Source organism: Lepidochelys kempii, chromosome 9 (genome assembly GCF_965140265.1).
Source record: "Lepidochelys kempii isolate rLepKem1 chromosome 9, rLepKem1.hap2, whole genome shotgun sequence".
In the NCBI taxonomy this organism is placed as follows: domain Eukaryota; kingdom Metazoa; phylum Chordata; order Testudines; family Cheloniidae; genus Lepidochelys; species Lepidochelys kempii.
Window position 1 is genome coordinate 64,038,071 of NC_133264.1, and position 142,691 is coordinate 64,180,761.

The window sequence follows — 142,691 nt, forward strand, 5'->3', positions numbered from 1 at the left end:
TAGCTGCACTGTCTCTGCACCGCTCTGTCACTCACAGCTTCGCTCTGTCTGCTCCTCCAACATGTCAGTCACTTCTAGCAACTGAAGATGAGTCCAGGAGGTGAGTGGAGAAGCAGAAGATGCAGGTTTGCATCCTGTGGCAGCCTCCACCCCATTGTGATCAGAGAGCGTTTCCCAGTGTGAGGGAACCCAAGTGTTTTCACAGCATGGACCAGGGTCAAGGGACAATGGAGCAGGGGAGTGCAGCTCCCAATCCTCTCTCTGGTTTGGGTAAACACCACTTCTGCACAACTCCTCTCCTCTTTGGCTGGTGCAGTGAGAGATCCCAGGCCGGTTTCAATCCACTTTCACTCTTGGTGAGGACTATTCCCTTATGGAGAGAGTCAGCGTCTGGGGGTAAGGACTGTCCTTACCACCTCCCAACGCAGCACAAGGGGCCCTGATCTTGGCTGCGATCTTTAGGGGCTGTGGCAATACACAGCAATCATGGGCCGTCTCCCCCCATGCACGGGCATAACATCCCTGCAGAAGCTGTGTACACAGACAGAGAGAACCGGGGTGTTTCTCTCTCTCTCTCGATCAGTCTTTGGTGTTCTTAAAAATTAGAGCCAACATCCCCTGTTGCTCTTCAGTCCACTACCCCATCTGTTCTCCGCCAGAATAAGGAGAGCCGGCACCACGTGACCAGGCAGGTCTCTGCAGACCACAGGTGGGAAAGCCTCTGGGCTAGCAGCCAGGCCAGGGAATTGGAGTCTAGGCTCTATACCCAGTGCTACCAGCAATTGGCCATGGGGCCTTAGCCGGTCACACCATCACTCTATGCCTCAGTTTCCCTATCTGTAAAATGGGGGTAACAGCCACCTATCTCAGAGGGGGAACTGCCAGGCCTAAATGCACTGATATTTGCCAAGTGCTTTGAGACCCTCCACAGGAACATGCTATAGGTGAGCAAAGGAGTATCTTTCAAGCTAGTTGTGTGGGGGACCATCTGGCTCGGAGGACTGGTACTGAGACAGCATCTTTCACCTTCAGGACAAGGGGACAAATCCAACCTAGGGCAGCAGTAACACAGTCATTGGCATATTAGCAGGCAGGTGTCATCACACAGGCACTGTAATCACAGTTCACTCCCTTGGTATTTGGGAACAGGAAGGGAGAGGCCATGGGGAGAGAACCCCCCTCCCTGCAGCCCCCTGTGGGTCTGAGCTGAGGGCAGCTTGCACTGCCCAGGCTGTACCTGTTTCACACATAAACAGAGCACTTCCCTGTGCAGGGACAGCCATACACTTACCCCATGGAAGGAATATTAAATAAGCTCTCTAGGGAGTGAGAGACCCAGAAGCTGGAATGTTTAATCCTTGAGACACTTAAAGAAAGAAAAAGATCAGAGAGGGCCAAAGTCACGGCCCAACCTGGGAAAACAGGCAACAAAATAGCCTCTGCCTGTCACATTAAAACACTGAGGCTAACGAGGATCTCTCCAAACATTTACAAGCCCTGCCTTTGCTAGTAATTTCTGGCATTTCTGTAGCTCTCGCAGACACCAGTTCATCCTCCCCAATGCCTGTAAGGTGGATTTTATTGGTCCCATTTTACAGATAGGTAAACTGACAGTGCGTGGGGTAGCTTGCCCCCAAAAAAAGCAAGGCAGTGGTACAGCTAGTCTAAATATAGGCATTCCTGGCTTCCAGGCCTGAGCTCAGACCACGATGCTATGCTGCAGCAGGCTGGGTCAGCAATCACAGTGCAAGACCCCTCTCGATGAGCAAACTGGTTTCTCATAAATCCTCTAACTTGCTGGAGGACAACATGGCGCACTCTGTACCACCATGGTCAGTTTCCCAATCTGTCCAGCTGAGCCACGGGACACTCTCATCCCAGTGCCTTGGGGCTCAGGAGACAAGGGTGCCTTACAGAGTTGTGTATTTCCAGGGCACATTCAGCTGAACTCTGCCACCCACTCTGAGAGGTCAGAGATGAAGGATTTTGGTGACGTGCTTATGCTGGCTCTGCCGCGTTTTATGAGAGGCATTGATCAAAAATGAGGAATAAACTAATTAAACATGGCAGCCTCAATATGCTCTACACATGCCATGAGCCCATGGCTACATTGTTAGATACTTTATAATTAAAAAGCCCTGCACAGATGCAATAAGCTAGAGGAAAGCACACCATGGCAACAGCATAGGTTGTTGATGATGCAGCGATGAAACAAACATGTGCGACAATGGATAAAGGTGATAAGGGACAGTCCAGCCAGACTGGAGCACTGGCAGAGTCTGCAGGGACCATCCATCGTTTAGAGGGCAGCTGGTTTTGCCACGGTGTTGCCCCACCCTGCTGAGGTCTGGGGTGGCACTGACCAAGCACTACATTACAGAGCCCTGCAGAACTCTGTAGTCATGGCTGGCATGGCCAGTGCACTGCGACCAGGAATCACACATCGCTGGGCTCAGTATCAGTATGAACATCCTCCAGCTAATCCTTATCTGGTGCACAGTGAATGCCTCTTCACTTGCCAAAATTCCTTTTATGAACTTGAGGGCATCGGGTTCAGTTTTAAAAGTTCCCTACATGCTGTCCCAACATAAAGCAATTTAGATTAGCAGGGCAAGCGGGGCAGGAGGTTCACTGCTCAGACGTCACCGCCTCCACCATTAACCTTGCACAAGGGAAATTATATTTATCTGAAGCGCTAATACTCCTGATAATAGCATGACTCATGCTTTCTCCCCTCCAAGTTTGTTGCAGCAGCAACCCCAGGGACCTGTCCCCAGTGATAATGGAGACGTTAGTTAGGGGAGGCTGCAGCTCATAGCAAGGCAAAGGGCCTTCGCCTCTCTGGGCCCAGCTTCCTCTGGAGCAAAACAATGAGCCTGAAATCTCTTCCACAAAGGGCACGAGGGATCAAAAGCCACAAAAGGCCCTGAGATGGATGAGCAAATAGGTTGGTGGGACCAATCTGTTGACCAACCCATGTATTGGTGGTAACCGGCCACAGGGGCAGGAGAGGGAACTGGGGTCCCGGTTCAGCAGAAAGAGCACAGGACAAGAAGAAAACTCACTGCAGCAGGTGGCAATAGAACAGAGGGCTCTGCGAACGCTAGCCCCCTACTGTGCAGCAAGTCCTTTCTAAAGACTGTTCCTCACAGAAAAAGACACCTTCATTTGAGTTGGGGAAAGATGGTGAGTTCATCACTCAGGACATGTCTACCCTACAAAATTATCTTGGCCTAAGTTACATCAGCATACAGCCACCACAGTAATTAAATCGCTTTTGCACGTCCACACTATGCTTCTTGTGTCAGCAGTGCATGTGCTCACCAGGAGCACTTGTACCAACCGTACTGTCAGTACCGGGCATTGTGGGACAGCTTCCGAAAGCCAGTAACAGTCAATGCAAGCAACACAGTGTCAGTGACCTAACTACGTCAACCTTGACTCTGTGCCACTCATGGAGGTGGAGTTATGAAGTCGGCGTAGCGTGGCAGTTATGTCGGTGAGAGTGAAATTTTAATGGTGACACTTCCATAGTTAGGTCGACATAAGCTGCCTTGTGTCGGCCTAACTGGAGTGTAGACCAGGCGCTATTTACATTTACTTAAGCCATTCAATTGTAAATGCTTGCTTCTTTGCAGATGATGTACAATGGTGACTTGAAATAATTTTTTCCCCTGCCCTAGAAATTCAGGTTTTGTCTGTCCAGTGTTGTCCTGCCCCTCCTCAAAGATTCTACAGCTGACAGGAGAACCAGCAGGTTTACGATATCATCAATATTCAGGGAGACCTGATTGAGAAAAGGGGATACTTTATTCAGATTATTAAAAATTCTGAGGTTTATTTTTAGCCACTCCTAATTAACCCAAATATCTGAACAAACAGTCAGAAGTAAAGCTCTTTTGTTAAAAGATTCAACACCCCAGCAGCTACAATTAAGGGCTGAGAGCGCTCCCAATTCACAGGACAGGCTGAGGGAAGAACAGAATATATGGCGGATATAATCAAAGTAACAGATGTAAGGTGCATGGGTGAAAGGATGTCTGAGAGTTGGGCACACAATTTGCAGGGCTACCGGGGCAACATTAAGGTTGTTTAGGATAACGTAATAGACAAGAAGTATGCGTAACCTTAAAGTAGAGTTTCTTAGCACAATGTGTGGCTTTTGTAAATCTAACGTTCTTTTAAATTACCAATAGGAACTTCGAATCACTGCCTTGGAATTTCCTTTTTCATCTCAAAAACAGAGTGTCAGGCTTGATCCATGAGCACTTAAGGCTCCAAGCAGAACTCCAGAGTTAGCAGCAATTGTAAAGTGAACCGGAACCAATGTTACAATTTACAAGACTCTGAAACCAGAGATCTAGGGGCCTGATTGCAGCAGGGAAATTTGCATCAACGTAACTATACTGGAGCAGAGCCCTAATGTAGACAGTGCCCAGGTACTATTGTGATTTACTCTGGTAACTTACTGTGGACAGCCCATAGGCCTAGTGGCACTTTTAAGTTGAGTCAGCAGTGGGAAGGGCGCTAGATCTACATTCCATCCCTGGCACTGCCGCTGAGCTGCTGCGTGACCTCTGCTTGTCTGTGACTCTATTTCTCCTCTCATCATTTGTCTGTCTTGTCTACGGAGACTGTAAGCTCTCCAGGGCAGGAGCTGTCTTTCACTGGGTGTTTGTACAGTGCCTAGAACAATGGGTCCCTGAGCTCAGTTGGTACTGCTGTAATACAAATAGTAACTAACAGGAACTGGCTCTGGCAGGCATGGGGAAAGCTTTCACGGAAGCCCCAGAATCCAAGACTCAGGTGGTGTGCCAACAGGGCACAAAAAGTCCCTCATACATGATCAATCCTTTCATCAAGCTCCTGTAATGAACTTCAAGAGTAAGCGCCCCCTTCTCCAGTAAGTCCTGTGTGCTACATCCCAGACACTCTGGAACCAACTCTGAAGTAGCCAAGCCAAGCGGTGTTTGAGTAATGAAACAACAAAAGAAAATTAGCATAAGGCTTTTCAAAATGCATCATCAGACCTTCATCCAACTTTAACACAGCTGGAAACTTGCAACAATCTCTGCGACCGACGAAACATGAGCTGGTTTACTTTTAAACTAGGATTAAGGACAGGAAAAATGAAAAAAATTGGGCAGATCATATAAATCCAGTCACAATCTTCACTACACACGATTGCAATATATGATAGGGAAAGAGATCAATTAGACTAAATCAAGTAAGCAGGTCATTGACGGGGGGTCTCCCAATACAGTCCAGCTCAGCGACATGGTGTATGCACTGTGGTATTCGACAGCCGGGGCCCACACCCTGCAGCCCGAAAGAATGCCTGCGGATATTGCTGCAGCTGAGTATTTTTCAAGACCATCGAGGTATCATGATTTGCATCACTGCTGTGCATGTCTCAAGCTGAACGGACTTGTGAGCAGAACCATTTCCTGTTTGAACCAAAGCCAGTCAATAATCAGGCACGTGAATGAATGTGGGGCGCTGGGGATGGAAACGCTGCAGAGGTGGCTAGAAGCTCATTCAGCACAATAATGTTGAAAACGTGGCACTGTCTGAAGTTCCCTGTTCTCCAAGCTGCCTTTGTTTTCTCAAGGTTAATGTGAATTTCTTGCTAGTGGAATATGCCCAATTGACGGGTTCTTTTAATATGCTGCCCAAAGAGAAGACCGTCTTCTCCCCTCTGCTAACTCAGCTCAGCTACTCAGTTCAGGGCCCACTCTCTAGGGGCCAGAGGCCCGTTTTGTCTCCATGCCTACGCAGCTGTCTGGGCTGGGCTGCCCTGTATCTTGATGGGCAAGTTGTTTATTGTCAGCCCTCAGAGCCTTCTTTGCAGGGCTGGCCATGATGCACTACACACCAAGGATGAATCACTCTGAAGAAAGGCCAAGGCGAGCAGGACAGTGAGTGCAATGGACTCGGTGAAACAGAAAGAACAAGGCACTGAGGGCACCAGTTAGTGGCCAGGGCAGGAGGGACCCCTCCGCCCAGGCTTTAGCAACCAGTGCAACCCCTGCAGCAGCACTCCCACTGTACTTCCTTCCAAGGACAGGGATCACTTCCATTCCTGAGAGCCCTTCCGCCACCCCTACACCGGAAAGAGTGGGACCAGGAGGGCCAGAGCCCAGCCTTCTCTGCTAAGTGGTGGCCCTGCTTTGATGACTCATATATAAATATATCCCCACCACTAAAGCTAGTTTTGATTGCCTTGTTGCCTGACTGCTGTCTCAGATCAAGCAATGGGCAATAAAATATTAACATGCTCTTATCTCCAAGTGCGATACAGGCATCATAAACAGATTTAGGTAGAAACCAGCAGCCACACCTGGATCTGGGGGTTGCAGAGTTCAGCATTAGTGCTGCTGCAAAGAGCATTTTCCTGGCTTTCACCATGTCACCTCTCTCTTTGCATCCCTCCACTAGCTTCCCCTTCCCCACTGCACCCAAAAACTTGCTTTCACTTTGAAGCCCCTTCATGGCCTATCCTCACCCTACCCATCATATTTCTTTCTATATCAAGACGTCAACCGCTCCACCTTCTCTTTGCAGGTTATGCCAGTCTTGATTACCCATGATTATAAATTTCCAAGAGGCAGCTTCATGTTCTCTGCCATGCATGGGAGAAGCACCCCACAAATATCTGCTGTCCTCCTTTGAACTCTCCTTCAGTATGATGCCTTCAAAACACTCAACAATGACTGGTGTGCTGGGACTGCTGCTTTGCAAGCTGACCTATGTCATCTCCTAGCTTCCTGGTGCTCCTCTGCCTGCCTTCGCCTGTTGTCTATAGTTTTACACATAGATTATAAACTCTTTGGGGTAGGGACAGTCTATCATACGTTTCTGCGGTGCCTACCACAATGAGAACCTGGCTTCTATCACAACTCAAACTCTAGTCAATACCCCTGCCAAGTGATGGAACCTTCCACTTTTTAACCTGCCAGAGTTACCTCTGCCTCACATTGGGAAGGGGTCACAGGCCAACTGAGAGAAATGTGGGGCCTGGTACGTAGTGTTCACTGAGGCCCACTCCCCTCCCATTTCAGTCCAGTTACGGATGTTTCGGGGGCTCCACTGAGCTGGAGGCCCTGGTACAATTGCCCCCTCTTCTCAGAAATGGTTCCAGTTCCACACGCAGGGCCAAGTAGGCAGGCACAGCTTCAGAGTCTCAATGCGTGGATGAGACGATGGTGTAGAGAGGACGGGTTTAGATTCATTAGGAACTGGGGAAATGTTTGGGGTAGGGGGAGTCTATACAGGAAGGATGGGCTCCACCTAAACCAAAGTGGATCCAGACTGCTGGCACTTAACATTAAAAAGGTTGCAGAGCAGTTTTTAAACTAAGAGATGGGGGAAGTCGATTGCTGCAGAGGCGCATGTGGATCAGAGGGAGACTTCTCTTAGAGGAGAGTCTACTGGTAGAGATTCTCTAGGGTTTAGTCAGGAGGAGAGGAAGAAAGAGGACAAAGTATGGGGAAGATCAGACGAGAAACATTCACATAAAGAATCTAACACATCAGAAAAGGGCAGACAAATAAACAGTGACAAGTTTTTAAAGTGCTTGTACACAAATACTAGAAGTCTAAATAATAAGATGGGTGAACTAGAGTGCCTTGTGTTAAAGGAGGATATTGATATAATAGGCATCACAGAAACCTGGTGGAGTGGGGACAATCAATGGGACACAATCATTCCGAGGTACAAAATATATCGGAAGGACAGAACAGGTTGTGCAGGAGGGGGGAGAATGGCACTATATGTGAAAGAAAATGTAGAATCAAATGAAATAAAAATCTTAAATGAATCCACATGTTCCATAGAATCTCTATGGATAGTAATTCCATGCTCTAATAAGAATATAACAGTAGAGATCTATTACTGACCACCTGCCCAGGACAGTTATAGTGACGATGAAATGCTAAGGGAGATCAGAAAGGCTATTAAAATAAAAAACTTGGTAATAGTGGGGGATTTCAATTATCCCCATATTGACTGGGTACATGTCACCTCAGGACGAAATGCAGAGACAAAATTTCTCGATAGTTTAAATGACTGCTTCTTGGAACAGCTGGTAAAGGGACCCACAAGGGGAGAGGCAACTCTAGATTTAGTCCCGAGTGAAGCGCAGGATCTGGTCCAAGAGGTAACTATAACAGGACCACTTGGAAACAGTGACCATAATATAACAAAATTTAACATTCCTGTGGCGGGAAGAACACCTCAACAGCCCAACACTGTGACATTTAATTTCAGAAAGGGGAACTATGCAAAAAATGAGGAGGTTAGTTAAACAGAAATTAAAAAGTACGGTGACTAGTGTGAAATCCCTGCAAGCTGCATGGACACTTTTCAAAGACACCATAATAGAGGCTCAACTGAAATGTATACCCCAAATTAAAAAACACAGTAAAAGAACTAAAAAAGAGCCACCATGGCTTAACAACCATGTAAAAGAAGCAGTGAGAGATAAAAAGGCACCTTTTAAAAAGTGGAAGTCAAATCCTAGTGAGGTAAATAGAAAGGAGCATAAACACTGCCAAATTAAATGTAAAAATGTAATAAGAAAAGCCAAAAAGGAGTTTGAAGAACAGCTAGCCAAAAAACTCAAAAGGTAATAACAAAATGTTTTTTAAGTACATCAGAAGCAGGAAGCCTGTTAAACAACCAGTGGGGCCCCTGGAGCACTTAAAGATGATAAAGTCATTGCAGAGAAACTAAATGAATTATTTGCTTCAATCTTCATGGCTGAGGATGTTAGGGAGATTCCCAAACCTGGGCCATCTTTTGTAGGTGACAAATCTGAGGAATTGTCACAGATTGAAGTGTCACTAGAGGAGGTTTTGGAATTAATTGAGAAATTTAACAGTAACAAGTCACCGGGACCAGATGGCATTCACCCAAGAGTTCTGAAAGAACTCAAATGTGAAATTGCGTAACTATTAACTATGGTTTGTAACCTGTCCTTTAAATCAGCTACTGTACCCAATGACTGAAGATAGCTAACGTAAAGCCAATATTTAAGAAGGGCTCAAGAGGTGATCCTGGCAATTACAGACCGGTAAGTCTAACGTCAGTACCGGGCAAATTAGTTGAAACAATAGTAAAGAATAAAATTGTCAGACACATAGAAGAACATAAATTGTTGCCCAAAAGTCAGCATGGTTTCTGTAAAGGGAGATCATGTCTTACTAATGTATTAGAGTTCTTTGAGGGGGTCAACAAACATGTGGACAAGGGGGATCCAATGGACATAGTGTACTTAGATTTCCAGAAAGCCTTTGACAAGGTCCCTCACCAAAGGCTCTTACATAAATTAAGTTGTCATGGGATAAGAGGGAAGATCCTTTCATGGATTGAGAACTGGTTAAAAGACAGGGAACAAAGAGTAGGAATAAATGGTAAATTTCCAGAATGGAGAGGGGTAACTAGTGGTGTTCCCAAGGGTCTGTCCTAGGACCAATCCTATTCACTTTATTCATAAATGTTCTAGAGAAAGGGGTAAACAGTGAGGTGGCAAAGTTTGCAGATGATACTAAACTGCTCAAGATAGTTAAGACCAAAGCAGACTGTGAAGAACTTCAAAAAGACCTCACAAAACTAAGCGATTGGGCGACAAAATGGCAAATGAAATTTAATGTGGATAAATGTAAAGTAATGCACATTGGAAAAAATAACCCCAATTACACATACAATATGATGGGGACTAATTTAGCTACAACTAAACAGGAGAAAGATCTTGGATTCATCATGGACAGTTCTCTGAAGACGTCCACAAAGTGTGCAGCGGGCAGTCAAAAATGTAAATGGTATGTTAGGAATCATTAACAAAAGGGAGAATAAGACGGAGAATATCTTATTGCCCTTATATAAATCCATGGTACGCCTACATCTTGAATACTGCGTACAGGATGTGGTCCCCTCATCTTGAAAAAAGATATACTGGCATTAGGAAAGGTTCAGAAAAGGGCAACTAAAATGATTAGGGGTTTGGAACAGGTCCCATATGAAGAGAGATTAAAGAGGCTAGGACTTTTCAGCTTGGAAAAGACGAGACTAAGGGGGATATGATAGAGGTATATAAAATCATGAGTGGTGTGGAGAAAGTGAATAAGGAAAAGTTATTTACTTGTTCCCATAATATAAGAACTAGGGGCCACCAAATGAAATTAATGGGCAGCAGGTTTAAAACAAATAAAGGAAGTCCTTCTTCACTCAGCACACAGTCAACCTGTAGAACGCCTTACCTAAGGAAGCTGTGAAGGCTAGGTATAAAACAGGGTTTAAAAGAGAACTGAATAAATTCATGGAGGTTAAGTCCATTAATGGCTAGTAGCCAGGCTGGGTAAGGAACAGTGCCCGTAGCCTCTGTTTGTCAGAGGGTGGAGATGGATGGCAGACGAGAGATCACTTGATTATTATCTGTTAGGTTCACTTCCTCTGGGGCACCTGGCATTGGCCACTGTCGGTAGACAGAATACTGGGCTGGATGGACCTTTGGTCTGACCCGTATGGCCATTCTTATGTTACTGCCATGTTCCCTGGTCCACAAAACCTGATGGAAATATCACAGGGGCAGCAGTGAAGGCTACTTATTGATTGGCCAACAATTTACATTAACCCTTCACTCCCTCAGCCTCTTCCCCTTTTCCATCCTTCCCACACTGCCCCAGAAAATCCTGAGGATCATCTGCTGTCCAATTCCAGTGCCGATATTATATTCAAATGACAAGGTGAGATGGGGAGATGTGGACTGCTCTGGAGTGCAGGAGGTGCCCAAGGTCAGGCTACAATGAGAAACTACTGTGTCTTTAGAAAACAGCTTCCATGCCTGGTTGAACACCGCCTAGGAAAAAAGATAAAGGCCATTAGGGGTGGCCAACCACAGCCACATGCGGCTCCTCAGAGGTTAATATGCAGCTCCTTGTGTAGGCGCCAACTTTCCAATGTGCCACAGGGTGCTCACTGCTCAACCCCTGGCTCTGCCCCACGGCCCGGTCCCATTCCACTCCTTCCGCCAAGGCCCCTTCCCGAGTCTGCCGTGCCTTTGCTGCTCTTCCTCCCGCCCCCTCCACCTTCTGCACACCACAAAACAGCTGATCGCAGCCGGCAGGAGGCACAGGGATGGAGGGTTAGGTGCTGATCAGCAGTGCTGCTGGCATGTGGGAGACACTGGGGCACAGGGGGAGCTGACAGGGGGGCTGCTGATGTGTTACTGTGGCTCTTTGGCAATGCACATTGGTAAATTCTGGCTCCTTCTCAGGCTCAGATTGGCCACCCCTGCACTAGAGTCACACATTACGAACCAGGAATGCTACAAAAGGGAATGAAACGCACCCAAGTTCTTTCAGCACTTCTCTCTGCCAAGCCAGGAATCTTGTGCCAAGTGCATGTAAGAAAATAAGGAGAAGACCAATACTGAAGAGCAGCAATGATAAAGGGGCAGGAGGGGAGTTGGAATTCACAGAGCACTTGAATGCCACAGGAAGGGATTGTTCCCATCACACAAACTTCACTTCAGCAGAAGTGAGAGTAAGCCCCTGGGTTCAAAACAGGGACGGTTTTAATTTAGACTAAAACTGGATACAGCAATAGGAAGTGGAAAGAGAACCTTTGACAGGACAGCTTCACACCAGCAACCCCACGCTATTTGAAGGCAGCACTGTACAGAACACAGCAGTTTAAGAGTATGACATTTCAGGAAAGCAAGCTCTGGGGAAATATGAAATTTAGTGAGTAAGGGGCAAAGGGTGGAAGGGTGAAAATCTACCAGTGCGCAAGGCAATGCTGGGAATCCTAAGAGACACCATATCAAGGCACAGAGAACAATTCCTCTATTAAAGCAAGCAAACGAGGGAGGAAGAAATGGCCAGTCCACCTTCATAAAAGAGACTGTTCAAGGCAGTTTAGAAAAGCTGCATGGGAAACAGAAGAGGGAAGACAAACAGGAACACAGCCAATTAAGACATTTAGGGTAAAAGATGAGAAGAGGAAAAGGGCATATAAATCACAGCTACATAGTAGAGTTAAGGGAAATAAGGCCTTTCACACATTTACCATGTGAGGCTGGGACGCTGAAGGTCCCCAGGCCTCAGTTGAACACTGAAACACATAGCTGCAATCAGTCGGGCTCACCTGTGTTAGTGTTGTTCAAATAGGTACTAGAATTATAAGAATGTGTTTAGACTTTATTGAATGTTTGCAAGTTGCTGCAAGCATTAATCTTACTTAAAACATCTGTATCCCATGCTGTAAGGAAATATTTGAGCATTCACATTATAAGCCTCTGTAACTGTGTAAATCATCAGACAGGAGAGTGTGAAGTGCTGGTCTCAGAAAGAAGAGTAGAAAGTAGAAAGAAGGTGTTATGTCCTACACAACACTGAAGACCCTTCAGCACAAACTGAATAGAGTGGAACAGAACAAAAGACTTTGTTGTTTACTCTCCCCTGCCCATGAAGAGGAGTCTTGCAAGTGGATTCCTCCCATCAGCTGAGTGTGCAGCTCAAAACAGAAGGGGGAAGGAAAAAAATCCCTAACAAGAAGGAACTGGATCTCTATGCTGCCTGGACTCTTGGGGCCAGGTTTCTAGATGTAAGCCAGGGATCCCCAGCTACTTAGCCTGGGTTAGCCCTAAAGGACATACTGTAAAGAGCTTGCTTATTATAGAAGCTTCTATTACATGTTGAAACTTAAGATTGTAACTAATTTCTGTATGTATGTTTACCTGCTTTAATTTTGTAAATAGCTCTCATTTCTTTTTCCTATTACTAAATCTATACATAGTTTATTAAAGGATTGGCAACAAGCTTTGTCTTTGGCCAGAGATCTAAGGTGCAATTGACCTGAGGTAAGTGACTAGTTCTCTGGGACTGGAAGTAACCTGAATATTGCTGTGATTTGTGGTGTAAGGGACCATCTATCACAGAGGCAGACTCACTGGAATGGCAAGACAGACTGGAGTACCCAGGGTCTGTGATTTCATGTTAAGGCTGTTAAAGGCACCTGAGGAGTTTACACTTGATAATTGGTTGGTGAAATCTAAATATAGAACTCACAACTAATTTGGGGTTTGTGCCACGGCTCTCAACAGTCGGCCCTGAGATTGGTACTCACGCTCTTGAGCCATTCAGGACATCTTGACAGAGGCATATTAGAAAGTAGATTCATTAATGGATGAAATTGAGGTCTCAAGCACTGCCCTTTTAAAAATGATTTTTAACAATAAAAGAAAGTTGGACAATTATGAAAACTTCTAAAAGCAGCTATTGATCCAGAACAGATTTCGAAATGCCTGACAAACAGCAACACACTGTATGCAAATCAGAAGAGCTGGAGGACTTGATCAAAAGATTGTATCACAATATTCTTCTTGCCCGCTCACCTGAGATGGATAACTTTTGATAGGAAAGTTAAATATTAATTTTTGATTATAACTGAGGTATTTTGGTATCTAAGCTGGTAAATTAGCTTTGCAAGGTTATAACAGTGAAGTGCGTAGTTTCAAAAAATAGATAACCAAGTGTCAAGGTAGCCAAGAAGCTGAGAAAGAGAAAGATCAGTGGATCTAATTTCCTCAGGGCTCATTCTATGGAAGTACTCACTGCACTGTAGCTGAAAAATAATGTAATAGAAACAGTGGAATTTTTAAAAGGCAGCATAGCTAGTAGGTAAGGGTGGTCTTGTCTTCTGGGAAGATCAGGGAGAAATATAAAATCCCTTTGCAGATTATTTCTAAATTAGAGCTAACATCTAGTTGTGGTTAACAGGTCTACAAATATTCACTGGAATGATGGCAAAGAATTTTTTGCAGAAGAAAGTAGTGAAGGGGAGTTTAACTTCTCTGATGTATCAGTATACTTAGGAAAGGAATTAATTACCTGCAAAATAAAAAAAACTGAAGAAAGACTTTGACGTTTCCCCAGGGGCAGCAGAACTGGCTTGATATCTGGAAAGCTGTTTTCAGTTTTCAAAACATAAAAATTAAGACAAGTCAGCTAAATTTTTTCCTGGATTTTATTTAACCTCAGTAACCTTTATTTAGCCATGGTAACCTTTGTTATTTTTTCTACTGGTAATTGGCAAGTGTGCTGGAAGCATGGCTAAAGTCCAGGCAGATACAGAGTAAGAGGCCAGATCTCTGGAGGTAAACGAGAATGCAAGAAAATAGAAGTCAGTGAATAGATCTGGGGATAAGAAACTGTTACTAACCTGTTCTGTAATCGTTGTTCTTCAATACATGTTGCATACGTCCATTTCACTTCACATGTGCACAGTGTTTTCAGAGATTTTTGGTACGTGTTGTGATGGTGCATATGCCCTCTGCTGCCTCGTGCTACTGTGTGACAGTATAAAGGGCAGTGCCATCCCAATCCCCACCTCAGCTCCTTTTGATAGGACAGACTCTGCTACAGAGGGAAAGGAAGGTGGATCATGGGATGGACATGTGCAACACATGGCCCAACTTTATTATCATGCACATTGTGTAAAGAGTTGTCACTTTGGATGGGCTATCACCAGCAGGAGAGTGAATTTGTGTGGGGGGGTGGAGGGTGAGAAAACCTGGATTTGTGCTGGAAATGGCCCACCTGATGATCACTTTAGATAAGCTATTACCAGCAGGACAGTGGGGTGGGAGGAGGTATTTTTTCATATTCTCTGTGTATAAATAAAGTCTGCTGCAGTTTCCACGGCATGCATCCGATGAAGTGAGCTGTAGCTCACGAAAGCTCATGCTCAAATAAATTGGTTAGTCTCTAAGGTGCCACAAGTACTCCTTTTCTTTTTACATCTCGAATAGTAGTTACGGAACAGGTTAATAACAGTTTCTTCTTCAAGTGATTGCACATGTCCACTCCACTTCAGATGACTCACAAGCAGTTTGGTCTAGAGGTGGGACTAGAATCTACCTGGATAATGACTGAAGGACTACCTATTCAAATCTAGCATCATCTCTAGATTGCTGAGATGGCATAATGTGAAGCCAAGGCACACAGTGAAAACCAAGCTGCAGCTCTACAAATGTCCAGAATAGGCACCAGGGCTAAAAGGCCTTCAGAGGCTGCATGAGATCTGGCTGAATGCACCAGCATGCTCTTCAGAGGAGTTACGTTGGCCATGTTGTAGCACAAATGTAAGAGATAAGAAGGCTTTTAATCCTGTCTGCAACTGCCACAAACAATTGGGTTAGTCCTGTCCAAGTAAAACACATCTCACGTGTGGAGTCTCTCCTCATTCCTTATGAGCATGAAGGTTCGGGAAGAAAGTTGACAAATATATTTCCTGATGGATGTGGACGTCAGAACCACTTTGGTGAGAAACTTCGGATAAAGGTGCAGGTGTCCCTTGTCCTGTAGAAGATAGGACTCGGAGGTCGACACTAGAGCTCATAATTCACCCCACTCTCCTGGCTGAGGTGATTGCCATCATGATTGCCATGCCTTCATGGCTACCTTCCTCAAGAGATGGAGTAATGAACAAGTGGCTAATGATTCAAAAGGAGGCATTAGCTTTGTCAATACCAGGTTTAAGTCCCAAGGGGAAATAGGATCCTTTACTTGGGGATAGGACTGGTCCACACCCTTCAAAAACCTGATGTACATGGGAATGCAAAAAAGAGAGCTATTACCAATTGGAGGATGGAAAGCTGAGATAGCTGCCACGTGGACCCTGATGGAACTAATGACCAGACCTTGCTGTTTCAAGCATACCAAATAGTCCAGCACATATACTGGAGCCCAGACCAGGGAAACTACTTTCTGTTGGGACCAGATGGAGAATTTCTTCCATTCACAAGTAAGTATACCCGGTAAAAAGGTTTTCTTTACTAATCAAGAGCACATCTTGCACCCCTTTGAATAGATCTCCTTTTGAGATGTCAACCACAGAGTATGCAGGCTGTCAGCTGAAAGGCCTCTAGGTTGGGATGGAAGAGGCGACCCTGGTCCTGTGAGATCAGGTCTGGATCCCATGGTAGCGTCAAAGGAGCCTAGTCTAACAGTTCAGCAGAGTGGAAAACCAGTATTGGTGATGCTACACAGGTGCTACGAGTATCACTTGGGTGTGGTCCTGCTTGATTTTTAACAACATTCTGGGTAGGAGTGGAATAGGACAGAGCTTATAGGAACTCATTCATCCAGGGCAACAGAAAAGCACCCGAGAGCTCCAGGACTGTGACCTGCTCATGAACAAAACTGATAACATTTCCTGTTGATTTTGGTTGCAAACAGATCTATATGGGGAATCTCCACAGCTGAAAAATGAACCTGGCTACATCTGGGTGGAAACCCCACTCATGGTGGCAGGTGAAAGACCTGCTCAACTGGTCTGCCAGACTGTTCTGGATGCCCCTAAGGCAGGAGGCTTTGAAATGGATTGAGTTGGTGGTCACACAGCAGCACTGCCTAAAGGCATAGCAAAGTCAGCCAGGCTCCTCCTTGATATACATTTACATATAAATAATATACATTTTCTATAACCTATTAGGCCATTTGTTTCTTAAGTCAGGACTAATTCTTCTATAAGACAGACATAATTCCAAGTTAAATCAAAGCAGCCCAGCCAATTGTGACACTGACACGTGGGGGTGTTCCTTCCACTTTTAATCAGATGAGAAGGAGAGTTTGTTTCAAAACAGGAAGATGAATGAAGAATTTTAAGGGTTTTAGACCCTTTAGAAACTCCAAGTAGTCTCTGGAGCCACTGGCCCCTCCCCGGCAATCTATGTGTGATCTATCCAGGTACTTCTATGGCCCTCATCATCATAGTTTCTGGTTTTGTTTGTCTTACTTACAAGAGGTACTCAATGATCTCTTTAGTCCCTGCCCCCAAAAGGCAAGCTTCGATACTGGCTTTGTTTCTTATGGGTCTGAGAATGAGTGCATTCTTACAGGGAAGTTTGGGCAAAGAAGAGAGTTTTACACAAAGCACCCATCTGCTGAAAGATGCCAAAGAACCTCATCAATATCATTCTAGAGCTTTGCAATTAAACTGACATCAGGATAGTGTCAGTGAGTCACCAACAGGTTCCCATAGCAACTTGGAATGTTAAAATTAGTTCAAAGAATCGTCTCACTCCATTATTTAACAAAAAAAAAAATGAAAAAGCATTTAAGAGACAAAAACATCTGAGGACCCAACTACCTAGAAGCCAGCCAGCACACCCCCAAAGCAGCTTTAAACAAAGGAGACTGGCCAGGACACAGAGGGATGAGCTATCCATGTTGGTCTCCACAGGACTCTGACAACAAGTTTACAGAGCCACAAGAAAGGAGGAGGGAATGGAAGCCCCACTCCTAATGAAATGAAGGAAGGCCCAGAGTTAGGATGAAGCACTTACGAGTTTATTAAAGAAACTATACAAAAAGGCACAATGGCAGCATGGGACAAGGGCTACTCTGACATCCTGTTAGTCTCCAACACCGTCTGCAAGATCTCATCAATCTGGTCTGACTCATAGTTAACATCCTGCAGTTCAAGGTGAGGGAGAACCAGCGAGAGGAGCTGGCTGACATTCCTACGCAGGTTCTTCAGCTTCTCCATAGTGCTGTGGACAAGAGGAGAAGAGTCAACAGTCAGAAATGCAAATGTTAGTTCCAATACATCCCTTCCCTTAACTTGCTGTCTTCCTTCCTATCACCAGTGCCGTGGGAAGCTGAGGTTCTTTGCTCCATTCTAAAAGCAGTGCAGCATGCAGATGGTAGGATGGGAAGATCTTGGGTCCAACGCACATGATTGGAAATAGGGGAATGTAACTCAGTTCTCAACTCTGTTGTAAGTTTCTCATGTGACACTGTGCAAATGAGTTCACTTCTCTGTAACAGGGGGGCAACAATACTTACCACACAGAGGGATTGTATTTGTAAATCATAGAATCATAGAATATCAGGGTTGGAAGGGACCTCAGGAGGTCATCTAGTCCAACCCCCTGCTCAAAGCAGGACCAATCCCCAATTAAATCATCCCAGCCAGGGCTTTGTCAGGCCTGACCTTAAAAACTTCTAAGGAAGGAGATTCTACCACCTCCCTAGGTAACGCATTCCAGTGTTTCACCACCCTCCTAGTGAAAAAGTTTTTCCTAATATCCAACCTAAATCTCCCCCACTGCGACTTGAGACCATTACTCCTTGTCCTGTCCTCTTCTACCACTGAGAATAGTCTAGAACTATCCTCTCTGGAACCACCTCTCAGGTAGTTGAAAGCAGCTATCAAATCCTCCCTCATTCTTCTCTTCTGCAGACTACACAATCCCAGTTCCCTCAGCCTCTCCTCATAAGTCATGTGTTCCAGACCCCTAATCATTTTTGTTGCCCTTCGCTGGACTCTTTCCAATTTATCCACATCCTTCTTGTAGTGTGGGGCCCAAAACTGGACACAGTACTCCAGATGAATCTAACTTAGGGTTGCATAGCTCAGCATTCGCACTTGTTCCTTATGATTCCATAAGTGTTGTCAGGTCAGAAGCAGGGCTAAAAACACATCCTGAATATGGAAAGTCCCATGCTTGTGGGAAAGACAGTTCAGTACCTACAGAGTATTTCTTTCCCCTTACGCATTCTCTTATCCTTAAGAAAGCCAATATTGTCTGAATGATTCAACAGGAAAACTCCATAAAGTGAACAATGTACTGCAGGAGAGAACCCAGCCCTGACAAAGGAACTCTGCGTGGGGTATCCTTCAAACCTGTAGTTATTTGACTTCACCTGTAAATCTCCTCCGTAGCCGCCCTTCTCCTCACAACTAACAATCCTTAGTAATAACCCACTGTTACTCATGCAGCATCTTCAATTCATGGATACCAAAGTGTTCTCCCAGAAGTCAGTTTCCTACGTGGATGTCCCCCCGCAAGGTAACCCATGTTCTATCCCCCCACCTTGGGACTGACTGATATCTATGGTTTAACCCACAGTTCTCACCTTTTCAAGTCTCCCCTCTCTGGGCTCCTGCAGGAGACATGCGCCTCCCTAAGCACCTCCAGGTGCATCTCTGTCTCCTTGAGCCTCTCCTTCAGCTCGGTCTTTTCCTCTATGGTCCTCTCCAGCTGAGCCTTCAGCTCTTGCAGTTCAGCCTGGCGGTAACCCATGTGTTTCTTGCTCCAGTACAAGCCTTCGGTTTCCTGAGCCCTGAGCGTTGCCAACTCCTGTTGGCTTTTCAAGAAATCTGTCTCCAGGTGGCACTTCTCCTGCTCTAGTTCTTCCACCTGAGTTAAAGAAACAGCAAATGCAGGAGCATGCACAGGAAGTGAGATTGCACATTAAGGGGGAAAAGAAAAATTAAAAAAAAAAAAAAAAAACTTTCCAGGGGCTAAGGAACAGGGTAATGGCTAGTAGGGTAAAGATGAAATCCTAACCCCTACTTGCCTTACGTGAGACACAAGGCAAGGGGATTCTCTCTCCTTGTTAAGTCAGTCTTGATCTTCCCCATCCAATTCCCTACTGCCGCAGAACTTTACCCCTCCTGCCACACCGGAATTCACAGCCAGGTGCTAACATTACCTTGCCCTGGAGCAAATCTCGTTCCGCTGAGACCCTCTTCAGCTCCACCGAGAAATTCTCTGCAATTTGTCTCAGCTCCGCTTGCTCCACCATATCCCTCTGATTTGTGGTCTTTGGTACCTGCAAGTCTCCTCCTCCTTTGTCCCCATCAGGGGGAGGATCGTTGTGGCTCCGGGCCTTCTCAACCTTTGCTTTATCAAGTCTCTCCTCCCACCCAAAAGGGATTAGCTGAATGGGGGCTTCACCATCCGCAGCAGCCTTTGAAATACCAACAACAGCCACGAAGGGCCTCTTGTCCATCTCCTCTACGTTCCCACAGGTATTTACACAGACATTCCTATCTGCTGCCTGGCTTTCTGATATTAAGGCCGGCATTTCCTCTTCCAGTTCCACCTGAACCACTGCAGTCTCCTTTTGCTCTCCTTCTAAGTGACTGAGACTTGCTTGAGTCTCTTTGGTAGGACAGAGACCCCCATTGTGTGAAGCATCCCCAGCTTGGTTGGTGCCACTGAGTGCATCCAGAGGTTCTCTGACTAGGTGGGAGTCTATGCTGTCCTCTACACTCTCATCATCCTTGTCAGACTCGCTGCATTCCTGGTCCTGGTCTGCTTCAGCAGAGCTGTCCCTTTCAAAAGAAGTGCGGGGGCTGGGACTGGTCAGATCTGGGGGGGATGGGTCTATCCGCTCCTGATATCGCTTCCGCTTTTCCAGCGGCTCTTCTTCCATAGATAGCTTGTGCTTGCTGCAAAAGAGAGGACTGGGTCAGCGAGCCTGAACCCACTCTGTACAGCAGCCAAGCAGTGCCACCCCATCCCACTGAGAAAACTAACCTCAGTGTTTAGGGAGTAATGTTGATCTCCAAGAGTAGTCAGAGTCACTTTCCCTCTCCCCCTTCCCCACTAGTCAGGGGTGCTCTTTGGGGCAGGGGGCAAGCTCCACAGAAACATTAAGACGAGGCCAGTGCTGGAGGCAGGAGACCAGTTCTGCGGGCCTATGGTCTGAATACACTCAGCACTAACAAAGCACTTTGAAAATCTAAAGTGCTATACAGAAACTAACTAATAATCCTCACAACCCCCTCCCCAACCCTTGAGAGAAACAGGTAATTAATTGTTATCCTCATTTTACAGATGGGGAACTTGCCACGTCAGTGGCAGAGCTGGGATTAGATCTCTGGAGTTCCTGGCTCCTCACTCCTCCCCAAACTCAATCCAGAAGAACCCACTGCCCCTCTATTCCAGTATAGCAAAGCCTGTGAATCCTGTGTCCCTGAATGGAAACCAGCTGCAGCTTGCAAAATCTCTCATGAAAAATGTTGGGTTGATACATTTAATTAAACACAACACAGGGTATGTTTAAAATATTGGGCTCTCTTAAGTATCAGGAAAATGACCCAGTTAAATAAAGTTTACAATACATTGTCAAGCATATATTGTCCACATTCCCAAGCAAAATCTGCGCCACTCAAACTGTCAGATGGCTGATGGACTTATTCACACAATTAAAAACAAAACTGAACTTCAGCCAGGAAGAAGCCAGCTCATTTGTAAGTGCACAGTGCACCTACACCCATAAAAACCATGCACGGATCTGGAGAAGCTAAGCTCTCAGACTCGCTCATTCCAGACCACTTCTTAAAACAGATCTTCCCCAGCGGGCAGACACCTTCCTCTCAATCTCACACTGTCTCTGCAGTGACTACAGTGCTTGCTTATGTTGGAAAAAAATAATCAGGGAAGCATTAACTAGATGAACATACATTTGCTTTAGCACAAAGTGGCTTCCTGCTTATGTCCCCCTTTATTCATATTTAGGTTGTTTAGTTCTGCTCCCTGATTGTAAGGCTTCAGGTTTATTCAAATCTCCTCTTGTTGCCTCCATCCCACACTGCTTTACATTTCTCCAGGTTGCTTTGCACTTGATTCTTTCCACTAGGAAAGAGCAGGAGTTGGCCATTACCCCGGCCAAATCCCACCTTGGCCAATTCCATTCTACCTTCTTAAACTTCCTGGTTCAACAGTCAGCCAGAATTTAATTTTCACTTCTGTGCCTGGAAAATCCTAAAATCTGCTATGCAGTCTGGCTGATTCAGAATGGCTGCCATCATTTACCCAGAGGTGGCTGTGTTTTAGTGGCAGGTTAAGTGGTTCCTCTCCATGTATGGTCTACTCAGGGATCTGTTATGAGTGGAAGATTTGATCCTCTACAACAAGAGTTTTCCAACTCTTCAACACCATGGAACATTTAAATATGAAGACTTGGTCTACCATTTGCAATGTCAACTACAGCGACTGCTCAGGGGAAAAAGCAGTGTTAGGAAGGTGCTGAATGTATTTTCTGCTTCTTGGCATGAATTAGAAGCTGGAAATAAAAGCACCAGGTGAGCAGCATTACCAAAGAGTTCCACTGACAACCTTTTAAGAATTTGAGAACCTCTGCTCATGCCATTGCATTATTTCTAAAGCATTTTAGATTCACTAATGCTACGTGTCACTACCCTTGTGCACACAGAACAGGCTGCGCCACCTGGGCAGCTCCTCTTCCAAATGGGGCTCTAAAAGGGAAGGTGGACAAACTGTGCCACCAAGTGCACAGAAGGTGTTCTGCAGCACTGAAAAAACTGACCAACGACTTCTCACATAGTAAATACAGACCTGGAGACGACGCTAGGGCAAGCGACAGGAGAGGAGAAAACGAACCTAAAACCCCAGTGAGGTTCCAATTTAACTAAGAAGCTTCTCTTAACCAAAGCACCTGCCCCACCTGCTCAAGGCCAAAAATCAACGGGGTTTTCAGCGAGAGCTCTTAAGGGCTGACTTCACAGATTTTGCTGAATTTCCTGTCTCCATCTGATGACAGGAAGTCACATTGCCCATTATCCAGACTGACCCTAGGGGCTGTGGGAGAATCAGGATTGCACCAGTTAGGGTTGCCAACTTTCCACTTGCACAAAACCGAACACCCTTGCCCAGTTCCCGTCACTCCTCCGAGGCCACGCCCCCTGCTCTGCCCCTTCTCCGAGGCCACGCCCCCTGCTCTGCCCCTTCTCCGAGGCCACGCCCCCTGCTCATTCCATTCCCCCTCCCTCTGTCACTCGCTCTCATCACTCTCACTCACTCATTTTCACCAGGCTGACTCAGGGGGTTGGGGTGCGGGAGGGGGTGAGGGCTCTGGATGGAGGTGGGAGCTCCAGGGTGTGGCCAGAAATGAGGAGTTCAGGATGTGGGAGGGGGGCTCTGGGCTAGGGCAGTGGGTTGGGATGTGAGTGGGAGTGAGGGCTCTGGGGTGGGGCCAGGGGGTGCAGGAGTGGGCTCCAGGCTGGGGCTGAGGGGTTCGGAGAGTTGGAGGGGGGATCAGGGCTAGGGCCCGGGGTTGGGATCGGGAGGTGGTCAGGCTCCAGGCGGCACTTACCTCAAGCAGCTCCTAGAAGCAGCGGCATGTCCCCACTCTGGCTCCTATGCGGAGGGGTGGCCAGGTGGCTCCGCACACTGACCTGTCCGCAGGCGCTGCCCCATCAGCTCCCTTTGGCCACAGTTCGCCGCCAATGGGAGCTGCAGAGCTAGTGCTTGGGGCGGAGGCACAGTGCGGAGCCCCCTGTCTGCCCCTACACGTAGGAGCAGAGGGGAGGACATGCCGCTGCTGCCGGAAGCCACAAGGAGCCTGCCTTAGCTCCACTGTGCTGCAAACCAGACTTAACTGCCCAGGGTCCCTTTTTGACTGGGCATTCCGGTCGAAAACCAGACACCTGGCAACCCTAGAACCAGTGCAAAGATCTGCTGAGATGAATTTAGGTTGAGACTCTACATATGTAGAGCTGTGAAGGTGGTGGCACCAATGAGATAGAAAAAGGACACTGCTCAAAGTGAAAGGAGGAAAAGATTAAAAAATTAGGACATAATAAGGATTTCTGTTCCTTCCTCTATGCCCACCCTGCTCCCACTTTCCTTGTCCTAGGTTAAGGTGAAAAATCAAATTTGTGTCACAAACTGCAAGAGACTCACCTCAAAGAGAAAGACAAAAGGAAAAACAACTCTGCAAACGTGATCCTGATTAGTTAGTAATATTCCAAACTTCGTTCTTTCAGCATTTAAGGGAGGGCATCATGGGTACCAATGTCAAGGACTGGAGAAGCCCAGTCATGCATGCCCTAGGTACTTGTTAGAAAATTAAGTGAACCACACCATCCCTTCCCCCAGTGTACCGTGATTCACTGAGTGCTGCTATAATCTCAGCACTGAAGGTTCAGACGAGGATACACAGACACTAGCTGTAGCCATAATTAAACCAGATCGCCTTGCAATCCATTTAGCAAAGCTCTCCGTGTTCCCATTTCAAGGCCAGCAAAACACCAAGAAGAAAGCTGAATTGTGTTCAGAGAATCTGAAGTTAAAAAAAGAAAATGTAAGAGGAATGAGGACAGATCTTCTGGCTCCAGCCAACACCTGCTTTAATCAGATTCTCAGATAATCCTCTCTCACTCCCTGCCTCATGTCCCTACACTCCAAGAGCAAGCATACCCCTCCCCCCACACAGAATCTCACTCACAGGGTGGGTGTCCCACAACAGGAAGAGGGTTGTTATTGATAAGGAGGCACTTGTTTGCACCATCGCACCTACCTTGCTGTCTGTGGTATATTTTGCTCCAAAGGCCCAGTGGTCAGATAGACAGCACTGATCTTGTCAAGAGCAGGGGGAGGAGTGAGAGAGCCAGCAATCCCAACAGGCCCCTCTTCTGTGGGCTCTCGCTTTGCCACACTTGTTACACTGTTATTGTGAGCAGGACAGGGCTCTGGAGTAGTGGATAATACCTGGCAAGGAAGGGAGCATTGAAACAATAAAACGAATAGCCCCTCTCACATGCCAGCTGCAGCTTTGGAAAAAAGTTACTTAACCAAACTGAGCAGATCCACCAACTGGGAATTAAAAGAAATTTTTCCTAGTGGGTACCATCACTGGGGCTCTGCCAGCTAAGACCAACACCCACTCTCCTCCCCCACACCATCTCAATCACCTAATGGTCATGAACTGCACCCACAACACCATCAGACAAGTCTCTACAAGTCCAGGACTGACCCATTCCCCTAGTGGCTACCACTTCAGGGGACTCTGCCAGCTGGATGTTGAACTGGTCCCCCTTGCAATAACCACCTCAGCAGACTTTACCAGCTGAGGACCGAACCAAATTACTGCACAGTCACTGTCCCAAAGGGGAATTCCTCTCTCCTCCACATCCCCAGTCACTACCACAAGTGGCACGGTTAGTGTTTAGGGCTATAAGAGTTCATCTCCTTCCCAATTCAGGCAATGGTGCTTTAGCTTCTCCATGCCAGGATGCGAGGGGTTTCCTGGTGCTTCTGTGAGAATGTCCATGCACAGAGGGATGCATGCAAGAGACAAACTGACTTTCTTTCTACACATACAAGGGCATGCACCTGGGGAAATTGTGGGATGACCATGTCATGAAAGAAACATGAATGACTAAGGGAAGAGAGGAGAAATTGATGCCACTACTGTGGGAAGAGACGACAAACATGAGTGAGGACAGAGTAACACCTCAGAGAGCCTCCTAGTCTCAAACCAGATCAAATGCTCTGCAACAGTGATCAAAGCCTCATCTACTTACGTGCTTCACGGTATGCATGGCTTATTGGGAGGTGGCTTATGGAGAGGAGAGAAGGTGGGAGTGAGAAGTCCTCCTGTCCTCACCAGGTTTGTCCTTCCCAATGGATCAGGGAAAGACTAGTCTAGCATGCGACATGAGGGTATCTTTGGGAAGAGGGCATGCAACAAGACTAGGCTGGGGTTGGAATGGGAGCGGGAAGATGTTTTAATACCACGATGATTGTTGGGAGGGAATTGTCCCTAAAGGACGGCCAACCTGATCGCACGCTGCAGTGTCCAGAGCTGCCCGGAGAACCCATCCTGGGCAGCCGTGTCCGAAAGACAGTGCTCCTGAAAATTCAAAACATCAGTCTTTATATAACCAGATAACCTGAAAGTGGGAAAGGGCCTGAAAGAACCAGCCCTGCGACCGCAGGACAGGAAGAGGGACCTCACTGACCCCTCTTCTGTGTTGAAAGGGGGCAAGATCAAGCCCCTTGATTAAGACAGGGCTTGGGAGAAAGAATGGCATGTGAGCTGGAGCTCCTAAGCACTGTCACACTGTTAATAAGTATGGTGTTAATATTGCTCTGGTGTTTTCATGTCCAAGCTGTGCATACACAGGGTTTTCTTGTTCCAGCCAATACACTGTGATCCTCGTGTCAGCGCCTCTCTCAGCAGAAGACAGAAATAAGAAAGACCGGGGCAGGGCAGAGACTTTGCCATCCTCAACAGCAAAGAGCAGGGTTCCCCACTCTCCAGACCGTCGCAAAGCCTTCTCCAGTCATCTCCTTCCTCTCACCTGGTGTTCCAGGTTCTCCAAAGATGACGACGACCTCCTCCTCTTTCTATCTGCGGTCTGTTCTCTAAGTGATGGGAAGGAAGAAGGCATTCAGTTTCCGCTCTCTGTAAGGCTCAATCGGGATCTGAAGTTTATCTCTACTAGGAGAAACAGTTGGGAGGTGGCACGTGCAAGACTTAGGACTTTAAGATACCTCAGCATGAGTAGAGTTTACTACTACAGTGCAAGAACATTGTCATGGCATCACCTCTGTGACTCCAGTGAGCAGGCAGTTTGGATTAACTAGAGAAGTCTGGTTTCAGAGATACAGATCCTAGAAAGTGGGTGAGAGAAACCAAGGGGACATCATTGATGTTCACTCAGGAACCACTGACATGTGCGCCTCCTATGAGAAAACTGGGACATGTCACCTGCACCTTGAGCTGCTATGCAGAGAGGTACTGCTGTTTCCTTCTCCCCCTCCCTGGTTGGGTTGAGTGGACAGAAGCAGCAGCAGGACTGGGGAGGGAAAACAAAATTGGTTTGCCGACTCCCTTGCTGTTGCTAGCCCATCTGCAGGATGGAGTCAGCAAATACTTAACTGTTTCCTGGATTTTCGGTCATAGCTGGGGCTCATCTCCTCATCACTGGGCTCCTGCTCCTCAGGTGCTGAGCAGCTTCTGCAATGAGATCAGTCCATCATGCTTGAGCATGAGAGAGTACAGTTTGATTGTCGCCTACGAATTCCCCAAGTCTTTAGGATCTTTGTATACGTCTCCAGCTGCTCTCTCAGACTCTTCAGTACTTTATCTTTCCTTATAACCTTTGCATCTATTTCACACAAAGAGAGCTGTGGGAGCAGCCTGGAAACAACAAAATTTAAAATATTTAGAGGAAAACAAGCAACTTACCTCCTAAAATTACACAGGTGAGGAGGCAGAAAGTGAAGCTTTTAAGATCTGAGTTTACGGCATCAAGTATTGTTGCATGTGTGTCATTTCCTCTCAAATTATGAGTTACTATAGAGAACAGTGTGGCAATCCCTGTCTCCCATACTGGCCAATACCAAATGCCTCAGGGGAAAGCATAAGACCCCCATAATGAACAATTAGACTGTAATATGCTTATAGGGAAAAGTAACTCCTGATCCCAGACAGTTAGTGGTTGCTTATAACCTGAAGCAGGAGGGTTTACATCCCTTATATACTAGTTAAAAAAAAAATGCAACTGTGGATATGAATTGTATAAAAATATCTAATTCTACTAAATTCCTTACCTCCATTTTACCTTGTGGCAATGAATTCCCCAGAGTAATTATGTGCCACGTAAACACTGAGTTCCTTTGTCATTTTTAAATTTGACTGAATATTCCCTAGTCCTTATACTATGAGAAAGGGCAAAGAGGGGTTCCCGACTGACCACCTTTACACCATTCATTATTGTGTATACATCCAGTACATCCTACCACTAAACGAGTCGATCCTAATCCTTTTGATTTCTCCTCCTATGGAAGTCTTTCCATGGCTCTAATAATTTTCATTGACCTTCTTTTTTGTGAGACAGGGTGACCATGAGTAGGCACAGAATTCCAGGTTTGGGTTTACCAGTGATTTATATAAAACTGTAAAAATAGTCTCAGTAATATTCTCTATCCCTTTTTAAAGTACCTCCTAGTAACACCTTGATGGGTTTTGTTTTGGTGTTTTTTTTAAAACCACAACTATGGCACATGGAGCAGATGTTTTCACTCAACTGTTCATAATATCATAGGTCTTTCGCCTGAAAGGTTACAGTTAATTTAGAAACCATCTGTACGTATGAGTAACCTTAATTGTTCCTTTTAACCTGAATTGCTTTGCACTTGTTTATCTTGCCCCCTGACTACTCAGTTTAAGTAGATTCAGCTGAAGTTGCTGACAATCCACTCATCTTGACTGAAAATTGTGTCATCTGTAATCCGACACCTCCTTTTCCAGATCACTAATTAATATATTAAACAGCCACTATTCTAGTCCAGAATATTGAGGAAACCTATTAACCTCCTCCCATGTGAGGACCTGTATTTCAAGGGGGATTTTTGTTCCATACCTATGTTTTCTGAGTGGCAATCATAAGGGCTGGCCAAGTACGCTTCTGTATTTCAAGGTCTATGCAGATGCACATGTACATGGGAAAGGAAGCAGGGGACAGCAAAAATTGGGACAGTGAGCATTTGTATTAAGAGTGGGAGGCAGCAGGGAGAAAGTTCAGACAAGGACTGAGATAGGTGAGCTCCTTACTTGTATTTGGGGTGGGGATGGAGATGACAGAACCACTTCTCAGGTAATGATGCAGGATCAACCTTGTCAGGGAGCTTCCTCCATTTCAGACACTCCTCACACTGCACCCAAGTCTGGTCTGGTCTCCCTCTGGAAAGAGAGATACATGGACTAAATGTCTAGGATACAAAGCAAAGAACTACCCCTGCCCTATATTTCATCCCTCGAGTACTGAGAACATTGCGTCCAGAGCTGCAACTGCGTGACTGGCTAGCCTGGTCTACAATTTCTGGCAGCACGTGTCCCTGTTTAGTTTTGTTTTTAATAACTGTCCATTCTCAGACGTTCTGATCCACTCTACAGGTAGTGCCTGTATAATATGAGCAGCCCCAAGTGAAGCTCCTTCCCCATCGCCAGCAACAGATTCCCTGTAGACATAAAGTGCTTGGCCTTGCAGAGGACAGATAGCCATCAGCACCTCACCCATTCCCCATCACCTCAACCCCACACCTCGCCATGCTCTGCCAGCTGCACATAGCTCCCTCAGAATAGATTGCTCACCTCACTATTGTGCTGTTCACATCAGAGCTATGAAAATGAAGGCTCGATCGTATTAGCACCTAACCTGGACAGGTAGCTCAGCCAAGGCACTGCACATCCCAGCCTGGACCACCACATTATCCTAGTCACAGTGCCCTCCATATGCCTGCCAATGCCCCTCCATTCTCACCTGGAACACCCTATCCTTACATGTCCTGGTCACAACATTAGCCAGTGGACTAGGCTGAGATCACTAAAAACTTATTACACTAGCAGCCTTTGCAGCTAGATCTCCCAATGTGAAGGGATACTAATCAACCCGCCATACTTTCTGTCCTTCCTCAACTCCCCACCTTCTCTGCAGATGAAAGGCCCAGTGCTTTTAATGCTGCACTAAAATTAGACCATCATCATGTTCAAACTCACGCTATCATGTTGGCGGTACTGGAACTACCCAAGTTCATCTGTGCCATCTTCGCCTTCCAGTAAGTGTTGAGTTTCTGTCCCAGGGCAGTAATTGTCCGTCTAGAGGGAAGGGGAGACAGCAGTGAAAATCAGGCAAATTCCACTGAAAGTCACAACAGATAGCACAAGTAACACAACCCAGGTGGAGAAGCAAACCTTCTTTACTGCCTGTCTCTGCCTTTCACTTCAGTAACCACAGGTGCTCAGATATGACAGTGGTGGGGATGGAGAAGGTACTCAGACATGCCATTGCAGGAACAACTTGGGTTTTGGAACATTCTTCTAGATTTGTACCAAGAATAACCCTGATGTATCACCCATCCCACAGCTTCAGAAGTCTGCCAATACCACCCTATGTTACCTGTACACAGGGTTCCTGATACTCATGATCTCTGGGGTCTCACTCTCTGCCGCCCAAAATGGTCTTAGAGCCTCTCATTAGAGCCGGATTGCCTTTTTGTTCAGAGCCAGGGTCATTTCCTTTCCAAACCAGAGTTACGAGCACCCCAGTTTTCACAGAGTTTAAAACCAGAAGGGACCATTAAGATCATGTAGTCTGACCTCCTGTACAACACAGGCTAGAGAACCTCATCCTATAATTTCTGCACCCTTTAGGGCTCAAGGTCAGGCTGTGCACAGAAACTAAGGTCTCATCTTTGGCCCCAAAATTCGGCTACAGCATAAACACATAATTTTTACCAAGGAAGACTGAGGCCTCACAGGCTAAGACCAAACCCAAGCAACTAACTAGTCCTGGCTAGCCTTGCCTGAAACCTTTGGGCAATTCCCCCACACCCTCCAAAGAGAAGCCATCAGGCCCTCTAACATTTCCAGGTAGCCTAATGAAATGTCTCATCCAGCTACTGGCTGCTATATACGATTCAAGTAATCACTGGGATTAAGGCCAGCATCCATTAACTTAAAACAAATTAGATACGAGCCCAAGCATGGGTATTGTGCACAGGTAGAGAGGGTGGAGCAGACATAGGGTTTTCTTCTCCCAAGGAAAACTGCATTTTTACCCTTTGCATTTGGATGAGGCTGGTATATCAGAATAAGGCCTTTAATTGCTTTTTGGGATAGTCTCGCCATCTCCTACACATCCTAACAGAAAATGTCTCATCACACTGACCAGAGGATACCTTAGAATGTAGAGATACCTGACACAGTTATGAAAAAGAGAAAATTCAAATTCTAGATAGCCGCGTTCACACTGGAACACAAAGCACAAGCCTCACCCCCAAATTACTGTCTCTCTTGCTCTACAGGCCAGCTTGCTATAGGGACCAAGATTTGGGGATGCCTCGTCTCCCTTAACTTTAGGCATCCCCTGCATTCAAGGATTAATTGCATCCATAATATACCCTTTCCACTGATAAAACAGGCTTCCTGGTGTCAGACTCACACCAAAAGCCCCCATCAAGCAGCAGCATGAAACCTATGCACCTCAGAAGGATGTAAGTTCTGGTCAAATCAACAATCTAGCAGCTTGGTTATTGGTGGGGGAGGAGGTCATGAAGATGACAGACTAGAGAGACGTTCACAAACATCTCACCTCTCACTTCCTGCTGAGACAAGGGGGCCCCTAACCTCAGCACAGCAGCCCAGAGCTCTGGTAGCTATTTGCACTAACTTAAGAGCAGCTGGCTATCTGCAAAGCAAAGACAAACGGCAGGGTCTGCTCTGACCCCCTCCCTTCACTCCCCCACTGCCCGTTCTAAATTCGATGCTTACATTCATTTGTAAATGTTCATCTCTATAGTGCAGCATTTCCCCAAAGTTAGGGGTATGTCCAAATGAGTAGCTGGGGGGAGGGGAGGTATGGAACAGTGTCAATGTCAGTTTCTCTCATGCTGCCCTGCTAACATGACAGGGTTCAAGGTGGGGACATGACTGGTTTAATTTTCCAGCTGTGGGGTTCAGTTTCTGAAAGCCTGGGAAACACTGCTTTAGTGAATGAAAACACACTGTTCTATTTCAGATAAATCTCAGGGGCATGGTTTAGGGTTCATGGGTGGAGACATGCATGAAAACCAGCACTAGATGAACATGGAGACTACTCCCTCTCTCAACCCAGGACAGCAAGGTCTCTCCAGACTGCTCAGAAACATGGTCAGATATTTTCTGGTAAGGGCATCAGAAGGAAGATAGGCCAACATGGAGCTACTTCATACGTAAAGCCCATGCATAACAGTAGCCCCAGCTGCAGCCCTCCCTTACCGGTATTCCTTGCTTTCTTCAAAGTCCTGTTTGTTGTGTGCTGGTTTCAAGAAGTTACATTGGATCACCCCAATCACGCCCATGCCATCCCCCTACACCAATGGTCAAAAAAGAAGGAAGAGAACCAAACATTTCAGCCATACTGATTACAACAGAAAAGGAGGTAGCACCTTCAGGAGAACAATTCCTATTCCCCTGGAATCCCAGCAACAAGATTCAAGTTACCATACATCCCCTCCCTGATGCAGGAGTTGATGGTAACACCTCTGAATGTGCCATGTACAGCAACAACATGTATCAGATATGAACACTTGGCAATCTCCAAGGGCCTGATCTCAGTCCCCAGCTGGCAGATCCCCTTGAGACAGTGCAGACAAGGAAAGGCGTAAGCACAAATCCATAAGGCATAAACCTCGAATATCATCTAGCTTCCTTACTCTGAAAGCCACCAATTTATCTGTATCTAAGATGACCCCTAGAAGCAAAGCAATGACAGCCAGCTTGCTGGTATAGCTATGCTGCTCCACCACTGCACATGCAATTCTGTAATGAGTACACCACTCAGAGAAGAGGGTAGTCTGGCTGAGCAAAAAGGATGGCTTTCACAACTTGAGTTCCCCATCAGCATCTGCTCCTTATAGCAGCTATAAATAATCTCAGGGGACGCACTTGGATCTCAGCTTCTAGACAAGTGTACAATATGGATATAGGTTTAGTAAACGGCTCACGGAGACTGACAGCCCAGTTACCAGGTTCAAGAACTCCTGCGCTAAGCTGGTGAGATCCTGGAGGACCATGGGACCTGAGAGTAAGGATCTAATGGACAGGGCCTATCTCTGATGAAGCCATGTTCCTCTCTCCTCCCCCATTCCTGAGAGCAGAGGGGAAGCACTGATCACTCACCTTCATTTGGCAGCCCACCTTCTCGTAGGACTTGATGAGTCGGTTGTTGTGATACATCATGATCCCGAAGTGACTATTGTTCTTGCAATTAAACCCAAAGGTGATCTTCACCCTCTTGTTCTGAGATAAAGCTCGTCAAAGGAGAAAAACAGCAAGCTCCAAGGAGGAAGAAAGAAGTGAATGCTGTTTTGGGGGAAGGCCGTTATGTGTGTGGTTGGGGGCGCAGGGAAAGGGGCCGCTGATGGAGAACAGCAGAAGGTCAAATGTCTCCAAAAAGAGGTAAAGCCCACAAGTTTTCAATGTCTCAGCCTCATGATGTAGGTTGTGTCATGCAAACGTTGTGCTGTTTAGACTAGAGTAACACCTTTGCTTCTTTAGCAGGAGGGCAGAGCTGAGCATTGGCCTTTGTAGAGTGAGGAAGGCCTGGCATACACAGCCAAAAATGGTGGATAAGCATAACTGCAGCCCATCTGAGTTCCAACAGTTAAACACAGCCAGTCTGGACAGAACAAGACTGTTACAGATAGGTTAAAATAACATGGTTTACCCAAGGTCTCTAAAAAGGCTACAATATTAATTTTAAGCTGGTTATAAAGCAATCAAGTTCTGACCAAAGAATCATCATCAAACTGAGTTATAACCCAGATGGGCCAGAAATGACTAAAAATGTGATTAAATTTGGTTGTTTTGGCTTTGTAAACCAAAGAAACCTCAAGAAATAATGTAATGAAGACATCAAGGCCCACAGAAGTAGAGGAAATTCAGGAGACACCCACTTCACTTGGTTTCAGTTCTGGGCAAGAAATTCTGCTACCAGGTTTAAAAAAATAGAAGCTATTTATAAAGAACAATCTTGTTACGCCAGAAGTATCCTTCTGGTTGGCCTATCCTTGTAAGGGGGTTCCCACATTTACAGAACATATGCAAAGAGGTATATTTTCATTGGGTGTCACCTTATGGGGTTACCTTAAGTGCATTCTAACAATTTTTATTCTTCAGCATCAGGGATATATTACATTTTACTCATGCTGGTTCTGCAGAACTAATACAGTTGTGAGAGAACAAGCCAAAGTCCATTCCTTCTTGTGCATTGTCATCGCTTACTAAACTCCACTTAGGTACACTTATGCTCAAGTGTCACTGAAGGCAGGATCTAAATCTGTAAAATATTTAATAGTGAGTAGGATGCACAAACAAGAAAGGACCCATGCCGAGTCTCTGATCCCTGGCTGAGTATGCAGGGCTGGAAGTTTGCCTTGACTTGGAATCATGGCTCTCTTCTTCAGTCAGTGCGTTCTCAAAACGCACACAAAGCATAAAGAAAAATTGTGTGTTCATATCGCTAACAGGCAAAAAAAATGAATGAAATGAACACAGATCTCAAGCTTTCCATTCAGTCAGAAAAAATAAAGCTAGCAATTGAATGCTGATAAATGGGTTAAAGAAGAGCACGGAGCAAGGTTTCCCTTTTATCATACACAAGTTCTGGTCTTATACACAGAAATCAGGCCTTGGCTTGTACTGAGGGTTCTTCCTATACATTTTTAAAGATGTTTATAGGTTTAAACAGGTTTAAATAGGTTTGTGCCAAAAACATCAGATAAGCCTGGTATTGGAATTCAGTTGCCAGGACTATTGAAGCATGAAGACTCCTTCCACTCATCTGGACCTCACTCACACTTGAAACATGAAAGGGCTTCCATCCAGTAAGTTGACACATCCTTGCCTTCTCCATCCAAGAGTTTTCAAAGCTCCTTCTTGAACTATTCAGGTCAGGATCTAGCCACTATGGGGGGTAAAGGGAGGGCCAGAGAAGAAAAGTCAGTCTCCAAGTTCATTTCAAACCTCGGCTTCTCTACCCTGCTGCCCCAGGCCACCCAATCCAATCCACCCATCTGAGTACAGATGAGGAGTTAATTTCAATTGGGAAACAAGTGATCCTCATTGTGTGCTACCCTGGATGCAAAGAAGTCACCAGGAGGCAGGAAAGGTCAGAGGCAGCTATAAGGATACTGTGGAGGTAGGTCTGTATACATCATATTCAATATTGGCCAAGCTCTTGGAGATCAGCTGAGTCTTCACTTTCTTCTGTCGCAGAACAATCTGCATGCGGGGCTTCAGGTACAAGATACTGCAGTATGCCTGGGAGGAGGGGACAGGGAAAGAAGAGGTATTATGGACACAGACTTCACTGGAGACCTTTAGAGAAAAAAGTGAAGTCATTTGACAACACCATCAGTCCCGTCTAGCCAAGTAGCTGAGTCCTTTCCAGGCAAACACAGCTTGGATTCCACACCTTTCAATTCCATGGGAAATGCTATATTGAGGGGCCCTGGTTTGTCCGACATCAGCACAGACTCTTAGCTTACACTGTTTTCCTAGGACAGACATAGGGCAAGGACCAATCTACTTCTTTGGTGTAACTCCAGCATTCCTAACTCACCCGTAAGGAGTACTCCGTTTCTGGTGCAGAGGACTCTTGAACCTTCTCAAGGCGAGGAGGAACCTTCCTCCCGGCATTTTCTGATTCCTCCATGCTGAAGTCTGATATCCGAATGTCATACTGGTCTGTAACAAAGTCCAATTCAGGCTTCCCATCTTTATTTCTGAAAAACATGATAAACAAAAATCAGAACATCCTATCCAGCCACTCATTCTGTAGCAGCAATAGAACAACTTTATAGCAGTGACGCTATACAGCAGTGGTCCCCAAACTTTTCAAGGTTGCGCCCCCCCCACCCCCAAACCGTGTCTGCACCCCCTTCCCTGCTAGGCAGGGCTGGGACTGGGGCTGCAGCTTCCAGGGAAAGGGGAGAACGCGGACAGGGGTAAAGGAGCCACAGCTGGGGGGCAGGGTAGGCCAGGAACGGAGCCAGGCGCAGGGCTGAGAGCAGAGCCCCTGCCGGGGGGATGAAGCTAGCAGCGGGGCTGGGAGTGGTCAGGGGTTGGTGGCCGGGCCAGAACAGAGCTGGGGGTGGAGCAGGGCTGTGTGGTGCTCCCTCCGCAACGGCCCATGGGGCTGGCCTGGCCCCCCCATGCCCCCTCCCTGAATCACAGAACTGGAAGGGACCTCGAGAGGTCATCTAGTCCAGTCCCTCACAATTCAAGGAAGGACTAAGTATTATCTAGACCATCCCTGACAGGCGTTTGTCCAACCTGCTCTTAAAAATCCCCAATGATGGAGATTCCACAACCTCCCTAGGCAACTTATTCCAGTGCTTAACCATTCTGACAGTTAGGAAGCTTTTCCTAATGTACAATCTAAACTGCCCTTGCTGCAATTTAAGCTCATTGATTCTAGTCCTATCTTCAGAGGTTAAGAACAACAATTTTTCTCCCTCCTCCTTGTAACAACCTTTTATGTACTTGAAAACTGTTATGTCCCTTCTCAGTCTTCTCTTCTCCAGACTAAACAAACCCAATTTTTTTTCAATCTTCCCTCACAGGTCATGTTTTCTAGACCTTTCATCATTTTTGTTGCTCTTCTCTGGACTTTCTCCAATTTGTCCACATCTTTCCTGAAATGTGGTGTCCAGAACTGGACACAATACTCCAGCTGAGGCCTAATCAACGGGGAGTAGAGTGGAAGAGTTACTTCTCTTGTTGTAAGCAAGTTACTTCTCGTGTCTTGCTTACAACACTCCTGCTAATACATCCCAGAATGATGTTTGCTTTTTTTGAAACAGTGTTACACTGTTGATTCATATTTAGCTTGTGATCCACTATGACCCCCAGATCGCTTTCCGCAGTACTCCTTCCTATGCGTCATTTCCCATTTTGTATGTGTGCAACTCATGGTTCCTTCCTAAGTGGAGGACTTTGCATTTGTCCCTATTTAATTTAATCCTATCTACTTCAGACCATTTCTCCAGTTTGTCCAGATCATTTTGAATTTTAATCCTATTTTCCAAAGCACTTGCAACCCCTCCCAGCTTGGTATCGTCCACAAATTTTATAAGCGTACTCTCTACGCCATTTATCTAAATCATTGATGAAGATACTTAACAGAACCGGACCCCAAACCGATCCTTGTGGGACCCCACTTGTTATGCCTTTCCAGCATGACTGTGAACCACTGATTACTCTCTGGGAATGATTTTCCAACCAGTTATGCACCCACCTTATAGTAACTCCATCTAGGTTGTATTTCCCTAGTTAGTTTATGAGAAGGTCATTCGAGACAGTATCAAAAGCCTTATTAAAGTCAAGATATATCACGTCTACCACTTCCCCCCTATCCACAAGACTTGTTACCCTGTCAAAGAAAGCTATCAGGTTGGTTTGACACTATTTGTTCTTGACAAATCCATGTTGACTGGTTTCAGAGTAGCAACCGTGGTAGTCTGTATTCGCAAAAAGAAAAGGAGTACTTGTGGCACCTTAAAGACTAACAAATTTATTTGAGCATAAGCTTTCATGAGCTACAGCTCACTTCATCGGATGCATGTTGACTGTTACTTATCACCTTATTATAGTCTGGATGTTTGCAAATTGATTGCTTAATTATTTGCTCCATTATCTTTCTGGGTACAGAAGTTAAGCAGACTAATCTGTAATTTCCTGGGTTGTCCTTATTTCCCTTTTTACAGATGGGCACTATATTTGCCCTTTTCCAGTCTTCTGGAATGTCTCTCGGCTTCCATGACTTTTCAAAGATAATTGCTAATGGCTCATATCTCCTCAGTCAGCTTCTTGAGTATTCTAGGATGCATTTCATCAGGCCCCTGGTGATCTGAAGACATCTAACTGGTCTAAGTAATTTTTGACTTGTTCTTTCCCTATTTTAGACTCTGATTCTACCTCATTTTCACTGGCATTCACTATGTTAAGACGTCCAATTGCCACCAACCTTCTTGGTGAAAACCGAAACAAAGAATTTATTAAGCACCTCTGCCATTTCCACATTTCGTGTTATTGTCCCCCCCCTCCATTGAGTAATGGGCCTACTTTGCCCTTGGTCTTCCTCTTGCTTCTAATGTATTTGTAGAATGTTTTCTTGTTTCCTTTTATGTCCCTAGTTAGTTTGATCTCATTTTGTGTCTTGGCTTTTCTAATTTTGTCCCTACATACTTGTGTTATTTGTTTATATTCATCCTATGTAATTTGACCAAGTTTCCACTTTTTGTAAGACTCTTTTTTGGGTTTTAGATCATTGAACATCTCCTGGTTAAGCTAGAGTGGTCTCTTGCCATATTTCCTATCTTTTCTACACAGTGGGATAGTTTGCTCTTGTGCCCTTAAAAATGTCTCTTTGAAAAACTGCACTGATCCTCTGTGCCCGCATAAGGGGGCGCGCCCCACAGTTTGGGGACCTCTGCTACACAGTATCCCACAAATAAGAACATAGTAACCGATGGGGCTCAGCTATGTGAAAAGTAAAAACTAAAGTTGCTCCTCTATTCCTGACTCCTAGTGGCAGGATAAGGGACTAACATGCTATTTTCCACTTACAAGATCATCCATGATATATCTGGCAAGCAGTTCAAAGTGTTACATCTTCTTTCACGTTACCCCACAAGCAGTCATTTTATTTATATTGCTTTTCTATGCCAAATTCCACAGTAAAAGAGTACCTCACAACTGCCCTATGAAAGTAGAGAAACATCCTCATTTTATATGGGGAAACTGTGGCACAGAGGGATTAAGTGATTTGCCTAAAAATATATAACAAGTCTGTGGCAGAAACAGGAAGATAAACCCAGATCTCCCATGCCCTGTGTGCCAAAAACAAGATTATACACAGGAAGGAGATGGAATATTCAGATTTATCTAAGGTTTCCCAATGGGAACGAGGGGATATCTAGATGTATGACGTAACAAGCTCTTTGTCCATAACTGTCTCTGCAAGTGTTCTACAGAAGTCCCTTCTACTTGCTGAGGGGAAAAGGAAGGAAGGAGAATCAGCTAGTGCTTGTACAAGAGAAGAGACGTGTAAGGCTAAAATCTGCATTTTTGATGACGTACTCTAAGCTGAATTATCCTACGACTATATCCCATTGGCTTATTAAAAAAGCATCTGATTAAACAGAAGCCTAGGTTGGAGGAAATCACATAGAAACCCTAAGATTTCTGCAGTGACAGACAGAGCCTTCAGTCATCCATACGACAGGCTAAATGTGAAATCTGCAGCACTACAATGCCAGGTACAAATGAGCACGATCCAACGTCTGTTTCTGAGCACTAGTAGCCAATACCAACAGCTCTTCCCCCCAACCCACCATCTCACCCTAATCTTGGGAGTGAAATTTTCCAGAGGGGCTATAAATACCTGAGGATAGGAGTTTGATAACAGAAGGGTGCCCACAGGACTATCAGCAATTACTATTATGCCACGAGATAGGAGAGGAAGGCCGCAATAACACTCCAAAGCTAGTGCTAAGTGCTGAAGAATAAATTAAAAGTTTCATCGGTCTGCATAACCTTACACAATTCTGTCAGTGCCCGTGCCACAATGTATACAACACTATCCCCTAAACCACAGATGGAGATGGACACATGCTATGAAGTTAAAAGGAAGCGCTCTAGCAGTGTTTCATTATGTCATAATGATAAAAACCCCAATATATTCTGCAGTCCATGTGGGGCTGAGATTGAAGGGGACACTAGGAGAAGAATTTTCTATTGATAAAATAAAAGTTGCACTAAAAAGAAGCAACATTTCACAGTAGCAGCGTGAACATAGTACCAAATTACCTATAAATAGGGTTTCTAGTTTTTGGAGATCATTTTTGGTATATTTTCAAGACTGTCTAGTTTTTATGTGCTAAAAAGTTAAATTCCAAAGCATCTTAGCCCAAATTCTCAGTTTAGAAAATGTTCTCATTTAAAAAACAGGAAAAACTTTAAGCTGCACTATTCAGCTTCCCCCATCACCAGATGTATCGTTTAATTTCCATCAGCAACAAATTTAAGAGCATAACCCAATTAAAAAACTGAGGGATAAATTGAAACTTCAGAACTAAACAAAATTTTCTCAGTGCTTCCTCAAAGTAACTGGATGTGAACAATAACTTCAGGATAATTTTATTGGTTAAAAAGTAAAAACAGAAGTCCTATCTATAAATATTTTACATTTTATAGCATCTTTCTTCCCAAGCACTTCCTAAACAACATGCATGGAACACCTCTGAAATGCTTCTACTTTTAGGGTAGCATTTGGCAGCCAACTGACACAGAACACAACACAATAATAGGTAAAGGGGAAATTTAGTAAAGAGACTTAGGCAGCATCCTACTCTAATGAGCAACACACAGGATCTTTATATCTCCAACCACCAAAAGCAGGATCTTGGTAATCAAAGTGCAGTTCTATTGCGAAAAGTGACTAAAGAGGGTACCATGCAGTTCCGTTACTGGGATCTCAATGACTTCTGTATCAAATATGCTCAGTCTACAAATAAAATGAAGTATTTCTGAGGGCCAACACTGAAAATTCTGAGATTCAAGCTGGGTTCTTCACTTCTCATGTGCCACAAGCTCTAACAAAAGATCTGCAGGCCCTTGGTGACACCCATGCTAACCCACTACCTTTAGCACAGGTGTAAGCCACTGGAACTTAAATCATTCTCATGCTGCACAGAAGAGAATACACTCCAGATGATTCTCTCTTATTAGGGCTAATCTACACTGGCAGCGCTTTAACGTGTCTTGTGTGGTCATGGCACAGTGCTGGGAGAGAGGTCTCCCAGGGCTCTAAAGAAACCACCTCCGCTGGGAGCCCTGTCTACACTGGCACTTTACAGCGCTGAAACTTGCTGTACTCAGGGGGGTGTTTTTTCACATCCATGAGTAAGGAAGTTGCAGTGCTGTAAATTGCCTGGGTAGACAAGCACTTAGCTGTGGTGGCTCTGCAGGGCTAACAGGAGGGAAGAGCAGCAGCAGAACATATTTAGTTACAAATGCTGGAAGATCTGACTGGGATCCACCCAAGAAGCAAACATGTGGAGTAGGCGGTGCCATTGTTACACTTGAAAGAACCAAACATAGCAAGTTGCATAAAACTGGGTATTTGACCCTGATGCAAATTGGGCCTGTCTAGGTACAGTAACTCCTCACTTAACATTGTTGTTTCCTTACAGTGCTGATCTATTAGGGAACAAGCTCGTTTAAAGTTGTGCGATGCTCCCTTATAACCTCGTTTGGCAGCTACCTACTTTGTCCACTGCTTGCAGGATTCTCTGGAAGAGCAGCCCCTCCTTGTGGTGATTAGAACGGGGGGGGGGGAGCAGCCGCCCCAGTCAGCTCCCCTAAATTCCCTGTAAGGTATGTGGCTCGGCAGCTGCCCAGCAGCAGTTCAGGTGGCCCTCCCTGCACTACTGGGCTGCTCCTGCCCTGCCCTCTGCCTTGGAGCTGCTCCCAGGAGCTTCCTACTTGCTGGCGGAGGGGGGGTGCTGATATTAGGATGTTCCCCTTCTCCTGCCCACCCCCACCCCCCATACCTGCTCTCCACAAAGCGGAGTTGGGGGACAGGGCTCAGAGACAGAAAGGAGGGAACTTCCTGGAAGCTGTTGTTTCCTGCCTGAACTGCTTAAATGGGCAACGTACTTGAAGTGCGGTCAGCATACTTAAAGGGGCAATGCACATCTCTCGCTCTCACTCATGCACTCACCCCCAGCACTTTGGAAAGTCAGCACCTGTGCAGCCGTGCATGTGCTGTCAGGAGGAGGGAGTGGTGCGCTCCAGCTGGATAGCGTGGGCTCATCAGCATGTTCCGTTTTTGCACGGAAGTGTTTGCAGCTACTGCCCTGCATCTATTGTGTTTCCTCCCTCTTACCTCAGTCCATGCTGCCCTGTAGAGTGTGAGGCTACATTAACAAGAGCATATTAACCCTTGAGGGCTCAGGCGAGTGCTAGTTCATCATCATTTAGCAGCAAGGCATTCCCTGGGAAATATTCCACCCTTTTACAATCATTCATTGCTGTGTACAATATTAAACTGTTTAAAATTGTTTTAAAAACTTATACTGTATACGTATACCGCCTACTCCACAAGTATATAATGTCTTTGTCTGGCAAAAAACATTTCCCTGGAACCTAATCCTACCCCCCTCCCCTTTACATTAATTTTTATGGGGAAATTGGATTCGCTTAACATCGTTTTGCATAAAGTCGCATTTTTCAGGAACATAACTACAACGTTAAATGAGGAGTTACTGTACTCAATCCTTAGGCTACTGAGTTATTACCTCTTTCTCCCCCTCAGCCTTACAAAGGGCTGAACCTATCATTTTCCACTCCTCCCTCCTTGTGTGCCCTGGCTCCCAGTACCTGCGGATGTTCCAGATGAGGATCCGTGTGCCCTTTTTGCCTGGAATGGCATCAAATTGGGCCAGCAACTCCTCCTCAGTACTGAAGAGCGTATGTTTCAGGATGGCCTCGAGGCTGGGTGCAGAGTCTTCCGTAACAATCATTTTCTTTAGAAGCCACAGAGTCAAAGAAAGAACAAGATTGGCCCAGGTTTCCCCTATCCCCACTACCAATGAGACATTAAGAATTCAGACATTTCTGCATAGGTAGGGGATGTACGTGGACATAGCACCCATCAGAAGCATGACTAGGCGCAGTGCCAACAGCAGGTGTGTCCAAAGGGGAGTTGAACCATGCTAAGTAGTAAACAAGGGAACTTGGTGAAAAAATACCACCAGGCACCAACTTTACAGGGAAGGAAGGGAGTATGTAAAGCTAAGCACAGCTGTTAACTTGAGGAGGCAGCTGTGTATTTAAGGCTCCCATCAGTGTGAAGGCAGCACTGTACACACGTATCGTATCACAACACCAAAAAGCGTGTTACTGCTGCCAAGGGATAAGACTATGTGGGGGAATAGACCAGACAACTATTAGAAAAGAGGGGGCACTCCACAGGGGGAGGTGGAGATGCAGTTACTGCAGAAATTATCCAGAAGTTATGCTGGTCATGGAAATTAGCAGAAGTGCCCATCAGATTCATAACAATTTCTGACATCAGTGCAGGGGAATAATATGACGGATGCAACACAAAGCACAGTTGCTATTATAGGGGCTCTCCAAGTGCAGTGCGAAATTTGCCATTACCCTAGTACCGTGGTAGGCAAACTACGGCCCGCGGGCCAGATCTGGCCTGTGGGATTGCCCCCTCCCTCCCCCACCCTTGGCACTGCGGGGTTAAGGCAGACTCCCTGCCTGCCCTGGCCCCACGCCACTCCCGGAAGTGGCCGGCACCATGTCTCTGTGGCCCCGGGGGGGAAGTGGGGTGCCGCACACTGCCCTCGCCTGCAGACACCACCTCCTGCAGCTCCCATTGGCCGGGAACAGGGAACGGCGGTCAATGGGAGCTTTGGGGGAGGTACCCACCAGTGAGGGCAGCACACAGAGCCCTCTACCCCCCACTCCCCAAGGGGCCGCAGGGACGTTGTGCCGGCCGCTTCTGGGAGCAGCGCAGGGCCAGGGCAGGCAGGGAGCCTGCCTTAGCCCTGCTGCACACCGCTGCCACCCCAGAGCTGCTCAAGGTAAGCTGCGCCAGGCTGGAGCCCGCACCCCAACCCCCTGCCCTGAGTCCCCTCCCACACTCCACACCCCTCCCTGCACCCCAATCCCCTGCCCTGAGCCCCTTCCTGCACACCACACGCACTCCCTCCCGCACCCCAACCCCCTCCCCCAGCCCTACATTCAATTTCCCCACCCAGATGTGGCCCTCGGGCCAGGAAGTTTGCCCACCCCTGCTCTAGTACTCCATATGGCTGATGCCCTCCACAGATGTTACCTGGAGGCAGCAACACATGCAGATGACACTGTGGGAGGCTACCCAGATATATCCCCAAACAACCCTCACCATCAGAACTCTTGTGTGAAGACACTGTTGCAACAATAGCGCCTCATGAAACATTGAGCCATGGGCTTCCTCAGTACCACACTTCTCCTACCCCTGCAGCCCCAACCAGCCCCTTCTCCTACCCCGTGCAGATTCCACAGCCACTCTTGCCTTACAGGGAAGGATATTGTTTTGCTGGTTGAATGGTATCACTGGAACAACAACAGCCTGAGCATGGACACGTTCCAAATAGGTCTGCGAAAGGAGCCCCACGCTGAGTGCACCTCCATTCTTGGTGAAGACAATGGCATCCTTTCCCAGACGCATGGAGCCTGACTTGAAACCATTACCATACACTCCAATGGATGGGTGGTTCTTCTTCACTGCCTTGTCCGTGAAGCCAAAGCTGCAAATCACACACACTCAGTCAGTCAAGTGGAGAGCTGTCTGATAGACAGAGGTAAACATGAAGAGAATAGATGGAGTGGAAAGTGATTTTAAATGTGGAACCCCATGGTGGTCACCTGACTCAAAAAGTGTCAGGCAAATGAATAATACTTTGCCTTAATACAGCATTTCCCATTTAGCAGGCCAATGCTCAAACCACTGAGCTATCCAAATCTGTATCCTCAAGTGGAATAAAATCCTCAGTAGGGGTTGGCAAGACTGAAGAGAGGCCAGCTTCTCCTCCCATCACATACATAATCGAGGTTGGTTCAGGCATCTACAATGCCTGCTGCCCTGATTTTCAAGGAAGCATTTGTCACCACTGCCCGCGTTTTACTTCATGGGTCACAACAAACTGACACCACCACACCTCACTGATACTGCAATTACATTATACGCTACCTCAGCCTATATGATCAGCCTAACACACCAGCAGAGTACGATATGTGAAGAAAAACTTCAAGATGTTGCAATGATGCAGTTTAGATAAGAAGTGCATCTCCAAGACTCAGCCGCTGTGACCCAAACTACTAAAACCAGCCTTGTACTTGTTAAAGGTTCAGCCTTGGCACAGCACTATTCCATTACTCCTCTAAAGCTCTGCATGTCCAATTCACCCATTTTTATAACTCTACACTTAAGTGTCTGCAGTCAGGAGAGCTAATAACTGTGGCTCTTTGATATTGAGGCTGCCTTTGGGGAGGGAGGGGAGAATAAGGAAAAATAACCAGAAAATTCCCTTCTCTCCTCTCATTATCTGTCCTCCACATAGGTGTCTATGTGCCAGCAACTCTGGGCCACACCATCCAATTCTCTTTTCATTCTTTCCTCTTGGTGTGCATGCATGAGACAGACAGTCCTTCCCCTCCCCCATACACCATGACAAGAAGGGTGAAGAAGTGATGTGGTAAGGAAAGAGGGTCACTTTGTGGCTTTGTCACACCTCAATGTAGCTCACCATAGATTAGTCCTACAGAAGATGTGGAAAGCGTCTCTCTCTAGGTCTGGGGAAGGAATTTGAAACGAGCTTCCCATGTGAAATTATCTCAGTCTTAGAATTTTAACAGCTAGAGAGGCCTGCTGTCCCTCCCCCACTTCAATTTCACAGCCACTTCATATTAACTCAAGAGAACCTGAAATGAGAGACCAAGCCATTGCTTTCCTCCCTCACCACACAGAGCAGGAAGGGGCTAAGGCTTCTGGTTTTCACTTCCTGAACCCCCCTGGCTTTTCGGAAGACCTGTGGTTTTGTGTTCACAGCATTTGAAGAAATGTTAGATTCTCTGCCTCTGTCCCGCACCTTTTCTTATCTATCAACAAATTGTTGCAGAGGAACAACCAAACTATGCCCTACCACGAGTGACTATCTGCTTTGCAGATGGCCTGCTGGAAACAGAAAAATTATTATTAGGTCTAATGGAAACCTAGAGGTTACATGACACTTGTTCTGAGAGGAGAAGTAGCAGAACAGGATAATGGATAGTGCAGCAGCATCCAAGTGAGGAGAAATATCCGCAGATGGACTGGAAATGCAGCCTAGGGAGAGAAAGGAGGGAGGGCTTGGTGATGCTCCTAGGAAAGACAAAAATGAGCACCAACACTAAGCAGGAAGATGGAAATGTGGGACTGGTGTGGCCCCAAAGGAGCAGACATCTGATGTTCCCTGGGCATCTGCCAGGCACGGAGGTGTAACGGAAGAGGCATGCACAGGAAGATGCAGAAGCAAGCTTTTACTATTTTCTAGTCTATGATAAACTCCTGGAAAATTAACTGCCAGTTCTAACATGCTTCTTCAATGTATAGAGCACCTACTGCCATAGCCACTCAAGCACATCTTTTCGGTGTTTAAGATACAGATTCCAGGCCCTTCTCTACATTCAAAGGATGATGATCACACGGCATCTAGTATGACTACTACTAGCAGATACGATTAAAGCACAAGCGGAATAAACTAACCTAAACAAGAGCAAATAAGATCAGCAGGCCTTGTATCACACCCTAAAGTTTGTTGAACTCAGGCTGTGGCAGACTTGAGTGAGGGGTGGAGACTCTACTAAGGGCTTGTCTAAGCTGGCAATTAACAGCACTGCAACTTTCTCGCTCAGCGGTGTGAAAAAACACCCCCCTGAGCGCAGCAAGTTGCAGCGCTGTAAAGTACCAGTATAAATAGTGCCCCAGCGCTGGGAGCAATGCCCTTCATTGAGATGGGTTTTTTTAGAGCGCCAGGAGAGCTCTCTCTGAGCCATGAGCACAAAAGGCATGTTAAAGCACTGCCGCGGCCTCAGAGCCAACTCTTGAGAATTTTACCCTAGGAACCAACTGCAAGAGCATCCAGCTGAACTTTACGCCTTTGGCAGGTGACAGGATGAGAGGTCATCTCTTAGAGAATGCTACTGTTAGGGATAAAAAGTATTTTAGATGATATTACAGTTAGGCAAATTTGATATTCTGTGGTTTAGAATAAAAAGTAACAAGTTAAATTTTAATTTTTTAAAAAGTTAGTTATATAATAAAAATTGAATTGAAATTCCTCACTGCAGAGAGTCAGACCATGTCTCCCTCTGCCATTGTTAATGAGAAGGCATGAAACCAGCAATGAGGAAAGCCTACCTTCTTACATCACAGAATGAAAGATTAAAGAAAAGTCACGTTCTCTAAAACCACAAGCCATTTTAACATTCTGAAGGGAAGGGAGGCAAGATGGGAAACTTATCATTACCACAAGTCTTCAGAAACGAGATCATGGACTCCTGATTTATTTACTAACTCCAGGCGACATTTGTCTATTTTAAGCAAATACATGTAAGTAAGCTCTTGCTTACTGCTTCTAATTCATGCCAAATTACTTCAGCTAGGCCAGGGACAGGTTGTTACATGAGGAACCCTGCGTATGGAACAGCCCTGAATGTAAAAAGTCACGAGTCTCTGGACCATGCACTGTATGTTAAAAAACAGCTTGTGAGAGGGTAAATCTAAAAGCAGTTATTTTAGGATTTTGCACAGTGTGAGGGTGAGGCAGAGAAGAGAAACCACAGGGAGAGCCCTGTGTACATCTGAACCAGGATCCCTGAAATCCTGAACCCTGGGTCAACAACAACACTTGCTTGCAAGATCTGAATCTATAGTAGAAGAACCATATCTGGGGTGAATTCCTAGCTTGTTACCTGAGCATACGGTGAAGTTTGTGAGGTGTCATTCCAGCACCATTATCTGTGAAAGTCAAACAAAGCTCCCCCTTGATCTCCACAACATCAATGCAAAGAAGCTTAGCTGTCACACCGGGATCTGAGGCATTGTCTGTGGAAGCAAAAAGCCTGGACAGTTAGGCATTCTCATTGTCCTCAACTATTCCTGACACACAGATCATCTCCTTAGATCTCAGAAATGAAAGCATTCTTGAACCTTCCTTCTCCCAAATACAGGGAAATGTCTGATAAAGGATGTACCATAAGAACACAAGAAAGGCCATACTGGGTCAGATCAAAGCTCCATCTAGCCCAGTATCCTGTCTTCCAACAGCGGCCAATGCCAGGTGCTTCACAGGGAATCATCAAGTGATCCATCCCGTCACCCATTCCCAGCTTCTGGCAAACACAGGCTAATAGCCATAGATGGACCTATTCTCCATGAACTTATCTAGTTCTTTTTTGAACCCTGTTAAAGTCTTGGCCTTCACAACATCCTCTGGCAAGGAGTTCCACGGGTTGACTGTGTGTTGAGTGAAGAAATACTTCCTTTTGTTTGTTTTAAACCTGCTGCCTATTAATTTCATTTGGTGACCCCTAGTTCTTGTGTTATGAGGACTAAACAACACTTCCTTATTTACTTTCTGCACACCAGTCATGATTTTCTAGACCTCTATAATATCCCCCACTTAGTCATCTCTTTTCCAAGCTGAAAAGTCCATTTTATTAATCTCTCCCATATTCCCCAAAACTGCTTATCACAAGAAAAGAGCTTCTTATCTGCAGAAGGGTGTGTAAATATAAATTATACAGAAAATACAGGAATACTATCATATAACACAAAAGATTTAAACAGAATGAGTTGGGGTGGGGTATTTTTTATGCATGAAGAAGCCACAAATAAATTATGCGAGTCATCTCAAACAATTGTCAATAAAATTATAACTCCACATGCCATCCTTGTGTATTCTGTATGTGCTATATGCGTTACAGAACAACTGTTCTGAAAATGATTTAGAAATAAAATGTTATTGGAACCCTTGCATTGTAAACCCAGGTACCGTGGTTACCTTCAGTTCACTTATATAGGGCTTAGAGGAAGTCAATATGAATTTCTTTAAAAAGTGTTTTCTATACATAAAAAGATCATGATTTTAAGATTGTATCTTGAGACCTTCCAGGGCTAGAAGGAAGTGTCCCAAGAGGAAGCTCTCTTGTAATCCTGAAGAGTCAAAAAATATCAGACCTTAAGCCCAAGCAGGACTGGTCACAACCAATCTTGAGCAACAGGCATGTAGAATTTGAGAAAACTGGTGGCGGGAATGCTGCATGTGAGGTGAAAGCAAGAATCACTCGAGCAGGTTGCTTAAAAAAAAATTAAGATGACTGGCTATTTGTAGCTGCTCCGAAGTTTGTACAGTTGGAAATTGTGCTGAAGGAACATGGACTGATGGTCAGAGGAGGCAATCAAAGAATGTATGATCATTGCAAAACCACGGTAATGTGTGTTATATTCTATAAGTAGACACACACCACAAAAGTGATGACAATATTTACCGTATCATGGGATAAGTAGTGATCATGCCCCTTTGACTGCCATTATTCCATCTCACCTGGGATTTATTCTAACATTCCAAATTTCTGAGCAGGTTCATACAGCCAACATTTTGGTTTTTTTAAGTTTCCTGTCCTTGAATATTTCATCCTTCTGCATCCAATTGTGGAACTTTCCATCAAATCATGCCTGCCTGAGGCCCAGGACATGTAAAGTTCAATCCCCAGATGCTGCAAGAGCGGTTTCCACTACCCTATGCTAGCCTGCTTGTGACTCCTTGTCCTCAGTGCTTGCTCAGAGTTTTCTCAAGCAGCATGGAACTGCAGCTTTACTGCTGTCCATAGGGTTCCGAATAGCAACAGCAAAATATAGCAGTGTTCTTAATTTTACATTCCTGTTCTTGGACAAGACACAGAGACACTGAAGCCATCTGTCTGCAGACTCAGGCAGGCATCACTGCACCAGTCACATTCAGGTCAATAAGAGCTTCAAACATATGGGTCAAGAACTGAGTCATTGTTAAATGAGGAGAGAGCTGAGACTCAGACGCCTGCTTCACCTCTCACTGGCAGAGCTGCCCCTGCCCAGCACATGCACAGTGACTTAGCACAGAGGTTCTCAACCGTTCCAGACTACTATTCTACTTTCAGAAATATGATTTGTCCTCCATACCCCAAGTTTCTCCTCACTTGAAAACTTGGGCTTCGTGTTTCTGCCCTGGGCCAAAGTGAGTCTAACACTGGCCCTGGCGACCCCATTAAAATGGGCTCAACCAGTTTGAGAACCACTAATATAATATATAGAACTGGTACAAGTGCCATGAACATTCTCCACAGAGTCCTCCAACGTCCGTCCCCCCCCCCGCCCTGCCCCTACCACAGCACAGCTACCAGTGCCCTGAACACCCTCCCCAGCGTCCTCCAAGCCCCCTGCCCTGCCCCCCACAGCACAGCTACCGGTGCCCTGAACAACCTCCCCAGCGTCCTCCAAGCCCCCTGCCCTGCCCCCACAGCACAGTTACCGGTGCCCTGAACACCCTCCCCAGCGCCCTCCAACCCCCCTGCCCTGCCCCCACAGCACAGTTACCGGTGCCCTGAACACCCTCCCCAGAGCCCTCCAACCCCCCCTGCCCTGCCCCCACAGCACAGCTACCGGTGCCCTGAACACCCTCCCCAGTGCCCTCCCACCCCCCTGCCCTGCCCCCACAGCACAGCTACCGGTGCCCTGAACACCCTCCCCAGTGCCCTCCCACCCCCCTGCCCTGCCCCCACAGCACAGCTACCGGTGCCCTGAACACCCTCCCCAGTGCCCTCCCACCCCCCTGCCCTGCCCCCACAGCACAGCTACCGGTGCCCTGAACACCCTCCCCAGCGTCCTCCAAGCCCCCTGCCCTGCCCCCACAGCACAGCTACCGGTGCCCTGAACACCCTCCCCAGCGCCCTCCAACGCCCCCTGCCCTGCCCCCACAGCACAGCTACCAGTGCCCTGAACACCCTCCCCAGCGCCCTCCAACCCCCCCTGCCCTGCCCCCACAGCACAGCTACCGGTGCCCTGAACACCCTCCCCAGCGTCCTCCAAGCCCCCTGCCCTGCCCCCCACAGCACAGCTACCAGTGCCCTGAACACCCTCCCCAGCGCCCTCCAACCCCCCTGCCCTGCCCCCACAGCACAGCTACCGGTGCCCTGAACACCCTCCCCAGAGCCCTCCAACCCCCCCGCCCTGCCCCCACAGCACAGCTACCGGTGCCCTGAACACCCTCCCCAGCGCCCTCCCACCCCCCTGCCCTGCCCCCACAGCACAGCTACCGGTGCCCTGAACACCCTCCCCAGCGCCCTCCCACCCCCCTGCCCTGCCCCCACAGCACAGCTACCGGTGCCCTGAACACCCTCCCCAGAGCCCTCCAACCCCCCCGCCCTGCCCCCACAGCACAGCTACCGGTGCCCTGAACACCCTCCCCAGCGCCCTCCCACCCCCCTGCCCTGCCCCCCACAGCACAGCTACCGGTGCCCTGAACACCCTCCCCAGCGCCCTCCCACCCCCCTGCCCTGCCCCGCCCCCACAGCACAGTTACCGGTGCCCTGAACACCCTCCCCAGTGCTCTGCCCCCCCCGCTCCCCGAGCAACCCCACTGCGCAGCCGGCCTCACCCAGCAGCTCGGCCATGGCGCCGAAGGGCCGCGTGTGGCTGGTGCTGTTGCTCTGCAGGTAGCGCGGGCTCATCTGCGGGGAGAGTGACAGAGAGGGACGGTCAGGGCCGGACTCCCGCAGGCCGGGCCCCACCGCCCCGCACCCGGACCCCCCACCTACCGCGCTGAGGCGGATACCCTGCTCCGTGTTCAGCCTCCGGGCCATGGCGGCCCAGCGCTCCGCGCCGCGGGCTCCAGCGGGAGCCGCGGAGCCGCGCAGTGACAGCTCGGACTGCAGCAAAGCCGAGAGCCCCCTTCCCCCTCAACCGCAGCAATATGGCGGCCCCCGGCCAGCAGATCCCCTCCCGCGCCGTACAGCAACATGGCGGCCCCTGCTAGGTGTCCGCAGCCGTACAGCAACATGGAGGTTTTCACGTCCTGCGCTACGGCGATACAGATTCCTTCACTCTGCCGTACAGAAAGATGGCGACCTCCGAAGGGACAGTTCCACATCCGTAAGGCAACATGGCGGCCTTCTCACCTAGCCAAATGAGAGATCCCCCACATGGTGCTCCCTAAAGGCCTGGACCTATTGGCATACCCACCATCTGGGGCAGCAGCCCTTCTGTCTCCGAGAGCTGCCCCCACGCTGGCTTTCCTGTAACTAGGATTCCCATATGTAGCCCCCCCCCCAGACGTTCTTGTTAAACCCTGGATTTGTGTTGGAAATGGCCCAACTTGATTATCATACACATTGTAAGGAGAGTGATCACTTTAGATAAGCTATTACCAGCAGGAGAGTGGGGTGGGAGGAGGTATTGTTTCATAGGCTCTGTGTATATAATGTCTTCTGCAGTTTCCACAGTATGCATCCGATGAAGTGAGCTGTAGCTCACGAAAGCTTATGCTCAAATAAATTGGTTAGTCTCTAAGGTGCCACAAGTCCTCCTTTTCTTTTTGCAAATACAGACTAACGCGGCTGTTACTCTGAAACATACTCTGAAACCTGTCATATGTTTCAGAGTAACAGCCGTGTATTCGCAAAAAGAAAAGGAGGACTTGTGGCACCTTAGAGACTAACCCATTTATTTGAGCATAAGCTTTCATGAGCTACAGCTCACTTCATCGGATGCATACTGTGGAAAGTGTAGAAGATCTTTTTATACACACAAAGCATGAAAAAATACCTCCTCCCACCCCACTCTCCTGCTGGTAATAGCTTATCTAAAGTGATCACTCTCCTTACAATGTGTATGATAATCAAGCTGGGCCATTTCCAGCACAAATCCAGGGTTTAACAAGAACGTGGGGGGGGGAAAAACAAGGGGAAATAGGTTACCTTGCATAATGACTTAGCCACTCCCAGTCTCTATTCAAGCCTAAGTTAATTGTATCCAATTTGCAAATTAATTCCAATTCAACAGTCTCTCGCTGGAGTCTGGATTTGAAGTTTTTTTGTTGTAATATCGCAACTTTCATGTCTGTAATCGCGTGACCAGAGAGATTGAAGTTTTCTCCGACTGGTTTATGAATGTTATAATTCTTGACATCTGATTTGTATCCATTTATTCTTTTACGTAGAGACTGTCCAGTTTGACCAATGTACATGGCAGAGGGGCATTGCTGGCACATGATGGCATATATCACATTGGTGGATGTGCAGGTGAACGAGCCTCTGATAGTGTGGCTGATGTTATTAGGCCCTGGGATGGTGTCCCCTGAATAGATATGTGGGCACAGTTGGCCACGGGCTTTGTTGCAAGGACAGGTTCCTGGGTTAGTGGTTCTGTTGTGTGGTATGTGGTTGCTGGTGAGTATTTGCTTCAGGTTGGGGGGCTGTCTTTAGGCAAAGACTGGCCTGTCTCCCAAGATTTGTGAGACTGTTGGGTCATCCTTCAGGATAGGCTGTAGATCCTTAATAATGCGTTGGAGGGGTTTTAGTTGGGGGCTGAAGGCGACGGCTAGTGGCATTCTGTTATTTTCTTTGTTAGGCCTGTCCTAATCTGAATTTGTGCTGGAAATAGCCCAACTTGATTATCATACACATTGTAAGGAGAGTGATCACTTTAGATAAGCTATTACCAGCAGGAGAGTGGGGGAGTATTTTTTCATGCTTTGTGTGTATAAAAAAATCTTCTACACTTTCCACAGTATGCATCCGATGAAGTGAGCTGTAGCTCACAAAAGCTTATGCTCAAATAAATTGGTTAGTCTCTAAGTTGCCACAAGTCCTCCTTTTCTTTTTAGGATTCCCATATGTTCAGGTCAGGAAACCAATCTCTATCAGGGAAGATTTTTGAAATATGAGTAAAGGTCTGTGATTTTGCCAGCGGTACTTACGCACTGCCCCGAAAGTGGCAGCTGCTAGTTGGGCACCCAGCTCTGAAGGCAGTGCCTTCGCCCTACCCCAGCTCCCCTTCCCCTCAGCAGTGTTCTCTATTTGGGAATTTGAAATACAGTAACCCCCTAACCCTACTCCTGTACTGCCAATCTCAAGAGATCAAAAATCATGAGTCAGACCCAAAAAATCATGAGTTTAGGGCTTTTTTTAAAAGGACTATATTGTGGTTTTTGGTCTGTCTTGATTTTTGAACTTACCCTGCCCAAACTCAGTGCATACATGTAACAATTAGTGCACCCCACTTGCCCAAATGTATTAGGTAAGGTGATTTTGGCCCCCGTTGCTAGAGCTCTCACCCTATCCCCCAGTCCCACTATCAGTTCTGTATGATCATTAAAGTGTGCACATGTTCAGAGAAGCGTGGGCATGAAAGGTGTAAACTGAATTAAAAGACTCGCTCATGAAAGGAAACAAAATGGATAAACTAGACCTACCTCTGGCATGTCCCTCTGTTTTCTACTCTCTTTTAAAGCGGAAGAAAATTCCACCTTCTCCATTTCCTATGAAATTCAATTTAAATCCCAGCCAGTGCTGAGCTTGGAACCATCCCCATTGTGATGCACAAACATTCCGTGGCAACGTGAACTAAGCAGGCTGTCACCAGACAGGGCCTCAAAGGAACTCTGGTGTTCGAAGAGTCCAAGAAAGCTCCTCAGACGTTGTGCCTATCACGCTGCTGCTTTGAAGAATTAGGCCTCCAGAGTTTGTAAGGGCAAAGGTGGTCAGAACCAAAGCCAGAGAGCTCTGTTGTAGTGTGTAGAGCATTCTTCAAGGCTGGATGTAGTAACACTTCCGCATTCTGCTTGTTTTGCTCTAAAGCCATCGCCCCCAGCATTACAAGTAGGACACTACACATCACTCCATTTGACGTTTGAACTCAAGCCTGGATCTTGCACATGGCACATGATGAAAGGCTACCGAGAGCTGACAAGAGACAATAGCTAGAAAAAAATCAAACTGACAGGCTAGGGGGAGACTAGACAAGGGGAGAAAAAAGCAACAGACAGCAGGGTTAATAGCTGGACGTTTGGGGAAGGAACCAGCTGTTATAGGGAATTTGCATCCCTTCTGGGTGTGTGGCAGGTGTTGCACAGCTCATCTCTGTTAAAGCCATGAAATCTGGTTCCATCAATCAGAGGGCAAGGGGATCTCAAATGCTTCTCTCCAGAAACAGTCGGGTTGGTGGGGAAGAAGCATTACAATAACCTGCCATATTTACTGACAGAGGAGGCTGTTCCTGAAGAAAACCGCATAATTCTCAGAAAGCAATTGAACATTTATATCAAGAACAGCATCTACAGTGAGACTAGCTGGGAAAAATTACAAAGTCTACCAATCGTTGTGCTTCAGGGCTTTAGTGGATCAAGAGTGAGGGGTCAAGAAGTTTTCCCAGTCATGTAGCACAGTATAATCAAATACATTGATGTAACAGTGTGGCTATGGAGTGAGGGGAGGGGCATTTATGTCTGTCTTCTGAACCCTCCAGCACTATCCACTGTCAGAGACAGGCTCCCAGACCAGACAGACCATTGCTGGTCTGCTCCAGTACAGTAACTTGTGAGGAAGGTGTGAGATCTGCTGTTAGTCTGCAAAGCACAATATACCTGGTCCTAAAGGAAAGGCCCTACACAGGAGGCTCCTAGTCTCCAAAAAGATTTCCTCTGGGCAAAGGAGATGATGGATGCAGCTTTCCTGCAATACTGAGAGGGCAAAAGGCTCAAGAGCATCTGGGGAACAGAGACATGCACTAGGAAAATACAACTTGAACACATTTATTTACATATTCACCTCCCTTAAAGGCCATTCAGACGGCAGCACCAAAATACAGATATAAACAGGAGGGAACAGCTATCACCTACCCTGGAGGTGGTGACAAAGCAGGCATCCTGTACAAACAGCATAAAGCTATTTGTTTAAACTATATACAGAATGGAATACAGCACAGGACTCATCCCTCAGAACATGCTGCATGGTATGAGTGTTCAAACACACAGCAATTTAAGATCCTCAGACTCCTTCAAACCAGTGTCTGTTATCAAGCCACTGACCTCAGCATCCCTTCTGCCTTACACCGGGCAAGGTTGCCTCTGTTCCTGTCATCCCAAGCGTCACCTCTGTCCCATGCTGAGTGGGACTGCCTCTAGCTTTCCTCTGCGTCTCACTTGAAGGAACTTAGCTCCCAGGACTCCCCTGTCCCACGCTGGGACTTATATACCTGAATGTTGAGCTCAGAATCAGAGCATTAAAGGATGGTTCCAACAGCTGAGTAACCACAACCCATGAGGATCCACACATGCCCCACAGATTACTTGTCCACTAGTTAGTAGTGGGTTTCTCTGCACGGTCTGTGGCACATGAGCTGTGGGAGACAGAGTCAACACTTGATGACTGCACCTTACTTTTCCCAAACTCTATCACCAGCGTTTTCCCCAGCAGGCTATAGCCGTTCACCAGCAGCATTGCTTCCCGTGCAACCTCGACACCTGGAACAGGAGAGTAAAGTGAGCTCAGGTTACAGGGCACATATAACTGCTCTTACAACCAGCTCTGCTCTCAAGCCCACTGGGTTCAAGCACAGACCTCAGGACCATGTGGTCTTCTCCTGACTATTTCTAGCTCTTGTGCACTGTTATAAGCTCATCAGTAGAGCAGTGTGTGGGGAATGCCAGCACTCAGTGAACATATGACACTGAATCCCCCTCTTATTCTACGGGAGGGCTGGAATTCGTCAGTGGGGCAGTGTGGGGATGCTGAGGTCAGATAAGCATGGAGGCCAAATTCCCCTTTTATCCCAGGGAGCGTGGCCCTTCCAGCACAGTGCACTGTGGAGCTGACACTGCACCTTCACTCATCAGGAAAGGCCTGCGAGATGCAGCTGAGCGACTCACTGGGAAAGGTGATGAAGGCCTGGCCCCTCATGCGGCCACTCAGCAGACGGAACTGGATCGGTGTGCCATCCTTCTCCTGGAACCGAGCAAACAAAGAGACCAGCTCCCTCACTGTCACCCGAGTGCTCAGGTTCTTCAAATACAGCACCTAATCAGCCCCCAGAACAATGTGGGGAGGAGGGAGAGAAAGAGTCACCACAGCCTTGTGTGAGAAGGGCCATCTCTATACAGCTAACTCCCATCTCACTCCCACAGCCCCTCTGCCACACACCGGAAGGGGCTAGCCCTGACCCTTGCACTCCCCCTACAGCCCCCCCACCCCACACGGTGGGAGGCTGGCCCTGCCACTCTCACCCCTCTACAGCCTGCTTGCCCCACACGGCAAGGGGCTAGCCTCGCCCTTCTCACTCCCCCTACAGCCTGCTTGCCCCACACAGCGAGGGGCTAGCCCCACCTCTCTCATTCCCCCTACAGCCCCTTCTGCTCCCCATGGGAAGTGCCTGGCCTTGTCCCTCTCATCCCCCTACAGCCCTCCCCCTGCCCCACATGGGAAGGGCCTGGCCCTGCCCCTCTCATCCCCCTACAGCCCTCCCCCTGCCCCACATGGGAAGGGCCTGGCCCTGCCCCTCTCATCCCCCTACAGCCCTCCCCCTGCCCCACACTGGTGGTTGTATGTTTAGAGGACAGAGACAGCCATATATGGGAGGGCATCTTATGGCTTCTTTGAGGCTGTATCACACTATATCTACACCGGTTCCTGTTGGCTCCAGTTATTTATATCATGAGCTCTTGCTGCCTGTTAAACAAGGTTTAAACATAGCATTGCGGGAAGGCAGTCAGATTGCTCATGACTAGTTATGGAGGCAGCACTGTGTTAGTCTAGGTCTCAGAGCCAGAGATCTTCCTCCCGCTTTAGTCCATCTGGGGCTGGGTTTGAAGCATGGCTGGCAGCTAGGTATCCTATGAGTATTTAAGCAAGGGAATCTCTTTTGTTGACTCCAAAGATCCCCCTTTATTCCCCAGCAGAGGAGGCTATTTCTCCTTTGGCTGGGAGGTGACTGCACACACTCGTTTAGTGATGCTCTATCATTAGCAAGCAGGAATCTTTATCCATTAGGATTCTGCCCACTAGCCCCTTCTGGCCTTGGAATCCATAAATCTAATACAGATGCCAGAATAGCATCCCCAGAGCTCCACATTAGGGCATAGAATCAAAGGACTGGAAGGAACCTCGAGAAGTCATCTAGTCCAGTCCCCTGCACTCATGGCAGGACTAAGTATTATCTAGACCATTCCTGACAGGTGTTTGTCTAACCTGCTCTTCAAAATCTCCAATGATGGAGATTCCACAACTTCCCTGGGCAAATTATTCCAGTGCTTAACCACTCTTACAGTTAGGACAATTTTCCTAATGTACAACCTAAACCTCCCTTGCCTCAATTTAAGCCCACTGATTCTTGTCCTATCCTCAGAGGTTAAGAAGAACAATTCTTCTCCTTGTAACAACCTTTTAGGTACTTGAAAACGGTTATCATGTCTCCTCTCAGTCTTTTCTTTTCCAGACTAAACACACCCAATTTTTTCAATCTTCCCTCATAGGTCATGTTTTCTAGACCTTTCATCATTTTTGTTGCTCTTCTCTGGACTTTCTCCAATTTGTCCACATCTTTCCTGAAATGTGGCACCCAGAATTGGACACAATACTCCAGTTGAGGCCTAATCCGTGCAGAGTAGAGTGGAAGAGTTATTTCTTGTGTCTTGCTTACAGCATTCTTGCTAATATATCCCAGAATAATGTTCACTTATTCTGCAACAGTGTTACACTGTTGACTCATATTTAGCTTGTGGTCCACTATGACCCCGAGATCCCTTTCCGCAGTACTCCTTCCTACGCAGTCATTTCCCATTTTGTACACGTGCAACTGATTGTTCCTTCCTAAGTGGAGGACTTTGCATTTGTTCTTATTTAATTTCATCCTATTTACTTCAGACCATTTCTCCAGTTTGTCCAGATCATTTTGAATTTTAATCCTAACTTCCAAAGCACTTGCAACCCCTCCCGGCTTGGTATCGTCCGCAAACTTTATAAGTGTACTCTCTATGCCATTATCTAAATCACTGATAAAGATACTTAACAGAACTGGACCCAGAACTGATCCCTGCGGGACTGCATTCGATACACCCTTCCATCATGACTGTGAACCACTGATAATTACTCTCTGGGAATGGTTTTCCAATCAGTTTTGCACCCAGCTTATATGGTACAATTATAACTGTGAAGAGGGAACATACCCAGTTTATTACCTTCAGCTTGACGTTTACCATACCTTGCTTGGCTCTCCCGGCTTGTAGGAGGAAAACCGGGAGATGCTCCTGATCTCCTCCTCCGAGAGACGATTCTTGCGGATCTCCTCTTCTGGGATGAACTCCACGGGCTCCTTTACAGTTGCAGGCCCCAGGGTGGGTCGCTGGGCCACAGTTCCCGCTGCCTTAATCGCGGGGAGGCTGGGACCTCCATACTCTTCTGTCTGCTCTCCCTGATCCAGAAGCTGTGTGGTACCCTTAACCACAGGTCCACTTGGGGAGGGGAAGCAAGGCAAGCATGGATCACTTTCTGTAGACTGGGATTTCCCGGTCAATGGCTTTTTTAGCATCTCTTGACAGACAGTCTCCAAATCACCCATTGGGTCCTTTTCATTCACCATCCTCTTCTGAGCTTCATCTAATCCACAGTAAAGAAATATGGTGACATGACAAAACCGACTACCACCACAAGTAAATGAATAGATTACTGGGGAGGGCTAAAGCCTGGGCCCCAAAGACAGAAAGTTCTGCTCTAGGGCAGCTAAGTCCAGCCTCTGGCAGGAGACTGGGGGTCACTGAAAGGCAAAATGTAGGCTGCCAGCAGTAACTGATGGTATTCCAGATTAGAACAGGTTTCCGGGAAGAACAGCAACTCTACCAGAATGTTTTCTATGGCTCTCATTCCCAACTCAATTATCCTGTGGACTTGATAATCTGCCACTTGATTTCAATATGTTCCAGAGATCAGCACACTGACTGGTTCCCCTGTGCTCCAGCTAGCAGAGACCTTTCTCCACCTGGTCCGTGCTTATAGCTAGTGAAGCTTATTTCCTGCCATGCAGCTTTTTAAAAATGTTATTTTGAACAAACACATTTTGTTGAGCTTTCAGGGACACTGTCAGGTTAAAAATCAGGGATTTAAAGGTGCTTCCTTGCCTGGGTTACCAATAACACTGCCTTACTTTATTTAATGGAAGCAAGGGCAAAAAAGAAACTTTCCCCTCATCCATGTAGCATTAAATAGGGTGCTTTTTTACTGTGTTAGGGTCCCAGCAGAGTGCAGTGTAACACCAGAGTGGTTAGTCCCTGGGCAGCTGCACTTCCTGGACGCTGCAGCTGTAGGTGGGAATGGGGATCAATGTCATTAGATTGTCAGCTCTTTGGAGCAAGGACCATCTTTCTGTACTGTGTTTGTAGAGCGCTTAGTGCAATGGGGACCTAGACAATGACCAGGGCTCCTAACCACGCCAATAATACAAACAAACAAACAACAATAATAATAATAATCAAAAAAAGCGGCAAAGAGTCCTGTGGCACCTTATAGACTAACAGATGTATTGGAGCATAAGCTTTCATGGGTGAATACCCACTTCGTCGGATGCATGTCTTACTTGAATAATCAAAAAGGCATTTTTAAAAATAAGTCATGAAAAGCACCTCCATTAAACAGTTTTTCTAACAAACAAAACCTAATTGTTAGGCTTGCAATACCCCTTTAAATGTGACCCTCGCTATGATCTGGTGCATGATGCGTTTCTGCAGTCGCCTAGGGCAGTGCCAGATATCACTGCCTAAGGCTCAGACTGTAAGAAAGAATACAACCAAGGGGCAGGAGAAAACTGATGCTTGGGTGAGAGGCAGTGTGGTGAAGTGGAGAGGGTCCTGGGCTGGGAATCAGGACACCTGGGTTTTAGTTCGGACTCTGCCACTGACCCTGCTGGGTGACCTTGGCCAAGTCACTTCCCCGCTCAGTTTCTGTCTAACCCTGAGTCTGTCTTGTATATTTAGCCTGATAGCAATTCAGGATAGGGACAGTCTTACTTTGTGTATTCACTCTGTCTAGCACGATAGGCACTGATTTTGGTTGGCCCTCTAGGCACTACAGCAGTACAAATAATGAATAAGAGAACCAGGTTACATGCTGCTATTATACATACAGGCTGAACTCTGTCTCCAGTTACACCCATGCCATCCCAGTGAACCAACAGGGTTGCACAGCTGTCAGAGAGCGCTGAATTCAGCCTGCCAGTGCGGGCGTGTTCATTCTGACAGTGGCTCTGTGCAGACTCATATGTTAGAGAGTCCTTTCTTTAAACGGTCTGTTCATGCAAGATTCTCTGGACAAAATGAAAATAGCTCCTTCCCACCCATCGCACAGTCCAGAAGATTTCTTTAGGGAGAAAGGTCAAGAAAGAAACACTCCAGATCTACGTTCACAGAACACTTGCTCCTGCACACCCAGGTGCTCAGTGAGTTACTCCCACCCTGCTAGGGCCACTGATGGCATTGGGGAGCCCGTGTACCTTGGTGGTAGAGTGCCCGCAGGAAGGAGTGACGGTCCGTCCCCTGGAAGAGCGCATTCTCAATCTCCATCTCCCGCCGACTCAGCTGTTTGCTGCCAGCAAACCTCTGCGGCAGGGACAAAATGCGCTGGCGCTCTGTGATCTTCTCCTGGATGGCTCGCAGCCGTTCCCGCATGGCTTCAGGGGCTGCCCCTAGCCCAGAGCCCTGAAACACAGTAGCAGCATCGCTTAGGAGAAAAAACACCTAATTCAGACTAGAGGGGCACTGATTAGCGACAAGAGCTACTGTTATCACCAGACAAGGGCAGAAACATCATTATTTTCAAAGCTAGGAACCCACCACCCAGAGGGGTTAAAAGGACACAGAGCTCATTCTCATCTGATCTTACTGATAGTTCTGATTTCATTTACTTTGCTCCTTATTTATTTGTATCCACATACCCCACTGTTTCTGGCTCTCTTTAACTGGGCAATGGCTAACATCTGCTCCAGTTTGCCAATCTATTTGTAGCGCCCTGCACAGATACACAATTTATATCCACAGATATAAATCGGAACCAAAGTGGTAAAAGCAGCAGCCTGGCGGTCCGTCGCTTCCAGGAGCCAGTGCCCTGCGCCAGCAGCCCCTCCAGCTTGGCTGTACCACTCCTAGCACCACCCACTGCACTAGTGCAACCAGGGACAGCTGCCAGTGAGTGTGGTGTTCGCTCCAGTGGGCAGGGCTGGGAGTGGTACAACCACGCTGGAGGAGCTGCCAGCACAGGACACCGGCTCCTGGGAGCGGCAGCCTGCCAGGCTGTGCTTTTGTCACTGCACTTCCTAATAGAGCTCTGCAGTTACCGATTTATATCTGCGGATATAAACTGTGTATCCGCACAGGGCTCTACCTATTTGTGAATGCAGCTCTATGGAAGATAGACATACTGTTAGCCATTCCTTGGAGAATGCTTGAGGTGCCTTAAAATCTGCAATTTATTATTGGCTAGTATTAATACGCTCTGCAGAGCTTTGGACTCCAGACTCCATTTTGTTCTAGAGGGCTCTCTATGCTGGATTCCAGGTTCCTGCGGTTGCTAGTAAAGCTCCTTCCCCACCTTATCTGCTGAACCATGGTTCTTCCAGAGCAGGATCTCTGAGTCTGAGAGCCCCAGTTCCCGAAGAGAGGCTGTTTCTTGCTCACTCTCCTGCAGTGCCTGGAACTGCGATAAGGTCAGAGTCCCTGCCGCCTCCTCTCCAAAGGGCTTGTAAAGAGCAGCTGGGGCGAAGCATCGCCGCTTGGACACGCACCTGCAACCCAAATCAACAGCACAGCGAGATGTCCTTAGGGCTCAGAAGTTAAGTGGGGGGGTAAGATCCTGGCCTTTATATAAACCTGGATATGCTCTCATCACCACCAGCCTAGCATGAGCACCAGAGATGCTGTGCTTCTGAAGCCTGGACATACTCCACATTCTTTTACCTGATACTATAAGCTTATAAAGCAAGGGAGCATCAAGCAGTGTATATTTCTATTATGTGCAGTGTCACCTAGTGGCTGAAAAATCTAACTGCACTGTGTGTTTGCATGATGACACTGTTGGGAGAAAGAGCCGTGCTCCAGTGCTCACTGCTTGAGTGAGACACAGCACAGGAAGCTCTGCTTGTGCAACCTGCCTCCATGTATTTGTCAATGATTCACCTATACCAATATCTTCTCATCACCTGCATGCTACAGCATTAATGTTGCCATGCTGCTGCTCTCAAGAATCTGAATGAGCTCTGTCCGCCGGCACCGAAGTGCCAGCAGGGGCAGCCTTTAGCCTTGTGCTTTGCTGGACAATGCTGGCTAGTTCAATACTTACTGTTCAATAGAGACAGCAGTATCAAGCTGATGGTGAAGGAGGCTCTTCAGCTGCCTCTCTCCCTCTGTCTCCAAATCCTCTAGGAGGAGCTCATCGCTAGACAGGCTGCTGTTGACCCTGGGCATGGAAACACAACAGAGGGAGTCAGTGAATTACAGAGAGTGCTTTACTCCCCCCACACACCCAAATCTACCATATTTATAATTCTGCAGATATTCTGTCTTTCAGTCCTTTATAAGAACACTAGGAAGACAATGTGACAGTCCAGGTGGGCTATAAAGCACAAGATGGAACTAAAAATACACTTCATGGCAGAATTCTCACTGATGTCAATTAGAAAGGCACACAGATGATTTTTGGAAAATTTAAAATATGACAGGAACACTTTTTTTTTTAATTCACATTCAATCCTGTAATTTTTATTTACGGAAGATCTATTTAAAAAAATTAATTCTGCCTAGCTTCAAATGACTCAGTGCAATAAAAAAAACCCAAAATCAAAAACAAAGCCATCAGAGACCATCAAAGAAAGCAGAAAGTTGGCAGCATTCTAGAATATAGTTATAAACTTGATTATCAATCTGCCTTTCTAAGGGAGAACTTGCTCCACCCATGGCACATTGCCTTGCACTTGTTATTTCATACAGAACTTTAAAGGACATTGGCATCTACAGTTCTGTGGCTTTTTGTTTCCTTCTCTCAGTGCCTGCACCAAGGTCAGAATAGGGGGAGGGAAGAAATAGTTGATACACTTCTCAAGTCCAACTCCCAATCTTAGAGGCACAGGATGTTTCTGCAAAAGTTATGAACAGTGAAATGATTAACACTTCTCAAGTCCAACTCCCAATCTTAGAGGCACAGGATGTTTCTGCAAAAGTTATGAACAGTGAAATGATTAACAAAGGTCTAAACACGTATTAAGATTCAGGCTTTAATACTTTATTGTTATGAATGGAGCTGCCCACACCTCTCCTAGAGCGATTGTTTCAGGCTGCCTCTAAACTCAGGCAGACAGCCATGCACTGGGGAACATTTGGGCAAACAGCTCAGTGTTGGGTGAAGGTTTCTTCACAACAATCACAGCTAGAAACTTCACTTTGTTTTTAAATGAAAACTTAGAAACTGCTGGTATAACAACATAAGAACAGCCATACTGAATCAGAACAATGGTCCATCAAGCCCAATATACTGTCTCTGACAGTGGCAGGTGCTAGATGCTTCAGAGGGAATGAACAGGACAGGGCAATTTCAATTGATCTATCTCAAGGGTTCTCAAACTTCATTGCACCGTGACACCCTTCTGACAATAAAATTACTACATGACCCCAGGAGGGTGCCGGAGCCCGAGCCCGAGCCCTGCCACCTTGGGTGGGGGAGAGGAGGCCACAGCCCAAGCCCCACCACCTTGGGTGGGAGTGGAGCTCAGATTCAGCTCTGGGTGCCAGCAAGTCTAATGCTGGCCCTGGTAACCCCATTAAAATGGGGTTCCAACCCACAGTTTGAGAAGTACTGATCTATCCCATTGTCCAGTCCCAGCTTCTGGCAGTCAAAGGTTTAGGGACACCCAGAGCATGGGATTGTATCCCTGACCATCTTGGCTAATAGCCATTGATGGCCCTATCCTCCATGAACTTATCTAATTCTTTTTTGAACCCTGTTATACTTTTGGCCTTCACAACATCCCCTGGCAATGAATTCCACAGATGGACTGTGCATTGGGTAAGAAAGTACATCTTCACGCTTGTTTTAAACTTGCTGCCTACTAATTTCATCGGGTGACCCACACAGTTCTTGTTATGTGAAGGGGTAAATAATACTTCCCTGTTCACTGTCTCCACACCCGTCATGATTTTATAGACCTCCATCGTATCTACCCTTAGTCGCCTCTTTTCTAAGCTGAACAGCCCCAGCGTTTTTAATTTCTCCTTATAGAAAAGCTGTTCCAGACCCCTAATCCTTTGTATTGCCCTTCTCTGGGCTTTTCCCAATTCTAAAAGACCTTTTTTGAGATGAGGCGACCAGAACTACATGCAGTATTCAAAGCGTGAGCAAACCATGGATTTAAATGGTTGCATTATGATATTTTGTTTTATTATCAATTATTGGTGTGATGTGCCAACTCCATCTGACCCCTCTCTGTGTTAAATTGGAACTTTCTTTTTTAAAATCGCTACTTGGTTTTGCCTTTGCCAAAGACTCCCCGCATTTCACCATCCTTTCCTGTGTTTAACTGGAGTAGAAATTAACACAGAAGCTTTTAGGCCAGGTATTGCATCAGTGATACTGAACTTTGGTAGCAAATGGAGACTGCTCAAACCTCTCACTGCAGAGCAGACAGGCTGTCCTCACTCACTTCAGGGGGTGATGGGAACATGAAAGATTGCAAGGTGGCCAACCCAAAGCCTCAAAAATCATGACTTGGGCCACGCACTGAAATAATTAGATTTATTTTAAAATAATAAATACTGGGCTTTTTATTTCTGTTGAGGTTTAAGATCCTTTAGGGCAAACTCACTTGGTGTTTTCAAGCTTTTCTCTGCAGTCACAAAAGCTAATACCTTTTTTTTTTTTTTTAATGGAAGCTGAGACATTGTTGCCCTCTCTTGATCCAGGAACTGGGGCTTTAAGAAAAACACTAAGTATTGTAGGACTCACAATAAAATCACGAGAGCTGGCAACGCTGGAATTCAGGTACAGGCTGTCTCTATTAAAGGAATCTCACAGGAACTTGCACACAAGGAAATCATTCCCCCAGAGCACCTTCAACCCCCACTTTTCTTCCCCCAAAGCACCTCAAATCCCCATCCTTCCTTTCCCCCCCAAGCTCCCCCTTCTTCCTCCAGAGCACCCCAACCCTCATCTTCCCACCACCTGAGCATCCCCAACCCCCATCATCATCCTTTCCCATCCCCTCCCTTCCTCCCCAGAGCACCCCAACTCTGTAGCCCCCAGCACCCCCGCATCCCTCATCCTTCCACCAGAACACCCCAACTCTACAGCTACCAGCACCCCCTACTAGCCCCCATCCTTCCCCCGTGCTCCCTCTCATCTCCCCTCCCTTCCGCCCCCAGAGCACCCCCAACCCTCTTTCCTCCCTCCATCCTTCCCCCACCCCTCCTTCAGAGCACCCTCAACCCCCCAGTCTTCATCTTCCCCCGACCTGAGCATCCCCAACGCCCAGTCATCATCCTTTCCCCATTCCCTCCCTTCCAGAGCACCCACAACTCTGTAGCCCCCAGCCCCACCCAGACTTCCCCCTCCCTTCCCTTTCTTCCTCCCTCCCTCCCTCCCCCAGAGCACCCCCAACCCCCACTCCAGAGCACCCCACTCCCACAGAGCAACCCCTTTTCTGCCCCCACTCCCCAATGGAGGGCACAGGAGCCTTCCAGCTGCCGAACCCAGCAGCAGCCCAGGCCCTGGCTGCCCCCGGGGGAGTCACGAGCGCCCAGCTGCGAGATCCGAGACACCCCCCGCCCCCGCACCACCCGGAACCCTCCCCTCTCACCTCCGCATGGCTCCGGCCCCCCGCACCTCTCACTGCCCCTGCCCCGGCCCGCTCAAGGCCTGGACTGCAACTCCCAGGAGCACCGTGCGGCGGGGCCCGAGTGGAGGGGCGGGGCGGGCTCCAGGGCCTGCTGGTTGTTGTAGTGCAGCCAGGCTCGCCCGGGCCCCCATTGCTAACCCGCCGCGGAGGCCCATAGGGGCCAACCAGAGCGCGGCTGCCTTACGCGGCCTCTATCAACCTCTCTCTGTTCCCCTGGGCCCGAGCCCCACGAGCTTCCTCACGGCGAGCTGGGTCAGACAGACTGGGGCGCCTGAGCTACAGGCCTTTGCCCAGCTAGGGCAGCCAGCTTTCTAATCGCAGAAACCCCCCACGCCCTGCTTCCTGACCCCCGCCCTCCGCTCCCTCCATCTCCCCCCATCTCCCCCCTGGCGCTTGGTCTTCCCCACCCTCAAGCACGGCCTGGTTTTCACGGCAAGGCCCAAACAGGCCTGGCTATTGTTTTGACAGATGGATCCTGCTAAGTTCAGGTTTTATTTGTTACATGATGCTAGAGGGGGCAGCAAAACAGTCAATGAAATTTCACTAAGGTTTTCACCATTCCCTCTTCCCATTTTTCATAACCAGCTCCATGGTTTTTGTTCACTAAAGTTATTGTAATTGTACATGTAGAAGTAGGACCACCCATTATCACAGCTACAGTGGGTCCATTAAAGGCTCACTCCTGCAGCCTGATACAAACCCATAGAGCACAGCCACAAAAATGCACACGGGTCCAGATACTTATAAAAATAAAGCAGTTTCTACAAACTCCCACACCTCCCTGCACATGTGTATTCATGTGTACATATCTAGGATGCACTAACACATACTTCCACATTATTATTACAATTATTGTTTAGTACCTGGAGACCCCAAAGATCAGGTTTCCAGGGTGGTAGGTGCTGGACATCCACATAAAAAGAGAGAGCCTGCAACAAAGTTTATAATGTAGGTAGACAAAGATGGGGAGAAATGTATGATACATTGGCTCTTCTGCAATTACTAGTCAACATTCACTGTTTAAGAAATAATACGTTTCTTTCAGCGTTCCCTTCTCTTTTAAAAACTTGGCATAAAATGTCTATTCATTTCATAACATCCATTTTCTTGTGCGCAAGACAGCAAGAGGAACAAAAGTCCAGGAGTTAGGCTACAAATTGTATTCACACAGGTATATACACATGCAGGTGATGCAGCAATACACACACCTCTCTACACAAAGACCCACTTGCCATGCATGTATGCACACACACACACTTGCCTACAGACACGCTTTTCCAGGGACTGCCTAAATCACCCAGCCGAAAAGGGGGTGGGGCTGTAGGGGAAAAGATGTAGGGGTTTGCGGAGGAGAGAGGCCAAGGAGAAGAGCAGGGTGGAGGTGAGGGGGGCAGTGAAGGAGAGAGGAGGGTGTGGGAGGGGTATGTGGGGAGGCAGAAGGCTACAGGTGAATGAGGATGTGGGGGGCACAGGGGTGTATTGGTCCATAATGGGAGTGCAGCAGTGTATGGTGGTGAATGGAGTGCAGGGGTGAGGGACATGGGGGTAGCGGCTCTGGGAGGTAGAGAGGATGGGTGGGAGAGTGCTGTAAGGGGTACAGGGCTGGGATGGGTAGGTGTGGGGGACAGGATAGGATAGGTCAGGGGAGGGATGCAATGATGGGGGGTGGGGGTTGGAATGGGGAGAAATGCATGATAGGGACGCAGCCCCATTCCCAGCACTGGGAGATAGGGATACGCATACCTTCAACTCCTGGGTGCTGGTGATGGGGCGACAGACCGTGGTTCGCAGCAGGGCATGTGCCGCAGCTCAAGCTGAGCCACATGAGAAGAGGGCCATGCAGCAGCAGGAGAAGCATGCGCCACGTGACCCCGCAACAGCCGCCTGCTGAGCGCTTGCAAGTAGCGCTAGTTCCACCCCTGCCCTGACCCAGCCAATGGGAGCTGCACCTGTGGGCTGGGCAGCACGCAGACTCACCTAGCAGCCCTTAAGGCTAGGAGCTGGACATGCCAGCTGCTTCCAGACCTGGGAGCCCCGCAGGCCACAGTGCTAGGAGGGAGCTTGCCAGCCTCACCGCGGTGATGCAAACCGAACATTGAGTGGTGCTGACCAGAGCCATCAGGATTCCTTTTTGACCAGCTGTTCTGGTCCAAAACTGGACACTTGGTCACCCTAGCCCCACCATAGCCATGGCCCTGCTATGCAGGCTGGCCTGCTAGTAATCACCACATTATGGGTCCTTGGCACCCACCACAATCAGGGCCCCCTCGGGCCAAGTGCTGTACAAGTACGGACAAGTCCCTGCCCCCTTATTACACTAAATCTTCATCCAAACAGGACAGTAAGCCCATAGGGGCTAGGGCTGTTCCTTATTATGTATTTGTATAGCAACTGAAGGCCTGATTCTGACCTCACATTAGTGAGAGGCAAAAGTTACTCTGTTAAAGTCAATAAATGTCAGGAGACTCAGGCCCTTACTCTATCACAGGTGGCAACTGGAGCAAAGGGGCAAACCAGTTGAGGAGGAAGGGAATCATGCATTAACGTCTCAATTTTATTAGCATTGGTCTGGAGATATTCATATATACTTAGTGAACTGGAGTTAAAGAGAGTTGTGGAGGGAAGCTGCTCCTTCTCCATCAGCAAATATACAAATTAAGATCAATCCAGTTTCATCACATTCCTACAAATAACAAAATCAGTTTAAAACCATATAGAAGATAGAGGTCTACTGCCACTTACCCTCACAATCCATATATGCCAGGGGTCGGCAACCTGCCAATTTTTACTGGTACGCTGCTGCTAGCCGGGGTCCCGGCCGCTGGCACCGCTCAGCTCAGTGCCTGCCTGGGTGAACGGAACCCCAGGCTGGCAGCGGGCTGAGTGGGGCTGGCAGCTGGGACCCACGCTGGCAGGAGCTGGCGGAACCCCAGATCAGCAGTGGGTGAACCGCTGCCGGTCTGGGTTTCTGTCTGCCACCCAGTTCAGCCCATGACAGTCTAGGGTTCCGGCCGCCAGCCCCTTGCCAGCCGGGATCCCAGACATCTGCCCCGCTCAGCCTGCTGCCGGCCTGGGATACCAGCCGCTGGCCCCACTCACCTCGCTGCTGGTCTGGGGTTCCAGCCGCTCGGCCCCCGCCACACGGGGTCCGGGCCTCCAGCCCTGCTCAGCCCTCCTGCCAGCTTGGAGTACCGGCAGCTAGCCCAGCACTCTGCTCCTGGCCTGGGGCCAGCGCTCTGCAGCCCTTATCAAAAATTACACTACAATTAGCTTAAAAACTTTAAAACTTAAACTTTGTATATTACACTAATCGTTAAAAAAATGTTACTATGTAGGTTTGATGAAACAAACTAGTTGTACTTATGTGCCTGTGCTTAGTTTGTGTTTTTGATGATTTATCTTCTTTAAAAAAAAAATCTTGTATATCTCGCATCACCAGAAAGGGCATCTTGCACCCCCAGGGGGTACATGCACCCCAGGTTAAGAACCACTGCACTAAACTGATAAGATCTGCATTTTAATTTAATTTTAAATGAAGCTTCTTAAACATTTTAAAAACCTTGTTTACTTTACATACACTAGTTTAGTTATATAATATAGACTTATAGAGAGAGAGACCTTCTAAAAACGTTAAAATGTATTACTGGCACGCGAAACCTTAAATTAAGAGTGAATAAATGAAGACTCGGCCCACCACTTCCGAAAGGTTGCGGACCCCGATATATGGTGTAGAAGAGCTCATTGAACACTACAAGTGCTAGAAGATAAGGCCCAGATCCACAAATGTATTTAGGTTCCTAACTTCTACTGAAGTTAAATACCTTTGTGAATCTGGGTTAAGTGTTTCTGAAGTGCCAAATTTTCCTCTGGAAAGAAGTGGGTGAGCTTTTGAGCTACATGAAGACCTGAAGAGCTCTGTATAGCTTGAAAGCTTGTCTCTTTCACCAACATCAACTGGTCCAATAAAAGATATTACCTCACCCACCTTGTTTCTCTAGCATCAGGGAGCAACACACCTACAACATTTCCTCCGTAATCTGATAAACCATCTTTGAATAAAAAAAAGAGATCGGTTGAAGTTATGACATCTCAGAAAAGATTTGTGGGGTACAAGCAGGAAGGGAGACTGCATCTTATTGCAGACAGCAGAATGCAGATCAAGTTTTCAGAAGTGGAAACAGGCCCAATTTAAGATGGACTGATTTCAGTCTTGCATTTGTACTTTAGTTTTCTAAAAAACGTTGATTCTTATTAGTTGGTTAAGCATTAAAACATGATTTGCAATAAAATACAGCCTTTACACTAAATTTGATACTTTTTGCTCAGCAGGATACACTATATTTATACACATTTAAGTAACTGTACATCTTAAATTAAGATTAATATTTACACTGTTAGAAAATGATGAATAGTGTATTTCTTTAGGTGGATTTTTCACTTGTGATTTTTGTCAAGCTCTATTTGGATGGAATGTGGAATTCACCCCTCCCCACCCCAGCATTTTAAAATTTTATTTAACCAAATAAAAACCAGACAAGCTTAAATGTGCTGGATGCATTTAAAACTTATTAAAACAAAGGAAGTATTATCTGTACTTAATGAATGGAACTAGTTGTTTTTAGTCACCATCCATTCATACTTGTCATAGATTGAAAGAGAAAACAAGCTTCTGTTTTGTTTTTCAACTCCCAATCATCTTAACATTTAATGCACTCGTCATTGAACTGAACTAGTTGAATAAACTGAAATGAAGAAAATATTTTCTGCATCTGCAGAAGAGGCTATTGCTTTCAAAAGCTGATTGAGCACTTCAACAAACTGATTCCTGGTGCTTTGTCAGTGAATTCCACCAGTTCAATGATCTGACTTCCTTTAAAACTTGAGCAGCAAACATGTACTGCTTGAATTTTTTAAATTTATTTTAATAGCACATACTAAGTTTAGGTCTTAATATAGGTCATCATAAGTCCAATTTTAAAGCAAAATTGAGCTGGCGAGGTTAGTCATGTGACTTCACTGTAGTTTAAAACACTCTAAAGACAGCAAACAAGAACCGAGTAAAATACTCGGAACATATGTACAAAAACCACAGAACAAGGATAGAGGCTGCAGAACTAAGAAGCTCTATGCAATCTCTATAGTACGAGTCAATGTGAATTCCAGTAAGGTGGATATTGCAGACAATAGGAGGTTTGGCATGAAAAAGCATTTTATTGAAACAAAAAAACAACGTGATATCACAATTTTTACTCTATTTTTCCTAAGTTTTTACATAATGGCTATCAGGTGAATATTACAGCAGTAGATATTTCTTGGATCACTCAATCAAATGTGATCCGAAAACTGCGTTCCTGTTCCTTTCGACGGCTCTCACAAACCTTCGTCACCTCCTCCACTTTCCTCTGCAGCAGGGCTGTGGGAAGAGGGGGAAAAACATAATACACACATGAGGATCATAAGAGACAGCCCTAGGCAGTACAGGTCTGGAGGAGAGAGGAGTGTCTCAGAAAGAGTAAAGATCAATGATTAAGATAGGTTTGGGAACAGAAGGGGAGAGAAAAACCCAACACAAGACACTGCTGAACTACAAAAGGCTCATTGGATGGCTTTGATTGGAGAAACTCCAGCAACACCCAGAAACAAGTGGACGAGCCCAAGAGGACATTTTAGACATCACATCAATCTTCCTTACTGATTAATTTATGTTATTTCATTTACATTTTCAACAAAAGTTTTACAAAGTTAGAAACTAAACACTTGCTGAACAAGAGTAGTTGGAACAGGCTCCATATTTTGGAAATATGCAAATCACACACACACAAGCCACTCTGCCCTCTTCATGACCTATAATTCATTGTCAATTATTGTCTGTAAAATTACTGTAATAGTTCTGTATGCTGTAGGCACTGCACTGAAAAAGCCTACTCTTTCTGAAAGCCTGTAAGTGACTCCTCCAGAATCATTTCACCAATCTTTATCATAAAGCTGCACTATGGGTCTGTATTACAGAGACATTCTAGTCCATTTAAGTTTTTGTAATACATCTAACATGGGATATCAGAGAGTCTTCCAGGAGCACATTAAGTGACCTGACTAGCATTTGGGATGTTTTCTTTCTTCTTAAAGGGAAAATTATATATGGGTTTATTATATACACATTTTAATGAATGTAAGATACTCTATGTGTTTTTGTTAATGAAGGCAGGTTGAAATGCATTTTGCACTTGGAATAGAAAGCAGCATGTTTTGTGTTAGTACTTCGAGTTTGCAGGAGTTAATTCCAATCTTAAGTCAGACTCCAGGAAACCCCTCTCCTGGACAAACAAGCTTTCCCTTTGCAGTTAACGTGTATTAGAAGTGTTAAAACACATGCAATAGCCCACATTTTCAAGAACAAATAACTCAGCAAATTTAAATACCCTTTTCAAAGCTCCATATTATGCAGGGCACTCTGTGTACAGTGAGTTTTAGCCCCACCATCAGCTACAAATATATGCATCTCAAAACTTAATAGTCCCATTACAAAGCAGAGCTCTCACCAGTGTCCAGTCAGCTTTGGTAACCCTCAAACATTTAATAAGAGAAACAGGAAGAAAGTAAAATTCCATGGAGTTATTTTGGCAAGAGGGGAGACTTAAGATTTTCTAGACTATACCCGTGTTCCGCCAGCTAAGCTCTTGTCATTTTAAGGTGCTATGGTGGGCCGAGAAGGAGCAGACTCATTGGAAATAGGAAGCAGATTAGCCTAAGGTGTGTTTACAGATCTTACCAATGTGAGAGTTTGGAATCTAGTAGGTGCCTGTTCCATATTTTAAAAAACCCACACATTTACTAGGCTAATACAGCTCTCTGGATGCAAATGTTAAAGTTACAGAAGTCTTAAGAAACCCCTCAGACAAAATAACAGATGTAACTATTATCTAGAAGAGCTCCTTTGCTTTTATGAAGTGGCTCTAAAGGTGTTTTAAGGGAATGGGATTTAGAAACTTGTGAACAATCTCTATGTTTTACATTTTTAAAATCAAGAAAAATATAATCTTAGAAGCTCCACTTCTCCCAGTCCTGCCAATGGGAAAAGCCATTCTGGCTGATGCAGAAGGGGACACATGATGGGGAAGTGTACATAAGAACAGGAACTCTTATATTTGCTAAACACCCCAAGGGAACAAAGGAAGCACATGAATCATTTCGGGAAAAAAGTACATTTTGTAACATCAACTGCTCCAACCCTTGCATAAGGGACTAGTCCTATCATACTAAAGTTGACAGGTTCCTCTTTGAAACTTACATATTCCCTAAAAATAGATATTGGACCATTCAATTCATCTAGTGATTTAATTAACTGGCTGAATAGCCATGATTTACAATTAGGACCCTACCAAATTCAGCCATGAAAAACACGTCACGGACTGTAAAATCTGGTCTTGTGTGCTTTTACCGTATACTATACAGATGTCACGGGGGAGACCAGAGTGTCTCAAATTGGGAGTCCTGACCCAAAAGGGAGTTGCAGGGGGATCACAAGGTTATTTTAGGGGGGAATCGTGGTATTGCCACCCTTATTTCTGCACTGCCTTCAGAGCTAGCCAGCTGGAGAGCGGCAGCTGTTGGCCAGGTGCCCAGCTCTGAAGGCAGCGCCCCGCCAACAGCAGTGTAGAAGTAAGGTTAGTACAATACCATACCATGCCATCCTTACTTCTGCCCTGCTGCTGACGGTGGCTCTGCCTTCAAAGCTGGGATCCCGGCCAGCAGTCACCACTCTCCAGCTGCCCAGCTCTGAAAGCAGCCACCGGCTGCAGCAGCACAGAAGTAAGAGTAGCAGTACCACAACCCCCACACCATTATAACCTTGCAAACCCTCCTCCCCCTCCCCCCTCCTTTTTGGGTCAGGACCCCTACAATTACAACACCATGAAATTTCAAATTTAAATAGCTGAAATAATGAAATTTACTATTTTAAAAATTCTATGATCATGAAATTGACCAAAACTGACCATGAATTTGGTAGGGTCCTATTTGTAATACAAGAAAAATTCTCACACTGAGGGAACAAATTGCAACCCCTTTAATAATCATCTTCAAAAGAAACAGGCAACTGCTTTACACAAGGCTAACGTTTCCAGATACTTTCTGCAACTGGACCCACAGATCTGCTGCTACAGGCGACATCCCAGAAGCTGTCAAGTCTCATCATGATGACAAGCACTGGGTACTGAGAAGTTAACACCTTTTAGAAATCTGGAAGCCAAATACAGCTCTGGTATAAGGAGACGCAAGTCTATTTAAATCAAGGGAGTTGTGCCTACTTTCAACAGGGATGAATATAAACCATGGGTTTGGGAACATTCACAGCTTTGCAGGAGTTGAGAGTGCAGCAGAGCTAGTGTACCTGAGTCCTGGAAAGAGCAGCACCACATCACTCAACAGTGTCCCCTTGTGGCTAATTAGGTTCAGTTAAGGAGAGATGCAAACTAGCTAGAATACTCAGGATCCTTTACTGGGAGACAGATGGTTCCTGGTCATGAAAACTATGTGTAATAACTTTAGAAAAAGCAATTAAACCCTGGAAGCATCCCAATATTTTAGTGGGAAAAGAACTAGTCCCTGGAGAGCAATCTTCCTTTCTAATACCAAGCATAACATCTGCTCAGTATTATCTTCTCAAAGTTACTTTGCAACTTCTGCAGTGTCCCTCAGAAAATGGAGTTACTGCAGCACCTGCAGGGAAGGAACGTTTGACCTCAGCTAATAGTGTAAGGAGCAATCTTCCTGTGCTGAAAGTCAGGAGAGAGAGGGGCCACAGGATAGGTACTGAGGTAGGAAGGCCAATGGGGGTGACCAGAGCATTTTAAAAATTGGCATTTGTGACCCTCATAAGACATTTTCCATAAAGAAAAGACTGATATCATAAAAGCCCATGCTCAGGACTATCAATAGGGAAGCCATTTTCTATTGATAGTTTTAGAACACTGATTTTCCTAACATATTTAGCAAATGTCCAGGAACTTCATCCAGGAACTACTGAATCTATAGGCCTTTAATGGAGCATGAAGAGACAGGGGAATCCAAATGATGATAGACTAGGTACTTGGGGAAGACGCCTCATGTATCTTTCTTTAGTGATCTATGGTCAAGAAACACACACACACCAGAACTGGACTTAGTATTTTAAACTTCATAACAAGTGATTGTTTTGCACAGTTCACTACCAGCACCAATCACTATCTAGCTGATCTCTCAAAATTCAGTCCCTCCACTAAGCACTGAACAGAGAGACCAGTAAGAGATTACACTTCCCCTTCTCCTTCAAGATATCCAATCTTCCTTCCTAAGTGCAGTTCAGACCTGACATTTTGGCCAGTCTGTTTTTTTTTACTTAAAAAAAGGCTTCATTAAGGTTCTTACCAGAGTTCTGGTCAATCCACTGCAGTGAATCCATGTGTGCATTCAAAATTTTACAGATCTGCTGGAGCTGGAGAGAAATAGATGCAAGATTTTAGGTGTGAGTTATTGTGTTGTAACACGTGGAAATGAACAACAGTAAGAGAAATACCAGTTAGACACCAGTCTATCCTGGTCCTCGGGGCTTGCTGTAGCAGTCAGGGCTAACTAAATACTCCATACATTTAGCAAGTCTATCAGTCACTTCACCCAGGTGAAGCTGGTACAGAAGTAGCACATAGTACAGCTGTATGAGGGACCTCTGGTTTGGAAAATATCCTTGTGGCCTGGGCTTTCTTAAGCTAATAGAGGTCAGATACATCATACCCGTAAAAGGTTTACTCTCAGGGTGGTGTAGAAGAGGCTGGGAAGTTCTCCACTGACAAGCCTACAGGCAAAAACTATGATGGAGATTAAAATCAAGTTGATATGAAGGAGAAAGATGAGAATGCAGGTCTGAATTAGAAGATGAAAAGTACAACAGATGGAAATAATGTCAGATGTACATGGGACGGAGGAGAACTTTGATCCATCACAAGGAATATGCAAGCAGCATAATAGTAAGCAGGATTGCAGCCACACTAACAAATAGTATTTGGTCCTAAACCCAAGCAAGAGATGGCCTGTTGTCCCTAGGGCAACTGAGTGGTGCACACAGGACTATCCAAAGTTCACACCCAAAATCTGATAGGTCTGCAAAAGTCTACAATATGGTGGAAAATATCTTCCAGACTTCAAAAATATATTTATATAAAAGATAAATACAACAGGTGAGTGATTGTGTGGGGAGGTTTTGCAATCTCTCTGCTGGCAGCATTTATAATGTTCATGTGACCCTAGAGGAAGCATAAGGAAGCCACATTGGCTTGTGCTGGAACAGGAGTTTGGCCAACAGAAAAAAAAACGGAGTAAAAGCTGTAAAATCCTCTTCAAATCCTGAAAATACAAACGACGAAGAGTATTGAGAGCTACACAAGTTAAAATAGCCTATAAGAGATTTTTACCATGTTCACAAGAGTACTGGGCTCATACTCACTGGGTCACTGGTATCGGCAGGGCCCCCAGATGTGTTTAGGTGCTCGATGATGTCTTTGAGATCCTGTGCCATACGCTTCAACTGGGCATCTATGTTTTCAGCCAATTTATAGCTGCAAAGAACATAAGAGAAGATGTGATCAGAGTGTTTCAAATCAAACAGATATACCAGGTACACTGGGAGGAATGTTTTGCCACACAAACTAGGCAACACCAACATTCTTTCATAGGAGAGACCTGTGAGGACACTGGGAGCAGAGATGTCTTCAGTGCTCTTTGACATTTAAGATTCAAGAGGATATTCTCCTCACACCCTGCCAGAGGAATAAAACAAACCAACTGGTCCAGATCCTGCAAGACATCTCTTGGGCAAGTCAGACGCCCTCTCTGGTCGCCTTACTAGAATTCACCAGTCCTTGCCCTAAAATGCTTGCATGACTTGAATAATCACACACAGTGCTTCCCTGGCTCTAATCAGCATCCATGGGACTTCACTTTCAGTAGTATTAGAGAGATCATTAATAGACTGCCCTCAAATAGCTAGTTAAGTCCACATCCCTCAAAAGAACTCCGTTGATGCTACCTAATAAAATAATAATATTGACAGCTCTACTTCCCCATTCCTCTATCCCCACTTCCAATATGGGAAATGTAAGCCACTGGGAAGACTATGTTCCACAAAAAGCTGTTACTAGTTTCCTCATCCTATAGCAACCCCGTAGAATGCCCTGTAGTCCAAGTTTAATTCTCCCTGTTTGCAAATGTTACTACATTAGTTCTGCCCTATCATGTGCTTAACCAGGGTCACTTCCGTACGTTCGCTCCCGCTCCTCATCTGCGTGCTGCAAGTAGATAGTCCCACTCTGTTCCTTTACAGACTCCTCCAGAGGAATCAGCAAATCTTCCAGCTCCTTCTGTTGTGACAGGATGAAATCAAGTTCCTGATCCAACCTGCAAAAAGGCAAATGAACAAGTGTGCTACTGAAAGCAACTTAGGGGAGAGTTATATATGGTGTATAAACTCTTCATCATCAGAAGGCTGCAAGGAGATGGAAAGAACACTATCCCAGGAAAATAAAACAACTCACTAAAGCACTCAGTCTCTCTTACCTCTTCTGATCCAGCTTCACTTTCTCCACTTCTCTGTGTAACGAAGTAATCTAAAACCAGACAGGAACACACAGCATTTAACAGACTGTAGTAATAGAATTCAGAAATCATTTGTCAGGATGTAGGGGTAGATGGAAAGGGGTGGGATTGAGAAAAACACCATGAAAATTGTGTACTAGAAAGAGGAAATAGTGGTATAAATATTTATAAAGAACATTTTAGATTTAGCACTGGAGTTATGGCCACAAAAGCCAACTCCTAGAAACAGGCTGGTCTAAGATTTCTCATCTTATCTGTGCAACTCTTAATCATGCTGGGCCAGATTTGTAAAGCTGTATAAGCAGCAGATAGGTGCCTAGAGGGATTTCCTCCTCCCCCCAAAAACCCACCAATGGGAGTTTGGTGTCTAGGTGCTTTTGAAAATCCCACTGGGTGGCTATTTGCATCTTTCGGCACCCAAATACCTTTAAAAATCTGGCCCTATGTGAAAAGCAGGTTGATAAGGCATGCCATCTCACCTTCTCTCCATTCTCAATCAGTGTCCGATCCCAGGCATTGACCTGGGTAGCCTGATGAAGAAAATGTTTCTCCTGGTCCTCCAGTTCTAGGCTCCACTTATTAATCAGACTCTCCAGCTGAGCATAAGTCATCACTGGGGGAGCACTGGGGTTCGGGAAGTTGAGAAAGCATTAAGCATTAGAATGAATACAAGCTCAAAAATGACAAGATATAAAGCTGACAGCACAGTTAGCGTAAACCACAATACCACTGAATTATAAATAGACCCCAACAGAACATCCCTGCCAGGATATAGTATATCTAGGATACTCACTGTACTGCTGCATTCCAATCCCACCACAGACTCTTTGTCTGGAGTAGCCTATTCTGATTCCTCCACCCAAAATCCAACAAACTGACTACATCATGAATTTGAGTACTCACTCTCAGTACTCAGACCCTGAACTAGGACACTTGGCAGTAACTCAATTGGCTGAAAGGACTCACCTGGTTGTTGTGGCGGCTATAGTAGCAGTAGAAGTCACAGCACCAATGGTACCAGTGGTGGTCAGTGGTTTAAGATTCAAGGCAAAGCCTGTGCTAGGGGCAGAAGAAGTGCCTGCAAGGGAAGATTTAGTGTCACACCACACATAAAAGGAGAGGAATGAATACAGAGGAGGAGAGGTCGGAGGAGAAGTCGGAGGAGAGGTCAGCTGTGATTTAGCAGATTGGACGCAAGATTGGGAATTAGGAGACATGAGTTCTATTCGCAAATGACCTTGACTGTGTGATCTAGATTAGCCACTTCAAGTTTCTCCATTTGTAAGATGTAGATAACGCTTTGTAAGGTGTTAGGAGATCTTTAGAAAGCTCTATCCTGTATAAGCAGCAGCTGATGTCTTATTTCTCTTAGTTTTCAAATTATATAGATATAGAGAGAAGATTGATAATAAATAAATCAATATTGCTACAATGGACAGGGATGGACTGAAGATCCCCAAGTTCCCTTCCAACCCAAGTGGCTCTATTAAAATGAGGGACTGAAAGCATGTATTTAACCAGGTAATATTGAGAAAGATACAATGCAAACTTTGCACACATTTCTCTCAACCCAGTTCTGCAGGACCCCAACTACTATGATACTGGATCTACACATAGCTCTGCCAACGCATGCAATTTGTGAGCTGCATCACCACTCTTCTTTTGGAACTGGACTTCTTATAAGCAGAGCTGGTGAACAAAAAAAATGTTTTTATGATGCTGATGAACATCTGTTAATAAAACTTGACAGTTACACTGCACCTTCTGTTCCAGGACGTCAAAGCTCTTTATGAACCTTAAGGAAACAAGCCTCAATGCTTGTTGGGCAATACTACTATTTTACAAAAAGGAAAGCTAAGACATAGACAGGCAAGGATCACAGAGCAACTGACTGTCAGAGTCAGGAACAGGATGCTGGGTCCTGGATCTTGGTACTGTTTTATTATTAAGTCTAGACAAGGACTTCTCAACCAGTCGGGTGCAACTCAGAAGTGCGAACAACCCACTGGTTGATGGAAGTGGGGAAAAGGCTTCAAAATTCTGCATTCTCTAGGATCCAGGGCACGGAAGAAGCTAGATGCTCCCTTTCTATTCTATCACCCCAACTAATCCTACTGCAGCTCCCTAATCCTTCCTATTTCTCCCTCCCCTCTATCCCTACACAATGTTCAGCTAGATCCACAGCCTCTTGAAGCAATGCTATGCCTGCTGTGTAGGAAGGCTGGTGGCTGGAGAGGGAGATGCTACCCCAGTAACAGCAGCCCCTCACCAACCCTGTAAACCAAACTGCCAAATTCCAACAGCCCCCAGCCAAGACCACCTGTGGTTTCTTGCTGTGAACACAAGTCCACAATGACCACAAAGAATTGTGGGACTAGATGTATCATAACACAAAACAGTGGATGGTTTTCAGATCCTGGGCAGAAAGAGAATGAGAACCATGGGACTATACAATAGTGTTATCAGCATGACCATTCTCATTCTTTTCAGAATCTAGTCCTTACTGGTGGTAGTGATGGTTGCAGCAGTTGTTGTTCCAGGGACCTTTAATCCAAATCCAAGAGTACCCAGACTGGTTGCTGCAGTTGAGGTGCCACCAACTGTAAACAGAAGAGAATGAAACAGCTTCCACTGCATCCCACTGCACAAGGATCCCCTTTAGAAAGTTACTGTGCCCTGGTCCCTATTTTATCTGTACAAGCAATGAACCAATAACTATGTAGGCTGAGGGAACATCCAGGCATCTAGGTGAAGAATGGCAGATTGAAACCATGAATACATGCAGAAGGCCTCACAGCTGTTTTAAGAGTTCTTCTCAATTCAGCTGCAAAGCTACTATTATATTTGGATAATTTGAAACATGCAACATTCAACAAGTACAAACTGCTAGAACAGGCAATAGGACCCAAACACCAGGCTCAAGACAGGTTGGGAACACAATCCGGAAGGATAAGTTCTCAGAGGCTAAATGAGAGTAAGGATTGAGAGTAACTCATTATGGAAACAATCCACTGTATCAAATACAGCAACCTGGATATGGCGAAACTCAGAAGACTCTCTTGTCAAATTTACTAAGCCCCACAGAGAGACACTTTGGAAAAGAGCAGCCAAATCGTAAGCAGAATGAAGGCAGTAAGCCAAATTCATTTCTGGTAGAACTCCACTAACTTCAATGGAGTTACACCAGGGACAAGTTTGGTCCCCACGAGGTGCATGATTGACTCCATACTCAGCGAGTTTTTACAACATGTAATGTAATTTGGTTGGAGTGATCTGGCTAGGCTATGTTCCTATGAACACAGCCTAAAGATCTCAAAATACTGCCTGGTTTCTTCTAATGCAAGTGAGCAGCTATTTCTTACTTCAGGTGGCCCAGTTTTGCATGCTCTCTCTGGTAAATTACATGGTTTCTCTCAGACAAAAAATGAAGGTGATCCTGAAGTTACATAGCATATGTATTTACTGATGGACCCAACCTTCTGCTTTCATGTCCTAACACCCGAAACAGCTGAATAATATAAAAAACAACAAAATTACTCTGGTCCAAAGAGTAAAGAAAGTGTCATCTATGGAAAAAAAAGAAAAAGGGAGGGGAAAAAACCTCCACAAACAGTGCAGCCAAAACCCAGGCCTTTATCTAAAAAAGGAGAGGACACCTGATTGTCGTTATCAAGCCAAAAGCCCTCCTCAAGCCTCTTTGCAAGGGTAGGGGCAAAGAAAGTGAGCAATCTGGAGAGCTTAAGTCACAGCTGATTAGACCAAGAACAACCTTATCCTGAAGCTTCTGTATCTTAGTGTTACAAAAAAATCAAACATCATTCTGGGATGTATTATCAGGAGCGTTGTAAGCAAGACACCAGCAGTAATTCCTCTACTCTACTCAACACTAGTAAGGCCTAAGCTGGAGTACTGTGTCCAGTTCTCGGCATCGCACTTCAGGAAAGGTGTGGATAAATTGGAGAAAGTGAAGAGGAGAGCAACAAAACTGACTAAAGGTCTTGAAAATATGAACTAGGGGGAAAGACTGAAAAAAAAAAAAAGAGTTTGTTTAGTCTTGAAAAGAGCAGAGGGGACAGGATAACAGTATTCAAGTGCATAAAAGACTGTTATAAAGAGGAGGGTGATAAATTTTGCTCCTTAATCACTGAGGACAGGACAAGAAGTACTGGGCTTAAATTGCAGCAAGGGAGATTTGGGTTAGATATTATGGAAAACTTCCTAATTTTAAAGGTAGTTAAGCACTGAAACAAAATTACCTAGGGAAGCTGTGGAATCTCTGTTATTAGAGGTTTTTAAGAACAGGTTAGACAAACACCTGTTCGGGATGGTCTAATACTTAGTCCTGCCACAGTGCAGGGGACTAGACTAGATGACCTATTGAGGTCCCTTCCAGTCCTACATTTCTGTGACTCTATGTTTTACATCAAGAACTCAGAGAAAATCTGGTAAATTATTCATACAGCAAATACATAAGCTACTAAAAGTTACAGGTGAGCAATCAAAAAAGATATTCTCCAGTCGCCAAAAAGACTGTAGTGCAATAAACCTACATTTTCACTTCTCCAAAGGACTTTTAAAACCTCTCTCTGGCTAGGTGCAAAGTGGCGTTTTTCTACACAAATAGCTATATTAACAGCAGAAATCAACCCTTGTGGTAAAATTCTTTAGTCACGTTTGTTTCCCTGTTGTTGACTATGACTGTTAACACATTTATAGGCTTGCAAAGTGAGAGAGCAGTTGGACACAGGGTGAGATTAACTACCCTAAAGTGGGCAGAAGGGTGTTAGTATTTCCTGGTATGAAGTAACTGACAGTAACTGGCACATCTCCTACCACAAAGGAATTACTGAGATATGCAGCATATTAAAACAACCGAATATTCACATACACCCTTCCCCAAACCAGCACCTCACTTGAAAATAGAATGTGAAGACATGACCATCATAAACACTATCTCAAAGATAGCAACACAGGGAGGGAAAACTACATTACAAAATTAAGGTTTCAGAGTAACAGCCGTGTTAGTCTGTATTCGCAAAAAGAAAAGGAGTACTTGTGGCACCTTAGAGACTAACCAATTTATTAGAGCATAAGCTTTCGTGAGCTACAGCTCACTTCCTCAGATGCATATCGTGGAAACTGCAGCAGGCTTTATATATACACAGAGAATATGAAACAATACCTCCTCCCACCCCACTGTCCTGCTGGTAATAGCTTATCTAAAGTGATCATCAGGTGGGCCATTTCCAGCACAAATCCAGGTTTTCTCACCCTCCACCCCCCCACACAAATTCACTCTCCTGCTGGTGATAGCCCATCCAAAGTGACAACTCTTTACACAATGTGCATGACAATCAAGTTGGGCTATTTCCTGCACAAATACAGGTTTTCTCACATCCCCCCCCCCCCCCATACACACACAAACTCACTCTCCTGCTGGTAATAGCTCATCCAAACTGACCACTCTTCAAGTTTAAATCCAAGTTAAACCAGAACATCTGGGGGGGGGGGGGGGGGGGGTAGGGAAAAACAAGAGGAAACAGGCTATCACCAGCAGGAGAGTGAATTTGTGTGGGGGGGTGGAGGGTGAGAAAACCTGGATTTGTGCTGGAAATGGCCCACCTGATGATCACTTTAGATAAGCTATTACCAGCAGGACAGTGGGGTGGGAGGAGGTATTGTTTCATATTCTCTGTGTATATATAAAGCCTGCTGCAGTTTCCACGATATGCATCTGAGGAAGTGAGCTGTAGCTCACGAAAGCTTATGCTCTAATAAATTGGTTAGTCTCTAAGGTGCCACAAGTACTCCTTTTCTTTTTACAAAATTAAGTTGACTTAAGTTACATTGCTGTACAGTCACTGTAGTAATTAAATTACATTTTTCAGGTCCACACTCCCCTCCTGCTGTCTCGGGGAGGTGGAGTTATTAAGTCAGCCTAGTGAGTGACTTAGATCAGCAGGAGCAACATTGACCTAACTGTGAGTGTCTACGTAAGTGGCCGTATGTCAGCCTAACTCTGTAGCATAGATCAGGCCTGAGTTTAACATGCGTAATCATAGTCACTGGCATGTTCAGCTGTGATGACAATGTCAGGACGGTAGACAAAAAAAAAAAAATCAGAGTTAGTTAAAATTGCCACTCTTCTCACATGCATTATGTTCTGGACAAAAGTTTCTATGCAATGAACAGGATACATCACTGACAAGATTTCTGCCCTGAAGCAAACAAAGACAAGCTGACACTATCAAAGACCAAAATAACTGTAGTTGTGCCTTATCACGATTCCTCCGTTTTAGTGAAAAAGCACCATCACCACAAACAGAGCCTGCCAACCTACTCCTTAACCATCTACTTGCCAATACGAGGACAGACTGTGAGGAAAACTGTCTGATACATGTTCTGTGACTTACGTGAGAGGCCTGTGGTGGCAGAGGAGTTTGGCGCTGAAGAACTTGCTATGGATGCAAACAAAGTAGGCCCAGATGAACCAAGAAGGGAAGCTGTGGTGGTAGGAGCTGTGGATGTTGCTGTCAAGCCTAGAACAGAAAAAGCCAAAACCCATATAAACATATCCTTCTCTGAAGCTTCAATACATACTCAGAATGAACAAAGCAGAGAATGGGACCTTTTGACACACCTTTTCTCCATTCATCTACACCAGCGGTTCTCAAACTGCGGGTCATGACCCCAAAGTGGGTTGTGATGCCATTTTAATGGCGTTGCCAGGGCTGGAGTTAGACTTGCTGGGGCCCAGGGCTGAAGCCCAAGCCCTACCACCTGGAGCTGAAGCCTGAGGGCTTCAGCCCTGGGTGGCAGGGCTCAGGTTACAGGCCCCCTGGCCTGGGACTGAAACCCTTGGGCTTTGCCCCCCCCGGCCCGGGGCGCAGGCTTCAGTCCCCCCCCACCCTGCCTAGGTTCATGTAGTAATTTTTGTTGTCAGAAAGGGGTCACAGTAAAATGAAGTTTGAGAATCCTTGATCTACACTAATCTTCTATTGATGCAAGAGTCTTCTCCTCTGCAGCTTCTGTTTTCTAAAACAGTTTTCCTGTATTATGCCTCATCAGTACTACATACCTTTTCAAGTTTAATTTTAAAGTATCTCTTCCCCCCCTCCCCATCACCTTTAAACTTCTCTTTCTGTTTAATTTTACCCCATAAAGAATTGTGAAATACAGTTTTCACGCGCAGAACTGTACAAAGTAAAATTGAGCTGTACAGTAAAATAAGGTGCTTAGAGAACTTACAGAAGGGTGCTTACCAAGGAGCAAATTCACTGTAAGACAAAGTATAATGTGTCCACTCCACTCCTATTTTGATCTGTTCTCCACACCCCAATAAACAGAACTACTTCAAGAAGGGTAGTCAGACCCCCTTCACCCTGACTCATCTTTCAGTCACTATGCCCCAGTCACCACCTACCTCCAAGTTTGGCTCCAAATGATAAACTAGGTCCCTGGATGGTAGTAGCTGTCAATGTTCCTGTGGGTGCAGAGGTGGCTGCTGTTGAGGCCACTACTCCAAAATTTAAACCTGGATTAAGAAATATAAAAAGAATGAAACAAGAGCAAACAGTTCTCAAGCAGACACTCTAAAATACCCGCAATTGCGGAGAGAGACTGAAAAAAACCCCACAATATCCTATAAGTAGAGCTAAGAGTATCTATTATCAGGTTAATATTGATCTCTCTCTGACAGACCTAGATCCAGCACTGTCAAAGGGATTCACTAGATCTAATACATTCTGTCCATAACAACTTTTAGGATTTGCTCTAATGCAGACTAACTGCAGCTGACCATCACCCACCCAGGCTATAGACTTTACCCCACTTTTTAATAGCTAAAAGACCATCACTGTAACTTTGTGCTGATGTGTCAAATTTGACTTTTTGCTACTTCTACTTTGTCCCTGTCCGAGGTACTGGAACTATTCTTGGGCCTAGGCTACACTGTGGGGGGGTGGAGGTCGAACTAAGATACGCAACTTCCGCTACGCTATTCGCGTAGCGGAAATCAAAGTATCTTAGTTTGAGTTACCTGGCCGTCCTCACGGCGGCAGGTCAACCGCGGCGGCTCCCCCATTGACTCTGCTTACTCCTCCTGCCAAGGTGGAAAACAGGCATCGATTCGGGGATCGATTTATCGCATCTAGACGAGACACGATAAATCGATCCCCGATAGATTGATCACTACCCGCTGAGCCGGTGGGTAGTGAAGACGTACCCTTAATGGCCTGGGAAGTACAGTGGTGGCTTCAAACCCCGGCACACAGTCCACTGAGCAACTGACTATAAATGCCCACATAGAATCATAGATTATCAGGGTTGGAAGGGACCCCAGAAGGTCATCTAGTCCAACCCCCTGCTCGAAGCAGGGCCAATTCCCAGTTAAATCATCCCAGCCAGGGCTTTGTCAAGCCTGACCTTAAAAACCTCTAAGGAAGGAGATTCTACCACCTCCCTAGGTAACGCATTCCAGTGTTTCACCGCCCTCATAGTGAAAAAGTTTTTCCTAATATCCAATCTAAACCTCCACCCCCCCTGCAACTTGAGACCATTACTCCTTGTTCTGTCATCTGCTACCATTGAGAACAGTCTAGAGCCATCCTCTTTGGAACCCCCTTTCAGGTAGTTGAAAGCAACTATCAAATCCCCCCTCATTCTTCTGTTATAGATCTTCTTTCTAAAGAGAACTGATTTTACAAATGCAACCACTTTTCAACTTGCTGTCGACACTCAGGATGTGGCAGAATTTTTTCAGTCTTTTGAGGTTGAAAACCAGCACATACGGAAAACACAGTTCTAATAAGAGATATTCATCTGTAACAGTCACAATACTATGGTACCAAACGCTTTCCACAAAGGTTTTTGGAACTATGATTGCAAAGACATTCCAAGCCGTGCAAAATAAAGATCAGATGATCCCACTGTCATCTCTGCAGTTGTTTCTTTCTAAACTCTTACTTCATCCCATCATCGGAGTACGTCTAGATACTCAGACACAAGACATGAGTAAGTCAGTAGCCCAAGATTTAATGAGATAAGACTGCAGACCACTCATCACAGCATTATGGCCTTAGATTGGAGTGCTATGAAAGATAAATTTCCTCTGCGAAATGGCCTACAAAAGAGTCCAGCTTGTTAACAGGCAACTATCTAACTAGGCCACAAACTGATTTGTTGACTCAGTGCATGCTCACACTCTGTCATTTCCCATTATAGCATCTGCAGCAGCAAACAAGAACACTCCTGCTAAATTTCAGAGTAGCAGCCGTGTTAGTCTGTATTCGCAAAAAGAAAAGGAGTACTTGTGGCACCTTAGAGACTAACAAATTTATTTAAGCATAGGCTTTCGTGAGCTACAGCTCACTTCATTTCACTCCTGCTAAGGTTCTACTGTGTATATTTTCTAAATTGCATATTATCTGTCGGGGATCAAGAAAGAAAAGCTGACTATCAACATTTAGGGTACAAAGTATACTCTGTATTTCCGTGACATTATTGAGACCATCCATAAAGATGCCATCTTAAAGACTACATGAAAAAATGTTACACGTAACTGGTGACTTCGGGCAAGCATATATTGGAAAATGCTGACCTACAGCACCAATTCTATTTCACACCAGACAGAAACAGCAGACTTCAGTGTCTATTTATCAAACAAATCACCAATGCATTATTAGAACTTTTAATAGGTAAATACCATTTCATTTACATAGTTTCAGAAGTCAGCTGACTGAAGGAGCTTTAATACGAATATGGTACTGTTAACACTTGGGCTTCCAATTCAAGATTGATACTCACCTGTGGACTGTCCCCCAAGACTGAAGGCAGTGGCTGGTTGTGCAGTAGTTGCTGCAATGGTGGCAGCAGCTGGGGCTGCTCCAAAGGTTAACCCTGTAGGTGCTACTTGCTGAGTTGTATTTCCCACAGAGCTGATATTAAAGTTCGGAGTTCCAGTCTGAGCTGTTCCGCTGCTGGCGAAGTTGAACCCTCCAGTTGTCCCAGCCTGAGCAGTGGTGGTGGTAGCAGGGCCAAAAACAAAGCCAGAAGGAGCTGCTACCTGACTTGAAGGCACACTGCTTGGTACAGAGCTGGTAAGGGTGGTACTGTTAGCAAGTCCAAAACCCCCAGCGATTCCTGTAGTCTGAGTGGTGCCACTGCTGCCCAAGTTTAACTTTGGTACATTTCCCCTAGACAGAAAAAGAATAGCAAGGTGAACTGCCCTGTTTATAATATAGTCCAGCAAGCTGCGGAAGGGCAGGTTTTTATAGATTATCTTTAACGTTTTAGATAAGCAGAGTTTCAGGAAGGTCAGCCCTTTACCAGATTCCTTTGTAGAACATCGGATTTAATCTCAAAGAGATAGCTCAGTTCTAACACGCTATACTACAACCCATCACATCTTAACTCCACTTACCTTGAGGCTTCCTTAATTACCTCCTCTCAGTAAAGTCTACCTTTTCCACACCACTTGGTATGCCTGGGACAACCGCTCTCCTTCTATATGTCAAACATCTTCCCCATCTTCCTTCTTCTGAATCCCCCACAAGACTTAATCAATCAATCAACTAGCTTTCCACTTAGATTCTCTCCACTCCCACACACAATGTATTTTTTAAAAATTTACAGAAAAAGACAACTCAATTATGGCAACTCATGAGAACAACACGAACAGATGCTTCCTCTAGTTAGTGCTTACCCTAACGAAAATACGTTTCCTGCTGGGGCTGCAGTTGATGTGGCCGGTGATCCAAAAGTGAATCCAGAAGCCTGTGCAGATGTAGCAGGGGTGGCCAAGGAGAACAGACCTGTAGACTGGGTGCTTGCTGGGGTCGGAGTTGGTGTCCCAAAACTGAATCCTGCTCCACTGCCAGGTGTGAACGAATATCCTGTTGGTGCTGTGGTGGCTGCTGTCTTTGGAGTGCCAAAGTTGAACCCTCCCCCAGCAGAACCAGATCCAAAGTTAAACTGACTCATTATGATTTCTGACTCTGAGAAGAAAAAGAAAGAATAAATTAAAAAAACACCCAACTGCCCATCGCACTTTGTGCCACCCTAATTTCTGACTGACTAAGGAATTCGGCTTTTCTGTGCATCCACGCACTGTGAGTAGGTAATGAAATACTGTTAGTGTGATTCACTTGCAAAGTGCTACTGAGCTCTACCTTGCAGAGTAAAGAATATTTCAATGCTTTCATTTTCCCCATGAACATTTCTACCAGCGAAACATTAATTCACCACAGTCACCAAAGGCGACATAACACATATGTTAACTATAAGAATTTGCCAGTCACGAGTGCTACAAGGATGAGCACTAATGAAATTAGCCTTAACTTCTATGAATCTACAAAGAAAGGCAGAGGCTGCCATCATAACCTGGGGCACACTGAAGGCACATGGCAGCACTCCTTGGGAAATGCGCTACAGCAGGGTACAGATATCCCTAACTGAGCTACAAGGCTGTGCCACGAGATGCCAACAGCAGCTGACTAGGGGAAAGATCACGGCAGGTAGCGCCTGCCTCGGGGTGGATCTTAAACTTCAGCAGGCACCACGGAGAGCACCCACCCCCCCCACACAATAAACACCCCTTCACCCCGAGAAGCCCCGTGCTGGGCCCTTGGCACCCGGGGACCGGGCAGAGGAAAATGTTCTAGATCCCAAGGCCAGCACCCCCCTGGGCTCATCTAGTTTCAGCTGTTGCATCGCATAGGCCATAGACGCCCGCCCAGTTAAATATCGCTGAGTGGGGGGGATCGGGACGCCATGCGCGGGGCGGGGCAGCTTTCACCCGCGTGCCGCTGGGAGGGCGGCAGGACCCGGGGTCCGAGAGGCACGTCAGGTCACCGCCCCGCCCCAGCCCAGGCAGCGGGGCAAGGCCCGAGGCGCCCCTCAACGACCGCCGAGCCCGTGCACCTGCGCGGGCCGCCATCGCTGCCCCCACCCCTCAGGGCAGAGCGGCGCGGCGCGGCGGCCGGGGCCGCGCAGGGCCCAAGGGGAGCAGGCGCCTTCTCACCTGGTCACTCAAGGCCCAGCCCCGCGCCACCGCTCTTTGCCTTACAGATCGCGCGCGCCGGCCCTGACGGCGAGTGACGACGGGCAACACGCGTGCGTGTGACGCGTACGGACCGCGAGGATGATGGGCCCAGCTTCCGCCAATCCCTCTCAGCGTTAAGAGGATCTAGCATGTTACTGACTGACCTTGCTGCCATTCCGCCGTGCTCTCGCGGGGTTGGCTGAGAGGTCGAGATCCCGCCCTGCACGGGCCGCGTCGGGAGGGGGGAAAGGCGCGCCGCTGCCATGGTAACGGCAGACGCTGGAGACCGCCAGGTGCCGAGACTGGGGAGCGAGGCGCCGGCACCCCGGGCGGGGGGCGTCGGGGAGTGGGAGGGACCCCGGGGGATTGGGGCGGGGAGCGCGGGGGGCCAGGGGTTCCCCCCGGGAAGGGGACGGGGACTCGCGGGAGGGACCGGAGCGGGGGGGTGGAGGGCCTGGGGGTGACGGAGGAGGGGCCAAGACCCAGCGGAGGCCTTGAGGCGGGAGCTGGGGAGAGGAGGGGGAAAGACGCGGGGCAGGCACGTTGCGAAGGCGTCGGGAGGCGGGACAGAGACCGGGATCGGGTCGGGCGAAACCCCCGGCGTGCCGAGTAGTACAAGGGGCAGCGGCCACATCGAACCACTTCGGCCCCCGTCGCCGTCTCCGCAGGCTCCTGGCTGCCTTCGGGGGGGTTCCCCCCGTGACCCCTGCATTTGGGGCATAAAGTCCCTCCCCCCCCCAGCACCACCAGGAGCCGCTCTGTGTGTCGAAGAGTCGAAAGTGTGAGCAGGGGTGAGGTCCATGACCTTTAGCCTGTGGCAGACGGCTCTGAGACCAGGTGCTGTAGCAAAGCTGGAACTATACAGCTCAGATAGTTGACCGCACATGGTTTGAAGTTCTTTGGGAGAAGAAAGAGCAAGATGAGGGTAGTGGGCAGATGCCTGTGCTCAGCCTTGGCCCTGGAGCCAGTGTAAAGAAGGAAATGGGACCTAGTGAGAGCAAAAAGGGGACAATGTCCCTGAGAAAAAGAGGAGAGATACCAAATGCCCAGGCCTATGAGAAATAGAGTAGTCCCAGAATCAGCCAAAGAAAGTGGTCTCTTTTCCATCCAACCCCATACATATTGCCAGACACCTTTGAAAGAAAAAGAAGCATCTCCGAAGGGGATAGAAAAGTTACTCGGAGGCCTTGTCTGCACTAACATTTTGCTTCAAATTTCCTGCTGAAACATTACCACTGTTTCAGCTCTGGCACTGGTAGCAACAGTGCAAGCATAGTTCAGATAGGCAGCCAGACAGTGTGTTAACTCTGTGGCTAAGAATTTCAAAGGTGGCTGCCAATTTTGCTTGCCTCAATTTTCTGGTGCTCAATTTGAGATATCTTAAAGAGTTCTGATTTTCACACAGTGCTGAGCATCCACTCTCTGAAAAACAGGCCCTTTTAAGGTGTCTCAAATTGGGCACCCAAATATTAAAGCACTCAAATCGACTAACCACTTTTGAAAATCTTGTCATAAATTATCTGTACCTTCTCTGTACAGGATTGGATGACACAACAGTTAAAATAAAGTGGCTGGTTTACATGAGAGCTGTGACAATGACGGCAACAACTAGATGTTTCATGAAAAACAGTCTAGTACAGCTATAGCCTTATATCCTAGGAAAAGGACAATTGATGGAAGAAGAACAAAATGATTCTGTTTGATGCCTGTAGAAAGAGTTTAGGATTAGGTCTCACAGGCTGCGTCTACACAAAGGAATGGACCCATAGGTAGGTGATGCAGTGGGATAACACCAGCATAAGAACCATTGGTATTATGCATCAACATTAGTTGTGTTGTTTTGTGTGCCATTTTCCCCATGTCCCAATTAGTGCTGTACTACATTGCCGTAGTTGCATTGCCCTTTGAGTAGCAATCCCACAGTTCCTGGCACAGCTAACTGAAGCAAAAATTTATGGGAGATTTTGAAAGACCTTCTGGGATCCCAAGGGGATTCTGGGAGAAGAGGACAAACAATCATCGTTCACCTCATAAATAGAGCCCTGCAAACCTGTGGCTATTCACAGATGATGTTTTCAGATCACAGATCAGCTGTGGATACAATTTTGAGGGAGGGGGCAGTGGGGAGTTGCCGCACGGCTCCCCGGGCCCAGGGAGGGGGCGGCGGGGAGCTGCCGCATGGGGGGCACCTTCAGGGCAGGGGGGGTGCAGAGCTGCCACAGGGCTGGGGGCGGGGGCGGACACAAGGTGGAAGTTTCACCTAGGGCGCGAAACATCCTTGCACCGGCCCTGGGTCCTGGCCCATGAGCGGGGCTTCTTGGAGCCACAATAATAATAAATAATGAGGCAATAGGGGCTAGATAAGTACCTTAGAAAGTTTTCTAACTATCTTGCTTCATAAATAGTAGGATCGGTGTGTGTTTCTGCCCAGAAATGATCACATCTAGAAAACAAACAAAGTGCTTTTGTATTGTTATTTAAAAAAACAAGGAAAAAGTAATTGTTCTTTCTTCAGCTGTTATGTTTGTTTCTGTACACAGGTGAGCAATAGATATGGATCTAGACAGCGTTTCCCAATTCTCTTCTCTGCAAGCTCTCGCTAAACTGCTTGCTGACCCTCAGGAAGAAGATAATGAAGACAATGATCTTGGGGTGAGTACCTGACAAGAAATAAGGAATACTGTAGTCGCATGGGGCCAAATGCAGGTCTGGTAGAAAATGCTGCAACTCCCATGGAAGTCAAAAGTCCAAGGGCCTGATTCTCCTTTCTTGCTGATTTTACGTTGGTGTAACTCATTGACCTCTATGGATTGATTTTAATTTAATGTAATGTAAAAAGAGAATCAAACCTAGAAATCTTTTCAGGTGCTAGATTGATTGAAACAGGAGGAAAATTATTGCAGGGTGGCATTCTACGGAGAGGGAAAAGAAGAAATAGTAGGAAAGCTCATGCTCCTGGGAACAGGAGAGAAATTGAATGCTCTAGTCAAAAGGAAATGAAAACTAGCCTCAAACGCAGACTTAGCCCTCCCTTTCCCCACAGTCTGCTATAGATGAAGGCATTTACTCCTAGAGACAAATGGCTTCATAGGAAGGGATAAAAAGATGCAGTGCAACTTGAGAGTAAAGCCTGTGATAATTGGGAGGAGACTCAGTGTACTGATTATGTGTGTCTCTGAAACATTTTAGAGATAACTGATTGTTGGAGGGGATAGAATTGGGAGAGGTGAGTAAGCATTGCAAGATGAAAAATTTGGAAACAATGATTAAGGAAAGAAACATCTTTGCATTCTTTTATCTAGATGACAGTCATGGTGTCTGGAAAGTGTACTCTATGCCCATACTATGTTATTGTCACTGTTGTTGGTATTTTCTGAGTGTGTGTATCAGGGGAGTTATGTGTCTGGCCCTGTTTAGGCCACAGCAGGCTAAGCAACCTACAGTGGTGCAAGGAGTCTTCACAACTCTTTGAAAAGTCTGATAGAATCTTGTACATGTTCTGTTATGGCATAAATAAAAATGACAAATGTCTCAGTCCTCTTTCATGACATCGCATCCACTACGGGAGCCAACTGGCTGGCCTTAGAACCTTCTTGTGTAGTAGTCTTCATTTGGGGTTGGATGCAAGTCCCTCAAGATCTACCTTCAATAGCGGGAGGATATGAATCCTCCACACTCCCTAATCATCCCTCAATTCTTCTATATCTGCCTTTGAAAGTTATTATTATGCCTTACTATCTTGTCAGAAAAGAAATCTCGATCATTTGTTTATGTCTTATTAATAAAATGAATAACACTTCTGTGCCAGCAATGGAAAATTGCCCTCAGTGATGCCCATGAAGTCTGTGTCAGTCTTCTTGTATGCTGTGTAGCTGTAACCATGTTGTCTCCCAGGACATTAGAGAGACAAGGTGAGTGAGGTAATATCTTTTATTGGACCAACTTCAATAAAAGATATTACCTCACCCATTTGTCAATCTTCTTGGTAATTTGGAATATTTGTTTTATTTATTGTCCTCTGCATGTGAAGTGCTTTTATCAAACCAAGAAATTTTTAGAAAACATAGCAATGGTTCACACTGACTGCCTATTAGCATTACAGTGATTCATCATTTAAAATAAATGTTATTGCCTTGCATGATTGCTGGCGTTAAAAAGATTCTAAATGCTATGATGGGACTGCATGTAGTACACAAAATTGGTATGCAGCATTGTCATGGCAGGCAAAGTGGGGCAGTTTTCCCAAGTGCCCCATAGGAAAGATCTCTGAGGCCTGGTCTACAGTATGCAGTTATTTCGGAATTAGCCAAGTTACTTCAAAATAAAACTGATCCCGTCCACAAGAACAAACCAATTTTTTTGATTTAAAGGGCTCTTTAATCCGATTTCTGTACTCCACCTCAGCAAGTGGAGTAGCGCTAAAATCGAGATTGCAGTTCCAGGTTACAGGTACTGTGGATGCAATTTGACGTTATTGGCCTGCAGGAGCTATCCCAGAATGCTCCCTTGTGACCGCTCTGGACAACACTCTCAACTCCGATGCATTAGCCACGTAGGCAGTAAAAGCCGCAGGAACTTTTGAATTTCCTGTTTGGTCACCATCAGCACAGGTAACCATCAGCACAGTCCACCATCACAAGCGACCATGCAGAGTCTACCATCACAAGAGACCACACAATCCCGGATTCGCAGACAAGCTCCAGCTTGGTCTGAACAGGAGGTACGGGATCTCATCTCATGTTGGGAAGATGAATCTGTTATGGCAGAACTATGTTCCAAAAAAAGAAATGCAAATACGTACATTAAAGTCTCCAGGGCCAATGTGGAAAGAGGTTACTCCACGGACACAGAGCTGTGTTGTAGAAAAATCAAGGAGCTCAGGCAAGCGTACCAAAAAGCCAGGGAGGAGAACGGGCGCTCTGGGTCACAGCTCCATACATGCCGCTTCTACCGTGAGCTGCATGCAGTTATGGGGGATGATGCCACAACTACCCCACCACTGTCCATGGACACCTGCAAGGGGGGAGTAGCACGGAGTGAGGAGGATGAGTTTTTGGAGGACGAAGAGGAGGAGGAGGAGGACAGTGCACAGGCAGCAAGTGGGGAATCCATTTTCCCTCCTAGCCAGGAACTATTCTTAACACTGGAGCCAATAGTCTCCCCCCACTCCCAAGGCATGCTCCCAGACCATGACCCTGGAGAAGGCACTTCTGGTGAGTGAGAGCTTGATCAGAGCCACACGGTGGGGGGGTGGGGGAAACCCAGCCATGCTGGGCTGTTCGCGTTTAGTTTAAAGGGCTCATCCCTGCTCAGAGCCTCATCGAAGCCACGCGGTGGGTGTGGGGTGGAGGGGACGGTGTTGTGTGAAGCGATCATCCCAGACAGCCCACAGGCCCTCCTTTTATATGGCAAATCCACCAGGCATTGCTTGCTATGGGAAAGGGGGCCCTGCCGTTTGAAAGCATTGAAATGAATGCGGAAGAAGCAGAAGCCCGCGGGCCCCCAGGGCTTACCATGGCTGCATGAAAGCTGAATTCTGTTGCCTGGCCGCATATGATGGCTTACTCACACCAAAGTGGCAGGCACTTCAGTATAAGAGGTAAAATGCGACTTTGTACAGAGAAAACATGTGCTGTGTACTATGAAGTGCCTGTTTCACTGAGAAAGAGTGTCCCCTTTGTTCTCTAAAATGTATCTTTTAAAATACTACCCTCCCTTTTTCTCCTCCTGCAGCAGGCGTAAATGTTTCAGCACGGCCCCTATCTACTCCGTCCCAGAGGCTGGTCCAGATTAGAAGGCAGAAAAAACGAACTTGGGACGACATGTTTGCTGAGCTCATGCAGTCCTCCCGCACTGATAGGGCCCAGCTGAATGCATGGAGGCAAACAATTGCAGAGTCGCGTAAAGCGTTACATGAATACGAAGAGAGGAGGGATGTGCACGATGAGAGCAGGCAGGATGCTATGGTCAAGCTCATGGCGGAGCAAACTGACATGCTCAGCTGTATGGTAGATCTAATGTGGGAAAGGCAGCAAGACCACAGACTGCCACTGCAGCCCCTGTATAACCACCCTCCCTCCTCCCCAAGTTTCATAGCCTCCTCACCCAGACGCCCAAGAACACAGGGGGCGGGAGGCTACGCGGACTCACACAGTCAACCCCAGAGGATTGCACAAGCAGCGGAAAGCTGGCATATCCTAAATTTTGATTTGGTTTCTGGACTTGTCCTTCCCTCCTCCTCCACCCCCTTAACCCAATACCCGCCCTCCCCTGTCTAGCTTCTGATTTCTCTCAATGTTTTGTGCAACAAATAATAAAGAATGGTTTTTAAACAATTGTGACTTTATTTCCTTTCATATATATAGGAAGCGGGTAACTTTAAGAGAAACAAACATAACTCTCACACTGTACCCTGGCCAGTCATGGAATTGGCTTTCAAAGCTTGTCTGATGTGCAGCGCACTCTGCTGTGCTTTTCTAATCGCCCTGTTGTCTGGCTGTGCGAAACTGACCACCAGGCGAGTTGCCTCAACCTCCCACCCCGCCATAAATGTCTCCCCCTTACTCTCACAGATATTGTGGAGCACACAACAAGCAGCAATTACAATTGGAATATTGGTTGTGCTGAGATCTAACCGAGTCAGTAAACTGCGCCAGCGTGCTTTCAAACGTCCAAACGCACATTCTACCACCATTCTGCACTTGCTCAGCCTATAGTTGAACTGCTCCTTACTACTGTCCAGGGTGCCTGTGTACGGCTTCATGAGCCATGGCATTAAGGGGTAAGCAGGGTCCCCAAGGAAAACTATAGGCATTTCAACATCCCCAACAGTAATTTTCTGGTCTGGGAAGTAAGTTCCTTCCTGCAGCTGTTCAAACAGACCAGAGTTCCTGAAGATGCGAGTGTCATGCACCTTTCCCCCATCCCACGTTGATGTCGATGAAATGTCCCTTGTGATCCACCAGTGCTTGCAGCACCATGGAAAAGTACCCCTTGCGGTTTATGAACTGGCTGCCCCGGTGTTCCAGGGCCAAGATAGGGATATGCATTCTGTCTGTTGCCCCACCACAGTTAAGGAACCCCAGCGCATTAAAGCCATCCACAATGGTCTGCACATTTCCCAAAGTCACTACCCTTGATAGCAGCTGGTCAATGATTGCATTGGCTACTTGCAGCACAGCAGCCCCCACAGTAGATTTGCCCACTCCAAACTGATTCCCGACTGACCGGTAGCTGTCGGGCGTTGCAAGCTTCCACAGGGCTATGGCCACTGGCTTATCAACTGTGAGGGCTGCTCTCATTTTGGTGCCTTTGCACTTCAGGGCAGGGGACAGCAAATCACAAAGTTCCATGAAAGTGGCCCCACGCATACGAAAGTTTCTCAGCCACTGGGAATCATCCCATACCTGCAACACTATGCAGTCCCACCAGTCTGTGCTTGTTTCCCAGGCCCAGAATCGGCGTTCCATGGCATGAACCTGGCCCAACACCACCACGATTTCCCAATTGCCACATGCCGTGCTTCTAGGAATGTCTGTGTCCAAGTCCTCATCATTAACGTAATCACACTGTCGTCGCTTCCTCACCCAGTTTTGCAGGTATTGCACATACTGCTGGATAATGTGCGAGGTATTTACAATGGTCAAAACTGCAGCGGAGATCTGAGCGGGCTCCATGGCTATGGAGCCTGCATGGATAATCATGGAAAAAGGATGCGAAACGTAGGAGAGCAGAGTGGCAGTGGAAGAGGTGCTGTTTGGTTCACGGTAGCTGAAAAAAGGTGGGAAATGGTTGTCTTCTGTTGCTTTCACGGAGGCTGGAGCCCAGGACAGACAACATAGAGAAGCTCGGAAGCGCGGCAATAGTGGGAGAGCAGAGTTGGCAGCGGAAGCTGTGCTGCTCGGTTCACGATGTCCAAGCAGAGTTGGCAGTGGAAGCGTTCAATGAGAAAGAGTAGATAGTAGAGATTACATAGGAAGATGAGAGGAAATGAGAGATGGATTTATAGTAGCAGGAGAGCAGCGGTGCACCGTCTGCTGAAAGCAGTATGGCGTCTGCACGCCAAAAAGGCGCAAAACGATTGTCTGTCGTAACTTTCACGAAGGGAGGAGCAACTGATGACACACACCCAGAAACACCCAAGAGAATGTTTTTGCCCCATCATGCACTGGGAGCTTAACCCAGAATTCCAAAGGGTAGTGGGGATTGCCGGAACTGTGTGATAGCTACCCACAGTGCACCGCTCCGACATTCAATGCTAGCCTTGGTACTGTGGACGCACTCTGCCGAATTCACACGCTTTAGTGGGGACACAGAAGACCGAATGTATAAAATCGCTTCCGAAAATTCAAATAGAATAATTTCGAAATAATTTTGTACTGTAGACATACCGTTAGATGCTAGCACATGTGGCTATAAAGCCATAGTTATGGGGTTCTTGTTTAAATGTAGCACATCAAGGCCATGGTCTCATTGGTGAGAATGAGGTGGGAATTGTTACATAGTGGTTAGAGCAAAGACTGTGACACAAGACTTTTCAGTATTGCCATTGATTTGGACAAATAATTTAACTTTTCTGTGCCTCATTTTCTCCATCTCTAAAGTGGGGATGATAATAATGCTTATAGGGAAGTTGTGAAAATGTAATTAAAGTTTGTAAAAGCATTCTGATATAGATAGCTATTGTAGATATCCTTTGATGAACACTGCTCTGTAAATACAAAGTATTATTGCTATTAATTGTTTATTATTATTACTGAGGTGGGCTATGAGAACATTCATTTCAGTTGTATTTGGCTTTTTTTAGTCACATTCTTCTACTGTTAGCGCCGTGGGTCCTGGGAATATCGGACCAGCAAAGAAAGCAGAGCCTACAGGTAAGTTGAGTTGTAATAGAATGGTGTCAGCAAAGACAGGGATCCACCATTACACTACCACAATAAAATAGCTGTAATAGCAGCTGCCTCTGACATAGCTCGTCTCAGCTATGACTGAGGGCGGTTGCTTTCAGGGCTGGCCCACAACATTTTGGCACCTGAGGCAGGGAGCTCAAATGCCGCCCCCCAATACTCCCTCACTTGGGCCAAAACTTTGAAAGGTCTCAATTCTGCCTTCTTCCTGTTCTACTCCTCTCATGGTACTGCTCTGCTACCTACCCCAATAAAGGAGAACCAACAACTTAAAATGCCTTGTTCAAAAATTTTAAGTAACACTTAACTTTCAAATGCCTGAACAGCAAATGTAACTTTTCTTGTCTGCATAGTAAACACTGGCATTTTTATCTGTTTGAATAATCAAAGCGGTGCTTTCCGTGCCTTCTTGGTTGCAAAGATTTGAACTGCTTCCTGCTGAAGGTCCACAGTCTGGGCCAGCTCATGCTCTACTGAGGTGGTTGCAAGCCCGACCAGCCTCTCCTGTGTCACTGTGGACCGTAGATGTGTTTTTATTAACTTCAGCTTGGAGAAGCTGCGTTCTCCACTGGCAACGGTTATAGGAAGTGTTAGAAGTATGCGCAGAGCAACAAAAGCATTTGGAAAGAGGGTGGTCATCTTATTTGTTCACATATATTCCAGAACAGCATTTGGAGTTGATCCTGCTGAAATGTATCTTGAAAGGGCTTTCAGTTCATCACCTAAATTACTCACATCAATATCGCACATGTCATCATGTGTCAACACTGTCTCTAGTGCCCTGCATTGCTGGTGTAGGTCTTCTTCAGCTACAGTGAGGAGTTTGGGAATATCCTACAACATCCCAAATATACTGCTGTGTTCCTTGAGCTGCATGAAACGTTCTTCAACTGACTGTATTGCACAATCTAGCACCTGGTTAAAGAATTCAACTTTGAATTGTTGTTTGGGGTCTCTTATGGGATTATCCCATGCCTCGTAATCAAAATGTCTTCTTCTTCGGTGACTCTTGTATTCTTGAATGGGTGGGAAATTAGCTTCAGTGTGAAGTTCCTCTGCCAACTTCTGTGCATTCTTCAGAACGTTTTGAAATCCCTCATCTGACTGGTAAGACTGTAGGTATGACTTTGCTTTATCCAGTTGTTCCATTGCTCCAGATATATCAAGATATACCTTGGAGTCTTGGAGATATACCTTGGAGTCTCTTGCTTACAACATTTATTTCAAACAGTATGTCATGCCACTACACTAAGCCACACAGAAATCTGAAGTTAGGTATGTTTCTGGTGATTCCATTTCCCTCTGCCACTGTTCTCCCATGAACAGTTCCTGTCATAGCATTATCCTCCATAATGGCAACTATGGCATCATCTATCTTCCCAATTTGGTGTTTGATAGGCTTTATTGCCTCCACTCGACTTTCCCATTGTGTGGCACTCAGTGGTTTCAGTGTCAGAGAGGATGTTTCCAGATGTTGTTTCAAAATTTGCCATCGACAAGTTGATGCAGAGAAAAATACATAGATGCTTTGAATTACGTTAAAAAATTCAGCAGCTTCACTAGAAGCTGGTTCTGCATCACTGACCATCAAGTTCAATGAATGAGAACTGCATAGGACAAAAAAAGCTCAAGGGTTTAACTCTCGGATCCGTGTCTGCACTCCTCTGTTCTTTCCTCTCATGTTGGCACCAGTATTATAGCCCTGACCTCTCATATCAGCTATTGCAATTCCCGTATCTTCCAGCTTTTTAAGAAGCACATTTGTCATACCAGCTCCTGTAGTATCATCAATGTCAGTAAATTCTAGAAAATGCTCTCTGTCAGTCACCATTGCAGGGACATTTTCACTAGGTTCTGTTGTTACAAAACGTACCATTAGTCATTTGTTCCACATGGCTGATGTCAGGTGTGCAGTCCAGAATAACAGAGTAATATCTTGCTGACTTCAGATCTGCCACAATCTTCTGTTTGACTTTTGTTGCCAGTAGCTGTATGATCTCATTTTGAATTGTTTTTCCAAGGTAGTGGTGTGTGCAGATTTCTTGAGTGGTGACTCTTCTTAGATGCTCCTGGAGTACAGCATCAAACTCAGCCATCAGCTCCACAATTTTAAGGAAGTTTCCATTGTTTGGCACATACAGCTGCTCTGAAGTGCCTCGCAGTGCTAGGTTTTGGGTAGCAAGCATTCTCTCAATAGCAATGAGCCTTTTCAGAATATTTTGCCAGTAAAGAGACTCCAATGCAATCTTCTCATGATGCTGATCATCTATGGTGGCCTTTAACTTTAGTTTCATCTCAAGCTCTTTCCACCTATGGAATGCTCTCTGGTGATTTGCTGCCTTCTCATGGCATGCCAGATTTCTAGCCAGATTTTTCCAGTCCTTTGTTCCTGTAGAACTCAATGCGGCTGGAACATTAGACTGGAAGAGTTTGCAACAAAAACAGGACGCAGCACTCTGGTTTTTTGCGTACATAAGCCATGGGCTTTCCACTTTGTCACCATTGGGAATTTCACGCCAGTAATGTGTTGGGTGGAAACTTCTGTTTTCATTGTCTTTGAGGAACATGAAGTTTTTCACTTGCTGTGGCCTATGCAGTACAAGGAAGTCCCTTAGGCTACTGCTCAAGTGGGTCCACAGTCCTGGATCACCTAGACTTAAGGAACTAAACTCAGCAGCAGCTGTTTCTTGTGCCTCCACCACACTCTTCTCTGATCTACACTTTTTTTCAGGAATGTGCATGGTTACATCCATTTGAGATGGAGATATGGATGCTGCTGTAGCTGCCAGGTCACCTGCACTCTGATTAACTGGAAGATCAGGCATCTCCTCACCACTCACATCCTCACTGGGGCCGGAAGGCTCACCATGAACATTTGTGTTTATGTATCTTAGGAGAGCTCCTTCCTGCTTAAATAGAAAAGCTTCCTTTGCTTTGTTTCTTTTTCTGAATGCTGCCCCAGAGGGGCATTTTCTTCTTTCACTCATGACTGCTGTTCTGTGCCAGCTATAGTGGCTCTCAACACTCAGTTGAAGGGGACAAATGAGCAGGCTGGTAGCAGAGCCTGAGTGAGGGACGATATCAGTGTCTTAAGAGCCTAACTGGCTCCTACTACTTCAGTTGACTGCCTGTTCTCCTCAAGTGGGTTCAGGGAAGCAGGAGGAAACAGGAAGCTCCCTGAGCAGTTGGTGTTAATCAGTCCAGACTCCTGGGGGTGCTAGGGAGGTACATAAGAAGCTCCTCCTCCTCTCTCTTCCTGCAGCTCCTGCTGCTTTCTGTTATTCCCTCCCACCTTTTCTCCTGCCTGTCTGTTGTGTCTCGTGCCCTCTTTCCTCCAGCATAGCACTCCACCATCTCTGTACATCTAGAGCAGAGAGAATACATATGCACCAGCAGCAGACACAATTTTCTACACTCTGGGTCCTAGTGGTGCCCTCTCACAGTCTGGCACCTGAGGCGGTCGCCTCAGTTCACCTCCTGGTAAGCCCAGCCCTGGTTGCTTTCCTCTTTGTTGAGAGGGGAACAATAATATTTTACATGTACATTATATGGCACTTTTTAACCTGAAGGGTTGAAACACTTTATAAACTCTGTACATAGAGTGCCACTGAAATGTAGCATATCTGAGATGGAGCGTATCCGCCACAGAAGACAGCACACTGCCCTGTTATGGGACAAGGGGGAAATATTGGCAAACATCTATTCTTACAAAAAATGCTGTGGAATCTTCAATGCTCACACAAAGCAGACAAGAGCTTGGTTTTTAGAGCTCATCTTCACATAAACTGCATGGAACTCAGTTTATCCACCCAATAAGGAGGAGAAGCTACTACCCACCATGAAACCATAGACATCTTCCTCAACCCACCCACCCCCCCCCCCAGCAAAAGTCACACAAACCTATTTAGGAAAAAGCTTGAGAGAAGAACTGAGCCTTAACTCTGTGCCCTGAAGATCAACAAACTCAAACTGTGCCAGAGCAAGGGGAAAGGAAATTCCTCATTCAAGGTACCCCTCATAGAACATGCTGCCTCCAGTCCTCAGTTGGGAAGTTGGAAATTGCAGCACAAGTGGTGACAACTCCACTGGTCACATGTAAAGAGAGAGGCAGGCTCTCAGACAACTGGAACCTAAGTCCTCTAGGGTCTTATGCATTAATGTCAACACCTTGAATTACATCCAGAAAAAAAAAAAAAAAAGAAAGTCAGTGTAGTCTTTGCAGAATGGGTGTAGTATCCTTCCTGCTGCTAAAACTATCAGATAGTTGGGCAGCTGCATTATCCACCAGCTGTACCATTTGCATAGTCTTCAAGAGTGGCCCAATAGTAGTGACAGGTTTCAGAGTGGTAGCCGTGTTAGTCTGTATCAGCAAAAACAATGAGGAGTACTTGTGGTACCTTAGAGACTAACAAATGTGTTTGGGCATAAGCTTTTGTGGGCTAAAACCCACTTCATCTGATGCATGGAGTGGAAAATACAGTAGGCAATTATATATATACACAGTATATGAAAAAATGGGAGTTGCCTTACTAAGAGTGGGTCAGTTCTAACAAGATAATTCAATTAAAGTGGAAGTGGGCTATTATCAACAGGAGGAAAAATCACTTTTGTAGTGGTAATCAAGGTGGGCCATTTCAAACAGTTGACAAGAAGGTGTAAGTAACAGTAGGGGGAAATTAGCATGGGGAAATAAGTTTTTAGGTTTTTTTCATGTAGTGTGTATATATCTCTGCCTACTGCATTTTCCACTCCATGCATCAGATGAAGTGGGTTTTAGCCCAGGAAAGCTTATGCCCAAATACATTTGTTAGACTCTAACGTGCCGCAAGTACTCCTCGTTGTTTTTGCCAATAGCAGTGAGTCATTCCAGACGTCACAATGACATGGAGAACTGCAGTGAGAGCTGTGTCTAAAAGAAACAGTCTCAAATATAACAAAGATGCTTTTAAACACTGTTTCTGCTTAGGAATCCAGAAACAATCAGGGAGCCAAAAGAACCCCAATCTATATACTGGATGAAGGGAAGACACGTCCCCTCAATAATAGGGGTAGATACCATCCCTGCCATATTCCCTATTTGCTTTTTCCCAGTGTACATCATCACCTTTGTTTTGCATATCCCCAAGGATTTATGAAAAGGACTGTGATATATTGTGCTGTTTATAAATGAGAGGAGAAAGGGGATCCCTTTACAAATCATTTCTGTTCACTTAAAATCCTATTTGGAGAAGTCTCAGTATCCTGTAATCCCTTTAGATTTCACCCATCCCAATTTGAGGAATGCCTGATGTTTTGTGACATGGAGCAGAATGTTCCCTGACTTGTTCCACACACAGGGTGGGCAAAAGAGAGTAAAATTTATGGAAATAAAAAATCGCCTCTTTTTCTAAATCTCCACTTAGATTGTGGCTAGGTAGATCCTAGGGAGACTAGGAATACCGTGAAATATCTTTTATCAGACAACCACACCATGGTTAAACACAGCAACCCTAGAAAGACAGACCTATCCTAGAAACTGACAGTATCAAATTCTCGCTTTCATCCCCTCTCCTAGTCACCCCTGATGTGAAGTCTGGAAATAGTAAAGATATCTGGAATACAGAGGAGGTGCCAGAAGGATCAGAGTTTGATGATATCTGGGATCCAAGGGAACAGCCAGAGTAAGTGTAACAGAGCTAAAACTGTGTGCATGGGTTTTGTGTAGCTGAAATACAAGCATGTTCTGCATAGCATATATATTGTGTTTACAACAAAACACACACTACTGAAAAGCTTGTGTCATGGAAGGGCAGAAGGGATGTACACTAGGGGTACGTTTCACTGCAATGTAAGCCCAGGGTTAGTGGGACTTGAGTCATGTCAGGGAACCTTGGGCTTTGAGGATCTACACTGTGTTTTACCCCTACGTTAAGTCTTTTCCAAGTGACGCGTGAACCTTGGGCTCTGGCATCCACATTGCAGTGCACAGACCCAAGTCAAAGTAACCATATCCCAGGGTCCCTAATGCCCCCAACTCCCGCAGCTCTAGAACTGTGGTGCGGTGTGGGAAAACTTTACTGCCCACCCTGCACATTACTAGGAAGCAGCTTGCTTTGCAAAAGGCTGGATCGGTTTGCTCTCCATTGCAAACCCAGGAGACTCTCTGATAGTATGCTTGCAGATCGGTGATCAGAACAGAATGGGTTAATGCTAACCTGAGCTGCTGCTATTTGCAAAATGGGGGTGGCTTCTGTTTTCAGTAGAGTGGATTGTAAACTGTTGGAAATTGTCCCATGGAGTTGTGGGATACTGACTCCCATGACCCGAGTCAAGTAGGGTTGTGTCAACACTGCAAACCAATAGGGCTCGGACCTTGGGTCTTGGCTTAACTCAAGCTTGGACCCTTCAACCCTGCAGGGTCCTGGGACCCTGGGTCTGAGCCCTAGATTAGCACAATTGCAGTGTAGATGCACGGTAGATATATCCTGATGGGCTTTGCCTCCAAAGCAGCAACAATTAAAAAGTGACTTTAATCTCTTCTGTGGAGGAGACCTTCTAATCTCATTACTGAAATTTGGAGTCTGTTATCCCTGTTATAAGATTATTCCCAGTGTCAGATGCTTGTGTAAAGTAGGATTAGGAGGGAAAGGAGGCCAGTGCCAAAATTTATTAGCCTTCATACATGCCAAGTTTGTATACAACATTACTGAATTTACCTGCTGCTTTTATGACAGTAAGTGAGAGTTCCATTCTTTTGATAATGCTGTACTGTATGGGGGGCTTTGGATTTATATTTATATTGCAGGGAATTAAGTGCTTTAGAGGCAAATACCTGCTGTTGGAGCAGTATTTTACAGGCAATGTTACTTTTCTAATGGATGGCATTCAGTCAGAGATGGATTGTAAGAGGACAGCCTAAAAATACTAATAGACTTCTTCCTTCCCCACCTCAAATAAAGCATTCTTAAGTAGATGCTGTCATGTAGTTTAGGTTGGAAAGTGCTCTGAAGTGCTCTGGAAGATTCTCCGGCTCCAAGGGGTCAACTAATCCAAAAGGCAGCCTTTACATTTATTATCACAAAATATTGCACCCCTGAGGGCCAGATTCTCCGTTGGTGTAAATTGGAGTAGTTTCATTGAAGTCAACAGAGCTACACAGTGTATACCTGATTGAAGATCTGGCCCAGAATTTCCACTTTTCTCTGTGCATAAATACAATTAGCCACTCAGTTGCCTGATCTAAAAACTAGGCTGATTTTTCCCCTTTAAAATTAGACCTTAAAAATGAACATTTTTGACAGTCCCCTGTTTAGCCTCCGCTTATGCACCCACATACATTTGTGCACACATTTTTATTTAAAACTATGACTTCTATTGTCCTGTCGAGGTAAGGTAAATTTGTCCAATGCTGATATGAACCAAACTCTCTGGACTCATTCAGTCTCTACTGAAGGAGGTATATCTTTTCTTTGGCCCTGAGCAATTATGTACTGTGTAGCACAAATAAAATGAGAGTATAAATCTTCGTAATAGTTCATCAAATTAATGCATGGAAAAAGCCTTGAAAGATAAATCTAGAGCTGTTATTAGATAGATTTTACACTGACTGAGAGACTAGAATTGTGTTACATGCATGCATGACCACTGGAGATGAAAAAACAGCTTCTTTCCATACAACCTTTCAACAGTCTGGAGAAATTGCTCTATTTATTTTGCTCAATTTACTAAGAGTGTTACATGTTCTAAATACAATCTTCAGTTGTGTTTCCTCATTCATTAAAGACCAACAGAAAGAGAACATAGAATTCCAGATTTTGCTGCATTCTGAATTAGACAGACTGATTTGGAGAGAAAAAAATCAATGTATGTAAAATGGAATATCATTAAAATTAGCAGAGAAAGCTATATTATTTTTGGGCTCCAAGAGCCAAATGATGGACAGAAAATTGTTTGCAACTTAATTACTTGACTGCATCCTTTTAAAATTTTTCCACAGGGGGCTATCTAGGAGATCTAGGAGATAAATATCACATCCACATGGTTCAGTTTCCACCCCCAGTGTCTTATTCCCTGGTCCTGCAAAGGTTGATTGTGCTGTGGAGGCAGCATGCCCAGCATCTGGTGACAAGTGAAGGGTGACTCATTGTTCATCATGAGCCCTCCAGCCAACTATGAGAGACAGTGATAGTTATGAATAGAGTCCCAAGCCAGGTGTCCCTTTGAAGGGCATGTAAAATGGAGAATCTCAAGAGTGCCAGCAGAGATAAAAGGACCTATATTCCCAGAAGAAACAATATTATACTCTTCTTCTCATGCCCTCCCTTAACATGGAGATTCATACAGGGTTTGATGACCAGTTTTGTCTCTGCTAGGTATGAGATTTTATTCAAGCAACAGGTGGGAGCGGAGGACATCTTCCTGGGGATGAGCAGAAAGGACCCTTCCACAGCCTGTTGCGAGGACATGCTGGTGAGCATGAACCACAGCTCCAGTCCCTTCTCCTTCCCCTTTCCTCACTGTCTCCTTCAATGTAGCACATACCTACACAGCAGCTCTATTACTGTCTTTGGACCTATGCAGGATCTGCTAAGTAGCTTTCAGTGAATCTGCCATTGCCACTGCCCTGAGTATCATGCAGCTCCTTGAGAGCTAGATATATTCCGAAAATACACAACCTGCCCAGTTCTATGGGCCAGGTTCAGACCTGGTGTAAGTGGATGCAGGTCCAACTGGATGTTACACCCACTTACCTATAACCCTGTGTGGTTGGGGTTTTTTTTACACTTGCATAAACTCATTGAAGTGATAGTGCAGTTAAAGAATAGACTGTGTCACAGCCAAGTCGTGGGTGGCCAGACCTATTAGAACCAGAGTCCACAGTCATGAGACAGGAATCAGCTGCATCAGGATACCAGGAGGTCAGAAGCAGGATACAAACTGGAGATCAGCAACCACAAGTCAGATGCCAAGAGTCTCAAGCCAGGTTAGGGTGTTAGAGGAGCAGGAGCAGGATGGAACCCATTTGTTCAAACAACTTCCCGTTCCTGCTGCTTGCTTAAATAGGACCAGTGGGCCAATCAGCTGCTCTGGGACTCCACCAGTCAGTGCTCAGGGGCAGAGCCTCATACTAGGGCTGGACTTCATGTGGCCCAGGTAAGCTGCTGTTAGCAGGCTACCAGTGGGAGGGTTGAGTGTGGCTGCTCCAATGAACCCTATGGGCCTGGGTTTGAGAACTGTGGGTCATGACACTGTGTGAAGTAGTGGAACATTACAACATTGTGACAGCCCTCAAAGTCACAGGTATCTGAACCTCTCACCTTACTATATATGATCAGTGACCTCCTTCATCAGCAACATTCATGTGTATTTTATTCTAGTTGGTATAAGGTGCTCCAGGCCTTTACCAGAGCAGGGGCTTTCAGTGACTGCAAAATATCTTTCACGTAGGCTTTCAACTCCGGATTTGTGTAGAGGGTAGTGGTATCTGCAGACTTCATGAAACCACTGAAAGAAATTATTACTACTTCATCTTTCTTCCGATAGAAATCACCTCTGCTAAATGCTGGCCCTGATCATCTGTAGACCATAGTACTGCAAAGCTCATCCCAGCTTCCAGTGCATCTCTAGATTCCCCCTGCCATTACCTCTCCCACACTTCTGTCTTACTTGTACCTGTCCTTTCAGATTAAAATCAAACTGCCAGATACAAGGTCCTCGGACATTACACTTGACATCCAGGACAAGATTCTTGACCTTCGAACCCCAAAAAAGTAAGTGAAGCAGAATTGTTATAAGTTTTCTCTGTAATGGAATTTAACAAAGGCTTTAGGGGAATGCTCAGCAGCATGCAAAGGTGATGATGCAGATGTGATTATTTAATTGCAAGGAAAAATACAGATAGATGGAAACCCAGCCATTATTAATTTGTTAGATTAATAGTGGGCTGGGTTTGGGGCCCCTAAGACTAACATCTCTGGAAACCTCTATAATCCTTCTCTGACAAGGATAGCCTTAAAACAGCAAACCCTATGGGCCAAAATTGTAGTCTACAAAATTGGGCCTACAGTTCTGAATGCCTACTTGGTTATTTGGCCACAAATACCAAGTGTACATGCATACAGCTGTTCACACACAAAGATGGAGGACCATCTGCAAGTTGATCCAAGAGGTGTGATCTGGATTAAGGCCAGAGGAAAGTTGTCCCTAATAGGCTAACTATATAATACCACATGAAGGGCCAGCTTCATATCCTTCCAAAACCATTTTAAGCTCCGCATAACCTTTTATATACAGAGATCAGATGTTTTCCCTATCTTCCACCAACACAAAAGTGTTTTGGGTCTCCATGATTAGCAGGTTGAACATACACGCACAGCTCATATTCTTCCCATATTGAAAAGATCCAAACAGCCCCAATGTTTATTTTTAAGTTGATGCACAAATACACAGAGCTTCAAAGCACATATTTTGATAAATACTAAAGAAAAATTTTATTTTAAATATTAAAAAAAATAGGAATTGCCACATGGGAAACAAAAGTCCATAGGGCCTTCTGAGCACTGTTCAGACCCACTGAAGCCAATACAGTTATACCAGGCATGAATTTGACCAAAAGACCTGTGAATACTGGAAGGTCACACTAAATGTGGCCACCAAATTTTCCCTTCTGAAATGCAACACTAGTCTTTGGAAGTGATGCCAGTCAAAAAGCAGGAGAAATGCATATTAAGCCAGCAGCCACTGGCTAGGCAAAAACCCCTAGTTGGCAAAATCAGACATCTAAGAATAACACTGCAGCTGTAGGGAAACCTCAACATGCTGTTTCTCTTGTGATCCAGTTTCATTAGTGAGTCAGGGATTTGCCATATCTTCTTTGCTTCGAGACATTGCAAGTCCTGAATCCAGCAAATGAAGAGATTCTCAGTAAATCTAAAGGCTGTATAGGGCACTATCTGAGCTAGTGTTGATTTCCCAAGTACAGATGCAATTCCTTGCACTATGAAAGAAAGTAAGATTTTCAGTCTTATATTTTCAAATGCATCCAGTAAATGCTGGACACAGCTGAAGCTGGGGAGCACAAAGGAACTGTGTGCAGCTTTCTGGTCCTGGGGCTGGTTCTGTGTCAGTCCACTGTAAAGCTGCTTTAGGCTGCTCTGAACTATGCCAGCTCCCAGTGGCGCATTCCAGCAGCCAGGGCACAGGGAATTGGGACTACACCCCTCTCCCAGCAACCCCTACTACAGCAGAGGGCCTGGAGGGGCATGATGTAGAACCACATAGCTTAGAGCCTTGTTTAGAGTAGCCATGAGACTTCGCTGACTCTATGTAGTCAAGGATTCCCCCATGCTTGAAGTAATCCTTGGCTAGCCAGATCCCTTGGGATCACGGCCTCTTGTGTCATTGGGGTGGCCAAACTTTTAATCAGGATGCTCCTATTATTTTTTCTTCATTGGGGAAGCTAGGTTACTGCTCCCTGAGCTACATTTTCTTCAAACACATGTTCAGACTGTATGCATTATTCAGATTTTTACCACTGTGACAGCCTGTGGATGTGAGTCATTCTCACTCTGCAACTAAAATGCACCACTATGCAGCAGCAAGAGCTGTGAGAGGCCCGACAATCTATTACTGGAAATCTTTGTCAGAGCACAAAGCCAAGAGCGTGTTTAGAAAGAACCAGATTTGGAATAATTCGAGGGCCCAGTGGGGCAGAGCCCCAGTAGTTCAGTGTGTCCCACCACCTCACACTGTCCCACCACCTCACACTAAATTAACATGGCCCATCACATTCTGGTTTCTAAATAGCAAACACTAGCCTGGCACTAGTAATTTGCATTCCCTTCTCTAGTGCCTACTTAGGGCTGAGGCTGAAAAATCCCATTTCCTGTTTTCTAGGAAGCTGCTACTGCATCTCCCCCACCCTGTGGACAGCAAGAATGGCAAAGCTTGTTTCATCTCAGAAAAGGAGACCCTGGAAGTCACCTTGAGGATGGAAAGAGAGTTTGACTTCATCAACTTTGCCTAAGGGAAAATGGGGAACGTTTTCAAACAGTGATCTATATGGCTACCTGTTTGATAGCCAAACACTGGCCTATTCCCCTTGGGAATGGTTCAGGAAGGATAGATCCTTCCACTGCAGCTCCTGGTTGTGCAGTTAGGCAGTGTAATGATTTAATTAATGCATGCCACTAAAACGTATAAATTCTTGTGTGATATTGCTTGTACTTTGAAGAAACTGAGGCAGAGATGCCTCTGTCAGCTGTATTCTTCCCTTGCAATTGCTCAAATAAAGCTGTCTCTGATTTTGTTGCTTCTAAGCTGAGAGTGGAGTTTGTTTTCTTCCACATAAGTAATTTCAATAAACAGATTTGAAACATGCATAAAGATATAAAAAATATTTAGGAGAGTCATGCAGTTGGCATTAATGCATTTAAATTGGGAGTATTTTGATGAGAGAGGGACTTAAAATACTCCACCGGGTAAGATACAGTATACTTTCTATGTCCCAGATTTAGAAGGCCTCTTCATAGCATCTGTTCCAAATAGGAAAACAGGCCAATCTGCAGTATTTAAATATATATTTTCATGTATACTATATGTGCAACAAATGTCATTATTTATAAAATGAACACACGGAAAATATATGGTGTCTTTATGGCTGATGCCACATAATCAACCCTCAGTTATTCCATTCCTCTGCTTAGGCCAAGAATGGAGAGGAAGATGCAATGGTGGTGTTAAACCATCTGTGCTTCCTGTGTTCTGGGGCTTTGCAAGGGGCCTGCCTGATGCCCAAGCAAGCTAGAGCAGCCTCGGGGTTCCTCTAATTGACAGTCTTCTTACCATGGTCCCTGAGAATCAGAGAAGAGTAGATTATAAATTCTTTGGGATGGGGTATCTTTTTCTCCTGTGTTTGTTCAGTGCCTAGCACAGTAGAACCCTGGTTCATGAGAGAGGCTCCTAGGCAACAGTGCAATACAGATGAGTAATAATAGTGTAGTGCCCTCTGACCACACTTCCAACTACCCTCCAAATGCCCTCTCCCTGAGGGGCTGGGAGTGGGCTAGCACGGAACGCTTATTTCAGCTCTCCTCTTGCCGCGTAGGCCTTCTGTGCTGTAGGAGGCCATTTCCACCAACTTCAAGGCCCCTGGGAGCTGCAGGATAATGTAGCATGCACTTTATTCTGACTGCTGAACCTCTTGGCTTTCAAGAACAGTTTACTGAATTGCGTGGTGCAGTGTTAGCTACCCACCCTGCCGTGCCTCCACCTCTACCCTGATCTGTCTTATTAAACGGGAAGTACATGCTGTATTAATTGTGCCAATCTCCTCCTACCTCTACCCCTCTCCAAAGTGGATCCTGAGAGACTTCCTGTAAAAAGTAGTACTAGGGGAAAGCTTCTGTAAAAAAGCGTCACTTTCCAGAGGGGCTGAGGCATTGCAGAGGTTCCTCTGTGTAACCCTGGAGTACCTTCCAGAGACACAGCAGTATGTACCCAAGAAACACTCCTCCTTCACTAGCAGCCAGACCAATAAATCCTCATAACACTCTGCAGACATGCACTGGTGTTAATCATCCAAGAAGCAAACAGGTATCTGCTCCATGATTAGAGTGGAGAGAGGACAAACTGGACCTGGGCTTTGATGGATTGGATATGTTTAACAAGCAAGATCTTGTAATCAGTTTAACAATACAATGTCTTGGGTCTGCATGAAAGTGGAGGAAGGAGATTGACTTGCTCCACTGTGACCAGTGCCCATGCAGCTAATTTCATGACAGGTTGTAAAGGGGAGATGGATCCCTCATGATGGAGATGACAGACTGCCAATGATCTCCCACGAGAAACATTTTCTGTTGGATCAATGACAATTTGCAGCCTTCGGTGTATGTCTCTATTAGGCTGCGTCACATCCTAGGAGAAACTGAGGTGTGTCAAGGCATTTCAATTGGTCCCTTTGCTGAAACCCAGGTAACAGTACACACTGCTATAGTGTTAATATTCTGTCTGGAAAACAAAGGAAAATTGCCGTTTAGAGCATCTTAACTTCTGGCAAGGCCTAAAGGCCTCCTGAATTTTTATTTGCCAGAGGACTTCAATAAATCATACCACGCACTGGCTCCAACTCTGAGATTCAATGCGGAAGGAGATTGTGCTGGTGTATGAGAAAGCTGAAATCATTATTTCTGGCTGAGTATATACAGGCTGCTGCTGCCAGAAGTTACAGCACCAGCCCTTCTTGGAAAAAGACTAGCTTTGTGATCCTGTTACATAATAGGAATTGGGTTTGTAATAGGGCTGTCAAGCAATTAAAACAATCGCGATTAATCGTGTGATTAATTGCACTGTTAAACAATAGAATGATGTGTATTTAAATATTTTTGGATGTTTTCTACATTTTCAAATATATTGATTTCAATTACAACACAGAATACAAAGTGTAGAGTGCTCACTTTATATGTATTTTTGATTATAAGTATATGTACTGTAAAAAAACAAAAAAATAGTATTTTTCAATTCACCTAATACAAGTACTGTAGTGCAATCTCTTTATCATTAAAGTTGAACTTACAAGTGTACAATTATGTAAAAAAAAACAAACAAAAAACCCCTGCATTCATAAATAAAACAAAGTCCACTCAGTCCTACTTCTTGTTCAGCCAATCACTCAGACAAACAAGTTTGTTTACATTTGCAGGAGATAATGCTGCCCACTTCTTGTTTACAATGTCACCTGAAAGTGAGAACAGGTGTTTGCATGGCACTGTTGTAGCCAGTGTCTCAAGATATTTACCTGCCAGATGCACTAAAGATTCATATGTCCCTTCATGCTTCAACCACCATTCCAGGGGACATGCATCCATGCTGATGACAGGCTCTGCTCAATAACAATCCAAAGCAGTGCGGACCAACGCATGTTCATTTTCATTATCTGAGTCAGGTGCCACCAGCAGAAGGTTGATTTTCTTTTTTGGTGGTTCGGGTTCTGTAGTTTCCACATCGGAGTGTTGCTCTTTTAAGACTTCTGAAAGCATTCTCCATACCTCATCCTTCTCAGATTTTGGAAGGCACTTCTGATTCTTAAACCTTGGGTCGAGTGCTGTAGCTATCTTTAGAAATCTCACATTGGTACCTTCTTTGAATTTTGTGAAATCTGCAGTGAAAGTGTTCTTAAAATGAACATGTGCTAGGTCATCATCTGACACTGCTATAACATGAAATATATGGCAGAATGTGGGCAAAACAGAGCAGGGGACATGCAATTCCCTGCCCCCCAAGGAGTTCAGTCACAAATTTAATTAACACATTTGTTTTTAAACGAGTGTCATCAGCATGGAAGCATGTCCTCTGGAATAGTGGCTGAAGTATGAAGGAGTATAGGAATGTTTAGCATATTTAACACGTAAATACCTTGCAATGCCAGCTACAAAAGTGCCATGCAAATGCATGTTCTCTCTTTCTGGTAATATTGTAAATAAGAAGAGAGCAGCATTATCTCCTGTAAATGTAAACAAACTTGTTTGTCTCAGCGATTGGCTGAACAAGATGTAGGACTGAGTGGACTTGTAGGCTCTGAAGTTTCACATTGTTTTGTTCTTGAGTGCAGTTATGTAACAAAACAAAACAAAATCTACATTTGTAAGTTGCACTTTCACAACAAAGATTGTACTACAGTACTTATATAAGGTGAATTGAAAAATACTATTTTTTATTTATCATTTTTACAGTGCAAATAGTTGCAATCAAAAATAATATACACTTTGATTTCAATTACAACACAAAATATAATATATGTGAAAATGTAGAAAAACATCCAAAATATTTAATAAAATTCAATTGGTGTTCTATTGTTTAACAGTGCGATTAAAACTGCAATTAATCGCCATTACATTTTTTAATTGCGATTAATTTTTTTGAATTGTGAGTTAACTGCGGTTAATCGGCAGCCCTAGTTTATAAGAATGGAATGTAGCCCCGAATATATACCCATTTGGAAGCAGTCACCCTGCTTCACTCTCCATGGTCTTAATTACAGAAAGCTCCACTATTGAAGGCTTTACCCTTTTCCAGGTCTTTTCCATACATTATAGCATATTGACAGTCCGGAAGACTGAAGCTCTCTAGCCACCAGGATGAGTATGGTATGAGCAGCAGCTTTGTCAGTTTGCCCTACCACTGTGATTTAGTGCTGACCTGGAGGAACCAGCTCTAACTGGCCCATAAAAATCCATAGCCACTCTGCTAGGACTGACAGCAAGGTGGCGGGGGCAGTTTTGATCGTCCCTTTTGTGATATCAACACTTGCTCAGGAGGATCAGGGCTGAGAACCACCAATTCATTTCAGAGATGCACTGAAGATCCACCAGACAATAAAGGATATTTGGCCACTGCCACCATAGGGCAGATTTGAACTAGTGGTGTCCTAAAGCATCAAGTTCTACTTAAATCATTGATTTACTGGTACATTTGTTATTAATAACCTCTTGGAAGCTCAAGACTGCTTTCAAATCCATGAGGTGAATCTGGCCCATTGTGTTTTAATTTGCTTTATTGATAACAGAGTAGATCCCTCTTTGTCTGGAGGCCTCTGTGTACAGTTTATCATCCCAATCAAATGCATTTCCTTAATTCTGAACAGAAACTACTTGAAGTGGCTCTCAAATTCTCACATCCCTCCCATCAAGGGTGACAGAGGCCTGCCACTGATAGAAGGGATTTTTCCAAAAACTGAGCTGAAATGCAGTTGGACTGGAGGGACAAAGGTGCTGCCAAGTCTCTGAGAACTCTTGGGCTGCTGTCCACCTAAAGAGGTTAACTTTAAGCAAGGGCATTATTGAAGTTTTGCTCTACTGAACCAGCACCTGCAGAGATTTTTCAGAAAGGACACAAAGCATTATTTGCCTCTGAACATCACAGCCACTTACCACTTCAGTACCTGTAGGCATCCTCATTAACCAAAATTACCAGCCCGTCAAACAGCAGCCCTATATCATCAAGCTTTATTTGGCTGCTTGAGAAAGTTAAGAATGTAAGAGCTGCTATACTGGGTCAAATCATGGTCTATCTTGCCCAGCATCCTGTCTTCATCAGCAGTCCATACCAGAGCTCAGGATTAAGTGTGTCTGTGAAAGTGTGTAGTACCCCATTAAGGGACAGGCTGGAGCCTACAACCAAGACAGCCTGGGTATAATCCTGGAGGCTCTTGCCCACCCTGGGGCTTTGCTATTTAAACAGGAATAGGAAGCTAAGTGAGAAGACGGGACTAGAAGCCATGCAGGCTGTAATGGTTGCTGTCTAAGGCTCCTGGAGACTAGACTGAACAGGATTGAAGATTTTGTTTTGTGGACTTTAAGTTTAGGAGTGCTGAACCAGGGTCCTAAGGTGAGGGCTTTATGAACTGTGGTTAAACTGTTCCCTCCCTGAAACCTTATTAACGAGGATAGACTTATGTTCTTAGTTTGTATTCTGTTTCCCTTTGCCCGGATCCTTTTAAGTGAATTTATTGGTGCCCCAATTAGGGAAATTAAGATGGGGCACACCCATAGTGCCACACCTGACTGCAAGGGGGCATGCAGGGATGGCAGATGCCTCTTCTTTCTTTTTCTCCTCCCACACTCTCAGGTGCATAGGGCAGCTGCCAGTTTCTGCCATTTATTTCATCTTGCGCTGGTCTGTTCAGGCTTCTGAGTGTCATTCTGATGGATTTGCTTTTTTTCCTCTGTTGTTCTGCACAATATTTCTCTAGGTTGCCCTCTGTTTCTCTTCCCAGGTGGTGTCCATATTATTGTATGACATGGAAGTCATGTTGGTGATATCTTAAAACGTGTCCTAAATATGTCTATAATTGTCGTCTTACTACAGTTGATGCTCTAGATTGGTTTGCTCTGATGTTACAAGAAACTCTCTCCAGTGGACTCTGAAAATCTTCCACAGGCATTTGCTTTGGAATGAGTTGATCTTATAAATTTCTGTTGTACATGTACATGACTCTGCTCTGTAAAGGAGGACAGACATAATGTTGGTTTTAAAAATTTGTGGTTTTGTATCAATGCCAGTCATGCTATTTTTCCAAATCTTTTCCAAATCTTATGAAAGTTATTTGCTGCTTTTGATATTTGTTGCTTGACATCTCACTCTATAAATAGGTGAAAGGACTTACATCTTCTAGAAAAAAGAAAGGGAGGACTTGTGGCACCTTAGAGACTAACAAATGTATTTGAGCATAAGCTTTTGTGAGCTACAGCTCACTTCATCGAATGCATCCGATGAAGTGAGCTGTAGCTCATGAAAGCTTATGCTCAAATAAATTTGTTAGTCTCTAAGGTGCCACAAGTCCTCCCTTTCTTTTTGTGGATACAGACTAACACGGCTGCTACTCTGAAACACATCTTCTAGAGTTTCTCCATCTCTGATGGTTCCTTTTGAGACATTGATATATTTTGTCTTCTCCTTTCCCCAACTAAGTAAAGATTGATCTGTGATTGCAAAAATAGAAGGGAGGCAGTTTGCGATTACATTCTGCTACTCCTAATTCACAAGCATTGACAGGTTGCCCTGCTGCCTTGACTACACATCACTTCCTGAATGTGTATTATTATGTATGCTCACTGAATCACTGTTTTAAACTACACCTCCCAGCTTGAATGATTCCTACCGTGTCTCTCTATGAGACTCTTTTTTCTGCCAGTTCAACACTGCCCTGAGCCCCTCTCAGCCACAGAAAAAGTGGATCTAATTCTGAGTTCAGTGGCATTGGTGTAATAACTCTCTATTTGAGTTGTTTTAGATCACGCTCAGTGATAGAAAGCTCATTCCATCCTCTTCTTCCTGGGCTGCCTCTCTTATTTAATGTGGAATTTCTTTGTAAGTGCTTGGACCTTTTGCCCTGTTGTGGCCCTCTCCTGGTCATGTGCACTCTCCTTTGGTTTGTGTTCCTGGGCCCAAGTTTGACAACAGCTTTGCAGGCAAATTGATTCCTGACTGACAAGTGGCTGTCTGGCGTTGCAAGCTTCCAGAGGACTATCACCACTCATGAACTGTGAGGGCTGCTCTCATCTTGGTATTCTTGCGCCTCAGGGCAGGGGAAAGCAAGTCACAAAGTTCCATGAAAATGCCTTTACGCATGCGAAAGTTTCACAACCACTGGGAATCGTCCCAGACCTGCAACACTATACGGTCCCACCAGTCTGTGCTTGTTTCCCAGGCCCAGAATCGGTGTTCCACCTCGTGAGCCTGCCCCGTTGCCACCAGGATGGCCAAAGTGCCGGGGCTCGTGCTTTGAGAGAAGTCTGTGTTCATGTCCTCATCGCTCTTGTCACTGAGCTGCCATCGCCGCCTCACCTGCTTTTGCAGGTTCTGGTTCTGCATATACTACATGATAATTGCCGCGGTGTTTACAGTGCTCATAACTGCCGCGGTGATCTGAGCAGGCTCCATGCTTGCCGTGGTATGGCGTCTGCAGGAGAGCAGGGTTGCAGGGGAAGCAGTGGTTGGATGACCAGTTTTGCAGACATACTGCACTGTCTGCTGCCAGGACACAACAGCTGAGCGGGCTGCACGCTTGCCGTGGTATGGCGAGACAAGAGCAGCCGAGTAGAGTTGCAGCGGAAGCGGCCCCGCGAGACCACCAGGAGAGCAGAGTGGCAGCGGAAGCGGTGGTTCAATGACGACGGTTAGCAGTCCTACTGCACCGTCTGCTGAAAGCAGTACGGTGCCCACACGGAAAAAAGGCACGAAACGATTGTCTGCCGTTGCTTTCACAGAGGGAGGGGCGATTGACAATATGTACCCAAAACCACCTGCGACAATGTTTTTGCCCCATCAGGCATTGGGAGCTTAACCCAGAATTCCAGTGGGCAGCAGAGACTGCAGGAACTGTGGGATAACTACCCACAGTGCAACGCTCCGAAAGTCGACGCTAGCCTCAGTACTGTGGACGCACTCCGCCGACTTAATGCACTTAGTGCATTTGCCCTAGTCTACACTAGGACTTTAGGTCGAATTTAGCAGCGTTAAATCGATGTAAACCTGCACCCGTCCACACAATGAAGCCCTTTTTTTTTTACTTAAAGGGCTCTTAAAATCGATTTCCTTACTCCACCCCTGACAAGTGGATTAGCACTTAAATCGGCCTTGCCAGGTCGAATTTGGGGTACTGTGGACACAATTCGATGGTATTGGCCTCTGGGAGCTATCCCAGAGTGCTCCATTGTGACCGCTCCGGACAGCACTCTCAACTCAGATGCACTGGGCAGGTAGACAGGAAAAGAACCGCGAACTTTTGAATCTCATTTCCTGTTTGGCCAGCACGGCAAGCTGCAGGTGACCATGCAGAGCTCATCAGCAGAGGTGACCATGATGGAGTCCCAGAATCGCAAAAGAGCTCCAGCATGGACCGAACGGGAGGTACGGGATCTGATCGCTGTATGGGGAGAGGAATCCGTGCTATCAGAACTCCATTCCAGTTTTTGAAATGCCAAAACCTTTGTCAAAATCTCCCAGGGCATGAAGAACAGAGGCCATAACAGGGACCCGAAGCAGTGCCGCATGAAACTTAAGGAGCTGAGGCAAGCCTACCAGAAAACCAGAGAGGCGAACGGCCGCTCCGGGTCAGAGCCCCAAACATGCCGCTTCTATGATGAGCTGCATGCCATTTTAGGGGGTTCAGCCACCACTACCCCAGCCGTGTTGTTTGACTCCTTCAATGGAGATGGAGGCAACACGGAAGCAGGTTTTGGGGACCAAGAAGATGATGATGATGATTGATGATGAGGTTGTAGATAGCTCACAGCAAGCAAGCAGAGAAACCGGTATTCCCGACAGCCAGGAACTGTTTCTCACCCTGGACCTGGAGCCAGTACCCCCCGAACCCACCCAAGGCTGCCTTCTGGACCCGGCAGGCGGAGAAGGGACCTCTGGTTAGTGTACCTTTTAAAATACTATACATGGTTTAAAAGCAAGCATGTGAAAGGATTAATTTGCCCTGGCATTCGCGGCTCTCCTGGATGTACTCCCAAAGACTTTGCAAAAGGTTTCTGGGGAGGGCAGCCTTATTGCGTCCTCCATGGTAGGACACTTTACCACTCCAGGCCAGTAGCACGTACTTGGGAATCATTGTACAACAAAGCATTTCAGTGTATATTTGCTGGCGTTCAAACAACATCCATTCTTTATCTCTCTGTGTTATCCTCAGGAGAGTGAGATATCATTCATGGTCACCTGGTTGAAATAGGGTGCTTTTCTTAAGGGGACACTCAGAGGTGCCCATTCCTGCTGGGCTGTTTGACTGTGGCTGAACAGAAATGTTCCCCGCTGTTAGCCACGGGGAGGGGGAAGGGTTGAGGGGGTAGCCACGCGATGTGGGGAGGCAAAATGCGACCTTGTAATGAAAGCACGTGTGCTATGTATGTAATGTTAACAGCAACATTTACCCTGAAAGAGTGTACCCATTGTTTTATAAAATGTGTCTTTTTAAATACCGCTGTCACATTTTTTTCTTTTCTCCACCAGCTGCATGTGTTTCAATGATCACAGAATCTTCTCCTTCCCAGAGGCTAGTGAAGATTAGAAAGAAAAAAAAACGCACTCATGATGAAATGTTCTCTGAGCTCATGCTGTCCTCCCACACTGACAGAGCACAGACGAATGCGTGGAAGCAAATAATGTCAGAGTGCAGGAAAGCACAAAATGACTGGGAGGAGAGGTGGCGGGCTGAAGAGAGGGCTGAAGCTCAAATGTGGCAGCAGCGTGATGAGAGGAGGCAGGATTCAATGCTGAGGCTGCTGGAGGATCAAACCAATATACTCCAGCATATGGTTGAGCTGCAGCAAAGGCAGCTGGAGCACAGACTGCCACTACAGTCCCTGTGTAACCAACCACCCTCCTCCCCAAGTTCCATAGCGTCCTCATGCAGACGCCCAAGAACGCGGTGGGGGGGCCTCCGGCCAACCAGCCACTCCACCAGAGGATTGCCCAAAAAACAGAAGGCTGGCATTCAATAAATTTTAAAGTTGTAAACCTTTAAAGTGCTTTGTGGCATTTTCCTTCCCTCCTCCACCACCCCTCCTGGGCTACCTTGGTAGTCATCCCCCTATTCGTGTGATGAATGAATAAAGAATGCATGAATGTGAAGCAACAATGACTTTATTGCCTCTGCAAGCGGTGATCGAAGGGAGGAGGAGAGGGTGGTTAGCTTACAGGGAAGCAGAGTGAACCAAGGGGCGGGGGGCTTCATCAAGGAGAAACAAACAGAACTTTCACACCGTAGCCTGTCCAGTCGTGAAACTGGTCTTCAAAGCTTCTCTGATGCGCACCGCACCCTCCTGTGCTCTTCTAACTGCCCTGGTGTCTGGCTGCACATAACCAGCAGCCAGGCGATTTGCCTCAACCTCCCACCCTGCCATAAATGTCTCCCCCTTACTCTCACAGATATTGTGGAGTGCACAGCAAGCAGTAATAACAGTGGGAATATTGGTTTCGCTGAGGTCTAAGCAAGTCAGTAAACTGCGCCAGCGCGCCTTTAAACGTCCAAATGCACATTCTACCACCATTCTGCACTTGCTCAGCCTGTAGTTGAACAGCTCCTGACTACTGTCCAAGCTGCCTGTGTACGGCTTCATGAGCCATGGCATTAAGGGGTAGGCTGGGTCCCCAAGGATAACTATAGGCGTTTCAACATCCCCAACAGTTATTTTCTGGTCTCGGAATGAAGCCCCTTCCTGCAGCTTTTGAAACAGACCAGAGCTCCTGAAGATGCGAGCGTCATGTACCTTTCCGGGCCATCCCACGTTGATGTTGGTGAAACGTCCCTTGTGATCCACCAGAGCTTGCAGCACTATTGAAAAGTACCCCTTGCGGTTTATGTACTCACCAGCTTGGTGCTCCGGTGCCAAGATAGGGATATGGGTTCCGTCTATGGCCCCACCACAGTTCGGGAATCCCATTGCAGCAAAGCCATCCACTATGACCTGCACATTTCCCAGGGTCACTACCCTTGATATCAGCAGATCTTTGATTGCGTGGGCTACTTGCATCACAGCAGCCCCCACAGTAGATTTGCCCACTCCAAATTGATTCCCGACTGACCGGTAGCTGTCTGGCATTGCAAGCTTCCACAGGGCTATTGCCACTCGCTTCTCAACTGTGAGGGCTGCTCTCATCTTGGTATTCATGTGCCTCAGGGCAGGTGAAAGCAAGTCACAAAGTTCCACGAAAGTGCCCTTACGCATGCGAAAGTTTCGCAGCCCCTGGGAATCGTCCCAGACCTGCAACACTATGCGGTCCCACCAGTCTGTGCTTGTTTCCCGAGAATCGGTTGCCCAGAATCGGTGTTCCACCGTATGAACCTGCCCCATTAGCACCATGATGCATGCATTGGCAGGGCCCACGCTTTGAGAGAAATCTGTGTCCATGTCGTGATCACTCACGTGACCGCGCTTGACGTCACCTCCTCGCCCGGTATTGCTCTGCCAGGTTCTGGTGCTGCATATACTGCTGGATAATGCGTGTGGTGTGTAATGTGCTCCTAATTGCCAAAGTGAGCTGAGCGGCCTCCATGCTTGCCTTGGTATGGTGTCCGCACAGAAAAAAGGCGCGGAACGATTGTCTGCCGTTGCTCTGACGGAGGGAGGGGTGACTGACGACATGGCTTACAGGGTTGGCTTACAGGGAATTAAAATCCACAAAGGGGGTGGCTTTACATCAAGGAGTATTTCAGGCAGGACTTCACGGAGGGTTCCAATAAGAAATGGTGCACCTAAGTAATTGTTCTTATTGGAACAAGCAGCTTGGACTGGCCTCTGATTGATACATGGCTAGATTTACCTCGCTGCACCTTCTCTGTGAGTGACTAGAGGAATGAGTCCCCTAGACGGGTGGCGGGGGGCGGGGAAGCCAATGAGTACAAAACAAATCTGGTCTATTTCTTGTTTTGATCCACTCCATCTATCTTTTACATCTTTGGCTGGCAGCAGACAGTGCAGAAGGACTGCAAGCCATCCACGTCTCATGGCTGCTTGGCAGAAGATGGTACAATAGGACTGCTAGCAACCCGTATCACCTGCCTGCTCACCATAAGACGGTTCAATAGGACTGACTGCAGGACTAAAGAGAATGACCTGGTCAAATCACTTCTAATGTAGTCCCTGCACCCATGTCTGCCCAGGCGCTCTTGGCCGATGTGGCCAGGAGCACCTCAGACATGACGATGACTGCTACCAGTCCTATTGTACCGTCGGCTGCCACAAGGCAAGGGGTTGCTGCTGCTGTGTAGCAATGCAGTACCACGTCTGCCAGCACCCAGGAGACATAGGGTGACGGTTACCTGAGCGGGCTCCATGCTTGCCATGGTATGGCGTCTGCACAGGTAACTCAAGAAAAAAGGCGCGAAACGATTGTCTGCTGCTGCTTTCATGGAGGGAAGGAGGGAACGGGGGCCTGACGATATGTACCCAGAACCACCTACGACAATGTTTTAGCCCCATCAGGCATTGGGATCTCAATCCAGAATTCCAATGGGCAGCAGAGTCTGCGGGAACTGTGGGATAGCTACCCACAGTGCAACACTCCGGAAGTCGACACCTGCCTCAGTACTGTGGAAGCACTCCGCCGAGTTAATGCACTTAATCCACTTAGAGCATTTTCTGTGGGGACACACACACTCGAATATATAAAAACGATTTCTAAAAAACCGACTTCTATAAATTCGACCTAATTTCGTAGTGTAGACATACCCTCAGTGTGGGGACACACACAATCAACTGAATAAAATCACTTTCTAAAAAATCGACTTCTATAAATTCAACCTAATTTCATTGTGTAGACAATTGGTCTCTGAGAACAAGCTAATGCAAAGGCTGCACAGATCTATCCAGTCAGGAATCTTCCCTTCCCTAGGAGCCCATCCAAGATAACACTCAGCAACTACCCCAGCCAACACTGGAAGAAAAGGGGAATTCTGGAAACAGCCTGGAGAATAGAACTTGTGTGTTCTGAGAAGATGGGGGCTTGGAGGGAGCGGGCCAGAATTCATGCACTCCCCCAACAAAAGCCCTGCTTAAAGCAGCTTGATTTTCTGTGATGTCCTCACTCTTTGTATATTTTTCTGTCCTGGTCAAATTCATGTGTGAATTGCACAAGCCTTGTGGAAGGGACTCCCCACCACACTAGGGCCAATGGATAGTTCTTGGGTCCTAGAACCATAGCCAGGTGCATCCTATACTCCGTTCTCCTTTCCCCATTGAAAAAGGACCTTGTGAGGCAGGTTTGAGTCCAATGGTTGCGCACTGTGGGGGCAGCTCAATTCTGAAAGTATGTGAAGACAACATTCCCCTCTGATTCTACAGAAAGGAGCTCCCTGCAAATCAAGATTGGGGGAGTCCATTGGGAGAAGAGTCGGTGCTTGAAGTCCAGTACAGGATGGACATAGCCACTGAATTTCTCTCTCACAATTAGGGAGGATCTTCCAGGCTGGGGGTGGGCCACTGCTGTGGCAGTGTGAAAGTGAAACTCTGGATTGATGCCTTGATCCATAAGCCCACTGAAGTCAATAGAAAGATTCCCATTGACCATTTGCCTTGGTTCAGGCCCTGACTGGAGAGTGAATTCCTTTCTCGCCCTGAGTGAGGACCGTTGGAAGGCAACAGAGCACAATCGCCTCCATTCTCTCTTTAACACTGAGATCTCTGGCTCCCGCTCTGTGAGTTTAGTTAAATCAGACCTTTGCCATTATTGGCAAGCAAGTTTGTTCTTTTGAATAAAACATCTCCCCCAGTGCTGTCCCCCTGCCTGAGCCACAGAGAAGAGGCATCTCGGCCTGCACCTTTAAATCAAGAGAAAATTATATGTGTTTTTGGAGGCTGGGAGAATAACAACCAAAGAAAGCCAGGAGCCACAGGAGCAATTCATTTGTAAGTTAATGAAGATTATGCAGAGGAGGCGGGACGAGGATAGGGACTGTTTCTGGGCAGTGTTTGCCAAGCTAAGCCTCCTTCTGTTGGCACTGCATTCCCCATGGAGATACGGCTGGACGGTTTAAATACCACTTGTGTAACTGAGGGGCAGATGATAATGAAACATTTCTTTACACGACGACATCCGCTGTGTCTCAGGGGGGAAATCCAGCACTACAGGGAAGAAGGGATGGGGGGAAATGAAGAGGGGGAAAAAACCCATTCCCTAGTTTTGTGCCATATCATAAAAATCAGCCATCTGTGTGATATTTTTCATATAGTTTGCCGTTTGTCGCATTGAAGTAGATTCATCCCTCAGTGAAGCCCAGTGAAGCTGATGGTGGTGCACAGGGGAGAAGTTTGGTCTGCACCGTGCATTGTGTGTGCAATCCATTGTATGGAACACAAAACACCTGAATGGGGTGGAAGTAAACATGCCCCTGGGATTACGCTGCTGGCCTCCAAGCAAGAGGGAAGGGCCAGCAGAACGGAGGGGAGGAAGGAAGCAGCAGCTCATACTCCGGATGGGGGGGAATGTCTCATGGAGTCTTTTTTCCAGGTGGTGTTTGGTTCAGATGACGTCACTGTGGGCTCCGACCTTGTTCCACTACTGCAGTTTGTGCAGGCTGCTGAAGGGGGCCGAGATTAGGTGTCCAAAAGCTAGTTGGTCTTTTAGAGGCAGTAGAATAAGTGCCTGGGTGCCGTAAACTCTTGGGTTCGACTCCCAGTTCTGCCATGGCCTTGCTGCTTGGACTTAGACAGTCATTTACCTGCTCTAGCCCTCAGGTTCCCTGTCTGTGAAATGGGGATAATAATACCACCAGCTCTTGTCTGGCTGCTGTGCGGATTAGTTCATACCTGTACAATACTTCACGGCACAGACATAGTAAATACTGCATTTCCCTCACCCACCCCTCCCTGCCAATTCAGGAAGAATGAGTGCTAGCTTAAGAGACGCTGTATAATCAGAGATTTGCTAAGGTGTGTACATGTGGCCTGCTTTTATTTGGACATCTGAGCTGATGGGACTCGTGTGCTGTCGACAGAGAGAGAATAAATATCCATCAATAACATTAACCCATAGCCCCAGTGCACACATGGCCCTTCAGACTAGAGGGACAAATACCTCTGCAGTAGTGCTTAGCACCACCTAGGTGGTCATTATCGGCCACGTGAGCCTGCAGAGAGAAAAGCGGCAGTGATAGGGTGCAACAGTGGCTTTAATAACAGGGGAAATAATAGCTGCCTGGAAGGCATTACCCCCGCAAATGAGCTTCAGTGCAGTCCATGTAACCAGGCACTGGGCGTTGAGGGAGAGAGAACGGACAGGTTGGGGAGGGAAAATCTATTATTAACTGCAGTTTACTGGCAGCGGAGACACTAGAGAGATTGCTACTGAGTGAGGGAGAGAAAGGGGATATGTCACACTCAACTGATCCTCTTCATGCAGTTCTCTGATTAAGGGGCAGCAGAGGATTCAAGTACTGCTTAGTAACAACTTCGCATTCTCCAGGCAAGAAAGAAAGAACCTTGCCCAGAGCCTCAGCTCTTGTAAATCGGAGCCGTCCTGCTGAAGTCAATGGCGCTGTGGTGACGTACGCTGGCTGAGCATCTGGCCCATTCACGCACAGGCTGAACTCTTCCTATGAACGAGATGCAGACTTCATTTCCTTTTGTTTCCTGGATAGACAACCCTGGAGTCTTTCTTAGACCACAGGGCAGTCATGTAAACTTTCCCCAACAAACCACCCTCTTTATGGATGTGCCTCAGCCTTCACTGTTGGAGATTGGAACCCCATCATCTGACAGACAGAGACACGGAGAGATGACGTGACTTGCACAGGGTCATACAGCTGGGCAGTGGCAGAGCCACTCTTCTGACTCCCATTCCAGTGCCATACCAGCCTCGGACTGACCTGGAGAGACCATCTCAAACAGCAAAAGGTGGTTCACTCTTCAGGACCCATTCAGTGCTTGGTACCTCTTCAGAGTCTAACAACTAATCACAATGTGGGAATGGTTTCTGGGACGTGAATACCTTTCCAACTGGAGGGGAGGGATAGCTCAGTGGTTTGAGCATCAGCCTGCTAAACCCAGCATTGTGAGCTCAATGCTTGAGGGGGCCATTTAGGGGTCTGGAGCAAAAATTGGGGATTGGTCCTGTTTTGAGCAGGGGGGGTTGGACTAGATGACCTCCTGAGGTTCCTTCCAACCCTGATATCCTATGGAGGTGGGCTCATTTCACAATGGTCACTAAACAGCCATCAGGTGGCAACCACTTGCAGTTGTTAGCAGCCTGGCTGGGTGCTACACAGCACATGGTGAAAGTCTCTTTTTCCCACTACTCAGTCCCTGAACCATCTATTCCCCCAGATGCAGTCTTACATCTTGCAGTGAAGTCAAATGTAGATTGGTTGACAAGAAGGGAGGGTGGGGCGTGGGAGAGGCACCATGCACAAAGAATGTGAATATTATACGCACTGCCACCCCCTTTTCTGCCTCTGTAGGGTTTTAATGAGGCTTCCATTTACTGTCTTGGGGCTCTACTAGATGGGTAGGGAACACAGGCTCTTGGCTTAGCATGCAGGGCAGCTAGGAGGTGTGCAGGTTCCATGTGATTTTACTGACGGATGCTCATAGTGATCATTTGGCTGGTTAGATCACATCTTACTTTCCAAAAGCCAGTTTCCATGTGGGCTAATAAGCTTTCCCTTCACCTCAATTGCTGTGTAGGGCTGTCTGTTATAAGATCTGATTGGCACCGCTGCAGATAAATAACATTACACATAGTGGGAGTAGCAGTGTGAGCCAGTTCTGACCCAGTCAACTTGTTTTGGCATGATAGGGACTAACAGAATCAATTTGCCCTTCTGAGATGGAGATTTTCCTTCTTTCGCTGTGTCTGATTTGGGGAGATGACTGTTCATTCAGATGGCAAGGACAAAAGAGGGGCTGCAAAGTTCATCTTTATGACAGAATGTGTGTGTGATTTAATCATAGATATGCCTGAGTTTTTCAATATATATATGCATTGGCCATGTTTATTTGTGTAGGGGAGCTAACTGTGGACTATTTGTTCTTTATATGAAGTGCCATGGGGTATGATTCTGTACACATATGTGGGGGTTATCATAGATACAAGTGTGGTTTTAGATCAAGTGTTCGGGTGGACTGTGTACATGGAACTGTGTATGTACATTTGGATGGGCTGTGTACACTGTGTGTGTATGTTTGGACTGCTTAAGTGCATAGGTATGCCAACGGACCATGCACATGTGAGGGTTAATCATATACATATTCTTCTGCAAGTGGTTCACATGCATATTGCACGCAGGTGTACACATGCCCAGCGTGCCCAGAGACAGAGAATTTTCTGTACCACTACTGGTCAGGGAAGTACACGCACTCCGCGCCTCCTGCTGGCCCCTCCCAAGGCTATTTAAGGGCACCACCACCCTGACCCCCTCTCAGTTCCCTCTCACCACCCCAGCCTGATTCGGAGCTCCCTGTGTGGTTTACCTCATGATTAATATGCAATTAGCGATTTTTTCTCTTACCTGCTAGTGTTTGTTAGTTTGTTAGCAGTACTATCCAGTAGCTAGTGGTAGTTTAGGTAGTTAGTTAGGTTAGATCAAAGGCTGGTGGCATGCCATCACCAGGCTTCAAACATTGGCTATCACATGGGGTAGCTATTTTTGACAGTGATCCCCACTTGCGCTGCCTCTAATGCCTCGGAGAGGGCATATTAAAGAGAGCTGCAGCACTGTCATTCCTTCACAAAGAGGACACAGATTATGTAGAGACTTACACCTTAAGAAGTACCTCTTGGAACAGGCAATGATGCCTGCATGCCTTGGCACTGGAGCCTTTGATTCTTCATCTAGCCCGTTAAGCACCATCCAAGGCTTGGACAGCCCCCTGGACTCAGACTCCTCTCCACACAGGAAGAGAGGTCAATTTTCTTCTCCGGGCCCTCCATGTGAGAGGGCCCATGAGACAAGCGGGAGTTCCAGGTCGAAGAAAGTTTCCCCCTCTTTGTCAAAGAGGGATTCCTCAGGTGCACAGACTAGAGCTGGGCCCTCATCCTGTCTCTCCCCAGTACTGAGAAGGGACTGTACTGCCGTGCTGTTGATTCCAGATGGCCAGCGGGTCCGGTACCAACAGACTCAACCTTGGCACCAGTCTGTGGTGCCAGTCCTTTCTGTAGCGTCTACCCTACAGGCGTTTCAAGCAGCTTCCAATCTGCTTAGTCTCTTGGTCCCAAATTCTCCAATGGCACATGAGGACCTACTTCCAGCCATGTCAGGTCTGTCGGCATTTGTAGCCTTGGTATGGAATCCACTGATGGTACCGATATCATCATCGACTAGGCAGGACAGTAAGGGTGCTTCCTCAGTTCTGACTTAGGTAACGTCACCTCCAACTTCCATGATGCCAGCACCAGTAGAAAGGCCCTGCCTGGCAGCGACCATTTACATAGCCCCTTCAATATCTCGGGGTACGTTTCTGGTACTGACCCCTGTACTGTCATCGTTACCGACATTGCCACATTCCCACTGGCCTATGGACTCATTGGGACGTCTTATAGCTCCCCCGGGCTCAGCTCGTCTGCTGACTTTGGCAAACTCAGAGAGTTCCTCAAAGTCTGGGTCAGAATCTTCCCTCCCCTCTCCCTCAGCGTATGTCAACAAGAGCCTCCAGTTTACCTTCTAAAAGGCAGTGTTGGTACTGAGAACAAAGACTGCTTTTGGTATAGCGACAGGCCATCTTGTCTGAGTCCATACTGGCCCCCAATTCCATAGGCCTTGCCTTGATGGTCTTAGTGGACACCTTGGGGGTTCCCAAGGCTTCAGGGTCATGATCATCAACACATTTTAGGGTACGGTCCCTAACAGTAAGTCGTACCCCACAGCCAATCTTTTAAGAAAGGTCAGCCAGAGAGCAATTAGCTAAAGTCTCAAACGGAGGGCCCATAAAAGCTCTGTTTAAGTCCCACATGGGAACGGGATTAGAGATCAATAATACCTGTGAGGAACCGACCCAGCATTGGATCAGAGAACAACAACTTTCCCTCGAGTGGAGGATGGATCACTGAGATTGCAGCTATGTGGACCCACAGGGAACTGAGAGAGACCTGAAGACTTGAGGTGTAATAAGTACTCACGGGTATCCTGAACCAGAGCTGGGTACCTTGAGCAGCTGACCAGATGGAAAAGTGCTTCCATGTAGGCAGGTAGGTGGACTTAGCAGGTGGTTTTCTACTGCTTAGCAGGACCTGTCGAATGGCAGTGGACCTGTGCCTGGACTAGCCATTAAATAGCCCTGCTGTGAGGCTCGGGTTGCTCAAGTTCAGGTGCCATATCTGACCATGGTGTTGCAACCACAGGTCTGGAAGAGCCCTGGGGGCCAAACCAAGGGCCTACTTACGGGATGTTTCTATTCTAGTCCTGTGTAGGGCTGTTATGTGGTCTCCTGTATGTCCCTTCCTCAGTACTGTGTCATGAGGACTGCTTTCAGATCTGATGCAAGTTTTGAGAAAATAGTTTTGAGTTGCTATTCAGGTAGACTCTGAGCCCTACCACCTATCCAAACATCTTGGGAGTCACCTGAGTGGAATACACCTGTAAACCACTCAAAGAAGAAAGAATGGTTACTTACTGGTAACTGTCGTTCTTTGTTTATTCGAGAGTCCACCCTCTGTCCCCTCTGCACCAGAGTTTCTAGCCTCGTATTTCAGTGCAAAGGAACTGAGGGGATTTGGGTGAGAGGATGCCCTTAAATAGTCTTGAGAAGGGCCACAAGGAGGGATAGGGCACATGCACTGCCTCAACGGATGCTGCTACACAAAATTCTCCAGCTTCGGGCGCGCTGGGTGTGCACACACCTGAAAGGAATACACGTGTGAACCACATCTCAAAGAACAACAGTTTACAGATAAGTAACCGTTCTTTCCAGAGAGAAAGAATCGTAGCCATGTGAGGGTCTGTCAGGGTGTGTCATGTACACACGTGGACACATCAGATACATGTAGGGTTGCATGGAGGTGGGTAATGTATAGGTTGTAAGAGCCAAATATATACCTGGTACAATCAGCTGCAATTCCATCAAAATCAAGAGTTGCACCAGCAGGTCCCCAGGATGAATTTTGTGTCATATTTGGGTTGCCACCTGTGAAAACAAGCAAGGCAGTCATGTACATGTGTGTGCCTCACATACATGTTTGTAGGATAATCCTGTGCACATGAAGCTCCATGTAAATAGCCTGGTTTATTAGACAGGGCACTGGACTGGGATTCAGGAGTCTCAGTTGTGTTCCCAGGTCTGACACTGACCTTGGTCTGTGCCTGTATTTCCCCACCGGCCTTTGTTTGTCTTGTCTGTTAGACCGTGGGCTCTTTAGAACAGGGAATGCATCTTACTAGATGTTTGCACAGTGCCTGGCGCCATGGGGCCACCCTCAGCTGGCTTTTGTAGGTGCTACTGTGGAGGTTGTGGTTTCTCACACACAGAACGTGTGAGAAGGTTTACTGCAGGGCTGGCACAGGAGTATGGATCTGTGTGACCATGAGTGAGAGTCTGTCTCTGCAGCTATGCTGCACCAGCGCTCCTCCAGGCGCACCAAAGACAATGGGGGTTGTTGGCTCTGTGGAGGGACTGCAGATCAGATGGTGTCAAAAGAACGACTGCAGCTGCAGCAGGACAGTGAAAAAATCCTGGACTCATGGCCAAGTCAATCTGTGTGTGAAGAGCTGAAGACAAATCAAATAATTATCAGTGAAGCTGTCCAAAACAGAAAAAGGGGAGAAGGCATATTAAACAAGAGATTAAAAAATGCTGTGTGGAAGATGAGATACAGCCCCTCCCAACATCCTTAATTCCTTTTCTCTCTCTTTTCTGCCCCCCTTAATTTCTGTCCAGTTCAGTGCCCTCCCACTTATTAGCATGCAGCATGGCAAAGGTTACAGTATTGTCCCCAAGGCAGGCAAAGCTGGTAATGTTGATAACAGATGGATTATTTTGTTACAGAATTAAGTGGCAGCATGACAACTGGAATGTTGTGCAGCCCCCATCTTTGCACTCTCATGAGTCATGGAGAAGACCAGACCCACTGGGCTTGTAACCAGCAGCTTTATCTCATCCCGAAGTAGGCAGAGTTGCCTAGTGGATAGACCGCTAGATATGGGGAAACCTGAGTTCTAGACCTGGCTCTGCCATTGGGCTGCTGGCTGGCCTTGGGTAAGTCACTTTGCCTTGCATCAGTTGCTGGAATGTTCAGAGCCTAAGGTCTGTGAATGATTAAGATTTCAAGCTACTTGGGGCAGGGACCATCCTTGCAGGTGTGAGGCCAAGCACAGTATTGGCTTTCAGTGAAAAATAACTAATAGCAGAGCGGGTTTTTGGGATCCAGCGGAGGTTCTTCTTCCTTTATCTGTTTATGTAATTCAGCCAGGCTTCTGGTCTAAAGGCAATAAGGGTCAAACCACTGTCATCCTTCCTCTGGCAAAAATGAGGCAGCACCTCATTTTGTGACCTCGGTTTTATCCTCTGCCTTTCATTAGCAACACCTGTCTCTGTCCGTTTGATAGAGGGCTGCTAACCTCTCTACATTGCTGGGACAGTACAAATAGTCCTCAATTAAACTGTAATGTTCCAAATGTAATTATTCAATTAACATTGTAATTGAATTATTTCAGTTTAATTACTCCATTAGGAATTGTCTCTCTCTCTCTCTCTGTCTCAAGTCTCTGTCTCTCCCAGTGGGATGGCTGCACAATGCAGCATCTGGCCTTGAGAGGAGAACTGGTCTCATTCAGATGCTGAAGGGGCACTAATTAGGTTCAGAGAATTCTGACACTACTGAGACAGGACTGATTTGCTCACGTCCCAGCTGAGGTGAATGCACTGTGATAGTATTGGAGGCGCCTTTCCTTTGTTCTCCTTCAGCAAGAGCATTTTGACATGCAAGAACATTTGTGGGAAGAGAAAGAATGGGGAATACTCATGCGACTGTGTATTTGCATGGGAATCGGTGCCAGATATGTTTGGCAGCCATCTTCTGGGCGTGGATGTCATCCAATAAAACATCAGACACAATGTAATCTCTTCTAGATGACCAATCACACAATGCAACTGTCAAACCAGGACTAGTGAACGCTCAAAGCAATGGTCGCTGGGATTTGTTCATGACGAAAGTATCGCTCAAGACAGCAGCTGACTAATTCCAAATAATGAACCCATCTGTGCAAATAGAAGTTTCTCTGTAGATAGTTTACAAGCAGAAGAAGGAACTATGGCTGGGATTAGAAAGGCAATAGGAGTTGGGCATCTAATTCCCTTAGGCCCCTTTTGAAGATCCCAGCCTAAGTGTGTTGAATGAATTGTCTGCTGGGATTAGTTTTCCCAGCTCTCCTCAAGACATTTCTGAGGATGGGACTGTCCTAGCCCCCTTCCCCACCCCCCAAAGCACTGCCATAAATATCCCAACAGATTAGCTCCCCAAATTTCCCCTTCATTCCCAACTTTCTCCTGAGCCCTTGTTTGTTGCTCTTGTGGTACACTCTAATTAACGGGTACTTCAAAGCAAACGTCCTTTCTCTTTCTTCTGACCATTGTGAGCTTTTTAAATTCCAGAGTGTTGAACATTTTGACTCTCATAGCATTGGCCCTGGCTCTTACTTTTGTTAGTCCTTGGTGCAGTCTTGGCTCAACAGCTCAGGGGTTCCAGGTCCATGGACAGCCCTGGGCTTATGCTGAACGGAGAGGGTTGGTATTACACCATTCTTCCAAGGGATACACTGAGGTCTCTTTGGCTTGTTCCTTGTGGGAGTGAGGAAGAGGAGGAGTTACCAAGTATCCTGACCAAGGTTCCCTCCCAGTGATACTGGCCCTTTGTGTGAGGCCAGGTTGAACACAAATGGGCTGCTGTGTTTGCCTGCACCCACTCACCTCCCTTATGCTTGTGTCTAATTCATTAATTAATTCATTAATTGCCTGGGAATTCCCTTAAACTTGGGTTAAGATCTGCTCAATGATAGGGTTCCCTGTAGCCCCTGTACATCCCCACACCCCACTGCACCTCCCCAGGTTTGTCTTCTGTGCAGTCTTTAAGCTGTGGGAGGCATCCCACCATATGATGCCTCAACGGCTGCTTGCTTCATCCTGGGTTGAGTGCTTGGTGGCAGGAGCCTGGAAAGTAGATTGAGCAGGGGAGAAAAGGTGACCCAGTGGTTACAAGGTGCTAATTGGAGACCTGGGTTCAATTCCTTGCTATGTCACACACTTCAGTGTGCCCCTGATTTCTAGAAGTATTTAGGCACCTAAAGAAGCAGATAGGGGCCTAGCAGGATTTTCAGAAGTGCCTAGCTGCTTCTTTATATGCCTAAGTACCTTTAAAAACCTGCCCTTAGTCCTCTGGGCCTCAGTGCCCCACCTGTACAATGGGAATAGCAGCACCGCCCTACCTCAGAGGGGTGCTATGAGGATAAATACATTACGGATTGCGAGGTGCTCAGATACTAGAGTAATGGGGGCTGTGTAAGAACCTGAGATAAAGGGCAGGCTTGAGCATGATCCCCCATGTCTTCCTCCTGCCCCTCAGCCATGCTCCTCAGCTCCCGTTTGTTAAGCAGTAAACAGTTCTCTCCACAAACTTCCCAGTCCAAACCAAGGCAGCAGATGGAATAATTTCTGGAGTTTCTAGAGCAAGCCAAATAGAGTCAGAGGGGTATTGAAGAGGTGAGATTGCCTTATTGTTAGACTGCTCACACCAACCTGCTTGGGCCTCCCACCCAGGGTGAGCTCCTTCGCACCTGGCTGCACTCTCCAGCAATATTATATTGCCGTATGTTTCTCCAGTGCCTTCCACCCGCAAGGGATCCCAAAGCCACCTACAGGCTATGGACCAGCTTGTGGCTGTCTGTCTGTGGGATTCAGGAGGCGGCGTGGAAGAAGCATTGACCCTCATGCAGGGGCCAAGCACGTTGCAGTGCCTCGGCACGCCTAGACACAGGAACTGCTCCCTGACAGCTCCCCCCACTGCACTAGCTACCCTGAAAGGGATGTGGGGGAGCATCGCACCAGATAGCTGTGCTGGCTGTCTAGGGAGGAGAGCACGCTCTATGCCCTCCCAAGGGGAGGAGCTGACAGCAGCAGTGCTCCCACTCAGCCTTGGGAGGTGTGGTGCCTGAGGTACATGCCTCCCATAGTTCCTGCGGGGGCAGGGGATGAGGGGTAGCTCCCACGGCCTTTATTATGGGCGTGTACCTATGTGCCTTAGGTGCTACTGAACTAGAGCCCCCTGGAGAGTGGAAAGCAGCAGTGGTTAAAAGGGACACAGTGTCAACCCTGCACAAGAAGTTAGGACAGGAAGTGATGAATGTCATAACCAACTAAAACCACGAGGGGGGGAGGGAGGAGCAAGTACAGCAGCTGGAATTCTGCCAGTGAGCTGATGGACAATCGCTCAACACTTCCAAATGAATGACATGGGATTATTGTTTTAAAAGTGCCTGTGCATTGAGGTGTTGCTGAAAGGGACTGGCCTGATAGCCCTGGAGAGACAAATCCTGCACTTACACCCAGAACGAGTAGTGATGAGAACACTGCCCCCCTTGCGCCTCAGTCTCATCCTGTGGGGTATCGCCATGGCCCATTGTCTCCTGGGCCTCTCTGCTGAGACTGCCACTACAGCACTGCATTACTGGACTGACTCCAGCAAGCTCCTTTCCCCACAAGGTCTCTCATGACCATGTGCGATCAGGGCCCCTGTTTTACATCGCATCTGCAAGGAGGGAATACACTGGATGAAAAGAGCTAACATCTCCACTCATCATGCAAAATGCATGGCGTAGAATTGCAAAGTACCATTCAAAATACTTCAAAGCAGGGCAGACTGCAGTACGTTCCAAACAAATGGGGCCAAATCCCCCCTTGCTGTAACTCCAGTGGCATGGCATCAGGGATGCATTTAGCTCCTGGGGCCAGGCCGTGTATTTTAATCTACAAGCTGTCTGATTTTATATTAATTTCCATATTCCTCTATATTACAGTTCCTTATGGGCTCCCTCAGTCACACACCTCCCATCCGCTCTCCTGCATCTATGACCTGCAGCCTTGTCACTGTTCTAGAGCCTTTATCCTATCAGCATTATCTTCAAAGCACTGCCTTTTCCAATTTAACAGGGAATTGGATTTCCTTAGCCTATGGTATCTCAGCATCTCTCCTTTCCCCACTCCTCCTCTCCCCCCGCAAAAGCACACTTTATTTTTATATTCACTATATATCAGGGATTCTCAAACTTCATTGCACTGCGACCCCTTCTGACAACAAAAATTACTGTGTGACCCTATGACGGGGGTGTGACATTCTGTATCTTGGGGAGTACCCTGTAACCCCCCCATATTCCTCATCTGTGTATAATTATGATATTACATACAAAGCACGCTTTGTAAGGTAACATGGGAAAGGTTATGATCTGCTGAAAGTTACTTCTCTATCTATATATGTGTGTCATTAGTGCATATGAAGTTATGAGAATTGTGTTGTATGGTGGTCACTAAAACATGCTGTAAATTGGGGAATCAGCCAGATATTAGCTCCCCAGAGGCAACAGCAAAGAAACTAATCAACGCCCAGTCGGGGTGTTAAACAACCCATCAACAGCCATTGTCCAGCAAGGGAGCTACAATGCAATGACTCACCTGCATGAGGCCACATCAGGGGAACTGCTCAACCGTGCCTGAGGACTCAGCAATGCCCCCCAGACATGCCTAGACGTGTGCTCCCCAATCACATGGACTGAGGGTATAAAACCGAACACAGGGGGCCCATGCTGAGCTTTTCTCCTTTACACACCTACGCTGCAAGCAACAAAGACACTCTGAAGACTCCAACTGCGGGGACTGGCCCAGATTTCAAGGGTAAAATCTGTGTACTATGAACTGCAATATCCAGTGGGCTGAGAAAAACTGCTTAATCTAGAGATGTTGCCCAGTCTAATAGGGTTGAGAGTTTAGACTGCGTACTTATATTTTCTTTTCTTTTGGTAACTAACTCTGACTTTTTGCCTATCATTTAATATCACTTAACATCTACCTTTTGTCATCAATACATTTGTTTTACTGTTTATCTTTACCAGTGAGTCTGTATGAAGTATGTGGCTAATCTGCTCAGGTTTTGCAAAGGCTGATGTATGTCCACTTTCCATTGATGAAGTGGTGAGCCAATTAATAAATCTGCATTGCTTGTCTTGAGCAGTGCAAGACGGTATATTCCTGGGGTACAGTACTGGGAGTTGGGGGATCTGGCTCATTCCTTTCCCTCTGTGATTCATGAGTAGCTCTGGGAGCATTTATGCAATGTAGCTGGCTGTGGGGCTCCACATGCGGTTGTGCTGAGTGATAGCACCTGGAGGGGTTTGCTGCTGGTCATTAGCAAGGCATTGTGAGAGACAGCCCTGGCTGGACAGAGTTCAGGAGGCACAGCGGTCCCACAGTTCCAGGCTGCATCCCAGGGATCCCGTCACAGGGGGACGAAGCCACAGTCTGCCCGAGACCCACTGCCCCAGGTGGAGGTGGGGGAGCCAAAGCCCAAGCCCAAGGGCTTTAGCCCTGAGTGGGGGGCCCTTGGGCTTCTTCCCTGGGTGGTGGGGTTCGGACTTAGGCTTTGGCCCTGGCAAGTCTAACGCCAGCCCCGGTGACCCCATTAAAATGGGGCCCCAACTCACTTTGGGGTCCTGATTACAGTTTGAGAACCACTGCTATATATGATGGCTCTGCTGCTTTGGAGGAGCCTTGTCATTGCCCTGCACATGAGTTAGGTTCTTGGGGCCAGATTTTCAAAGATATTTAGGCACCAAAAGATGCAGTTAAAAAAGCTGCTTTTAAAGATCTTTTGGTGCCTAAATACCTTTGAAAATCTGGCTCTGGGGGACTAGAAAAGGAAATGTACAGGTTGCTGTGGTGGAGGATTCACCGCTCAGTGCCTCTTCTCTTACCCTCATCTCTCTCCCTTCCTCCTTTCCTCTCTCCATCCTTTCCCTTCTGTGCACTTTGTTTCTCAATCTCTTCCTTTCCTTTTCTCTGCCCTACCATCTCCTCCATGCCTTTGACTTTACTAACTAGTGGCCTCTTCCATGGGCCCCATTGGATCTTAAGCTCTGGCAGACAATTCTGCACTCCATCCGAAGGAATAATAATTTCAGTCTTCTTTCACCTATTTTATGGGCCTGATCCATCACCCACTGGACTCTATGGAAAGATTCCAGTTGAACAGGATGGGCTTTGGTTCAGACCTGTTGTTTTTGATACATCTCCCTTAGGCAACCAACAGAAGCCAATGACACCTGCAAGTGCATAGACATAATTGTCATGTAAGAAAGGTGCCTTCAGAGTCAATTTAAAGCAGCATATCATAACCCACGTACTCTGCAGCAACCCAGCCCTGAATTCTTTGCAAAGGCGGCTGTTTTCTACAGCACTCTCCCACAGTAAGGCCAGTGGTTAGGGTACTAGTCTGGTGCTTGCAGATCAGGCTTTGATTCTCTGATGTGCCACAGATGCACTGTGTGACCTTGGGCAAATCACTTCCCCAACTGTAAAATGGGGGTAGTACTGCCCTCCCTCAGAGAAGCACTACATTAAAAAGGGGGGGCACCCCATACTACAGCAATGGGGGGCACCTAAAAATGGAAATTCTGTGGCAGCTCCAGAGAAATTAGCAAATGGAATGTTTAATTTAATAGAAAGATGAATAATACAAGCAGGAGAGATTTCCTTATGTGATTAATGATGAGCCAGATGCTGCTCGTTGTTACTCATGCTGAGTAGCATCTTGCTGCACAGATATTCCCCACCAACTTCAGTAGAACTATTCATGGCGTAAGGTACCATATTCAGTGTGATATCAGAATGTAGCACTTTGAAGTGAAATTCAATTCCTTTGACTCTGTCCTGCATTTTAGTTTTTCACCATATTGGGCAATGTATTACTGCACTGTAGAAACCAACAAGGCAAGTTGGAAGTTTTTGTAATTGACATCAATAGGCTTCAGAGTTAACAATTATTGAGCTAAGTGGGACAATTAATACATTGGCTTAATTCTCCTACTGAAGCCTACTGAGTTCATGGACAAGACAGGACAATACTGAGTGCTTTTGAAAATTCCACACATTTTTAATTTTTATTTATTTATTTATTTTAAATCAGAGCCTTGCTTCTGGGACCCAGTTCTGTGGCAAAGGTTGGATTCTGCCACAAAGTCAGTGGCTGTCGACTACACAGGGCCTTGACTCAAAACAAGAAAGGTGGTGCCTCCTGCCATGAAGAGCTTCCACAGTCTACAGAGACGTCAATTTAAAAATCACTCTTCTGTCTGGAAATATTCAATCTCCTCTTGTTGCAGGTAATGCCTAAGGTCACCATGACAAAGAGATTAGAGAAAGTTTGTTTTTACATTTCAGAGTAGCAGCCGTGTTAGTTTGTATCTGCAAAAAGAAAAGGAGGACTTGTGGCACGTTAGAGACTAACCAATTTATTTGAGCATAAGCTTTCGTTGAATTGATGAAGTGAGCTGTAGCTCACGAAAGCTTATGCTCAAATAAATTGGTTAGTCTCTAAGGTGCCACAAGTCCTCCTGTTCTTTTTGCATTGTTTTCTAGTGTGTTTCATTTTGGGCCTCTGGCAGCACTTTGTGCACAATCCACCTCACGCTTGCTGTGGTCAGTCAGTTTCCCTTGTTGGTGTGGGTCTTTCACACACACACACACAGGAGAGAAATCAACTGTTAAAATATAGGAGAGTAGGAGCGTAACACTCCAAAACCTGGCAGGGAGGCTTAGGGCTAGGGCGCTGGTCTAAGACACAGAGTCTGTGGGTTCAAGTCCTGGTACAGCCACAAACTTCCTGCTGGACCTTGGACAAGTTAATGAGGGGAACATTTCAAAAGTGTATGTGACTTAGGAGCCTGTTTCACTGAAAGTCAATAGGATTTAGACTCCTAGAGGCCAGAATTTTTAAAAGGTGTTTAGGTGCCTAGAGACCCAGCACCTAGGCACCCTACTCCCATTAATTTCAAAGGGAGTTAAGGGCCTAGGTGTTTGAAAATCCCAGCAGGCACCCAGCTGCATCTTTAGGTTCCTAAAGGCCTTTAAAGATCTGGCCTTTAGGAGTCTAAATCCCACTGAGTGAAACAGGCTCCTAAGTCACTTTTGAAAATGGCATTTAGGCTCTCGGTCACTAAGGGTAACACTTAAATCTCTCTGTGCCTCAGTTCCCCATCTGTGGAATGGGCTAATAGTACTAGCCTCTCTCACAGGGGTTCTGGGCGAATGAATCCATTCATGAGAGTGAGATGCTCAGAGCCCATGGTGATAAGCATCGAGATCAATAGATTGTGTTTCTCACCAACAGTTATAGCCTGTTTCTCACCTGAAATCAATTTTTATTCATTTTTTTAATTGATTTTTTGTTTACATTCTGGGTGTCAAGTGTCTTTCTCCTGCCCCCCAGCTAGAGGACCCAGTCTTGCAACAACTGCTCCCACTGACATCAACTCACAGAGAAAGGCTTTTATTCACAGGAGTACGGATTGCAGGATCGGGGCCCAAGTCTTTGAAAGGCACTAGAATTGCAAACAAATCTGCTCTGCTCCTGTCCCAGCCACAGGAGCCTGCACACTAAAACGAGTGTCCAGCGTCCCTCTGTATTTGTGATTGTCTCACAGATGCTACTTCTGGTTATTCTTCAGCTTCTTTCTTTCCTTCCCGGCTTCAGTCACTATCACGTTTCTTCATCGCTGTAGATTATTCTTTCCAGTCTCTTCAAGAGCCTCCTCTCGTCTCTTAAGTCTTTTCATTTCACCTCATTTAAATCTTGCAGCCCATTCCAAAACCCGATAAGGCCAAGTGAGATGAAGATTAGGTTTTAAATAAGTGTTCAGAAGAAAAGATTTCATTCTCCCCCCGGAGGTGCTGAAATTATTTTAAATATGGAGGCAGGATTGTTAAAGGGAAAAATCACTTTAGCGGTGATACTACACTGATTTACACCACTTTGAGCCCACTATACATTCTTCTGGGGGCTTGAGCCATGTATCACATGACCTTTGACTCTGATATCACCATCTAAAAGAGGTTGTGCCAAGCCAGGCCTTGCATGTAAGACTGCCAACGACTGCCCAGATGTTGCATTCTTTCCACTGGTCTAGCCTGGTGCTAGGGGATGCTGTGACACTGACAGAGTCTTTTAGAGGATGCCATGTGCCACTTTTGTTTCTTTTCCCAATGTGGAGATTGCTAACCCTATGGTCCTGGCCAAGTTCCAGCTGGAGTAATTACATTTGTTCCTTTCCCCTTGCTGTTCTGAGGTACACAGAGTCACAAGATGAAGAGATAGTGACTCTGGGAAGAAACCTTCCTCTTCAATTTTTTAAAAATAAACCACATCTTATTCTCACATCCTAGTATTCCTTAACCACCTAGCCCTTCTCAATTCATCCAAAAATGTTCCATTTTTCTCTGCACGGCAGGGGGAGTTTAATCTCCATTCATTATTTCCTTAACGCAGTGAACACTTCGTGCTGTGATTTAAACACTTAGTGTTAATTAGTGTATCCTTTGGGGCCTGTTGTGATTCATTTAGTGCATAGCTTTGAGATCCTCTCACCCAGACAATGAGACAACTTATCCGCACCCTGTCTTTTGGATGAGAGCTTGTATTTGTAAAGTGCCTTCTGTTCTGAAAGATGTCATTGCTCCTCACCAACTGTATGTGTCTCGTTTCACTCACTCATTGCTGAAATCTAGACAACTCTGGGGGAGGCCTATAAAAGCGATTCTCCATCAATAACACTCACAGCAGTTAGAACAGGATGTCAAAAAGAATAGTGCATCCAATTACATTGGTCTTGAAGATCCACTTGTATACAATATTTTCACTTCCTATGCTAAGGTAATGTGCGAGGTTACAGAGGGCAAGTTTCATCCTAGTGTACACAGTCCTAACAGAAGGCCAGCTCATGCCCAGACAGCCAGGAGGGCAGCCAGGGAACTGGGACCTAGATTAGTGCCACAGATCCCCCAGAAACCAAACAAGATGAAGCAGGGAAGAAGCAGCTAGAAACAACAGCTGAAGGACTATCTATAGGTTGAGCTTGGTAGGTGATGTGCAGATTTGCTGGAAAAGGCAGCTAGGAGTCAAGAGTTCCACATTCCATTCCTAGCTCAGTTACGGATTCACTGCCTAACCCTGGGTAAAAGTCACTTTCTCCCTTGTGCCTCAGTGCCCCCATCTGTAAAATGGGGAGGACACCTTCCATAGGAGGCTTGTGAGGTCAAGTCAGTGCTTATAAAGCAGGCATGGATGGAAGTTGAAGGAGAAATACACAGTATTACTGTCATTAAATATGGGCATAAAATACCCAGAGAAGAAGGTGAGAGAAACATCAGTGCTATGTTTATAGCATGAGCATAAGAAACATTTGCATCAGTGACTGGCAGGTTGACAGCAGGGCTCAGACTAGGGGGAAAAATCCCACCCTGTCTCCGACTATGCTCCAAGAATAGCTGGATGCTTCTACTACAACCAGCAGCAGTGAAACAGTAAACAGTTCAATCTGTAATCATTAGTCTTCAGATTGAACACTCCCCTGAAATGAAGGGAGTATCTTACCCTTCCCAGAGTGGTTTCTGTTTATCCACAGACTCGTGAAGAGAGCACAGCAACAGGTCACACTCAGTAAGAGGTATCTCTGCCACCAAAGGCTAGCGACTGGTTTTCATTAATGAAAGCTTAAACGTTGCAGCAACTGATGGGGCCACCAGACACGTCATTTTGGCCAGTTCTGCCTCAAGTCCAACTTTTGGTCAACAGCGGTACCCACTGGACCATTCGTCATGAGTGAATTTGACGCAGAAGTGTGAAGAGCCCTTGGATTCAGATAGGGGCAGGAAGACTCGCCCTGTCCAGAGGACACAATGTGATGAATATCAGACTGAGAGTTAGTCAGTAGCAGAGTCAGAAATAGAACTCCCATCTGTCTCTGTGACCCTGGGCAAGGCACATAAAGTGGAAAGTACTGTTACTTTATTCTCAGTGGCTCAGTGGCTCAGCCTGTCCCGGTCATGTCAGAGTGGACAAGTGGCTGGCACCATTTCAGACTGCTTTACATGCAGGAGGAGTGTTTGCCTGCACGCCAACACAGCCACATAGGGGAGACTACCCGCCGCTCCCATTCCCAACCCTTCCAGACTGGTACATGGAGGAGGCTGCATGCAGCACTCTGCCCAGGCACTCTCTTCTCAGGGACAGGTGCCAAGGCGGATGGAAGGCAGAGCAGTCGTCCAATTATTGTTACTATTATTGTGCTTGAAACAAAGAGAAGTGAATGAGAGCCACAGAGCGGAGCCCAGGAACAACAGCCTTTGGCACATGAATTGTGTGACAGGTCAGTCAGACAACAAAAACTTAATTGAAGCTAATTAGTATGGGTCCAGCTTTCTTCTGCCAGCCTGAGACAGACCGTCTGGACAGGCTCCCAA

General features: G+C 46.2%; 5 protein-coding genes across 17 annotated transcripts; 2 read left to right on the plus strand and 3 right to left on the minus strand.

The window, feature by feature from the left end:
• Window positions 1-17,332: 17,332 nt before the first annotated feature.
• MORC4 (MORC family CW-type zinc finger 4) lies at window positions 17,333-50,743 on the minus strand. Of its 4 annotated transcripts, XM_073360743.1 has the most exons (17): window positions 50,553-50,743; window positions 50,393-50,465; window positions 46,671-46,803; window positions 43,247-43,465; window positions 41,541-41,687; window positions 34,717-34,879; window positions 34,287-34,415; window positions 32,274-32,393; window positions 31,371-31,462; window positions 29,112-29,210; window positions 28,167-28,295; window positions 26,490-26,567; window positions 25,909-25,972; window positions 24,123-24,313; window positions 19,506-20,247; window positions 18,927-19,210; window positions 17,333-17,557 (listed from the first exon to the last, which is right to left on the minus strand). In XM_073360743.1, the coding sequence occupies exons 1-17, from the start codon at window positions 50,595-50,597 to the stop codon at window positions 17,404-17,406; spliced, it is 2,862 nt and encodes a 953-aa protein (XP_073216844.1). In that variant the 5' UTR covers window positions 50,598-50,743; the 3' UTR covers window positions 17,333-17,403. The 4 variants fall into 4 exon arrangements, with proteins under 4 accessions (XP_073216844.1, XP_073216846.1, XP_073216845.1 ...); XM_073360745.1 differs by lacking the exons at window positions 46,671-46,803; window positions 50,393-50,465; XM_073360744.1 differs by lacking the exons at window positions 24,123-24,313; window positions 25,909-25,972.
• Window positions 50,744-54,528: 3,785 nt separating this feature from the next.
• On the minus strand, window positions 54,529-65,954 carry RBM41 (RNA binding motif protein 41). Its single transcript, XM_073360747.1, has 7 exons — window positions 65,614-65,954; window positions 62,109-62,225; window positions 61,362-61,554; window positions 60,268-60,472; window positions 57,988-58,382; window positions 55,661-55,808; window positions 54,529-55,255 (listed from the first exon to the last, which is right to left on the minus strand). Exons 1-7 carry the CDS (start codon window positions 65,619-65,621, stop codon window positions 55,089-55,091), a joined length of 1,233 nt encoding a protein of 410 aa, XP_073216848.1. The 5' UTR covers window positions 65,622-65,954; the 3' UTR covers window positions 54,529-55,088.
• Window positions 65,955-70,843: 4,889 nt separating this feature from the next.
• On the minus strand, window positions 70,844-89,401 carry NUP62CL (nucleoporin 62 C-terminal like). Of its 3 annotated transcripts, none has more exons than XM_073360749.1 (13): window positions 89,297-89,401; window positions 87,980-88,271; window positions 87,082-87,470; window positions 84,701-84,811; window positions 83,691-83,816; window positions 79,782-79,877; window positions 78,244-78,355; window positions 77,757-77,901; window positions 77,239-77,288; window positions 76,945-77,079; window positions 76,130-76,241; window positions 75,058-75,124; window positions 70,844-71,065 (listed from the first exon to the last, which is right to left on the minus strand). In XM_073360749.1, the coding sequence occupies exons 2-13, from the start codon at window positions 88,255-88,257 to the stop codon at window positions 70,974-70,976; spliced, it is 1,713 nt and encodes a 570-aa protein (XP_073216850.1). In that variant the 5' UTR covers window positions 88,258-88,271; window positions 89,297-89,401; the 3' UTR covers window positions 70,844-70,973. The 3 variants fall into 3 exon arrangements, with proteins under 3 accessions (XP_073216850.1, XP_073216849.1, XP_073216851.1); XM_073360748.1 differs by lacking the exon at window positions 89,297-89,401 and adding an exon at window positions 89,197-89,221; XM_073360750.1 differs by lacking the exons at window positions 76,945-77,079; window positions 89,297-89,401 and adding an exon at window positions 89,197-89,246.
• Window positions 89,091-110,522, plus strand: DNAAF6 (dynein axonemal assembly factor 6). Of its 8 annotated transcripts, none has more exons than XM_073360756.1 (8): window positions 89,092-89,610; window positions 90,977-91,086; window positions 91,858-91,969; window positions 98,124-98,193; window positions 103,781-103,886; window positions 106,563-106,674; window positions 107,890-107,975; window positions 110,101-110,522. In XM_073360756.1, exons 3-8 carry the CDS (start codon window positions 91,871-91,873, stop codon window positions 110,228-110,230), a joined length of 603 nt encoding a protein of 200 aa, XP_073216857.1. In that variant the 5' UTR covers window positions 89,092-89,610; window positions 90,977-91,086; window positions 91,858-91,870; the 3' UTR covers window positions 110,231-110,522. The 8 variants fall into 8 exon arrangements, with proteins under 8 accessions (XP_073216859.1, XP_073216857.1, XP_073216854.1 ...); XM_073360755.1 differs by lacking the exon at window positions 89,092-89,610 and adding an exon at window positions 89,860-90,108 and having other exon boundaries at window positions 90,857-91,086; XM_073360754.1 differs by lacking the exon at window positions 89,092-89,610 and adding an exon at window positions 90,139-90,154 and having other exon boundaries at window positions 90,857-91,086.
• LOC140917596 (uncharacterized) lies at window positions 93,373-95,630 on the plus strand. Its single transcript, XM_073360752.1, has 2 exons — window positions 93,373-94,530; window positions 95,051-95,630. Exons 1-2 carry the CDS (start codon window positions 93,963-93,965, stop codon window positions 95,593-95,595), a joined length of 1,113 nt encoding a protein of 370 aa, XP_073216853.1. The 5' UTR covers window positions 93,373-93,962; the 3' UTR covers window positions 95,596-95,630.
• Window positions 110,523-142,691: the final 32,169 nt, after the last annotated feature.

Bases quoted from the DNA above. Each gene is read 5' to 3' on its own strand.
- MORC4 (XM_073360743.1), bottom strand. From the start codon at position 50,597: ATGGCCCGGAGGCTGAACACGGAGCAGGGTATCCGCCTCAGCGCG. The intron at 41,688-43,246 runs TATCCTTCCCTG...GTGGCTTCTAAA, and splicing joins CCATTCAACCAGCAAAACAA to GAAAATGATTGTTACGGAAG. The intron at 20,248-24,122 runs GTAGGTGCGATG...TCTCTTTTGCAG, and splicing joins AATATACCACAGACAGCAAG to CAAGCACAAGCTATCTATGG.
- RBM41 (XM_073360747.1), bottom strand. The intron at 58,383-60,267 runs GTACACGGGCTC...ACTGTGGATTAG, and splicing joins GCGGGCACTCTACCACCAAG to ATGAAGCTCAGAAGAGGATG. The intron at 55,256-55,660 runs GTGAGTCGCTCA...CTCCTGTTCCAG, and splicing joins GGCCTTCATCACCTTTCCCA to GTGTCGAGGTTGCACGGGAA.
- NUP62CL (XM_073360748.1), bottom strand. The intron at 84,812-87,081 runs GTGAGTATCAAT...TTCTTAATCCAG, and splicing joins TCTTGGGGGACAGTCCACAG to GTTTAAATTTTGGAGTAGTG. The intron at 77,289-77,756 runs GTGAGATGGCAT...GTCTGGTTTTAG, and splicing joins TGATTGAGAATGGAGAGAAG to ATTACTTCGTTACACAGAGA.
- DNAAF6 (XM_073360758.1), top strand. From the start codon at position 91,871: ATGGATCTAGACAGCGTTTCCCAATTCTCTTCTCTGCAAGCTCTCGCT. The intron at 98,194-103,780 runs GTAAGTTGAGTT...CCCCTCTCCTAG, and splicing joins AAAGAAAGCAGAGCCTACAG to TCACCCCTGATGTGAAGTCT. The intron at 107,976-110,100 runs GTAAGTGAAGCA...CCTGTTTTCTAG, and splicing joins GACCTTCGAACCCCAAAAAA to GAAGCTGCTACTGCATCTCC.
- LOC140917596 (XM_073360752.1), top strand. From the start codon at position 93,963: ATGCAGAGTCTACCATCACAAGAGACCACACAATCCCGGATTCGCAGA. The intron at 94,531-95,050 runs GTGAGTGAGAGC...CTCCTCCTGCAG, and splicing joins CCCTGGAGAAGGCACTTCTG to CAGGCGTAAATGTTTCAGCA.